The sequence below is a fragment of the Lepidochelys kempii genome, chromosome 14, assembly GCF_965140285.1.
Source record: "Lepidochelys kempii isolate rLepKem1 chromosome 14, rLepKem1.hap1, whole genome shotgun sequence".
NCBI classification, from domain to species: Eukaryota; Metazoa; Chordata; order Testudines; family Cheloniidae; genus Lepidochelys; species Lepidochelys kempii.
Window position 1 is genome coordinate 38,928,427 of NC_136393.1, and position 141,744 is coordinate 39,070,170.

The 141,744-nt window shown below is 49.6% G+C and overlaps 3 protein-coding genes, 3 long non-coding RNA genes and 2 pseudogenes across 9 annotated transcripts; 3 read left to right on the forward strand and 5 right to left on the reverse strand.

Moving 5' to 3' along the window:
• Positions 1–6,047: 6,047 nt before the first annotated feature.
• On the reverse strand, positions 6,048–32,721 carry LOC140898401 (butyrophilin subfamily 1 member A1). Of its 2 annotated transcripts, none has more exons than XM_073312206.2 (9): positions 32,558–32,721; positions 26,440–27,064; positions 23,252–23,362; positions 19,907–20,254; positions 17,813–18,094; positions 12,762–12,866; positions 11,305–11,325; positions 9,828–9,854; positions 6,048–6,713 (listed from the first exon to the last, which is right to left on the reverse strand). In XM_073312206.2, exons 3-9 carry the CDS (start codon positions 23,355–23,357, stop codon positions 6,190–6,192), a joined length of 1,413 nt encoding a protein of 470 aa, XP_073168307.1. In that variant the 5' UTR covers positions 23,358–23,362; positions 26,440–27,064; positions 32,558–32,721; the 3' UTR covers positions 6,048–6,189. The 2 variants fall into 2 exon arrangements, with proteins under 2 accessions (XP_073168307.1, XP_073168305.1); XM_073312204.2 differs by having other exon boundaries at positions 26,440–27,070; positions 32,558–32,720.
• Positions 32,722–38,895: 6,174 nt separating this feature from the next.
• Positions 38,896–82,483, reverse strand: LOC140898388 (uncharacterized). The gene is made up of 14 exons (XM_073312157.2): positions 81,554–82,483; positions 78,621–78,708; positions 77,944–78,070; positions 77,273–77,386; positions 75,785–76,907; positions 71,195–71,330; positions 65,080–65,326; positions 58,865–58,978; positions 57,130–58,496; positions 48,493–48,830; positions 46,746–46,833; positions 46,070–46,196; positions 44,450–44,563; positions 38,896–43,226 (listed from the first exon to the last, which is right to left on the reverse strand). The coding sequence occupies exons 2-14, from the start codon at positions 78,642–78,644 to the stop codon at positions 41,101–41,103; spliced, it is 6,045 nt and encodes a 2,014-aa protein (XP_073168258.2). The 5' UTR covers positions 78,645–78,708; positions 81,554–82,483; the 3' UTR covers positions 38,896–41,100.
• Positions 82,484–84,699: 2,216 nt separating this feature from the next.
• On the reverse strand, positions 84,700–92,962 carry LOC140898418 (uncharacterized). The gene is made up of 3 exons (XR_012154979.2): positions 92,860–92,962; positions 91,479–91,521; positions 84,700–86,410 (listed from the first exon to the last, which is right to left on the reverse strand). It is a non-coding gene; the product is annotated as an uncharacterized LOC140898418 (long non-coding RNA).
• Positions 92,963–95,952: 2,990 nt separating this feature from the next.
• On the forward strand, positions 95,953–99,986 carry LOC140898419 (uncharacterized). Its single transcript, XR_013634712.1, has 3 exons — positions 95,953–96,040; positions 99,110–99,257; positions 99,801–99,986. It is a non-coding gene; the product is annotated as an uncharacterized LOC140898419 (long non-coding RNA).
• Positions 99,987–110,930: 10,944 nt separating this feature from the next.
• LOC140898407 (zinc finger protein RFP) lies at positions 110,931–122,773 on the reverse strand. 2 transcript variants are annotated; one of them, XM_073312212.2, is made up of 7 exons: positions 122,325–122,773; positions 119,739–119,834; positions 118,918–119,148; positions 118,119–118,141; positions 116,139–116,254; positions 113,935–113,994; positions 110,931–111,940 (listed from the first exon to the last, which is right to left on the reverse strand). In XM_073312212.2, exons 1-7 carry the CDS (start codon positions 122,739–122,741, stop codon positions 111,429–111,431), a joined length of 1,455 nt encoding a protein of 484 aa, XP_073168313.1. In that variant the 5' UTR covers positions 122,742–122,773; the 3' UTR covers positions 110,931–111,428. The 2 variants fall into 2 exon arrangements, with proteins under 2 accessions (XP_073168313.1, XP_073168312.1); XM_073312211.1 differs by having other exon boundaries at positions 119,032–119,148; positions 122,325–122,759.
• Positions 122,774–128,662: 5,889 nt separating this feature from the next.
• LOC144929258 (uncharacterized) lies at positions 128,663–129,858 on the reverse strand (annotated as a pseudogene).
• Positions 129,859–132,275: 2,417 nt separating this feature from the next.
• LOC144929101 (class I histocompatibility antigen, F10 alpha chain-like) lies at positions 132,276–137,938 on the forward strand (annotated as a pseudogene). The gene is made up of 4 exons (XR_013634534.1): positions 132,276–132,424; positions 133,263–133,543; positions 135,262–135,539; positions 137,592–137,938. The product of XR_013634534.1 is annotated as a class I histocompatibility antigen, F10 alpha chain-like (transcript).
• A 392-nt stretch (positions 137,939–138,330) lies between these two features.
• On the forward strand, positions 138,331–140,053 carry LOC140898408 (uncharacterized). The gene is made up of 3 exons (XR_013634710.1): positions 138,331–138,440; positions 138,776–138,808; positions 139,336–140,053. It is a non-coding gene; the product is annotated as an uncharacterized LOC140898408 (long non-coding RNA).
• Positions 140,054–141,744: the final 1,691 nt, after the last annotated feature.

Consider the following 141,744-nt stretch of genomic DNA (forward strand, 5'->3'; position numbering starts at 1 on the left):
CCCTCCTGATGGCCACCACTCCTGGTCCTCTAGTTGATATTGAGGCCAGTCAACTGTACAGAATCGTTTTAATTGGTTCTTAGTCATTGGATCCGCACCAAATACCTTCCAGTTTGCTAGAATGCACTCTAGGGGCGTACACCGTGCCCTAACCCCTGAGCTCTGCCCTGTCCCATACCTACAGGGTAACTCTGGGCGTCCCCAGGTTCCAACAGAGCATACAATCCGGATTTCAAAAGGTTCCTACCTTATCCAAGGGACCAGTTCTTCACCATTGTCCACAACAACTGCTTCTCCACTATATGAGTGCGTTGCACCATTGTGCCCTCCGGGGTCGATCAAATCGCGTCTCCTCTGAGGCCCCGGTGAACTCACCGGTGCGCACTGGGCGTCGGTTCTCGCCGCAATCCTCGACCTCCAGGAGGGGTCCGGGCAAGGCTAAATTGCAGCCTCGTGCCCACCCAGGGATGCCAAAAGCTGTTGCCGGCACCCAGTGCCGAGAGGCTGAACAACAGCTTGAGTGGTTCGTTACCCGGTGTGCTACACCCAATAATCACAACGGGGTGGAGAAGCAGAAAAGTTTATTTGCAGCTGCAAAAATGTACAGGGAGAATAAAATCTCAAATCCTGCACACAGAGCAGGAAGTTACACAGGCTTTTATACATCCTTTTTCCCAGCATACTTATCCAATAGCAAGCTGCCCCAAGTATCCATATAGCCAGCCAATCCAGTTCCCAGCTAGTTCCCTGGTTCTCTGTATCATTTGTTAAACTATACATAAAGCTGCTTTATTCAGCATTGTTCTTCCATATCTGCCCTGTTTGGCCTTGCTTAGTTTCAGGCAGTCTGACTCTGCAGCGTATTGTTGCAGATTCTCAGCATAACTGCTGTGTGTGCCTCCAGGCGGGGGGGGCAAGGACACTTGGGCCTAGTACGCAGAGCTGCTGCGAGTGCCTCCAGGCGGGAGGGGGAGCCAAGGACACCTGGGCCTAGTGCGAGGGGGCTTCATCGACACTCGTGGTCTTCCGTCCCCTCGAGTTACCTAGTGGCTATGCCCCAGTGTCCCCAACAATGTGATGGCCATTTTGTTCCTCAGGAGTTTCGGTGTCATTTTGGTTCATTGTGTCTCTGAATCCCAGAGGGTGCAGAAGGGTTTGCTCCTTAGCTGAGGCCGTGGCTAGTCCAGGTGGTTGTTGAACCCTGCAGAGTTGTGCACAACAGCTTAGCCCTTCCCTTTCGATTCACTCATTTGATACACGCTGCAGGGAAAGGGGACACACTGTAGTGATGTCAAAACCCTTGCTCAGACCTCATGCTCTGCGGAGAGAGGGGAAACAGCCCCCCACCCCTGTTCCAATCCCTTCTCCCCACTGGGGCGGGGGGCAGTTGAAGCTGGTTGTCCCATATCCTGGGGGAATGCTCTACCTACCACATTGGGCCCTGAAGGAGAAGTAGGTGCGTCTCCGCGCATCTTCTCCTGCTTCGTGCATCACCCAGGGCAGGGGCATCGGAACAGGGGGCAGAGGGGCGCCATGGCCCTCCCACTTTTTTCCAGTCATAAGGGTGTATGATGAGGGGGCAGGGGCAGAGAGGAGTGAGTGGCAGCTTGAGGGAAGGGGAAGGGCAGTGCAGGGGAGCGGGGCCACGGTTTGAGTGCTGGTGACCCCCCCACTTTTAGGATGTTTTCACTGCTCCTGACCCCGGGGCTTAGGTGGGAGATATGTAACTGGATACATAGAGGGAGGCAGGAATGGAGGTGCCTAGAGAGGTCAGGCACCTACAGGGTAAGGCAGCAACTGAGCAGAGATTTTGTGGCTTGCAGTAGTGCTCAAACGCGGCTTTAGGTGCCTAAATCAGGGGCTGAGGTGCCTAAGTCTTTTTGTGCATTGGGGCCAGTATTCCAAGTGATCTCCTGGGGAAGGTGTAGTCTCATGATGCTGTGCTTTAGAATGTAATAATGATTTGTGATATTTACTGTAGCTCACAAAAAAGCAGGAATGTGAGGCTTTTAAAAACCATTATTGCATTCAGGTATCTTGTGGCACCTGGCTATTTGAATCAGCTGGTACTGATACAGTCAGCTCAGCCGTGGCTGTGTCGTAAGAGAAGAGCTGCATCTCTCCACCTGACAGCGTCTGAGATGACTGCAACTTTCCAGTTCCTCTGCTACTTGACTTTCAAACCCATCAAATGCTGCAAGAGGAAAGCAAGACGTAGCAGTCTGGAACAAAAAAAAGGACTCTTAAAAACCTGCAAGGAAAGGAAAAGCTGTTATCGTCCACACACTGCTATTTTATAGCCAAAATTAACTGTGCAAATTGATACAATGCAATAGTCCTTAAAATATAAACTAACTCAGAAAAACAGAGAAAGAGTTTATAAAGTCTGTCGACACACTAAAGATCATGAAACTTCCCAGAAGAGTCAGCCAGGCAAGTGAACTTTGCCTGAAAAGGATTTAGCTAACTGATTGTTTTTATAACGTAATAGACACTCCCTTTTTTTCTTGGTTAGATGGTTAACAGCACAAAGATCAAGTAATCCCATGAGAATTGTTTTTGCTCTTTATGAAACACTGCATTGTGTCTATTCAAAATACATTTCAGATCATTTTCCTAACGCTGCAACACCAGTTGTTGCAGCTCATTGAAAGTGAGTAGGAACCTGGCCAAAAGAGCCAATGGGAAGGCTAGAACTTTTTAAAATTGAAACAAGACTCCCCTTTTGTTTGTCTGTTGTTCTCTCCGGAGAGGAGACACAGAAGCAGCAATGCTGTAAGAAGCTTGTGCCAGGTTTGAAAAATCAAATCACACCTAGAACTACTCATTTGAAACCCCAGATATGTAAGCAGATCAGGAAATGTCGAGGAAGACGTGATTAGGTTTATCTCTTTTATTTCTGTAAGGCTTGGGGACTCCTCTGTGCTAACCCCAGGTGCTTTTGTTTTGCTTGTAACCTTTAAGGTGGACCTCAAGAAAACCATTCTTGATACTTAATTATTATATTTGCTCTTTTTAAATCTAGCAATAGCCTAAGTTCCAGATATATTTTCTTTCTTTTTGTTTTTAATAAAATTTACCTTTTTTAAGAACAGGATTGGGGTTTTTGATTTGTCCATGTTGTTTAATTAGCTGGTGGCAACAGCTGATTTCCTTTGTTTTCTTTCTCAGCTCTTCCCCTGAGGAGTGGTGAAAGGGCTTGAGGGTACCCCACAGGGAGGAATTCCCAAGTGCGCCTTCCTGGGTCCAAAGGGGTTGTTTTTGCACTTGGGTAGTGGCAGCATCTAGCAAGCCAAAACCAGAGAGAAGCTGTAACCTTGGGAGTTTAATATAAGCCTGGAGTGGCTAGTATTAATTTTTAAAATCCTTGTAGGCCCCCACCTTCTGCACTCAAAGTGCCAGAGTGGGAAATTCGCCTTGAAAGACGTTAAGCCGACCTAAGTCCCCATGTAGACAGTGCTAGGTTGACGGAAGAATTCTTCCATTGATGTAGATATTGCCTCTCAGGGAGGTGGATTACCTATGCCAACGGGAGAATCCCCCCCAGCGGTATAGGTTGTGTCTACCCTGAATTGCTACAGCAGTGTCACAGTGCCACTGTAGCACTTTTATTAGTGTAGCCGAACCCCATATAAAAAAACCCCCACCCATTTGCCACCCTTCCACAGCAATGGCCCACAAAGATACAAGGCAACATTGACTTGATCACAGGATAAAAATGCGGTGTGTAGTGCAGATCACGCAGTTGTTGTTGCAGATCATTTAGTGCATACACAGAAAACCCATACCAGATTAGAAGTGGAGACATGCCCGCCTCGTTGGCTAATCTCATGGAGGATTCTGACCACCTGGATTCAACAATTAATTCCACCAGTATTCAGCAACACTCCATAACAGGTGCTTAACGGTGGACACATATTTCATGCACCTATGCATGCAGTCAGACTTTTTAACCCTTTACAGGTAAAGCAAGTAGAGAACAGCTACTAACAGGGATTTTATAGCTAACTGGCTGGCTGGGTGTCCATAAAAGGGAGCTACCCCCTCCCCCCTTCTTTTATCACAGCGTCACTCAGGGAATAGCCTTCTGCTTCTGGACTGTCCCCCAGCTCTGGAGACAAACCTCAGCTCCAAGCCTGTTCTTAAAAGGCTTTTTCTTTTTTCTGCCAATCCAGGATGATGCCTGGTTATTCAGTGGGGAAACCTCCCTCCTGACTTAATGTTCTGGAGCTGGGAATGTGCTTTTCAATTTCCAGTTGTCTCAGTGTCTTTCCATTAACTGTGATAGTTCACCATTGTTCTCTCCTCGGGCTGGACAATGGATTGTTACTTGAGGCCAGTTTCATGGACACAACTGGATTTGGAGGTGCCCCTCCCCGCTTGACTGCTTCCCACTCTGCCATAAGGTGTAGCTAAAGTTGCACTACAGATCATGATCCCAGTTTTCTCTCTACACAAATACATAAACTCATAACCACAGTCTGTCTTCATAGCTGACAATGACCATCAATGTCAGAACATTACAAGCTTTTGTAAAAGACCTTGCTGAATACAGTTTTACAGTACTATGACGCTGTATACAATTGCTTGGTTTAACTGCTTTTTGGTGGGGGGGTGAAACCTTCTATTCGCCCCTTGGGGTGGCTGACCCTGATTGTCACAACAGGTGCCTGTGTCAACATTTCTATTTTTTTTTTTAACCAGAAGATATCCTCAGAGTTTCTTCACTTTCTGTGAGCTCTTGGCTGCTGTTTACAACCCCATCCTTCCTTATCACTAGAATCAGTATATTTTTCTGTAGCCCAAGAACAGTACCATCCTTTCTGTTTGATTTCCTTTATAAGCAGACGATCCAGGCAAGTAAAGCGATGGACAAGCTGTGTAACTTTAAATATGTTGTTAGCCCCATTGAATTTCATAGGCCTACTCCCAGGCTTAAAGTTAAGCATGTGCTTAAGTGCTTTGCTGGATCAAAGACTAAGAGACCAACAGGACAAGGACAAAGAATAGTGAAGTTTCCCTGAGAGCAGCACAATGTGTATTCCCTGTTAACTAGGTCTAGTTGAAAAATTTCCATCAAAATTGGTTTTTGACAGAAAATTAAGCTTCTGAATACATGAAACGTTCCACAGAGAGTAAGAAAAATTTCAACTTTTGGTTGAAAACTGAGAAATTTTGTGGTTGAAAATTTTCAGTTTTTTTGTGTTTCAAGTTTTGGATGAAAAGTCAAAAAATTCTATGGAACGTTCAACCAAAACATTTGTTCTTCATTTTAATTTTTTTTTTTTCTTTCGACTAGAGGAGAGCAGAGAGGAACATTTTTCAAACAGCTCTACCATAACCCTTTCAGAGGAAAGATGGTTTCTTTTCTGGGTTTGAACAGTGCACAACCTAATGTGGTCCCATCGCTGTTGGGGCTTTTGGGCATTGGTCTTTTATGAATTAGACAGCATGGACGACTGCGGGAATTTGATCAAATCGTGAACCCAGAAAAGCATGATCATAGCACTTATATTGATACATAAATCACAAGAATCATAACATCAAATGGAAGGAAACTGATCACAACTCCTCATAGGCCTAACTTACGTCAGCATACAGCTGCTGCAGTAATTATGTGGCTTGTGCATGCCTACACCTTGCTCCTTGTGTCAGCGGTGTGCGTCCTCACTGGGAGCACTTGTATTGATTGTACTGCCAATGGGGGGCATTGTAAGCCGGCTTCTGAAAGCTAGTAACACTCATTGTAAGTAACTCAGTGTCTCCACTCACACGGCGTCGACCTAACTACATCGACTTTCACTCTACACCTCTCATGGGAGTGGAGTTATTAAATTGCTGTGGGGGGGCAGGTATTTTAGTTCCCTGGTTAGGTCAACGTCAGATACCTTGCATCAACCTTACTCTGTAGCGTAGACTAGGCCTCAGGCTCTTATCAGACTGTCAAGAGGGCATCTGTGACCCTAACGGGGAAGCAGACCCTTCCCCCCCAAAATTGCAGCTGAAATAAATAAAGTAGACAGAAGAAGAGCAGAAAAATACATCCATTATTTCAAAATTTCTTTATTTACAGGGAATTAGTACGAAGCTAAAGAGGAGCTATAAGTGATCTTTATAAACTGAATGAAAGATATCCTAAGTTGATGAGAACACATCTGAGTGAATCCAAGTGGAATAATGTACCCTTTTTCATGGACACAGTCTGAGGTGGGCTCCTGCACCCCCAACCCGGAAGAAAGGGAAGATTTTCTCATCAGCGAAAGAGGCCGAGTGGAAAGTGTAGAATGGTTTCACATTATCAGCATCGAAAAATTCCACCTGCCCCCCTTCATAGTCCAGAGAAACCCGAATCTTCTCAGGTTTCCTACTTAGGGACAGGCGTGTCATAGGGTTAGTGAGAGCCCAGAACTTACCCCACCACTGTCGCTCTACAGCCCAGATCCCCTCCTCAGGATTAAGGATCACTACTCCTTCCTTCCTCCTCACAGACTCTCTGGCCACCCCCACAGCCCAGCCTCCTTTGCTCCCAACTTCCACCCCCCAATAATGCGTCCCAGAGGTGAATCCCTCAGAGGCCAGCACACAGGGAGAATAAATAAATCCCTCATGATTGGCGAGCAACTTCTCGTCTGTGCCTTCCAGTCTGGCTCTTTTCCGATCCTTAGACAAGATGAGGTAGGGATTTGCGGTCTCTGGATCCAGGGTCACCCTCTCTGGAGAGAGTAAGAGAATCAGAGTGTTAGAGACAGAACTGAGCCCTGTCGGTGGCATGTCATCATGTCGGTGACAGAATCTGCCCCAGCTGGAGAGTGAATCAATTTATCTCCTCTCTCTTGATTGTATATCTGGGGGGAGGAAGGACAGCTGGATGATGAACAGATTTTAATTACTATTTTAAAATGATCACAAATGTTATCCCAACTTTTCATTTGCAAAAACACAGGTTTTGGATAAATAAATTTAAAAAAATCAATTTTGACCATTTTAAAATAAAAAATCATGAAAAAAAATTCCTCATAAAATCCTAAAACAGAAAAATATTAAACACTTCAAAAGGAAAGCATTTTAAAAAGATTTTTTTGCAAAACTTTTTTTTCCCTTCCATTTTCCAACCAGGAGAAATCTGCCACTGTTAATGCTTCTGTTCTCTCTCAAGCTGAGATCAGGGATCATTGCTGGATCCCCTCAGGTAAGAGCAGGGGAAAGAACAGTATGATTATGCTGAAATGTGTGTGTACGGTCTTGAATTTAAAAATAAATAAATAAATAAAAAACCTCCTTAAAGCCAGTGGGTGTGCTGAGCTCACTCTGTTACAAGCCATGGGAGGAGCAATCAAGCCCCTTTACGTAGTAAAAGCATATCCAAGGAAGGCTACAAATGCAGGACAGAGCGAAGTTTCATGGTCTGAGGGGTTTCCTTTGTTGCGGGGGGTGTGTGTGTGTGAGAGTGAGTGTGAGAGAGAGAGAGAGAATTACAGGGAGAAAGCCAGAGATGCAGTTGTGAGAGTGACCCTGAGAGGAAGCAGAGAGACCAGAGCTCCCCATTCCACCAAGGGACACTCAGCATTACAACACCTAACTTTTAGGCACCTAGAAAATCACTGTGAAAACCATGGGAACCCCAAATCCTGAGTGAGGCGCCTAGGCTTCCTATATGAATGGGGAGAGTGAGAGGCCCCTAAAGCTACATCTACATTGCACACCACGGGCAGTATTGTGCAGGGTCCGTGTAGCCACACAGTGCAGTGAAAAGCAGGCTGTATTGACACTGTGAGGTGTAGCTACACGTTTCGGAGAAAGGCTCTGGCAGGGTGGGGGCAATGGGGAAAGGCCCTGGCAGTGGAGAGCTGTCGGAGACTTTTCTCACTGTCTCCCCTCACCAGAGCCTTTCCCCACGGCTTGCGTCTTCCCTTGTGGCGGGGAAAGGCTCCAGCAGCTCCCTACAGAGGTGAAAGGCTCTGGCAGTGGGGAGGCAGCAGCCCATTCTGGGGAAGGTGTTGCTTGGGCATGTACAGAGCCATGTAGGGTACATCCCCACAGGGCGCATGGGTGACTTCACTTGCCTAAGCCGTGCCTCACCGTCTACAGCTGCTGTTTATACCCGTGCTAGGAGGGCGTGTAGGGTATGCACGCTATGCGCTGCTACAAGAATACTGTGCAGGGTAGATGCACTTTAAGGAGGGGATTCACAAAAGCCGGCATGCTAGACAGGGCGCTGCCTGAACTAACATGGTGGGAGGGGTGTGTGCTAAGCCCCGCCCTGCTCATGGAGATAATGCCCAAGTCTGGACAGCGCGGAGGTGCCTATCTCTGCTTGAGATCCATGAACCTGGGGGCTGCAGGCAGCTGAGTGCCTGTCCTGCCTGCAGGGCCTGAGCTGGTAGATGGGCTCAGAGGCTGGCTAGTTCTGCACAAAACAGTGGGGGGGAGGAAAAATGCACATTCCCTTCTAACCTTTAGTCCAGCGACTAGGGTGCTCACCTGGGCTGGAGGAGATGCCTAACTCTGCCTCCTCAAGAGAAGGGATTAAAACAGGGATCTCCCATCTCTCAGGTGAGTGCTCTAGCCAACAGTCCCAGAACCTCGGTCGAGGGTGGGGGGGAACATCAGGCCCCACCTCTTTCTGTGGCCCCACCCTTGCTCCTCCTCTTCCCTGTGTGGCCCCACCCCTTTCCCTGGACCTGCCCCCTGCTCCTCCTCTTCCCCCTGTGGCCCTACCCCGCTCCGTGGCCCCCACTCCCTGCTCCTCTTCTCCCCCCTGTGGACCCACCCACCTATGTGGCCTCCAGGCCCTGCTCCTCCTCTTCCCCCAAAGTCCCGTCCCCGTGCCATCAGAGCTGGGCTGTGATAAGAGCTCCCCATGGAGCCTGAGCTGCTGTGGGAAGCCCCGGACCCTGCACCTGCCCTGGGCAGGGAGGCCTGAGAGAACCCCCTGGCTCGTGTCCCCATCCCAGCCCCTTTTAAAAATCCCTTTCTCCTCACAGGTGGAGAGGGACTTGGACTGGAGGTTTTCCACATCCTGGGTGAGTACCCCAAGCACTGACTGAAAACTACAAGGAGCCTTTTCTTTCAGCTGTTCTACTCAGAGCTCTGAGCCCGCCTATCAGATTGGGCCCCACAGACAAGACAGGCCGTCTTCCCTGGCTTCTGGCTCACACGGGGGCTTAGATGGGAGATCTAGGCACCTGGGTGCCTAGAAGGAGGCAGGGCTCTGCCTGCCCAGAGGCAGAAACTTAGGCCCTTGGTGCCTACATTTTTGCAGTGAAAATCCCAGAGTTCAGACACCTCCGTTCAGGTGGCAGCCAGGCAGGGGTTTTGTGGATCACAGTAATGCCTAAAACTGGGAATTAGGTGCCTTGTCTGGGTTTGTAGATCTGGGCCAGAACTCCCTGGGCACACAGCTTGCTGGTGTGGCAGACCAAGGGATTTCTGAGCAAGGAAACTGCCTGCAACAAAATGGCTGATGAAATTCAATGCTGATAGACGCAAAGGACTGCACACTGGAAAATGTAATCCCAACGAAATGTTGGGGTCTAAATTAGCTGTTGCTACTCAAGAAAGAGACCTTGGAGTCATTGTGGATAGTTCTCTGACATAGGGTTGCTAACCCTCCAGGAGTTTCCTGGAGTCTCCAGGAATTAAAGTTTCATCTTTAATTAAAGATGATATCGTGTGATGAAAGCTCCAGAAGTACGTCCAACCAAAATGGTCAACCCTGCTCTGAAACATCTGCTCAGTGTGCAGCGGCAGTCAAAAAAGCAAACAGAATGTTAGGAACCCTTCGGGGGATGGGATTTGGGCTTTGATAAAATATGAACATTTATTACCTGCTTCTGTAAGGCAGTTTCTCCACCCTGCAATCAAGAATAAGACATGAGAACTCCTCTGAACGAACACTGAATTAGCAGGCAGCAATATGATACAGAATGAAATGTGGGGAGTGGAAAGGGGGAAATGGTTCTAAGTAAATCTGGTCAAAAATGTGTTTGAAAACTTTTCCTGCAAAAAATATTTAATTGAAATGGTAATTTTTGGAGAAAAAAAAAAATGATGATTCCCATGTGGGTAAATGTCAAAATAAAAAAAAAATGGAAATCAACATTTAGAAATGAGACAATTTTTGTTTCATTTCAAATTAAAATATCAATTTTCAGATCATTTTTCCATTTAAACAGACAAAACCATACTTTGTGCTGAAATGTCCATTTGAAATGACAATTTTCATTTTTAAAAACTTTTGGGTTCCATTATTATCTTTTTTAAAATATTTTGACTTTTTGGGGGGAAAACTAATTTTCAAAGAGCAAAATGTCCAGCACATCTTCCAAATATCTCTCGTTATAAGTTCTAGTAAAAAGTTACCATGCAATAATGTCAGAAATACGTATACAATACATGAGCCATTCTCTTTCAAAGGCTACACATTGAATAGCGAGTTTACAGAAATTTCCAGTAACTAATATTTATTTCTATATTATCATCATACTTAACCTGGAGATAACTTTAGTGTATCTTTAAAACAACCAAAAACAAATAACCCCTTTTATTGAAGGTCTAATGCTTCGCTCACTGATGTCCATGGCAAATCCTCAATTGTATCATATGGACCCAATTCCAAATCTCACAAGAGAGAAGGGAAAGACCCTGGTTTTGTATCCAACCCAGTTGGAGGAGGTCTGAACCCATTATCATTATTTCCAAAGATTTGAAATAGCAACAGGAAATAAATATACTAATATTATGCTTTAAAGATTTATTGTATATGCTTTAAGGATTTATTGTATCTTCACTTTCTAGAATATAAACTTTCCGTCTTCAGTGCCTCATGTCCTTACTAGAAAGTAAAGGTTTAGGCACATGCAAAATTTTGGCATGCGCTTACGTCCCAATTGCCTTCAATGGGACAAAAACACATGCCTAAAGTTAAGCATGTGCTTAAGGGCTGCCCTAAATAGGGAGACACTTAAATGCTAGCATAAAACTTTCCTGAATCAGGCCCTTAGATTTTCCCTTCATTGTATATGTTAAATCTCATGCCTTTATTCTATTAGATTGTCAGTACCAACATTAAGGCTGATGGGTCATTTCTATAAAACCATGAATGCTGAAGTCACATAACTTTTTTTTTAAAGTTTCCTTTCAATGTGAAATTCCACATATTTAATATTAATCCAGCCCGCAACACCTTTTAAAAATTTAATTAAAAACCAAATGAAATAAAACACCCACAAAACAAGCAACACCCCCCAAACAAGGATGCAGCTGTGTGCACAATATTGTGAAAGGAGAGGGAATAATACTTACTACGTTCTGCAGCCCTCTTCTCTAAAAAATAAGCAGAAATACATACAGTATTATTATTACATTTCTTTTCCCCGGGGATCCACAGTAAAAAGACTAGGCCCTTTACGGTCAAAATTTATCCACAGCTCTTCAAACCTCCCCGAGGGACTGCCCTGGGGTACACTGGCAGAGTGGCCAGACAAGGTGTCTGTGTGTCCACTATAAGCAAGATAAAGTGACTCTGCTCCGAATGCAAATAGGCATGTGCAAAAGGTGGGGCAGTTCCAGAATGGGGTCCCAGATCTCTTGGCTCCAGGACCCACAAAACCGGTGCACAGTGAAAAAGGTCATTGATTGGGTTTCTGAGTTTTAACAGGCCCAGCATGACACACCCTGTGCCTGATTTTCAGAAGAGCTCAACATTTACAGTAACCTTTGACTTCAGCTGGAACTGGGATTCCTCAGATCTTAAAACCAGGCTCCAGGAGTCTCAGGGTGTGTCTTCATTGCAGAGTTAACGTGAATGACTGGCACTTGGGTCTGAGCATCCAGGTTAGCCTAGGCCAGGTCTGTGGCCGCTCTGCAAACACATACTCAGAAAGTTACTGTGTCTTCACTACTGTCACACTCACCCTTGTGCAATACGAGGACTTCCGGGGACATATCCCAGGGTTCTTTGGGCTCTGCTAAGTTGAGCCACTCTACGATTCTTTTCCAGTGATTTTTGGGAGAACTTGTCTGTCCTTCTGGGCATCCGGGGGAATTATGGGAAGGAACTAGGGGACCATGAGAATTCTAGTGATTTAGCCGGAGCCCTCACTGTAATACCAGCCTGACTGAAAGCACAGCCCCAGTTGAGTGAGCTAGCCTGGGTGGAAGGGACCACTAAACTCAGGCCAGAGGAATGTGTGTGTGAATGGAAGATGGGGCTAGGAGCAACATCTGAGTGAAAGCCAGGGCTAATTCTGAAGTCAAGCCATACCCTTGGATTCATTACACAAAAAACGGAGGCAATTCAAATCAGTGGTGACATGTGACAATTTGGGCCTTATCCGTATTGCATATTTCCATTTTATACAAGTGTATTTTGGTTCTGCACTCTAGATCTCAGCTGCGAAGTCCAATACACTAAATTTTACTTTTCTCCTTTGTTTTGTTCTTAAGAAATGGTAAAAGAAAAAAAAATGGAGTTTGGATGAACATTCCCATGTTAAGGATGCTGTAAATTGGGAACCCTTTGTTCAAATCACTTCCAATTTTGCAGAACAAAAATCACCCACAGCCCTAGGGCTATAATTTTTTTGTGCTGACATCACTGTTTTGGGATTTTAGAGGGGGGAACAAAAACAGACTTTGAAATAATTTGAAAATAAAGTAACAACCTTAACTATGGAGTCATCACCATCACTATATAACCTTAAAAATTGTTTATTAAGAGAATGTCTCTTTATAGTTTACTTCCTTATTTAATGTATTACCTTTTGTTGTCAAGAGATAAATTAAGAGGCCAATAAAAAAACCCTGAATAACCAGGATGGTGCACAGAATGGCGATCCAGGGAGATTTCTTCGGGAAAAAAAGTTCTGGAAAAAAAAAATTGAACTGGCATTACTTTGGAAGCAAGGACAAAGATGAAGTGGTTTTTATTACAAATATATACATTTACAGCAGAATTTGGGTGAGACGAGGAACCAGAGATGGCCCTGCTTACACTATGAAAGGGATCAGAAACGGACCTAAAAATGGTTCTAACCAAGATCATTTTAACAGAGATATATGGTATCAGTGAATAAAAGTGGGCTTGGCTTGATTCACTGTTGAGATATTGTTCAATGCTGTGATATCACATATAATAATAAATTATAGTTGAAGTGAACAGTTTTTGACAAACAACCCACACGATAAAAATTACCCACACAGAAAACTTTGCTAAAGTGAAGAATCCAGACACAGATCCATGGTTTGAGTCTATACTACCTTTATAAAAAAAAAATAGATTTAAAAAGATTTCACTATCTTACCTGCAAATTTCCAGTTTTCCAAAGATGTGGGTTTTTTGTAATTTAATCTTAACTATGAATTTATTGGCTTCTGATTCCCCCCTATCCCCAAACTTTAGAGTTCTTAAAAGGTACCATATTCAAATTACTACTACTACTAACAGCATAAGAGAATTATAACAATGGAACACAAACAGTGGGAAAATGTGAGAAAAAAAACCCCCCACGATTGAGGAATACACAGAAATATCAAAGAAAGAAATAGATGGAACACTGAGAGGAATGAAAAATTAGAAAGCATGAAGATTAAACAGGGTGCACGGATTGTGGGTGAAATGACTAACCACTCTCTCTGACTGCCTACTGGAAAAAATTAACAAATGTTTGAAGAACAGATGCCCAAGGTGGATGGTGAAAGAAAGAAAGAAGCAGAGATTCTCAGAGTTACAGGCCGATCACGTGTTTACCAACTGTGTGGAAACTTCTATAATGGCACTTCTGGCAAAGAAGATTTGTGTTGTGCTAATTTGCAGTGGAATGCTGCATCCCGAGCAAGAAGACTGCACAGCAAACATCAAAGGGATGCAAAATCACCTGACACTGAACAGAAAGGTCACAAAGGATGCAAAACAGAAAGAAGAAAAAGCTAGAGAGGTATGGTTAGTGTTGCTTGATCTTTTTAATTGTTAATTATACTTGTATTGGTTGCCAGTTATCTGATTAATAGACTAAGGGCAAGAGGGTTCTTGTCCTAGAATCTGGCTACAGTGAACTCAAACTAACAAATTCAATATCTTGTAGGGATCCTCGAGGTGTAGGGCGAGGACTCTCACACTGTGGGCAAAGCAAAGCCTTAGAGATTTTTATTAAAATCAATAAGAAAGCCAGAAAAGCTCCAAGCCACATAAACAATTATGAATAACACGGCATTGGGGATAACTGCGGTATCATTCTTTGCATGAGCTCTTAGATTTGCCTACCCAAACCCTTCCCTGAGGACCTGGTGGTAAGAGACAAAGGACCAACCCCGCCTTTAGTATGCCAAGTGAGTCCGATGATCCAGGTTCCTCAGTGCCCAAGATTGATGGTAGAGAACCATAGAGCTGAAGGGTCCAATGATGGAAAGCTAACCCCCTCCACATGGTGGTTTGCCCTATTATAGGGCTGGAGCACCATCATGATTATTCATTCTAATGCTCAGCCTTCCATGCCCAAATGTGACTTCCTCACCCTCATAATATTGGGGTGCACTTATCCTGTAAGTCAGCATATTCATACATATTTCCAGTTCTCTCATTATCATATCCATCACTTCTTACTCAGGTGAGTTTGCAGTGATCACTTCCTTGTTCCTGTGGTTGCTGTTTCCTGTTAGATTTCAACTCCTGCTATTGAGGGAGCTATTCCTAGTTCCCCAGAATCTAACAGTAACTGGCCATTTAGCTATGCCAAAGATCTCAGGCCTACTATATTTGACTGTATTTATGCTAACTTGCTTAAGCTACTGACTTCCAGGATCCAGGCCTGTAGGTTCCTTTTGTTACATTGGAATATAATGAAGGCAGACAAGCCCTTATGGGCTAGAGTAGTCTACCAAATAGCATATGAGAGAATGCGACATTAGTGGATCACTGAGATACTGAAAATGTGCAAGGTTCCTCCCACAATCATATTCTTTCTGCAACAATGAATGGTTAACTGGGACCCTCGACTCTGCCTGGAAGGGAATCTCATCGATGAGGTCCAAATCTTTCAAGAGGATTCCGTAGCATCAAAGCTGTTTGCGGTAGCAGTGCTGCAACTCACAAGGAGGCCCCAGGAGACAAATTGCAGTTGTCATATCAGGAAAGAGCCACCACCAGTCAACTATCTGCTATACAGGGATGATCTGAAAGTGTACGGACAGTCACAAAGGGAGATACAGAGACTGCTGAGATGCATAGAACAGTTTAGTGAAAACATAAAGCTATGGTTTGGATCAACTAAATGTGCATTGGCATCTGTAAAGCGGGGGAAACTGGTTCAGTCTGATGGCGTACAAGTCAACAAAGGCACTACCCAGGATCTCGCTCACCCTGGCCCCTACAAGTATCTCAGGATCAGGGAACTGACAGAGGTACAACATAAGGAAATCACAGAAGACATGAGGAAAAAATATTATACACAAATAAAAACTGTTCTAAAGACAACAAAGAAGTTGGTCTGAGCCATCAATGTATGGGTGATAACGTAAGTATGGCACACGGCTGGAGTGATAAACTGGAATCAATCAGAGAAGAAAAAATTGGGAAACAAGGAAAAAAACTCCTAGTAATACATAGATTAATGAATGTTAATCAAGATATGGAGAGGATTTCCATCCAATGATGTGATGGAGGAAAAGTCTCTGTATGGGTGAAGTAACGGACAATGAAGAATACAACATCAAAATATATAAGGAGTCAGCTAGAGTAAAAGCCCACCTGGTCACAACAACAGGTGATGGCTGAACGCGTATCCCAGTCCAAGAAAGCATAAGAAAAAGGAGAAAGCAAATCACCAGAGAAAGACCCAAAATATGTACACAAAAAGCAATACCTGGAGAGAGATCAGACCCATTAGTGAAAGAAGATTAACAAATTAATGGCTTATAGATGGTTATCCTCAAAAGAGAGATAGCCGCATTATGGGTGCCCAAGAGTAGTTCTTAAGGCCTAATTACATTTGAAATTGACTAAACAGAACTGCTCCCCAAGATGCAGAATGTGTTCTGAAAATAAAGAGATGGTGGAGCACGTGTTGAGGGCCTGCAGGATCCTGGCTGGGAAAGAATATATGAATAGACACAATGAGGTTGCCAAGCATCTGCATTGGAGCCTCTGTGGTAAATATATATTCAAATGAACCATGCAGTGTTCTGATCACCAAATTGAAAACGTTCTAGAAAATGAAGAGGCTAAGATTTAATGGAATCTGGCAATTGTCACAGACCAAACCGTGCAGGCAAACAGGTTTGACATAGCTGTTGTAGAAAAGACGACAAAGAAGACATACCAGCCAACAGAACTATAAAAAAAAGAAATAAGAGAACACAAGAGTTCTTCATAATTTGCCATGAATTAATATGGAAAACTAGAACAAAATCAATCCCAGTCATTACTGGAACACTTGGAGGAATGCCTAAGGGTATGAATGAGCAGCTCAAGCTGAGGCCTTGGTAAAGGCCCAAGGAGGTGCTGGGATTGCAGAGGAGCAGCTCGGGATAGGCCATGGCAGCTGGTCCAACCCCCTTGCAGATGATGAGTGGCCATTACAGACTGCAGTTTGCCCCAGAGAAAGGGGCTAGATGACGACTGGAAGTAGCCACTGAAACAAGGTAGGAATAGGGGGAAGGGGTTCCCCTGGGAGGGGAGACCCAGAGTGTGGGGACTGCTGTGGGGCAGCACCCCAAGGTAAGGGGCACTGGGGTCTGGGAGGGACACGGGGCCTGCAGCAGGCAAGACACCGGCCAGCAGAGGGTACTCCGAGAGCTGGAATCCAGCGAATTCCCGAGGTAACCAGCAGGAGGCGCCGTGGTAGGGAGTGTTCGCTCTGCAACGCCTCCATTTTGCCAGGAAGCAAAAAGCCAGTCTGCCTCACCTACCGCTCCTTGTACAGACTAGAAATACTGCCCTACCTGCCATAATCACTGTGTGTCAGTGGCCCCCACCTTCCAGACACGTACCCACTCTTAGTGAATCCACACCACACATTCTGCGGCTGTTGTTTGCATTGATCAAACCTGATTAGAACTTTGTTTGGTATGAAGCACAGAACGGAGCTGAGCTGTCTGCTATAGCTGGAGTCACCCGAACGCACGGTTAAGGAGAGTGAATTATTGGAGCAGAGCTGTTCCCGGGGAACAAGGCAGCTGAAACTTCTGACAGAGAGTTTCACTTGCATACTGTTTGTGACCGTCTCACTTCAAGGACTGATGTATGGAGCAGAAATAAAATATGTTGCACTGAGACTATACCCAGACTCTGCCTTGGTGATCTCTCCCGGAACGCGCAGCAAACCTGTGAGGCCATGAAATCTGCTACTGTTCAGCTGTGGGGAGACAATAGCTTGGGAAGGAATTAGGCACAATAAGAACAGCCACACTGGTCAGTCCAAAGGTCCATCTAGCCCAGTATCCTGTCTTCTGACAGTGGCCAATGCCAGGTTCCCCAGAAGGAATGAACAGAACAGGTGATCATCAAATGATCCGACCCTTGTCGCCCATTCCCAGCTTCTGGGAAACAGAGTCTAGGGACACCATCCCTGCATTGATGGACCTGTCCTTCATGAACTTATCTGTTTCTTTTTTGAACTGTGTTCTAGTCTTGGCCTTCACAGCATCCTCTGTTTGATTATTTATGTACCATTCAATCACTATTCATTTGCATCCATGTTAATGCTTAGTGGCTGTTACTAAGGTAGTTGTCATTGGTAGAGACATATTTTAACGGTTAGCCAATTGCAGGTGCGTGCGTGTTGATGGTCACATTGCGGCTTGGACAGTAACTCACCTGCTATATAAATTGTTGATTCCTTTTCTTGTTTGAGGATTGTGCTCCTAATGGAACAGGAGATGTTCTGGTTTGAGGTTTCTGTTATGATTACAGAAGTTTCTGTTTCAAACAGGCCATTATCCCCTTGGAATTTTGTTTCAGACAGCAACGGTAAATGTTGTCCAGTGAGATCTCTCCAGAAAACCTCAGGCTCTGGGTACCACCCGGCCGATCGGCACACCACTCGGATCCCTCCATCCTGATAACCCTCAACAGAGATGAGAGGACCAGTGCCTAGAGCTGGAGGAGAGTGGAATAAAACTGTTTTAATTTTATATTGTGCCATGGTGTTGTAGCGATGTCGGTCGCAGGATATTAGAGAGACAAGGCGAGCGAGGTAATAGCTTTTATTGCACCAACTTCCATTGTGGTGAGAGACAAGTTTTTGAGCTTACACAGAGCTCTTCTTCAAGTCTGGGAAACTAACCCCAAGTGTCACAGGTAAATACAAGATGGAACGCGCTGAGTTAGTTTCCCAGACCTGAAGAAGAACTTTTTGTAAACTAGGAACCTTGGCTTTCTCCCCAACAGAAGTTGGTCCAGTGAGAGATATTACCTGGTCCAACTTGTCTGTTTAATATTATAACTTATTCAATATTCAGCATAAGGAGTAAGTATTTAAACCTTCAGCACAACAAATGCATGGCAATGCACAACAGAAGCAGAATCGAAAGCCATCAAAATGACTTGGGAAGAAGCTAAGATTGGAGCAAGAAACCAACAAAGATGCAACGCAGCAGTGAAGGCCCTATGTGCCCCATGGCATAAAGTGCATAAGTCAAGTTAGTCATAAAAAGGCACCTGTCTGGCTTAGGGGGACAGTGTTAGAACAGGAGAAGACAGCTGCAGCCATCTCTACACTGAAGTTCTGGGTGTGCATGGCAGCTCAGGCAGATGGATCAGCACTAACTGTGCTCTAGCTGGCTCACTAAAAGTAAAAGCCAGGATGCCACAACATGGGCTTCACTGCTAGCTGCTCCAGGGGGTATGTTCCCGGGGTGGGGAAAGCTGCTCTGAAGCCCAGGCCCTGGCATTCTCACTTCTAGTTTTAGCGCGCTAGGTACAGGATGGTTAGCATGGGTATATCTACATGAGCTACTACTCATGCCCCTGGCTGCAATGCAGACAGACCCTTAGTGTCATCCATTGTTGCTGACGGATGCTCAGGATGTGCTCAGAGAGCAGTGTACAGACACTTGCTCTTGGATGGTGCCAAATTAATGGGAGCCATTAGACCACTTATTGATGGCCACTCTTGAAAGAGTAGGGTACCAGGCAGAGACGACCCATGCCTGCCAATAGTGGGAGGGCAGAGTGAGGGCAGCAGGCTTCAGCAGTGTTACTGAGCATGCTCAGTCTGTGTAAGCATGCTCACTACAAGCCAAGCAGCAAATGGGGGGGGGGGTGTGTGTGTGCAGGGATGTGACCCAGCATGCCCCACCCCCCACACGTCACCTCTGATGCCAGTCCCTCTTCCACAAACAAGTTAGACCTCTCTTCATAACGGGAGTCTGAGGATATTCACAATCTTATCCATCAGTACCCATTTTCAAATTGATTTTAGAGGGTAAATTGCTGAGGAGACATCTACAGCCACATCACAATTTCACAATTTCCCGAGATATGTAGCAGCTGAGCGTGAGACCGGTGATGGAAAATGTGTTGGTATCTGTGGCTGAATATCTTTTAATGACGTATTCAGGAAGGTGTCCTGCAGATTTCAATAGATCTCTCAGTGGCCAACAGGGACCATGGATCATCTCTGCTGCTTCTCATGGGTAAACTGGTTCCTATAGTTTAGTTCAGAGTCATTTTCTTCCTGCCTCATGAAAGCAACCTATGCCAGGGGTTCTCAACCTTTTTTCTCTCTGAGCCACCCAGGAGAACGTACCTCTTCCTCTCTTAGGTGAGCCAAAAAGAGTAGAAAAAACACCTTAAATTTAGAATCATACATGCCAAAAGCTTCCAGCTTATTGGGTGCTGAGCTGCAAATGAGAAAAAAGAACAAATCAAATTCTATTGCTATTGGAAATACAAGCACAAGTTACTGACCTGCCAGCTTTAGTTCCAAATGGGCATCTTTATAAAAGGAAGTTGACTCAAAATAGCACGTGTATCGTCCCTCATCTGTGGGTCTGATACTATGTAACCTCAAGGCGACGCTTCCATTTCTGATGCCGTCTTTCAGAAACTCTGTCCTTCCTGTGTATTCTGGCATTTGATATTCAATCTGATCCTTTCCATTACGATAGCGATGCACAAGTAAAGAGTAATGGGACCGGAACCATCTCACCTCCATGTCCTCAGCACTCATTGGGGGTGACAAGTGACAGGGTAACACAATGTCCTCACCCACAATAGCAGTGACAGGTTGATCCGGTCCAATGACTGTGAACTCAGCTGTGAAACGTATTATGACACAAGGAAAATGAACTTTAACAAATTGAGCATATCATATTGCCTCTATATAAATCCATGGTACGCCCCACATCTTGAATACTGTGTGCAGATGTGGTCACCCCATCTCAAAAAAGATATATTGAAATTGGAAAAGGTACAGAAAAAGGCAACAAAAAATAATTATGGGCCTGGAACAGCTTCCATATGAGGAGAGATTAATAAGACTAGGACTTTTCAGCTTGGAAAAAGGACAATTAAGGGGGGATATGATTGAATCTATAAAATTATGACTAGTGTGGAGAAAGTAAATAAGGAAGTGTTATTTACTCCTTCTCATAACACAAGATCTAGGGGTCATCCAATTAAGTTAATAGACAGCAGGTTTAAAACAAACAAAAGGAAGGATTTCTTCACACACCACACAGTCAACCTCTGGAACTCTTTGCCAGAGGCTGTTGTGAAGGCCAAGACTACAACAGAGTTCAGAACGGAACTAGATAAGTTCATGGAGGATAGATCCATCAATGGCTATTAGCCAGGATGAGCAGGGATGGTGTCTGTAGCCTCTGTTTGCCAGAAGCTGAGAATGGGCAACAGGGGATGGATCACTTGTTGACTGCCTGTTCTGTTCATTCTCTCTGGGGCATTTGGCATTGGCCGCTATTGGAATACAGGATACTGGGCTAGATGGACCTTTGGTTTGACCCATTATGGCCGTTCTTATGTTCTTAAGGTGATTGATTAAAAAATATAAATGGTTACATTTGATCAGAGCTGGCCTCATTATTATGAAGCCACCTGGTTCCTGATTCAAGCTGAATTTTCAATCCTTTCTGAAATCTACATACAGTAGAACCTCAGAGTTACAAACACCAGAGTTAGGAGCTGATCGGTCAACCACACACACCTCATTTGGAACCAGAAGTATGCAATCAGGCAGCAGAGATGGAAAAAAAAGAGAAAAAAAAAAGGCAGCAAATATAGTACAGTGCTGTGTTAAATGTAAACTATTATAAAAGTAAAGGGAAAATTTACAAAAAGATCCGACAAGGTACGGAAACTGCTTCTGTGCTTGTTTCATTTAAATTAAGATAGTTAAAAGCAGTATTTTTCTTCTGCATAGTAAAGTTTCAAAGCTGTGTTAAGTCAATGTTCAGCTGTAAACTTTTGAAAGAACCATAACATTTTGTTCAGAGTTACGAACATTTCAGAGTTACAAACAACCTCTGTTCCCCAGGTGTTCGCAACTCTGAGCTTCTACTGTACATAGTCAACTTGGAAATGGCCTATGGCTCTTTAAGACCTGCTGCTAATTTGTGCTCGTTTTCTCAAGAGGCTAGTTTCATCTCCCCCACAATGACCTGTCCTTAAAACCTAACCCAGTTGTAAAATGGCTTTTCTGCAGAGACAGAGAAAAAAAATAGAAGGGAGGATCCACCCAAAGCATTGAAACCAAAACGGTAAAATGCTACGAGTTTGGTTTTGACTCTGCAATGTGAGCCAAGTGTGGTTTGCAGGCACTTGACAGCATTGAGCAGACTCAGCAAACTCAGCTGGCCCTCAGGAACTGGTGGTGAACACACTGCGGACATTCCTCCACTTAGTTGGTAGCTGCACTCATGAGACAGCACCAGTTGACGTGGAGGAGGCGGGTGTCCATCTACTTATATTTCGCCCCTAGGCTATGGTATCTGTACTCCAGAGGAGCATGAATGAATGGTCAACTAGGTAAGTTTTACTATCCTCATTTTCCAAATGGGCAAAGAGAGGCTCTGAGAGACTGGTTTAGCAAATATTTCCTTCTGATGGAATTTCATTGTTCCGTCGGGGGACCTAGGTACTCTCATCACTGTAATTCCAATTGTTCTGTGCTGGAGTGATTTTGATTCTGTCTTTGCAGTTGCTGTACTTGCAGGGAAAATATGCAGCACAGGTTAAAGAGAAGATGGTCATTCTTTCTAGCAGAAATGTACATATTTTTAAGTCATCCAAGGGGTGAAAAACTGAAGATTTGCCATTGCTTTTGTCTATAAATTAATGCCTGAGAATGATTACTCATCCAATCTGAACATATATAATTTTCTCTGCCCTCGGCAGGTGGCTACAGACACATCACAGCATCTAATCCTTCTCTAGCAAAGTTTCACATTTTCTTATACCAGAGAGAAAAAAAGAGGAACTTTTCAATCGGTGCACCTTAGTCTTCTTTGACAAGCATTGCTACTTGGTGTGTTCAGAATAACTCAACCCCAAATTCTTCCCCAAGTACCATTACAGAGCTACCACACAATTTCATATACTGGCATCCCGGGTGCAGGGGCAAGGGAGCAGACTTAACATAAGAATGGCTGTACTGGGTCTGACCAATGGTCCATCTAGCCCAGTGTCCTGACTTCTGACAGTGGCCAATGCCAGATGCCCCAGAGAGAATCAACAGAACAGGTGATCATCCAGTGATCCATCCCCTGTTGCCCATTCCCGGCCTCTGGCATCAGAGGGTACGGAGACCATCCTTGCCCATCCTGGCTAATAGCCATTGATGGACCTACCCTCCATGAACTTATCAAGTTGGTTTTTTTTTGTTTTTTTTAAACCCTGTTAGTGTCTTAAGGTTGTGCGATGATGTTGTATGGGCATGAAGCAGCAGCATAAACTATTTGTTTCTTGGTTTTTTGAATTGTGCGCTTTGGCTTTAATTTTGATAATAACTTTGCTGCAGCTGATGAATTAAAAAAAAATAAAAAATAAAAAAAATTAGGGAATGTTCCAGGCATCCCTCGGGAAAAGACTGGTGATTTCGTGATCATCAGATGAAGTCTTCTCGGCTTTGATCAAGTGGTAGAATTAAGTAGGCTAAAGTGATGTTATTTTTCTGATACTTGTAATGTAATCATATAATTTTGCCCCTATATGCGCCTTAACAGCTAAGCAATGGAACAAGCAAATAAATAACATAAGTAACAACGGGGAGGACAATGCATGAGTGGTATCGTCTACCTGACTCCAAGTTGTGAATCGGTAAATTAATGAAGAAAATGATGAAACCAGGCAGAGAGATGCTTGCTGTGGAGCCATGATGGAGAGACGATAATTTCATTTTCATTGTAACTTGAGAAAAAAAAATAAATGAAAGAAAAAAAAATAAACGGGGTGCGCATCATAAGGATTATGTTATAACTAAATAAATCTTGGGCAGCACGTAAACAGCTCATGGGACACTTGGATATGGAGATCCTGGTTCAAATGTCCTGATGATTTTATAGCATTGTCATCAACTGTATCTCCCCACAGTTGCTTAGCAAGGAACCTTAACAGGGCTCCGTACGGTAGAACCAGGAGTTAGTGAAGAGAACATGGGGAAATAGTAAAACTGACAAAGTAAAACTATTTCCCTATGTTTATTCCCCCCCTCTCCCCCGCACCCTTCCTCACACGTTCTGGTCAACTGCTGGAAATGGCCCACCTTGATTATCACTACAAAAGGTTTCCCCTGCTCTCCTGCTGGTAATAGCTCATCTTACCTGATGAGCCATGGATTGTATATATGTGGCATGTAATATCCGGGGAAGAAGATTTAAGAGAAAAGAGGCGAGGCAAGCCTTATCCAACGAGCAAGAGACCAGTAAAAGAGCAGCTTAGTCAAACAAGGGAAGTAAATTCCTACTCCTTTGTCAGAGGGATAGTCTTACAAGAGCCCTGACTTACATTAAACAGTTACAAAAGGCTGGTTACGAAATTATCATGTGGAGAGAGAAAGCAATGGGGCCAGAGTATTCAGTTGGGCAGGAAGTGAGAATCGTGGACCTAGCTCACAGAATGCAGGCATTCGAACAAACCTGTAACATTCTGGAGGATACGTACCGTCAGGTCATAAATATTGAAGGTGAGAATGGGCCAACACTCCCAAAAAATAAGGAGGATGCCTGTATAAAGATGGAGTTGCCATCTGTATATGTTGTGAATAGAATTCCAGATATTCCAGTAGTTATGGTCTGGTGAGACCCACAATAAGCAAAGGTAGAATCTCACCCCCATTTACAGATTGAGAGCTAAAATCAGACAGGAAGAGCAGAAGGGATTGCACAATCTGGGGAGTTAGGAACAGAGGAAGAATCAAAACAGAGACACAGAAAATTCGGGGCCGGGGGGGGGAAGGGGAATCTGAAAAAAAAACAGCCAGCAGTGAGGCAAGGAAAGAGAAAGTCACAGGCAGTCTTGGTGAAAAGTCTGATGAGGAATTAAATATTGAAAGATTGAAACAAGAAATGGAAAGAACAGCAATTAGTAGCTGTCACGAGAGCAAGAAAATCAGTTACAAACGGTTCGCCAGAGAATAAGTCAGCCAGACTTATCACAGACCCATCCACAATTGTGCCGCTTTTTACAAGAAGCCCAGGGAACTATAGAAGTTGCTGTGAAGGCTCGTAAGGAGGCAATCTCAGGACAGACCAAAAGTCTTTGCAACCTGAAATTCCAGCAAGTAATTTTGATATCTTTAAGTCAACTGAGCTAGAAGCAGTAATGAACAAGTGGCATAACTGATCCTGACTCCGGTACGCCCACCAGACCCCAAGCCACTTTACAGCCAAAACCAAAATCTCCACAGAAACCCATGCCAGTGCCAGACCTTTCTGAGGTGCAGACACCTACCCCAGCCAAAAGAAAATGTAAACGGTTACAGCAAAACTCCCTGTGACAAAGTGGGGTTTCCCCTTTGTTATATTGTATGAGAGTCTTACTGTTGTGCATGAACACTGTGTGTACCTCAGTTTCCCTGTTTATTACGCCAATGCCTAGGTGGTGAGAATACGGATGTGTGACTTTTGCTGAGGCCTGCAGGGGCAGGTGAGGCTGCTCCAGCTGCCTGCACATTAGCGATGGATGGTGCCCTTCATAACCTGAGAACCAGGAAGGGGATGCGACCAGGTGATACTTTGCCCAGGAAGCAAGACAAAGACCAGGAGAAGGAGCAACAGGCGTATGGGAGGTCACGTGGCTGGAAGCTGGGTAGTCTGCTGCTTGGGACTCGAAGGTGGGGAGGGGTCCTCAACAGCTCAGTAGTCCCCCCCAAGATGGACTTTGCTGAAAGTCACTGATTTCTGTACTAGCAAGATCTGTTCTATGCTGTGTTCCTGTCGACTAATAAACCTTCTGTTTTACTGGCTGGCTGAGAGTCACTGCTGACTGCGGGGTTGGTGTGCAGGGCCCTCTGGCTTCCCCAGGGGCCCGTCCAGGTGAACCCGCCAAGGGGAAGTGTACGGTGTGAACAGGGATGCTGAATGCTCGGAGGTCAGACCCAGGAAGGCCATAGCCCAAGAGGCTCCTTGCCCTGGACAGCGTGCCCTGAGGGGAGTCACGCTACCCAGAGTCCTGGCTGGCTTCATACAGAGCAGTTCCAGAGCATCGGGCCTGTAACTCTGTCACATTTCCCACCTAAATTGTCTACTGTAGAAGCTGCCCAGCCTTGGGAGGTACCAGTTCCTCTAAAGGGAAAGGGGCCCCAGACTCCCCAATAGAACTGGGGAAGAGGAGAAAGCATCAATTTCTAATGTGGAACCATTAGAATCCAGTGGTCATGTCTCTCCAATAGCCTGGCGAGGGGCAGCCATTTCTAACGGATTCGCCTTCACAGCAAGAGACATGTATGAGGGACAATCCCTGGGATGTGTGTATTTAAGTTTATTGGTGTTTAATGGCAAGATATAAAATATATTTTTAAAATAGCTATCCCAACGCTAGGCAGACAATTACCAACACAATCCAACCAGGAAAAAAAAAAAAAACCCTAGAACTGAAATTTCCATACCTCAGCTCCCTGAAAACCTTAGTCCACAATAATGATAAATAAACCGACACCTTTGCTTATTCCCCTGAGAACTTCAACTCTGCTTGAACATCTGTCTTTATGCAAACTACTTCTACTGAAGTAGTTTTCTTTTGGGGTGTAGGAGAGAAAAAGGGAGGATTGAAAAAGAGAAAGAAAAATAGATGGTATTGTGACAATCAGGGTCCAGACACCCCAGAGGGAGAACGGGGGTGCTGAACCCCACAGAATAAGGAATCTTTTTGTCCGGTGTTGGTACTGCACCTAGCACTATGGGTCCTGACCATGGCTGGGATTCCCCGATGCTACCACAATACAAATAAATAATAACAACAACAATTAAGAAGTAACCAAAGCTCACCTATCTGATGGATCCCGGGCAGAAGTTTCCCAGTGTTTTCATGATCTCATCAGTTCTTACAGCTTCTCTTAAGCCTTCATCTCGTCTCTCCCATTGCAAGCAAGTCTTTCCATTTATGAGCCTGCATAATTAATTATTTCGATCCGCTTCTCCTCGCGGATTTAATTGAAAGGTTTGGGTTGATTTCCACTGAACAGAAGTGTCTCTCTCTTGATGCTTCGACCCACTCAGAAAATAAACGCGGAGAAGTAACAGGAACAGTACAGTCACTCAGCCCTTAAAGACGCACACCCAGTCCTACCGAAAGGTAAGTTGCCATGGCGGCAGCAGGCTTATTTTCCAGGGAGCTCATATTCGGCTGATTATCCACCAGGCTTTTTTCCAGGTATCCCTCTTCGGATGAAGGTAACAGGTCTGAGGAGCCTCTTTTGCTGTTCTTCAAAACCTTGCTGACTTTTTGTTTTTCAACTCTATTTTCACCTCACTCCCAAAACGAAACCTCCCTTAGCAAACCCATGAAAAAAAAATCATCTTGTTGCTCATCTGGCATTTATGGTAATATTTTTATTACTTCCAGGTCTAAAGATCAAAGCTGAGCCCGTATCTATTCTCAGACAGAGTTAACCTGTAACTGAAAGGAGAAATTATAAAGTAACATGAGGATAGTCAACTACAGAGTGCTCTTGGCATAAGACAACACAGGTTGGAACTATTACTGTTCATATGAACTATATCCCACGTCTAACGTCAGCATTCCTCCAAATAAAGCAGCAGTCCCCAAACTTTTGACAGTCACGCCCCTCCCTTGCCCCTGTCCGCGCCCAGGAGTGGGGCTGCAGCCAGGGGCTGAGGCTGGGGGCGGGGCCTTGCCAAGGTTAGGGACGGGGCCAGGAGCCGGAGACGTGGCTAAGGGCGGGACCGGAGCAGAGCTGGGAGCAGAGTGGGGCTGGGTGGTGCTCCCTCCCTGTCCCCCATTGGGGCTGGCCTAGGCCACGCCATGCTCCCTGCACCCAGACTTTCCTCCATGCCCCACTGGGGGGGCATGCCCCCAGTTGGGGATCTCTGAAATAAAGGCTACTGATCACCAGGTACAATGCAGGGATGTCTCTGGAAAACAATACACTGAATCAGATCCCCAGTACGGCAACAATCAGAACAATGAGGGGAAAGAACTCTTTTTAGGCTGGAGAGTTTTCCTCTTTGGAGGAGAATGAACGTTGTGGGCGTGCGATGCATATAGAATAGCCCATCTACATATGCAGAACTGTCAGCAGACACTTCTGTCATTTCTTTTCTTTTCTAAAATAGCATGCACATCTTCTGAATTTTCTGCTCTACTCCAATTACGTTTCCCCAACACACCTATGTTTCATTTGCAGATTTCTGCCAGCAGCAGGTGTTGAATTTTAAAAAAAATTATATAATACATAGGTTGGGAAAAGAGGGTCTGTACATCTGCGTATAGTGCTTAGATTATCCACAAATATAAAGTTTGTTTTTAAAGTCATATGATACACAGAGTGCATAATCAGCAATAACCCAAATTTAGGTGAATAGATTTAACAATACAGTTTAGATATTAGAATCCAAATACTCGGGTACATCACTCATGAAAAGTTGTACAGAGATTTGGTTCTGGAAAGCAAAATACACCAGTGAGCGGAGATTGTCCCGGGGGGGAGGGGGGGAGGATTTGCTCGTGCCCCCCCGCCCCTGGCCCCACCCCAACTCCACCCTTTCCCGGCCCCCATTCCAACCCCTTCCCCAAAGTCCCGCCCCAACTCCGCCCCCTCCCTGCCCCATTGGACTGCTTCCCCAAATCCCGGCCCTGGCCCCACCTCCTCCCCTAAGCACGCCGCGTTCCCCTTCCTCCCCCCTCCCTCCCAGCCGTGCGAAACAGCTGTTTCCCGGCGCAAGCGCTGGGAGCTAGGGGGAAAAAGCGGGCACTCTCTCAAATGATCAACATTCACTCTCTTTCTTGAATGATCAACTCTTCTTTGGGGAAAAATAATAATGGCAAAATTCCAGACGTTTTTAGATATTTAAAAATTCCTCCCAGATGGCAATTTAAGAACCAAAAAGCCGGACATATCCGGGAAAATACAGATGTATGGTAACCCTACACTTTCCTAAGCTCAAGAACATGCTCGGTCTGCTGCTGTGAGTAGGTGGGTGTTTCCCTCCCTGAAATGCTGAGCTGGTGGGAATAGAGGAGTGGAGGTGTCTATAAAAGGTGCAGTATTGGTAACCCAGACTGCTCAAAACTAATGAGTCGGCCCCGTGCCTCCCAAGAATCACGCAGTAAGCCCCCCAAATTATGAGATTAATAAAACAAGATGATGTTGGGTTTTGGGGTTGTCGATGTCTGAACTCCCCCTGTCACCCCCGGGGTGTGTGTGTGTGTGAGAGAGAGAGAATTAGCTGCCCCCCACTCACCCACCTTTACCAAGCAAGAGAATTTCTGTCCCAGCACACAAGCTCCCACTCCCTCCTCTGCCTGGCCCCAAATAACCTGACCCCAACCCTCAAATCAATCCTTCCCCCAAGCAGTTCTGCCCCCAGATCTGACACCTTGATTCAACCGCCCACAGCAGTGGAAGTAGGCCAGTCCTGTCAGGCTGTACCAGCCATTTATAGCCCGTAGCACATCGGAAAGACACCAAACCGCCCCCAGCCCCTCCACAGAGCTGCCCCTCAGGAGAAGAGGGCAGGCCTGGGAGCGGTACAGCAGCCGAAGAAGCTGCAGGTGTAGTGTAGTAAATTGCTCTGGGTAGGAATGTACTACTTACAGTTTTCAGAGTAACAGCCGTGTTAGTCTGTATTCGCAAAAAGAACAGGAGGACGTGTGGCACCTTAGAGACTAACCAATTTATTTGAGCATGACCTTTCGTGAGCTACAGCTCACTTCATCAGATGCATGCCGTGGAAACTGCAGCAGACTTTATATATACACAGAGAATATGAAAAAATACCTCCTCCCACCCCATTGTCCAGCTGGTAATAGCTTATCTAAAGTGATCATCAGGTGGGCCATTTCCAGCACAAATCCAGGTTTTCTCACCCTCCACCCCCCCACCACAAATTCACTCTCCTGCTGGTGATAGCCCATCCAAAGTGACAACTCTTTACACAATGTGCATGATAATCAAGTTGGGCCATTTCCTGCACAAATCCAGGTTCTCTCACCCCCTCACCCCCCTCCCAAAAACCACACACACAAACTCACTATCCTGCTGGTAATAGCTCATCCAAAGTGACCATTCTCCCTACAATGTGCATAATTAAGGTGGGCCATTTCCAGCACAAATCCAGGTTTTCTCACATCCCCCCCACCCCCATACACACACAAACTCACTCTCCTGCTGGTAATAGCTCATCCAAACTGACCACTCTGTAAGTACTACTTACAGTGTACTGAGCATTAGGGATGGGGTGGGAGGAGTTAAGCCCACAAGTGAGTCGGTGACAGAGGGCAAAACCCGGCACAGGCAGGGGCACAGGGGGTAACAGTTACCCCAGTGGGATGACACACCAGTGTTTGCAAAAATGGTGGGGGGAGGGGCAAAGGAGCTTTTTTGTTTCCCCTCCCACAGACAGCACCTCTCAGCATGGGCTTCCCAGGGCTGGGTTCTTAAAGGCACAGGCATCCAAATGCCTAGTCAATGCAGCGCCTCTTGGTCTGATCTAACCCACTGAGGCTACATCTACACTACAAAGTTCAAAGCGCTGCCGCGGGTGCCAGAGATCCTGGTAATCCACCTCGACGAGGGGGTTAGCTCCGAGCACCGGGAGCCGAGCCTGTCCACACGAGCGCTTTAAAGCGCTTGGACTTGCTGCGCTAGGGGGCGGAAGGGTTTTTTTTTTCACACCCCTGAGCCAGCAAGTTAGAGCGTTTAACTTGCCAGTGTAGATAATCCCTGAGACTTAATTCAGTGAAAAATTTTACATATATCCCCTCAGAAACAAAGAATTCCTTATCACTGTATCTGATTGCATAGAATCTCACAGCAGTTTCCCAAGTTGTTTTATCTGCAGCTGGGATTCCCTGAATTTTTAATTCTAATTTTTTCCTTCTTATTTTTAGAGCAGACGTTTATTCTGTTGGATTATCTGACTTCCACTCTTTTGCCTCTCAATCCAGCCCTTGGTGTTTTTCCGCATGCCATTGCTTGTGTGTACAACTTGATTCTCAAATATTCAATAAAGGCAGTATACTCTCTCCTGTAACATCTTTCTCCAAGACAAAAATCTATTGTAATTTTTGCTGAACATTAGAACTGCCATAGTGGGTCAGACAAATAGTCCGTCTAGCCCAGTATCCTGTCTTCTGACAGCCGCCAGTGCCAGGTGCTTCTAAGGGAATGAACAGAACAGGCAATCACTGAGTGAACCATCCCATTGTCCACTCCCAGCATCTGGCAGTCAGAGGACGGTTTAGGGACATGCAGAGCATGGAGCTACATCCCTGATTATCTTGGCTAATAGCTGATGCACCTATCCTGAGGGACTGATCTAATTCTTTGTTGAACCCATTCATAGTTTTGGCCTTCAGAACATAATGAACACACATCTCCAACCCCAGGATACCTTGACAACCACAAGAATTCTAAAAACTTGAGTTACACACCCTGAAGTCAAGAAATGTTAATAAATACAGTAACTTTTCACGTAACACTGTAGTTATGTTCCTGAAAAATGCGACTTTATGTGAAATGATGTTAAGCGAATCCAATTTCCCCATAAGAATTAATGTAGATGGGGGGGTTAGGTTCCAAGGAAATTTTTTTCGCCAGACAAAAGACATTATATACATATACAGTATAAGTTTTAAACAATTTTAAATGAACCGTTTAATATTGTACACCGCAATGAATGATTGGGAGGCTTGGCTGAGGTGGTGGGTAAGAGGGTGGGATATTTCCCAGGGAATGCCTTTCCGCTAAATGATGAACTTGCACTCAGCTGAGCCCTCCAGGGTTAATACGCTGTTGTTAATGTAGCCTCACACTCTACAAGGCAGCACGGACTGAGGCAGGAGGGAGGAAACACACTAGATGCAGGGCAGTAGCTGCAAACGCTTCCCCGCAAAAACTGAACATGATGATGAGCCCACGCGATCCAGCTGGAGCGCACCACTCCCTCCTCCTGACAGCACGTGCAGGGCTGCACAGGTGCTGACTTTCCAAAGTGCTGGGGGGTGCGTGCATGAGTGAAAGAGAGAGAGAGAGAGATGTGCATTGCCCTTTAAGTACAATAACCGCACTTCAAGTATGTTGCTCTTTTAAGCAAATCAGCCAGTTCAGACAGGAAGCAACAGCTTCCTGCAAGCTCCTCCCCGCCCCGCCTTCTGTCCCAGAGCCCTGTGACTGTCCCTTCCTCCATTTTATGGAGCTGGGGTACGGAGGGGGGAGCAGGGGGACACCCTGATATCAGCACCCCTCCCACAGCAAGCTCTCGAGAGCAGCTCCAAGGCAGAGGGAAAGGTCAGGAGCAGCATGGCAGTGGGGGGAGGGCCACCTGAACTGCTACTAGGCAGATGCCGAGCCACATACCTTACAGGGAATTTAGGGGAGCTGCCAGCCCCCCCGGTTCTAATCCCCATGAGGAGGGGCTGCTCTTCTAGAGAATCCTGCAAGCAGTAGACAAAGCAGGCAGCTGCCAAACCATGTTATAGGAGAGCATTGCGCAACTTTAAATAAGCATGTTCCCCAATTGATCAGTAACGTAACAATGAAACAACGTTAACCAGGACAATGTTAAGTGAGGAGTTACTGTACGTGATATTTTGTTCTTATGGGCCTCTTTACCACCCCAATAAACTAGGACGGTCTCTTTACGCCTTTTGGGTTGTGTAAAACTTCTCTCAGTAAAGACAGTCCTTTCCCCTCCCCGCCACAAATAACCCAGCACCATTTGGTACAGAGCAGTGAGGAAGTACAGCTGGCCGGGGAGCTGCCGCTGCTCTGCTCCTGCCCCCCCCCCACTTCCAGGCACGAAGCAGACTGGGAGGGCAGGGGAAGAAAATAATGTTACTTGCACCACTGCCCCCCCCAGTCCCCACCACCACCCCATCTGCCCCTCCACCAATCCCCCACACCAGCTGCACCTCCAGCCTCACCTCTGCTCCTTCGGCAGCTCCTGGGGCTCTTCACCCCCCTCTCCCCGGCCTGGGGGGCGATGGGGTCCCCTCTCCCCCTTGCCAGGCCCTGTGCTGGTGGAAGAGGCAGGGGCTGGGCTGGCTGCCACTTGCCGTGGGGAGGCTGAGAGGGGAGGAGAAAACAGCTGAGCTGCCCTCACGTGGTTTCAGGGAATTTCCTCCCCCCCCATCAGTATTTACAACTTTGCTGTTTCCTGGGCAGGCTGCAGGGACCCGGACACGCCGGGTAACCTCCACTGAAACCACCGCCTCCACTTGCATCCCAGCCAGCTCCCTGCACAGCATCCCTGTGAGGAGAGATGAATAACACCGGGACTTTTCCGCTTGGAAAAGGGAGATGATAGAGATCGATAAAGTCATGAGGGGTGTGGAGACAGTGAATAGTGAGCTGTAGCTCACGAAAGCTTATGCTCTAATAAATTGGTAAGTGAGCTGTAGCTCACGAAAGCTTATGCTCTAATAAATTGGTTAGTCTCTAAGGTGCCACAAGTACTCCTTTTCTTTTTGCGAATACAGACTAACACGGCTGTTACTCTGAAACCTGAATAGGGAAGTGTTAGTTACTCCTCATAACACAAGAACTAGGGGTCACCAAATGAAATTAACAGGCAGCAGGTTTAAAACAAACAAAAGGAAGGATTTTTTTCACACAAGGCACAGTCAGCCTGTGGAACTCCTTGCCAGAGGATGTTGTGCGGGCCAAGACTATAACAGGGTTCCAAAAAAAAAAAACCTAGATAAGTTCATGGAGGACAGGTCCATCAATGGCTATTAGTCAGGATGGACAGGGATGGTGTCCCTAGCCTCTGTTTGCCAGAAGCTGGGAATGGGCGACCAGGGCTGGCCTAGGGAAAATGGCACCCTGGGCAAATTTGCATTTTGGTGCCCCTGGCCCCTGTGGGCTCCCCATCCTCCCTTCACCCCTAACCCTTACACTGTGCCCCCTTTGTCCCAAATCCCTGCATTCCCCTCCTGTGCCCCTAATCCCTACAACCCCTTCCCTCCTAGTCCTGTACCTCCCTCCTGCACCCCTAATCCCTGTACTCTGCCCTCTTCACCCTAACCCCTGCACTGTGTCCCCTTCACCCTAACCCCTGCCCCTGCTGCACCCCAACCCCTGCACCCCTAACCCCTGCATCCCCCTCCTGCACCCACATGGAGAAACTGACCTGGATGCAGTGATGGAGCAGCTGGCATTGCTGCTCGCTCCCCCACTGGACTGGTGCTCCTCTGCCCCGTGCACCCCTAGGGGGCTGTGAGGCGGGGGAGCGAGGTCGGGGCTCCCTGGGTGCAGGTCACTTTCCCCACGTGGGCTGCATAAGGAGAGGGCAGGAGAGCAGCAGCTCCTGATGCCTCCCAGCACAGCCCATATGTGACTGTGTGTTGTGTTGAGGGGAGTGTGTGAGTACGCTGTCTCATTAAGAAAGCACTCAGGGTCAGGAGCCTGAAGGCCTGTTCAGACACAAGCAGCTGCCAGCTAAATGGAAACCGGGTACATGGGGGGGGGCACCCTGACATCAACCCCCCCCCCCACCGATACACCCCCACAGCAGACAGGAGGATGCTCCAAGTCAGGAGTCACCAGGGGCGGCTCCAGGAAGAAACTGGGGGGAGGGGGGACAGGAACAGCAAGGGCTGCACACGTAGAGCAGGCCGGAGGAGGGGCACCCCTGCTCTGGAGGAGTCACCTGGCTTGACTTTTCCTCAAACTGCCCCCTGCAGCTCAGGTCCCTCTTCCCCCAGACGCTGCTGCTCCGCCTGTCTGCCTGCCTGCCCGCTCTGCCAGCCCAGCTGGCTCTCGGCAGGTCAGGTGGGAATCAGGCAAACCCTGTGTATGGTGCCCCCTTTGGCGAGCTTCCCTGGGCCCCGCCCCAGCCCCAAGGCCAGGCCTGGGGTGACAGAAGAATCAGGGATGGATCACTGGATGATCACCTGTTCTCTTCATTCCCTCTGGGGCACCAGGCGTTGGTCACTGTCAGAAGACAGGATACTGGGCTAGATGGAGCTTTGGTTTGACCCAGTCTGGCCGGTCTTATGTTCTACAATCAAAGCGGGGAAATCAGAGGGATGGGCAGAATTTTTGCAGGGGCCAGAGGAGGGTGAAACAGGGGAAAAAGGGGGCAGATGGGCAAAATCAGGGAGAGGGTGCAGGAAGTGAGGTTCAGAAAAGGGGAGATGCCCAGCTAGACAGTAGCACAGGGTGAAACCCCAGGACAGGGAGGTGCCACGGGGATCAAAGTTATCACAAATGGAGTGAGCCATCTGCTATGGGTGACAAAGTAGGGTATGGGTGGCTTTGAGATCCTGGCTTGTCCAGCCCAGGACCTGCATCACAGCACTGCACAGCCCCGCGCCTGCCTACAGCAGCTCTTCTCTGTCTGCAATGACGGACTGATCCACCAATGGAGCCTTGATTCAGGGAAATATTTTACACACATGCCATAAAACAAACAGATACTCTTCAAGTGTGTTTCTGATGCTTCTATAAATTCCTGCTCAATTTCCATAGGTGTCAAACTTCTGCACAGAGCATCAGAGCAGCTCACCTGTGCTAGATTGCCTGTTTCAGACTCCCTCTCCTGTCACGCATGGAAACTGCAGTTTCAGTCCTTTTATTAAAAAAACAGTCCCTCACCAAAGGCTCTTAAACAAAGTAAGCTGTCATGGGATAAGAGGGAAGGTCCTCTCATGGATTGGTAACTGATTGGATAAGAGATGGAAAAGGGGGATATGATAGAGGTCTATAAAATCATGACTGGTGTGGAGAAAGGAAGTATTTTTTCACACAACGCACAGTCAGCCTGTGGAACTCCTTGCCAGAGGATGTTGTCCAGGCCAAGACTATAACAAGATTAAAAAAAGAACTAGATAAATTCATGGAGGACAGGTCCATCAATGGCTATTAGCCAGGATGGGCAGGGATGGTGTCCCTAGCCTGTGTTTGCCAGAAGCTGGGAATGAGTGACAGGGGATGGATAACTTGATGATCGTCTGTTCTGTTCATTCCCTCTGGGGCACCTGGCACTGGCCACTGTCAGAAGACAGGACACTGGGCTGGATGGACCTTTGGTCTGACCCAGTCTGGCTGTTCTTATGGTCTTAGTATGATTTTTGTGACAGCGTGTTTGGTGCTGTACAAACAAGAGGGCAATGCAATAGCTACCCTCGGGCGATTGCAGGCTAAGTCCAGCTGGGATTTCTCTGTTCCTTTATCCATCCATCTGCAATGTATGTTTTCCTCTCCATCCATTAGCTAGGAGTTACAGCCAATCCTAATCCTCGGAGTGTTTGTCTCTGTAGTGCAAGGGCTCTCGCTCTATGTTTTATGGGCTTGCATTCTGCTCTCAGCTACCCCAGCGCAAGAACAAGGAGGCTAACTTCTGATATGGATTTACTTCAGATTTACACCGCTGTAAATAAGAGGAAAGTTTGACCCTTTCTGTCCAGTGTGTAAATCTCCTCTCAGCAGTGATGGACAGCATTCCGTCTCCAGAATGATTTGGCAGAGAGAGCTGTGTTTGTGGAGTGAGATCTGGGTTTGAGTCCAGGTTCCGCTGCTGTGTTAATGTGTATGGAGAACAAGTTGCTTTCCTCAGTTTCCCCATCTTTAAAACACCCTAAGCACCAGAGCATTGGGTATTCTGCACTATACAATGATTGGCGCTTGGTTTCTGACCCAATTAATATTTAATTATTTAAATGAAGTGGAATGGCTTTTACAAGAGAGACTGAGAGAAACCCATACAAAAGTATCCTATAGCTCAGTGGTTGGCTAAGATCCTTGTAAGCTGCATGGCCATGCAGCAGACATTTAAGTGCCATGTAGGTGCTCAGGGAACCCGCCAAGCTGTGACCTGCCGCGGCTGGGGGAGGGGTGCCTCTCCCCCGGCCCCAACCCAGCTCCAGACCTGCTGCGGCCAGGGGTTGGGCATCACAAATTCAGCCATGGCCCGAGCCTGCTACGGCGGAGGCGCCCCTCCCCCGGCCCCAACCCAGTCCCGGATCTGCCACGGCCAGGGGAGGGGTGCCCACAGACAGGGAAGAGGTGCCTATCTTGTGGCCTCAGCCCCAGAGCTGCCGCAGCGGGGAGAGGCGCCTCTCCCCACAGCCCAGGTGCTGCTGTGGGGAGAGAGGACTAGGGGGAGTCCTCTCTCCCTGCCGTAGCCCCTGAGCACCCTCCTGCACCCCAAACCTCTCATCCCTGACCCCACCCCGGAGCCTGCACCCCAAGCCAGAGCCCTCAAACCCCTGAACCCCAACCCTCTGCCCTAGCCCTGAGCCCCCTCCCACACTCCAAACCCCTCGGCCCCACCCCTACCACATGAATTTTGTTATGTGCACCGATATGAAGTTGACGTGTCACACATCACCTCCATATTGGTGCACAGAACAAAATTCATTCCACACACGTGTGTGGGAAACATTAGAGGGAACACTGGGTTGATGCCGTCCCCACCCCCGAGGGGTGGGAACTCCCTGTTCAAATCCGGTCTCTGCTTCAGTTGGAGGCCAGATTCTCAGGTGGGGTACGTTGGCCTACCCCTTCAGGAGCGTAGCCAGCTAGGGGACTACATCCCACCCGCCCTACCGCGCTCTCAGCCCAAGAGGTGGTGGTTTCCCAGCAGCAGACAGTGCTTTAACAAAGCGCTCGCTGCGGGGACAGGACAGCCCAGATGTGCCCGCTGAACTCACAGTGTAGCTGAGATGCGGCTCTTTGCCCGAACCACAGGCTGCAATGCGGGTGTCGTTGCCTTCTTCTTACCCTTGAAACGTGCTTAAAGCGACAGGGAGACGTTCAGACCGTTGGGCTCACTGCCTTGAACCGCTGCTAGGCTCCCTCCTGTGATCCTGAAAAGGAGTCAGCAGAAAACTGCCCATTGCCCGCTCCCGAACCTGGGCAGGAACGCAGCGCTGCGGCTTCTGCAGGGAAGAAGCTCCGGCAGCGGTCGACGGGTGCTCCCTTGCCACACCCAGCCGGAAGCCACATCCGATGAAGTGAGCTGTAGCTCACGAAAGCTCATGCTCAAATAAATTGGTTAGTCTCTAAGATGCCACAAGTACTCCTTTTCTTTTTGCGAATACAGACTAACACGGCTGCTACTCTGAAACCTACATCTGGGGGGAATCCCCCGCGGCGCCCCAGTCCCTGCGGGCTCCCCAGCCGCCGCAGCCGGGGGTGGGACTCCCGCTCAGCTGGGGGGGGGGGGGAGGGAATCAATGTTGCCAGTCAAAGGAAGCCCCAGCTTGAGAACAGCATGGATTAAACAAGTTTTCCAGTGATCCCTCACCAGGCATATGTTGTACACAATATATCAGAACCATACTCAAGCGGTGAACATGGGACACAGGACGTTAGTCATAAGAGGGATGTAGCGTGGGGCGAATGGGGCAAAGAGAGTCTCTGTCATCTCAACACAGGACACTGTGGTAGATGGGGAGGGGGGTGATCAGCTGGGCTGTCAGGTTCCTCATCTCCCTCTGGCCTCAGTGAGGGGGTCGGCCTGGCTTCAAGGCTGCCCAGGTCTGTTGACATCCCCGGCTCCCTTCTTGCCTGCGCCCAACCTTGGCATCTCAGCAATAGGGAGATGCTGCCCCTCCCGCATCATTCTTTTTTGGGGTATCGTTCATGGTTCTTTAGATTTCAGGGGCAGCTTCACAAGAAACTCACTGGCCAAGTCTAGTTGCTCTCTGGCTCTAATGCAGCGAGTTCACAGTTCTCAGCCGTCTGGCTCTGAGGACCAAACCCAGCAGTTCCCAGCTCTGAGTCCCACCCTTTCTCCTCCTCCGGACAGATCCTCTCTGCAGGGATCAGGCAGTAACTTCATTCCCCATTTTGGGCTCACTGTGAATGTGTCTGCAACATCAGTGTTTGTGCTGAGAGATACTGATCACTGTCATTGTTCAAACCACACAAAAAAATCTCATGACAAAGGGTTAGATAAAGATTAAAATAAAATCTAAAAAAAGGACGATTCTGGCAAACGATCATTTGTCTTGTGAAGTCATCAATGAATCTGACCTACATTCTGTCAAACTAAACTAATATCAAAGTATGTGACCAAACGGCCTTCACCCACAATCCAGGGTGAGCTATAAAACACTGTCATGTTCATAAAGTGAAATCTCAGAGAATCATTTAAGACTCAAAATCAGGAAAATAAATTTACCCATTTTCTTCTGAAGTGACTAAACCAGCTTCATTTCTTGCCTCATTATTTGGTTGTATAGTAGCAAAAGTTTTAGCATCAATATAATAAAAGAAAGAGAAAGAAAGACAAAAAAACATTCCCATCTACAAATGATCTGGACTAGCCTAGCAAAAGCCAGGAAGCAATTTTACCAATAGATGGAAATTTTACAGGGCTATAAGATCTGAAAGTTCAAACTGTGCTTTAAGGTTCATTGGGAGTTCCCTGCCCACGCCAGGTCTGTGACACTTTCTTCTCCAGCCCTCCAGGGTCTGACTTGGGATCATAGACATCAAAACTGTGATTCCTAAGCATGGAGAGCCAGGGACACAGTGGTTAGCAACACCTTAGGAGGTGGAAGGGTAGAACGGGGACAGGATAAAACTCTGCACTGCTGAGGCAGAGGCTGCTGTGTCGAGAGTTGAGTGCGACAGTGATGGGGGAAGGAGGGAATCCCTCGGACTCACCCTATCGCCCCAAAATAGCACAGAAGCTAAAACACCACATTTTACTGTCCCTGCTCCCCATTTTTTAGCATCTGGTGCATAAGGGAGAAAATGTACAAACATGAAATGCACGGCCTGGAGTAATGTGAGATTATCTGGGAATGAGACAATCAGGCCTCAAAGGGGAACTAAGGAACTAATGATCACTCTGTGAATGGGAGGGGGTCAGAACAGATAAGTAAGGGTATGATTTTATTACAGAGGTCACAGAATCTGTGACTTCCAGAGACCTCTGTGACTTCAGCCCATGGCAACTTGGAGCTGCGGGGTCCCCTCGCCACCTGTGGCAGCCAAGAGCTACCCCCTGGAGCTCTGAGCTGCTGCAGGCCGTGAGAGTACCCCACAGGTGGCCCCCAGAGCTCTGAGTTGCCATGGGCGATGGGGCCCGGCATCTCCCAGCTGCCACGAGCGTCGAGGGGCCACCAGAGCTCTGAACCACTGGGGGTGGGGAGCCCCCAGAGCAGCAGTCAGAGCCCCCACAGCTGCCCAGCCACAGGGGACCCAGAGCCCCAGCAGCAATAGGTGCTGGAGCCTTCTCCTTCCCCATTTTGTCAAGGAGATTATCAGTAGAAGTCACAGACAGGTCACGGGCTTCCATGAATTTTTCTTTATTGCCCCTGATCTGTCCACAACCTTTACTAAAAATATCCAAGACAAATCTTAGCCTTACACATAAGATGCTGAGAGAGTGAGTTTACACTAGGAAATCTGGTGCAGGGTCACAAAGATGTGCTGTCTAATCCTGACCACATTTCCTACCATAGACACGCTTAGAGGCTGATGCTGCGGAAGCAGAGGTGGGATCTCCAGGCCACCCACAAAAGGCCCTGTGGGAATCACCCCGCTCAGTGGTGCTGTCTGAATGCAGAGGGGGTAGGGAGAAGGGGCAGGGAGTGATGAGAGGCAGCATGTCTCTGCCTCGTGCTCTCCCTCTCCTCTTATCCCATGTTCCCCAAACACTCGATAGCCCCAGCACCCAGCTCCCCCTGCTTCCCAGCGCCACCAGCCCCAACCATTCAACACCCAGTGTCCTCCCCATTACCCATTGGCCTGGTTCCTTAATGGTTGATTCCCCAGAGCCCAGCACCCTGGGGGATGAGGGGAGGGGAGGAGTACCAGCCCCAAGTGACACTCCCCTGCAGTTCCCCCCTGTAGCTCCAGTTAAGTGGGGAGCCCAGCCCTGGGACTGGTGGAAGATGGGGACAGGTGTCTAGAGTGAAGGTGGGGCCTGGCACAAGTGTCCTTCTCCTCATCTCCATGGCAGAGGGATCCCGGCTGGGAGGGGGGGACTTCAGCCAGGCAGAGGGAGCGGCTGGAGGAGTTTCTTTCTCTCTATTCCCCCACCTATGGCCCATCGCTCAGCTGCCAGGACTTCAGGAGGGGATGATGGGGGCTTCTCCTCCTCTGCCTGGGGTTTGCTTAGACCAGGCAGAGCCAGAGGGTCACTGACCAGCAAATGCTCGGCTACTGCTTTATTCTCACTCCTGCAATGGGCAGCTGGATAATTGGGAGCAAAATGCCCCTGATGTGTGTGGGAGCAAGGGAATGGATTTTTCACTATGGTCACACTTTATCAAGGCACTGTTTCTATGTTGTGCAGAGGAGTCTCTGATGTACAGTATGGAGTTAGTTCCTCTTGGCATCTTTTCCACAATGAGACATCTCAGAGGTTTCTACCCTATGTAGATTTGTGAATGCCTGATACGCCGGGAGCACCAAATGAAGCTTCCCCCACATTCGAGGTCTCGCTGTTGTGTGGATCACTGATGTGTGAAGTCAAATTGAATCTTTTCCTGCAGTCAAGCTGTTTCTAGGGTCTCTCACTCTTGTGGATGCTCTCATGTTTGGTAAGCTCTGAATGCTTATTGAAGCTTTCTGCACAATCAAGGTGTTTCGAAGGTCTCTCTCCCGTGTGGATTTTCCCATGTTTACTAAGGTGTGAACGCTGACTAAAACTTTTCCCACAGTCCAAGCATGTATGGGGTTTCTCTCCTGTGTGGGTTTTCTGATGGATATTAAGGGCTGATTTCACACTGAAACTTTTCCCACATTCAAGGCATTTATAGGGTCTTTCTCCTGTGTGAGTTCTCCTATGTTTAGTAAGGGCTGAACTTGCGATAAAACTTTTCCCACACTCAAGGCATCCATAGGGTCTCTCTCCTGTGTGGGTTCGCTGATGTGTAATCAGCGTTGAACTCTGACTAAAACCTCTCCCACACTCAAGGCATTTGTAAGGTCTCTCTCCTGTGTGGATTTGCTGATGTGTAATAAGCTTTGAGTTCTGAATAAAACTTTCCCCACACTCACAGCATTTAAAGGGTCTCTCTCCTGTGTGCACTCTCTGGTGTATAATAAGTTGTGATGTCTGAATAAAACTTTTCCCACAGTCCAAGCATTTATGGGGTTTCTCTTCCATGTGAGTTCTCTCATGTCGAATAAGGGCTGATCGCTCATTGAAAACTTTCTCACAGTCAAGGCATTTATAGGGTCTTTCTCCTGTGTGGATTCTCCCATGTTTAATAAGGTATGAACGCTGACTGAAGGTTTTCCCACAGTCCAGGCATTTATATGGTTTCTCTACCGTGTGGGTTCTCCCATGTTTAATAAGGTAGGAGATCTGACTGAAAGTTTTCCCACAGTCCAAGCATTTATGGGGTTTCTCTCCTGTGTGGGTTTTCTGATGTATATTAAGGGCTGATTTCACACTGAAACTTTTCCCACACTCAAGGCATTTATAGGGTCTTTCTCCCGTGTGGACTCTTCCATGTTTAGTAAGGGATGAACTTTCAATAAAACCTTTCCCACATTCAAGGCATTTATAGGGTCTTTCTCCTGTGTGTATTCTCCTATGTTTAATGAGGGATCGATTTTCCGTAAAATTTTTCTCACACTCAAGGCATTTATAGGCTCTTTCTCCTGTATGGATTCGCCCATGTCGAATAAGGGATGAACTTTCCATAAAACTTTTTCCACACTCAAGGCATCTATAAGGTCTTTCTCCTGTGTGGGTTCGCTGATGAGTAATAAGCTTTGAGCTCTGACTAAAACTTTTCCCACACTCAAGGCATTTATACGGTCTGTCTCCTGTGTGCACTCTCTGGTGTATAATGAGTTGTGACTTCTGAATGAAGCTTTTCCCACAGTCCAGGCATTTATGGGGTTTCTCTCCTGTGTGGATTCTCTGATGATTATTAAGTTTTGTTCTGTCAACAAAACTTTGCCCACAATTGAGGCATTTATAAGGTTTGTCACCTGTATGGATTCTCTGATGCTTAATAAGGTGTGAGCGCTGACTAAAAGTTTTCCCACAGTAAAGGCATTTATACGGTCTCTCTCCCGTGTGGATTCTCCTATGTTCAATAAGGTATGAGTTCTGACCAAAAGTTTTCCCACAGTCCAAGCATTTATGGGGTTTCTCTCCCGTGTGGGTTTTCTGATGTGTATTAAGGGTTGATTTCACACTGAAACTTTTCCCACACTCAGGGCATTTATATGGTCTTTCTCCTCTGTGGATTCTTTCATGTTTAGTAAGGGATGAACTTTCAATAAAACCTTTCCCACACTCGATGCATTTATAGGGTCTCTCTCCCTTGTGGATTCGCCCATGTTGAATAAGGGATGAACTTTTGCTAAAACTTTCCCCACAGTCAAGACAATTGTAGGGTTTCTCTTTATTGTGACTTGTCTGCTGGTCTATGGTTTCCTTGGGATCCTTGCATCCTCCGCCATGTTGAATGGATTCATCCAGTTTCTTCCCGGGATAGTTTCCCAGCTGCATCTCTGATCTGTCTCGATCTTCCCAGGCATTTCTCTGCTCCAAGCACTGGGAAAAATTCCCTTCGGCTCTTCTCAAAAACCTCTCCTGCGGTTCCGCTTTCCCAGGACCTTCCTGCTGCTGAGTCTCCTCCTTGTTCTCACTCACTGTCCTCTCACCTGCTGGGAGAGAGAGAATCCAGACAGGAGTCACTGAGTGTGCCGGGGAAAAAGGACAGAAAGGGGAATAGCAAAGAGGGAAAACACCACACAGTGACTGTTGGGGAGATGGAGACATTGGATTCTGCCTCCACATCCCACCCCAACACTCCCAGGGAAGCAAAGTCAGGGAGGAAATTCCCGACAGCTAACAGGGTGGGTGGGAAGCTCTGACTGATATTTGCCTTGATGATAGGACACCTGCCTGTGTTCCCTGTAAGCTGGGGGCACAGCATGTGTTCAGGTGCCCCTCCCCACAAGTTGCTCCATCCTGCAGATGCTCCCAGGGTCCTCCTGCTGGCTGTGCAGAGCGGGGGCGGGAGGGTGCTGATGTCAGGGTGTCCACCTCCCCCTATACCCCATCTCTGCAGAGCAGGGCAGAGGGGACAGTCTGGCTCAGGAGGACTCGGAGCTGATACGGTCTGAATGGTGGTGCCTTTCTTAAAGAGACAATGCACTGTTTCTGAGATTTCCCCAGCAGCCAGCTCACTCTGTCTGTCTGTCTGTCTCTCACACACACACACACTCACTCTCCCCTACCCGTGTACCACATCTCCGCAGAGCTGGGGAAGGTAGACAACAGGGCTCAAGAGAGCATTCAGTGAGTGTCTTAAACAGACAGCGAACTGCTTTCCCCAGCAGCCAGTACACACACTGTCTCTGTGTCACACACACACACACACACACACAGAGTCTCTGTGTGACACTCTCCTCTCAACACCTACTTGTATTATTGTTGATGTTACTTCTTGGTACTTCTTGCAATCACATATATTCTCTGTAATTTTATTCTTCCAAAGTGTGTTATTTTAGTATTTTGACTGTCCATGCATTTCATAATTTTTATTTCTTTTACACTTAAATTTAATTCTTTGAGTAGTGAGTTCTAAAATGCCTAACTTGTCCTGGCTGGAATAATTATCCCTATGGTAACTTTTAAAAAATATATATCATATCTAGGTTTTTTGTTTCTACTGGTAGTGCACATAGGCACATATCTCGGTGCACAAAAAATGTATTCTGCACATGATTGAAAAAATTAGAGGGAACATTGCAGGCTGACTGAAGCCCTGACCTGGGTGAGACGGGGCAGAACTGAGGGCTCTCACTCACAGCACATTTTGGGAGTCCCAGCTTTTTCCTTCACTCTCCAGACAGTTTCTCTGTCAGTTTCCCTGACTGCTCACCTGTGCGGGTGCCTCTCGGGCTCTCCTTTTCCTTGGCGGTCTGGAGGTCCGGGTCCCACGGCTCTTCCCCTTGTTCCAGCCGGGCGATCAGGTCAGGTTTGGGAATGGGGAATCCTGTGCAGGGGGTGAAATCAGGCAAGGTCAGGGTGCATGGAGTCTTGGTAGAGTATCTGACACAAGGAACCTGCGTTCCCTGTAAGCTGCGTGCTGGAGCGACTGAAGTGTCACAGCTGATTAGGCTCCAGAGCCACTCACATCCAGCAGGCAGCGTGGATTGAGGTGCCCTCCCTCCCCCGCCACCCCACAATGCAGCCCTCTGCCTTGGAGCCCTTGTGGCTCCTGGGACCCTCCTGCTGGCTGTGCAGAGTGGGGGCCGGGGGGTGCTGATGTCAGGGTACCCCTTCCCCCCATCCCTGTACCCCAGCAGGGGAGACGGAACAGCCTCGCTCAGCACTGTGAGCAGGACAGGGTCTGAGGTCTGAACCCCACACACAGAGTCTGCTTCCCCAGCACCCAGCAAACACAATCTCTGCCTGTCTACACACACACACAGAGCCTGTGCCTCTCTACACACACACACACAAACAGCGTCTGTGTGTCTACACGCACGCACAAACAGCATCTCCACACGCACAGAGTCGGCGTGCATCTACACACACACAGTCTGTGTGTCTCGAGACACACACACACGCACAGTCGGTGTGTCCCTACAAACATGCACAGTGTCTCCACAAACACACATGCACACCAAGTCCGTGTGTCTCTCCACACACAAACACAGTCTTTTACACTCACCTCCCAACACATACTTGTGTTATTGTTGTTTATTACTTCATATTTCCTGCAATGCGCATGTATTCTCTGTAAATTTATTCTTTCAAAGCGTGTTATTTTAGTGTTCTGACTGGTCTATGCATTTCATAATTTTTATTTCTCTCTTACATTTAAATGTAATTTGTTGAGTTGTTAGTTCTAAAATATCTAACCTGTCCTGGCTGGAGTAATTATCCCTATTGTAACTTTTTAAAAATATATATTATATCTTGGTTTTTTGTTTCTACTGGTGGCGCACATCCACACATAACAAAATTTATTCTGCACACGGATGGAAAAAATTAGAGGGAACATTGCAAGGAACATTCCCTGAGTTTAAACTGACCCGACATGGGATTGTGGTAACTCAGACTTCTTGGGAGAAGCAGACATCCTGGGATGGGGGTGTTGTTACACCCTCACTAGGAGGTCTCAGGATAGGTGTACTCTCGGGGACTTGCTTTCACACACAGCTCAGGTGTTCAACTCCTGTCTATTTGTAAGCCTACGGAACCTACAACCCTCCCCACGGATGGAGCAAGCAGAATGGTGTGTGAAGGAGAAATAATACAGAGAGGGCAATACCCTGCTTCTGACCCCTTGACAGCTGGTAAAACAGGGATGAATTAGCATGTCCATTAGGTGTCTGAATCCCCTGTTTCCTTGAATGGGTTATAGAGATCTCACCCTGGAGCTGTGGACTACGTGACCCTCCTCCTCCAATCTAACTGACCAGGGAAGAACCTGACCAGATTCAGACATGCAGACCCCATGGCTTCCATTAGCTGAGGCACAGGAATCCCTTACCCAGCGAGGTCACCGTCTCATAGTTCTCCTGCATGACGTCCCTGTAGAGGGCTCTCTGACCGGGGTCCAGCAGAGCCCCCTGCCCCTTGGTGAAATACACAGCCACCTCCTCGAAGGTCACTGGCATCTGAAACAACAAGTCTCCCCCATTCAGCGCCTGCTGCCCCAGCCACAATCCCACTAGTGACAGGGGAGGAGGCCCAGAGGAGCAGAATCCCACCCCCACCCTACTCAGAGCAGCCAGAAGGCTTCAGGGGACGCAGAGGTGAGAGCTCCTTGTCCCCCCAGCACACGGAGCAGGGCAGGGTCTTCTCATTTCCCACATGCTTGCCAGCCACAGGCTGATACGGGAAGCAGAGCTCTGAGCCGGGGGCAGGGACAGGAATCCCGACAGCTTCCCTTCGTATATTTCACAGCAGCCTCTGGCCAGTGGGGTCAGGCTCCAGCACTGGGAGTCTGGTCAGTTTTCCCAGCCCTGCCCAGGGGTTGTTTCCTGGTTCAGAAACGGGGGGACGTTCCCGTCCTCACCAATGGGCCTGTTCAGAAAATCAGGCTCCAAGTTGAATGTGTCCCAGGAGGATTATCACACCCTGTCTCCTCCCTGACTCCCCGTGGGGGTTTCCTACCCCTCCCCCTCCACAGCAAATCCCCCTGCAGCTCCCTGAAAATCCCCTACCTGAGCTGGCTCCATCACAGCCATTTCCCTTCCCTGTCCCCTGGAAGACAGGACGATCTGGAGCAAAATGTGGACGGGATTCCTCAGCCTGTCAGGGCGAGAGGGGCAACGGGGGAGGTTTCAGAAGGGGCTTGAGTCCATTTCACACCCCAACTCCCCCCAGGCTCCTTCCCTGCAGACAGACACTCTGGGCTCTGCCACGCTGGGAAAACCCTCAGTCACTTTATTACAACACAGACCCAGCCCCTCCCACCAGCACTGAACCCCTGAGACACTTTTAAATGCCCCCAGGGCCAGAGTCTCTGAGAGAAATGCTAGAAAAGAGCAGAATCAAAGGAACCATGTGGGAGATTCCCCCTGATGATCCCCTGATGAGGGCAGCGCATCCAGCTCCTCCCCTTGTTCCCAGGAGAGTCAGTCTCACAGTGTCTCTGAGGACAGCAGCTCTGGAACCCCCAGACCCATGGGGAGCCCCTCCCCCTTCGGTACAAACTCATCAGCAGGTCCCTGAAAGGGACCCTTTGTGCAGAGTCACTGTCCTGCCCAGCCCCAGCCCTGTCCCCATCACCTGAAGGTCTCTGGCTCAGGAGCTGGTGTCAGAAGAGCCTGGGGCTGCCCCAGGGGGCTAGTTCCAGGTCCAGCAAAAGTCCCCACCCGGGCTGGGCCCAGAGAGGGGGGTTAATGAAGGTCTGTCCCTGGCACAGACCCTGCTGGGGAGCAGCAGTTTCACAGTCTGGGCTCTCAGGCAGAGGAGGCAGCAGTGTCTGACCCAGGGACCTCAATTCAAGGGCTCTAATATCAGGAGCAGAGAGAGACAGGCACCAGCTGCCTCCTCTCCCTGAGCAATAATCGGAGCCTTCTGGTGGCAGCAGCTCATGACTGAGCCTCCCTGTCCTGGCCCTGCAGCCCCCAGGGACAGGCAGGCAGAGGCTGATCCCATCGGCCCATCCACACTCACTCCTTGCCAGAGCCAGCAGTGACTCCGGTCAGCGTGGCCGAGATCTGACTCCTGCCCAGAAATCAGACCAGGGCCCTGGGCAGCCCCGAAGCCTCAGGAGACAGACCCCAAAATCATGAGCGTGTCTGAAAATAATACACTGGGAGCAGGGCGGGGGGGCTGGATATTTGCCGGGTAGCTTCTGAGCCCTTAGGCAGAAGCCTCCACCTACCCCCAAAGCATCATTGACTAGTTGCAGTAAAAGATTTCCCCTCTGGCTGCGGCGTGGGGCATCCCCCCCCCCTCCTGCCCCATGGAGTGGGGGAGCTGCCTTTGTATCTCTTCCTCTCATTCTCCCCGACCCCTACCCGGTTTCTCCCCCTTCCCCAGTCTGCTCTTGCTCTCAAAGTCTCCCCCGAGGCCCCCCACCCCACATCCCCCCTTTTCCTTCGCTGTGCCTCCCACTCAGAGTTTCCTTCCATTGCAGCCCTGTTCCCATCCGCCCCATAAGTCTCCCCTCATTCTCCTGCATCGCCCCATCCCCCTTCAGCGCCCCCATCCCATCCTGCCCCCTAAATCCCCCCTTACCCTCACACCCCGCCCCCCCCCGGGCCCTCCCGTGTGTCTGTCCTAGTCCCAGCCCCCCGCCCGCTCCGGGCTGGTTCCCCCCGCCCCGCACACACCGGGGGCTGGCGGCGGCTTTCCCGGGCCCGGGGCAGGGAATCGCAGCCGGCTCCGCGGGGCGCAGCCCGGGGCCAAACCCGCCCCCTGCAGCCCGGGGGTGCCGGGGGGGGAGCGGGTCTCTCTTACCTTCCCTCCGAGCGGGGCCCCCCGGGGCAGGGGCCGGGCCGGGAAGGGGCCCTGGCCGGGCTGGGGGCTCTGCCCTGGGAGAGGCTCCCGGGGAGCAGCGGGCAGGGCCCGGCTGGAGGTTCCCCTCTCCCGGCTGCAGCCCGGGCTCCGGGCTCCCAGCACCAGCCGCCGGGGCGCGGGGATCTCGCCGGGAGCCAGAGTCCCCGCAGCGGCTGCGAGCCACTTCCTGCGGCCGGGCCTGAGCCCCGCGATCCTCCCAGCCAGCTGCTCCTGGGTCCTAGCGATATCCCACGCTCTGCACTTCGCCTCTCTGTGTCCGGCTTCTGTTGACTCATAGACTTTACAGTCAGAAGGGCCCATCAGGATCATCTAGCCCAGGGGTTCTCATGACCAAATTTTTGGTGGCCTCAGAGTGTTGCCAGCAGCTCCCGCTGGTGGCCGCTCTGACACTTTTCCCTATAATACTTAATTAACTTGTGGAAAAACCAGTAAACATGCACAGAGGTAAGCGGAGGAATGGTCCCGATATGGTGGAGAACTTTCCTGGCTTATACCAATCAAATAGCAGAAGGATCTGAGTCCTCGCTCCCACTCCCTTCACCCAGAGGCCTGCCTGCTCTCCAGGACTCCCCGTCCACTCTAGTCCCTGAAACCCCGACAAGGCTGGGCCCAGGATTCGTGAGGGGCTCGATCCCCAATTTTCTTGTGATCACTCAGGACAGGGGCTAGGGCATCCCTACTCCAGGGTGCTCTCCCCACTCCGGATGCTTCCCTGACCATTGCATAGAGTTTAGCACAAATACAATTTATTAAACAGCAACAAATTAAAACAAATTAAGGGAAAAAATGGGAAAGGTTAAAGGAAAAACCATCACCCCGCTCTGTGGGATGAACCACAAACAGGCACTTCTGAAATGTAAGGAAAATTCACAGTCTGTTCCTCACACGTCCCACTCCCAGGCCTCCTGCCCAGGCCCTGGCTGTGCTGCAGGGATGCTGCGGGTCGGACACGTGCTCTGGTGGTGACCTCATGCCCTGATGCTCTCAGTGGCAGGACCTTTCTTCCTAGCATCGCACCCCCATTGGTGTTATGATCCCCCCTCCCAGTCCAGCCTGCAAGCCCTCTTGGCTGGAGATGTCTCCCTGCACTGGTTCCTCTGCCCAGGATCTCCCCTCGCTCTCCCCAGCTGCTCACAGCACCCGGCTCCGGACTGCTCCAGCCCCAGCTTCCCTCTGCCTCCAGCTCAGCTCTCTGGGCTGCGCCTCTCTGGCTCACGCTGGTGCTGCTCTGCTCCCAGCCCAGCTCTGCTCTCTCCTTAGCGCCTCCCGCCCTGCTCTGCCCCCTACAGCTCACAGAGAGGATGCGACCCCGGCCTCCTGACTTCCTCCTTGGCCTGCCTGCCCTGTCCACCAGGCTGATCCGCAGCATTGGCCCCTGCCCATTGTCAGTCTCCGGATCTTGAGGCCAACAGTCCCCTTACCCATATACACATCAAAATCGTTATTTATTGCTAGCTAGTAAGTCTGCTGCTGTGAAAAGTGATATGTGTAGGTTTGTTCATATTTTTCACAGCCTCTCAGCTAGCTACCTGGGTGGCCAACTTGGTCATTTTTAAAAACCAGGCACACCAGCAGCCCTGCTGGAACTTCCCCTGCCCCACCTCTTTCCCCCGAGGTCCCACCCTGCCCCGCCTCTTCCCCATAGGCTCCTCCTCTGCCCTGCCTTTCCCCCCAAGGCTCTCTCAGTAACTGGACTTTGGGTGTCCGGTCACTAGATCTGACCAGACACCGTCAGCTCCCCCTTTAGACTGGACTTTCTGGTCGAAAACCAGGCACCTGGCCACCCTAGTAGCACCCAACATGCAATAAGTTCTGGGAATGCGTCGGGGACAACTTCTGCTTTCCGCTGGTGGGGGAAGTACCCAGGGGGCAGCCGGGTTAGACTCAGTTCTGACCAGCAGGGAGGAATTTGTTGGTCTAGATGAAATTACTGTAAGGTGGATGCACGACTGGCTGAAAGACTGTACTCCAAGTACTGATTAATGGTATGGTGTCAAACTGGGAGGGGAACAGCCCATACCCTGGCTCCCAGGAGGTAGGTGCTGAGCGATGGCTGTCGCTGCATTCTGGGATTGTGTCTGCACCCTGACACAGACAGTGACTGACACTGCCCTCAGCTTGTGAGTGCCCCCTCCAGCACCCAAAACTTCACCCTCCCCCAGCTACCCTCCTCATCAGCGTCCTTTTTGAGAACCTGGAATATGGTCACCCTCGTAACAAACACAGAGTAAAATCTCACCATTCTACATGCACTGGTGTTACACGCATTTCAACAGCGTGATATTCAGCAGATCATGAGTTTTCCAATGATCCCTCACCAGGCACACTTTGTACATTATATATCATAACCATACACAGGTGGTGAACATGGGGCACAGGGGGTTAGTTACAAGAGGGATGCAGTGTGGGGTAAGTGGGGCAGAGACAGTCTCTCTGATCCTCACACAGGACACTGCAGTAGATGAGGAGGAGGTTGTGACAGGTTCCTCCCATGGTGCCATCTGGAACTGGGGTACCACTGAGCTTGCCTGACCCACCAGCCTGGACTTCCTATACACTGCACTGCTGTGACCAGCCTGCCAAGCCCTCTCCCAGGCTTCAGTCTGCACGTTACCAGCACACATACAGGCAGGGACACACCCAGCTGGAGTTCATACAGACTCTGTGATCGGCTCTGCATGGGAAGGCACAGCTAAGGCTCCTCCCACTTCCTAAGGCATGCCCCCCTACCCCAAGTGTAAACCCAGTGTATACCGTCTTGCTGCGCCGCACAAGGAACTGTACAGCATAAGCTCGTGAAATTTGCCCCCTCCCTCAATGTGGAAAGGAATATACACAGCTTTCTGCCCCAAGTTATGACTCCCACACACACTGTTTTAGATAAAGCAAAAACAAGTTTATTAACTACAAGAGATCAATTTTAAGGGATTATAAGGGATAGCAAACCAATCAAAGCAGATAATCTAGCAAATAAACAAAGCACAATCTAAGCTTTATATACTAAAGAGATTGGATATGAGTATCCACTTCTCACCCTAAATAATTATTTAAGCTGATTACAGAGATTCTTAAGGGGCTGGCTGCCCTTGCTTACAGCTTAAAAACCTCAGGTATTCTTCACAGTCTAGAAACCCCTCTAGCCTGGCTTCAGCACTTCCCCCCCAGTTCAGTCCTTTTTCCTCAAGGGTTTCCCAGAATCTCCTTTGGGCGGGGAGTCAGTGAAGAACCATGCTGATGTCTCTCCTCTGTCTTAAACAGCTTTTGTATGTGACGAGCACCGTTTGTCTCCATGCTTGGTTCCCATGCCTTTCAGTGGAAAAACACTGGTTTTCCAAGATGGAGTCCAGTACCAGGTGATCTGGTCACATGACTTTGTAGTGTCACAACAGCCGTGACTCCAGGCTGTTTGTAGGGTCTTCAGGAAGGCTTTCTGCTGGGAGATTAGCTTCTTTTAAAACCTATTGTTCTCCCTAATGGCCCTTCCCAGCCAGCCATTTAGACTGCCAATTAGGGCTGTAGATTAATTGCAGTTAACTCACATGATTAACTCAAAAAAAATGAATCATGATTAATCACAGTTTTAACTGCATTGTTAAACAATAGGGCACCAATTTAAATGTATTAAATATTTTGGATGTTTTTCTACATTTTCACATGTATTGTATCCTGTGTTGTAATTATAATCAAAGTACATGTTATTTTTATTCCAACTATTTGCAGTGTAAAAATGATAAACAAAAGAAATAGTATTTTTCAATTCACCTCAGTAAGTACTGAAGCGCAATCTCTTTATCATGAAAGTGCAACTTACAAATCGACAGTTTTTTGTTACATACCTGCACTCAAAAGCAAAACAATGTAAAACTTTAGAGCCTACAAGTCCACTCAGTTCTTGTTCAGCCAATCCCGAAGACAAACAAGTTTGTTTACATTTGCAGGAGATAATGTTGCTGGCTTCTTATTTACAATGTCACCTGAAAGTGAGAACAGGAGTTCACATGGCACTTTTGTAGCCAGCAATGCAAGGTATTTAAGTGCAAGATATGCTAAACATTCATATGCCCCTTCATGATTCAGCCACCATTCCTGAGGACATGCTTCCATGCTGATGATGCTCATTAAAAAAAAAAAAACATTAATTACATTTTTGATTGAACTCCTTTGGGCAGAATAGTATGTCTCCTGCTCTGTTTTATCCGCATTCTGCCATATATTCCATGTTATAGCAGTCTCGGATGATGACCCAGCACATGTTGTTTCATTTAAGAACACTTTCACTGTAGATTTGACAAAACGCAAAGAAGGTACCAACGTGAGATTTCTAAAGATAGCTACAGCATTTGACCCAAGGTTTAAGAATCTGAACTGCCTTCCAAAATCTGAGAGGGACGAGGTGTGGAGCTTGCTTTCAGAAGTCATGAAAGAGCAACACTCTGATGTGGAAACTACAGAACCTGAACCACCAAAAAAGAAAATCAACCTTCTGCTGGTGGCATTTCAGATAATGAAAATGAACATGTGTTGATCCACTTTGCTTTGGACTGTTATCGAGCAGAACCCGTCATCAGCATGGACACGTCTTCTGGAACGGTAGTTGAAGCATGAAGGGACATATGAATCTTTAGCTCATATTGCACGTAAATATCTTGTGATGCCGGCTACACCAGTGCCATGAGAACACCTATTCTCACTTTCAGGTGACATTCTAAACAAGAACTGGGAAGCATTACCTCCCACAAATGTAAACAAATTTGTTTGTCTGAGTGATTGGCTGAACAAGAAGTAGGACTGAGTGGACTTGCAGGCTCTAAAATTTTACACTTATTTTTGAATGCAGTTTTTTTTGGTACATAATTCTACGTTTGTAAATTCAACTTTCATGATAAAGAGATTTCAGTACAGTACTTGTATTAGGTGAATTGAAAAATACTATTTCTTTTGTTTTTTTACAGTGCAAATACTTGTAATCAAAAATAAATATGAAGTGAGCATTGTACACTTTGTATGCTGTGTTGTAATTGAAATCAATATATTTGAAAATGTAAAAATCATCCAAAAATATTTAAATAAATGGTATTCTATAATTGTTTAACAGTTCAATTAATTGTGTGATTAATTTTGTTAATCTTACGATTCATTTCAATTAATTTGTTTAATTGCATGATTAATCGTGATTAATTTTTGTATTCGCTTGACAGCCCTATTGACAATCTTTTGCCTAGTGGGTGTTCCCCAAGTGTAAACACATTTCTAATAGAAATACATAGCCAATATTCCTAACTTCAGATACAAAAAGATAGATGCATACATATAGGATAATCATATTCAGTAAATCATACCCTTTTCAATGATCTTTCACATGACCTATCTTGAAAAAAATACATCATAGTTATGCTATAATCATACCATAATAGTATCTCTATGAAGAATATGGGACACAGTGCCACAGTGAGCAGCTGAACTGTAAGGTTGCCCATCTCCCTCTGGCCTCAATGCTGGGTATCGGTCTGGCTTCAAGGCTGCCCAGGTCTGTTGATATCCCCGGCTCCCTTCTTGTCTACACCCAACCTCAGCATCTTTGCAATAGGGAGATGCTGCCCCCTACCCCCGGATCATTTTTTGGAGTGTCGTTCATGGTCCTTTAGATTTCATGGGCAGCTGCACAAGACACTCACAATCCAATTCAAGTTTCTCTCTGGCACTGGTGCAGCGAGTTCACAGTTCTCAGCCTCAGCCGTCTGGCTCTGAGGAGCAAACCCAGCAGTTTCCCAGCTCTGTTCCCCTCATCTTCTGCCCCTCCAAATGGTATCTTACATCACTTCATAGATCAGGCAGTAACTTCATTCCCTGTTTCAGTCTCAGGCTCAGGCTTGACCACTGTGAATGTATCTCATACCATCACTGCTTGTGCTGAGAGATATTGATCACTGTCATTGTTCAAACCACACAAAAAAATCTCATGACAAAGGGTTAGATAAAGATCAAAATAAAATCTAAAAAAGGACTGTTCTGGCAAATGATCATTTGTCTTGTCAAGTCCTCAATGAATCTGACCTACATCCTGTCAAACCAAACTTATATCAAAGTATGTGACCAAACGGCCTTCACAAAGAGAGAAAAACCCACAATCCAGGGTGGGCTATAAAACACGTTCTTGTTCATAAAGTAAAATCTCAGAGAATCATTTAAGACTCAAAATCAGGAAAATAAATTTACCCATGTTCTTCTGAAGCCACTAAAACTAGCCTCATTATTTGGTTGTATTAGTTGCAAAAGCTTTAGCATCATCATAATAAAAAAAAAGAGAAAGAAAGACAAATCTTCCTATGTACAAATGATCTGGACTAGCCTAGAAAAAGCCAGGAAGCAATTTTACCAATAGATGGAAACAGGGCTAAAGAGCTGAAAGGTCAAACTGTGCTTTGAGGTTCAATGGGATTTCCCCACCCACTCCTAGGTATATGATACTTTCTTCTCCAGCCCTCCGGAGTCTGACTTAGGATCATAGACATCAAACTGTGATTCCTAAGCATGGAGAGACAGGGACACGGGGGTAAGTGACACCCTAGGAGATGGAGGGGTAGAACGAAACCAGGATAAAACTCTCCATCGCTTGGACAGGGGCTGCTGTGTCGAGAGTGGAGCATGACAGTGATGGGGGAAGGAGGGAATCCCTGAGACTCACCCCATTGCCCTGAAAGAGCACAGATGCTAAAACACCACATTTTATTGTCCCTGCTCCCCATTTATTTAGCATGTCATTAATTCTTGTGCATAAAGGGAGAAAATGTACAAACACTAATGCTTTTCAGCACGGCCTGATGTAATATGAGACTATCTAGGAATGAGACAATCTGTCCCCAAGGGGGAACTCAGGGACTAACAATCACTTTGTGAATGGGAGGGGGTCAGAACAGATAAGTAAGGCTACGGTTTTATTATGGAGGTTGTGGAACTCAGGCAACCTGTGACTTCCAGAGACCTCCGTGACTGCAGCCCGTGGTGGCTTGGAACTGCGGGGTCCCCCTGCCACCCATGGCAGCCGAGAGCTGCCCCCTGGAGCTCTGACCTGCTGCAGGCCATGGGGTTACCCCACATCTCCTGGCTGCAATGGGTGGCTCCCAGAGCTTTGAGTCACTGTGGGCGGCTGGGGGCCCCCCATAGCTCCCAGCAGGCATGGATGGTGGGGCGGCTTCAGAGCTCCGAGCTGCAGGTGGTGGCGGGGGGCCCTTGGAGACCCCAGCCAGAGCCCCCGCACCTCCCCAGCTGACATGGAACCCCAGACCCCAGCAACAATAGGTGCTGGAGCCTTCTCTCTCCCATTTTGTCACGGATATTAGTAGTAAAAGTCATGGACAGACTTCCGTGAATTTTTCTTTATTGCCCGTGACCTGTCCACGACTTTTATTAAAAAAAATATCCATGACAAATCTCAGCCTTGCACATAAGATGCTCAGGGAGAGTTTACAGTAGAAAAACTGGTACAGGGTCACAGAGATGCGCTGGCTAATCCTGACCATGTTTCCTACCATAGACACGCTTAGAGGCTGATACTGCAGAGGCAGAAGTGGGATCTCCAGGCCTCCCACAAAAGGCCCTGTGGGAATCAGCCCCTCTCAGTGGTGCTGCCTGAATGCAGAGGGGGCAGGGAGAAGGGGCAGAGAGGGTGAGTGATGAGAGACAGCAAGTCTCTGCCGCTGTGCTCTCCCTCTCCTCTTATCCCACGGTGCCCAAACACTCAAAAGCCCCAGCACGCAGCTCCCCCTGATCCCCAACCATTCAACTCCCAGTGTCCTCATCGGCCTGGTCCCTTAATATTTGATCGCCCATAGCCCAGTGCCCTGGGGGATTTGGGGAAGGGAGGAGTTACTAGCCCCCAAGGACACTCCCCGTGCAAGGAACAGCTCCAGGTCAGTGGTGGAGCCCAGCGCAGGGGCTGGGGAAGATGCGGGGTGGGGACAGGCATCTAGAGTGAAAGTGGGGCCTGGCACAAGTGTTCTTCTCCTCATCTCCATGGCAGGGGGACCCCACCTGGGAAGGTAAGGGAGAGGGGGGAACTTCAGCCAGGCAGAGGAAGAGGCTGGAGGAGTTTCTCTCTCTCCGTTCCCCCACCTGTGCCCCATCAGCTCAGCAGCCAGGGCTGTAGCAGGGAGGAGGAGCTGATGGGGGCTTCTCCTCCTCTGCCTGGGGTTTGCTTAGACCAGGCAGAGCCAGAGGGTCATTGACCAGCTGCTGCTTGGCTGCTGCTGGATCCTCACCACAGTGATGGGCAGCTGGATCCTTGGGAGCTGAATGCCCCTGATGTGTGTGGGAATGAGGAAATGGGTTGGTCACCATGGCCAGCCCCAGTCAGGGCCCTTAGAGAATTTCTCTGCTGTGTAGAGGAGTCTCTGATGTCCAACATGGTGTTAACTCCATGTGGACCATGTCCCACACTGCAAACATCTCAGAGGTTTCTTCCCTGTGTGGATTTGCAAATGCCTGATACTCTGGGAGCACCAAATAAACCTTCCCCCACGTTCAAGGTCTCTCTGTTGTGTGGGTCACTGATGTGTGTCTGCAGTCAAGCTATTCCTAGGGTGTCTCACCCTTGTGTATTCTCTGATGTTTGGTGAGCTCTGAGCTCTTACTGAACCTTTCCCCACAGTCAAGGCATTTATAAGGTGTCTCTCCCATGTGCATTCTCCCATGTTTAGTAAGATGTGAGCGCTGACTGAAAGTTTTCCCACAGTCCAAGCATTTGTATGGTCTTTCTCCTGTGTGGGTTCTCTGATGTGTAATAAGCTTTGAGCTCTCACTGTAATCTTTCCCACACTCAAGGCATTTATAAGGTCTCTCTCCTGTGTGGGTTCTCTGATGTGTAATAAGCGCTGAGCTCCGAATAAAACTTTTCCCACATTCACAGCATTGAAAGGGTCTCTCTCCTGTGTGCAGTCTCTGGTGTAGAATAAGTTGTGACTTCTCAATGAAGCTTTTCCCACAGTCTAAACATTTATGGGGTCTCTCTCCTGTGTGGATTCTCTGATGAGTGGTAAGTTTTGTTCTGTCAACAAAACTTTTCCCACAATCGAGGCATTTATAGGGTTTGTCACCTGTGTGGATTTTCTGATGCTTAATAAGGCGGGAGCGACTACTGAAATCATTCCCACACTCAAGGCATTTATAAGGTCTCTCTCCAGTGTGCAGTCTCTGGTGTATAATAAGTTCTGACTTCTGAATGAAGCTTTTCCCACATTCAAGGCATGTATAGGGTCTTTCTCCTGTGTGGATTCTTTCATGTTTAGTAAGGGATGAACTTTCGATAAAACCTTTCCCACACTCGAGGCATTTATAGGGTCTCTCTCCTGTGTGCAATCTCTGGTGTTTAATAAGATAAGGCTTCCTACTGAAGCTTTTCCCACAGTCTAAGCATTTATAGGGCTTCTCTCCTGTGTGGGTTCTGTGATGTGACATAAGATGTGACGTCTCATTAAATTTTTTCCCGCATTCCAGGCATTCATAGGGTCTCTCTCCTGTGTGCAGTCTCTGGTGTGTAATAAAGTGTGACTTCTCACTGAACCTTTTCCCACAGTCCAAGCATTCATAGGACTTCTCTCCTGTGTGGGTTCTCCAATGTTTAACAAGGTTTGCACTGAAACGGAATCCTTTCCCACAGTCAAGGCATTTGTAGGGTTTCTCTTCATTGTGACTTGTCTGCTGGACTGAGGTTTCCTTGGGATCCTTGCATCCTCCGCCATGTTCAGTGGATTCATCCAGTTTCTTCCCGGGATAGTTTCCCAGCTGCATCTCTGAGCTGTCTCGATCTTCCCAGGCATTTCCCTGCTCCAAGCCCTGGGAAAAAGTCCCTTCGGCTCTTCTCAAAAACATCTCCTGCAGTTCCACTTGCTCAGGCCCTTCCTGACGCAGATTCTCCTCCTTGTTCTCACTCACTGTCCTCTCACCTGCTGGGAGAGAGAGAATCCAGACAGGAGTCACTGCCTGTGCCGGGGAGAAGGGACCGAAAGGGGAATAGCAAAGAGGGGAAACACAACACAGTGACTGCTGGGGAGATGGAGACATTGGATTTTGCCTCCACATCCCACCCAAACACTCCCAGGGAAGCAAAGTCAGGGAGGAAATTCCCACAGCTAACAAGGTGGGTGGGAAGCCATGACTGATATCTGCCTTGATGATAGGACATCTGCTGACGGCCGCCCTGACCTGGTTGAGATGGGGCACAACTGACGGCTTTCACTCACAGTAAGTTTTTGGGAGTCCAAACTTTTTCCTTCATTCACCAGATGTTTCTGTCTCAGTTTCCCTCATTCCTCACCTGTGCAGGTGCCTCTCAGGCTCTCCCTTTCCTCAGCAGCCTGGAGATCTGGGACCCACGGCTCTTCCCCTCGTTCCAGCTGGGCAATCAGGTCAGGTTTGGGAATGGGGAATACTGCGCAGGGGGTGAAATCAGGGAAGCTCAGGGCTCACGGAGTCTTGGTAGAGTATTTGTCACAAGGAACATTCCCTGAGTTTAACCTGACCCTACATGGGACTGTGGGAACTCAGACCCCTTGGGAGCAGCACAGATCTGAGGGCACGGAGGTGTTGTTACACCCTCACTAGGAGGTCTCAGGGAAGATGAGCTCTGGGGGACTTGCTGACACACACACAGCTCAGGTGTTAAACTCCTGCCTATTTCCAAGCCTGCAGAACCTAGAGCCCTCCCCACGGATGGAGAAAGGTGAATGGGCGTGAAGGAAAAATAATACAGGCAGGACAATACCCTGCTTCTGATCCCCTGAAAGCTGGAAAGATGGGGATGAATTAGCATGTCCATTAGGTTTCTGAATTCCCTGTTCCCTTGAAGGGGGTATGTAGATGCAAATCTCTTCCTCTCTGCAGTTTTGAACTATGCGACCCTCCTCCCCCCAATCCAACTGACCATGGAAGAACTTGACGAAATTCAGATGTGCAGACCCCACGGCATCTAAGAGCTGAGGGCACAGGAATCCCTTACCCATCACATAGTTCTCCTGCATGACATCCCTGTAGAGGGCTCTCTGAGCGGGGTCCAGCAGAGCCCCCTACCCCTGGGTGAAATACACAGCCACCTCTTCGAAGGTCACCGGCATCTGAAACATCAGTTTCCCCACTCAGCACCTGCAGCCCCAGCCAGAATCCCACTAGTCACAGGGGAGGAGGCCCAGAAAAGCAGAATCCCACCCACACCCTGCTCAGAGCAGCCAGGAGGCTTGAGGGGGTGGGAGACAGTGAGAGCTTCTTGTCCCCCCCAGCACACGGAGCGGGGCAGGGTCTTCTCATTTCCCACCCGCCTGCCAGCCACAGGCTGATACGGGAAGCAGAGCTCTGAGCCGGGGGCAGGGACAGGAATCCTGACAGCTTCCCTTCGTATTTCACAGCAGCCTCTGGCCAGTGGGGTGAGGATGCAGCTCTGGGAGTCTGGTCAGTTTTCCCAGCCCTGCCCAGGATTTTTTTTTTCCTGTTTCAGAAATGGGGGGAAATGGAATAGGCCTGTTCAGAAAATCAGGCCCAGGTTGACCGTGTCTCAGCAGGTTTATCACCCTGTCCCCTCACTGCTTCACCCTGTCTGTTTCCTGGCCCTACCCCCCTACAACAACTTCCCTGAAAAATTCCCTACCTGAGTTGGCTCCATCACAGCCATTTCCCTTCCCTGTGCCCTGGAAGACAGGACAATCTGGAGTGAAACATGGATGGGATTCCTCAGCCTGTCAGGGCGAGCGGGGCGACAGGGGAGGTTTCAGAAGGGGCTGGAGTCCATTTCACACCCCGATTCCCTCCTTAGCTCTCTCCCTGCAGACAGACGCACTGGACTCTGCTACACTGGGTAAAACCATCAGTGACTTTATTACAACATGGACCGGCCCCTCCCACCAAGGCTGAACCCACAGGGGCACTTTTAAACCCTCCCAGGACAGAGCCCTGTAGCCAATTATTTTAGTTTTTTTGTCATTTATTGTGTGATGTTATGATTAATTCATATGTTATGTCATATATAATCATTTTATGTTAAATAGAGTAAAATTGTAGGATTATAAAAGTATAAGATTGATTAATAGTAGAAGGGATAGGTATGCATTAGGTATCTAAGTAAGCAGGATTGAAACACAAGGCCCACAGGCTGAAGCTTGTAAGATTTTAGCTTAGCCATATTAGGCCTTGGAGCAAAGAAATGCTGACCTCAGTACGTCACTGAGGAATGACCCGGTGCCACAAGTGGGTAATATTGTGAAAAATTGGCCAGAAGATTAATTTTAAATCACAAAAATGTTGTAATGGCATATCTGTCTGCAACATGTGTCTTAACCACAGGGTATAAATTGTGAATCAGTGCTAATGAGAATAAATAGAACCTACCTGACCAATAGAAATTGGGGTCCCTTGTGCTTCTGGGGGACACCAATCCAATAAGAACAAAGAGGGTTGACACTTTCATGAATGTGCACAGAATGTAGGTATAGTCGGACTCACCATATAAAAAGAGGGTGCCCAGATTAGGAAAACTGAATTCCCTGTAGTGTGACTGGGAGCGCATCCGCCACACTCGCCAAGACAGGGTTACACCCACCTTATGGATAGCAGAAGTCCGGCACCCTAGGCCAGACTGGGCATGCTCCAGATGCTGAAGCAGTCTAGAGGGAGGAAGCCAAGCTCATTCTGGGTTGGAGGCTGGAGAGAAAGGACCTGGGCTGGTCGGTCCCGCTGAGGACTGGCTACAGCCACAAGGACCAGCTTGGACCCTGCGACCGACGGAGTCCCAGGAAGCTACATGTGCTGGAGACCCAGAAGCCTCGTGGACTGCCTCACCAGGGACAACGGCAGGAAGTGACCCAGGGAGGGTGATGGAGGGGTATCTCCCATCCAGGTAAGCTCAGCGTGTTTTAGTAGGATTCTCTGCTGAGCCAGTGGTTCTGCCACTGTTAGGGCCCTGGGTCTCCTGGGCTGCCAGCCCCCCTTGCTGGTGGGTACTGGCCTCTAGGCCCCGCCACCCTGCACCAAAGGGCTGCGCACTAGTAAGTCTGGCCACTAGGCCATGCTTCCCCAGGCACTGGGGCTATGGCCTTTGCTGTGGTCCTTGGACCCTGGGCTAGCGGGGTTGGACACAGCCAAGTAAACTCACCGGTGGTGTCCACACACCCACTTCCCATCCCCTTTCGGGACAGGGTGTGCATACACCGTGACATATGGGAAAACTCCAGCAGGAACCATCCCTCCACTGATGATCAATCCATGAGAGACCTACAGACTGTAACACTATCTAGGAGGATGTGAGTATAACTATGTTTGTAACTCATGCATAGGTCTGTATGGAATTTCTGTATGCTTGGGTACTCATAACTTTAATAGTTACTTTAATAAAACTTGTAAAACAGCACTAGACCTTGTACTTGTGAATGTCTGTGTGGTCACTGCCCTTGGTCTTTGTGTTCCTAGAGATGGTAAATCTGAGGCAAGTAGCAGAGGTGACTTTCACTCCATTAAGCTTGAAACTGTAGCCACCAGAGCCGAACCCAGGGTGGTGTGATCCCACACACTAAATTCACTTTAAATAAAATGAAAGGCTACAGTCTCTAAGACAAATGCTAGAAAAGAGCAGAATCAAAGGAGCCACTTTGGGGGATTCCTCCTGACATTGGCCCCGAGGGCAGCGTGGGGACTCGGCCAGGGCAGGAACTGACTTTTCCTCTGACAGCTCCTCCCCTTGTTCCCAGGAGAGTCAGTCTGCCCAGGGGGATGCAGGGAATGGATCCGGGCAGGGCTGGGAGTCTTCTTCCCCACTTCTTGCTCCTGCTGCCCATTTTGGTCTCACCATTCCCCTTCCTGTCTCCTTCCCTCTCTACTTTGCCTGGGAGAACTGGGGACTGTCCCGTTCCCATGGGTGTTCGCTCTCCAGCGTGAGCCTGGCTGTGTCACTGAGGGCAGCAGCTCTGGGACCTGCAGACACATGCCCTGAAAAGAGTCCTTTGTGCAGAGTCACTTTCCTGCCCGGCCCCAGCCCTTTCCCCCAAGCACCTGGAAACTCTGGCTCAAGAGCTGACATTGGCAGAGCCCTGGGGCTGCCCCAGGGGGCTAGTTCCAGGAACATCAAAAGTCCCCACCTGGGCTGGGCACAGAGGGGGCTTAATGAAGGTCTCTCCCTGGCACAGACCCCGCTGCGGGAGCAACAGCTGCTCAGTCCGGGCCCCAGATCACAACTCAGGAGGCAGCATCAACTGACCCAGGGAGCTCAATTAACTCCCGGGTGCTAATATCATGAGCAGACAGAGACAGACACCAGCCTCCTCTTCCATAGCAATAGCCAGCCCCCCAGCCCCCCTTATGAGGACAGTTCAGCAGCTGCAGATTTCATTTGCCCACCTGGACTCACACCAGAACAGAACCAGAGAACCAGCTTGAACCGATATGCTTAACTGACCTGGACCCAGACTTGAACCATCATTTTTCATCTTAGGGCTTGGCTCCACTTGCGAGTTAGAGCGCATTGAAGGAGCCCCGGGCGCACTAGCTCACTACCCGTCCACACTGGCAAGGCAGGTAGAGTGCTCTGACTCCATGGCTAGAGCGCGGCTGGTTCTCCACCCCGGCCAGTGGAATAACGTTCTGTGCACCCCGGCTGGAGCGCCGCGGCGCCAGTGTGAATTGAACTCAGGGAAAAACGGCTCCCAGTTACAACAGAGTTTCAGCAGTTTTTCAGCTCAATATCTGATAAAACAAAACCTACTCTGATCTCTCTTTCATTATAAAACAAGACAACAAAACAACACCCAGGCATGTGATCGCTACCGGAACAGCCTGTCCCGGTAGAAGGAGAAGAGAAGGGGGCAGCCCACAGGAGCAGGGAGTGGTGGGGGGGGGCAGACAGGTGGGGGGCTCCCTGCCCCAGGAGTTAACATTAACTCTTCAAGCCCAAGGGAAAAGGCTGCTCAATTCTTCTTCCCCTTAGACAGGCCTCCTCTCACCCGTCCCCACCCCTTGGGGCAGCTCCTCCCTTCAACGGTCACAACCTGAGGCAGGCCCCAGGCCCCAAATTCTGTTCCGCACTGAAGCAAGCCACCACCCCGCCCCTTCTGGGGCACTTCCTGGTAACTGGACCATTCTGGGGTGTCTTGAACCAGAACTGAACACACCGACTGCCACTGAACCGAACCAAACCAAACCCCAATTCCACTCCTTGCGGCTCGCAGTGACTCTGGTTGGACACCGAATCCTATGCAGAAATCAGACCAGCCCCTGTTCAGTCCTGTCACCCCAGAAGTCAGGACCCCCCCCCAATTAAGAAGATTGTCTTTAAACACAAATAGAAAGTTGGGAGGGGGGGGAAGGGGCAGTGGGTGGACATTTGCCTTGTAAATTCGCAGCCCTTGGGGGAAGTCTCCTGCCCACCCACTACCCCTAGAATGACCACTTTTCAAAAGGCAAAAGTGGGACACTTGCGGGAGCCCTGCCCCCTTTCCCTGAGGCCACGCCCCCGGCTCCGCCTCTTCCCCCTGAGGCCCTGCCCCCTGGCCAGGCTATGATAAGAGCTGCCCAGGGAGCCCAGGTCACTGCAAGGGGTCCTGACCCTCCACCTGCCCTGGGCAGGGGTGCTTGAGAGCGTCCCTTGGCCCGTCTGCCCACCCCTCAGGGTAGGTGGAGGGTCTGGGGCTCCCCAGTGCAGCCTGGGAATCTCTTATTATGGCCCAGCTCCTAGCTTCTGGCCTGGCCAGTGGGTGGGGCCTCCGGGGGGGACAGGAGGAGCGGGGGTTCGTGCCGAAGGGGGGCGAAGGCCCACCTCAGCCCCACCCCCGGGGAACAGGCTGGCGCTGCCCCGGAGCCTCGGGCAGGTGCAGAGCCCCGGCCCAGGGAATCCCGGACAAATGGTGTCCGGGAGTCCTTCAGCCCAGGACCGGGACTTGAACTCTGCACTTCAGGACTGTCCTGCCCAGTTCGGGAGGGACGGTCACCCTGCCCATCCCCCACTGCTGGTTTGACCATTTGTAGGGGAACAAATCCCCGCTGGGCAGGGCAGCCCCCTCACCCTCCCTTACCCCACGGGGCAGGGGAGCTGCCTTGTATCTCTCCCCACCCCTCTGCCTGCAGCCTTCTCCCTGCCCCCCGGCTCTCCCTTCCCCAGCCAGTTTCCTCTTGCTCTCCCACTCTGCCTCCAGCCTCCCCCCCACACCCCCCCACACTGCCACCGCTCACATCTTCCCTCCATTCCCGCCTTGTTCCCCCCAGCCCCCTAATTCCCCCCCGCCCCCCCGCATCGCCCCAACCTCCCTTCAGTGCAACCACTGCCCCGCCCCCATCCCATCCTGCCCCCGGCCTTACACATCCCTATCCCCCCCCCGAATCCCCCCTTATCTGCACCCCCCCCCCATGTGTGGCTGTCCCAGCCCCCCCCGCCCCGCACACGCCGGGGGCTGCGGCAGCTTTCCCGGGCCCCGGGCAGGGAATCGCAGCCGGCTCCGCGGGGAGCAGCCCGGGGCCAAACCCGCCCCCTGCAGCCCGGGGGTGGCGGGTCTCTCTTACCTTCCCTCCGAGCGGGGCCCCCCGGGGCAGGGGCCGGGCCGGGAAGGGGCCCTGGCCGGGCTGGGGGCTCTGCCCTGGGAGAGGCTCCCGGGGAGCAGCGGGCAGGGCCCGGCTGGAGGTTCCCCTCTCCCGGCTGCAGCCCGGGCTCCGGGCTCCCAGCACCAGCCGCCGGGGCGCGGGGATCTCGCCGGGAGCCAGAGTCCCCGCAGCGGCTGCGAGTCACTTCCTGGGCCGGGCCTGAGCCCCGCGATCCTCCCCCCAGAGCCGCCCCCCAGCCGCTCCTGGGTCCTAGCGATCAACCCACCGATCTGCATCCCCCCCTGCCCCAGACCTTGCCTCTTATGTCACTAAGCCCTTCAGGGTTGACCGGAAAAGGGTGCATTGTTCTATGAGGGCAACCACGATCAGGCCTGACCAACTCACTCCTCCTCAGACACTGCTTTCATAGTGTTTATCCACAGTGGGTCATGGGAGGTCTCTAATACTGGTCCTCAGGATCATTGCAAGAAGTGTGGGGGGATGATATTTAAGGAACTACGTTTATATACTGGAAACTGTTGTAAAGTCTGAATCCAGGCAGTGCTGACAAACAGGGTTTGCTGGACCAAGAGATATCTAGTCATATCTCTCCCCCAGTTCACATGTCGATGAAGCATTGTAAGTCCTGTTTGCAAACACATTTGAAGTCCTGTTTGCATATAGCAGTGGTTCTCAGCCAGGGGTAGTTGTACCCCTGGGGGTACACAGAGCTCTTCCAGGGGGTACATCAACTCCTCTAGATATTTGCCTCGTTTTATAACAGGCTACATAAAAAGCACTAGCAAAGTCAGGACCAACTAAAATTTCATACAGACACTGACTTGTTTATTCAGCTCTATATACCAAACACTGAAATGTAAGTACAATATTTATATTCCGATTGATTTATAAAATGATGTGGTAAAAATGAGAAAATGTTCAATAATAGGGTGGCTGCAATGCTTTTGTATTTTTCTGTCGGGTTTTGTAAGCAAGTTGTTTTGAAGTGAGGTGAAACATGGGGGTAGGCAAGACAAATCAGCCTCCTGAAATGGGTACAGTGGTCAGGAAAGGTTGAGAGCCACTGACATTTAGGACCAACAGAAAGAGCACACTGGAGAACCAACAATGGGGTGGGGGGGGGGGCACTTCAGCGGTTTACTGGACACCTGGAGGAGAAGAACATCACCCTGCAATCCTTCAGGAAGCAAACAGGAGAACGTGTTTTGCATTCATGGAAAGGGGGATCCCAGCAACGTTGGCTGGTGACCTTGGGAGAATGTTTTAGCCATGGATTACACTTGTTAACGTTAAACTCGGACTATATGAATCCTGTTATACCTGGTGTTTGACGAGTAACCTGTTGGTCTTATTGCTTCACTATCTTTTAACCTTAGTTGATAAACTCCTGTTTGTTTTCATTAAAATGCATATCTCAATGCTGTGATGTTATATTGGCACTGATCCTCAACTGAATCTAACAAGCTGGTATTGTCCCTTTGGGGATGACTTGCCTCAGCCTTTGAATTTGAGTGTCCAGTGAAGAGGGGCTGGACACTACAGAAGGACACTTCAGAGGAGTTCAAGGGCAAGGCTGTGCCTAGTGTTAACCTGCCAGGCAAAGTAAGGACTGGCAGAGCCTTGGGGAGTTTGGGTGCGGAGCTGAAGGCTGGGGGTGACAGGAAACTGAGGCCCGTTAAGCGGAAGTACGTTTCCCTTGCACTGAGGCAGGGGGTAACAAGGAGATTCACAGTCTGGGGCACCCTGAGAAAATGTCACAGCCGGAACCTGCAGTGTGTGGAGCTCAGGGATGGTGAAATAACACCGCCAAGGGGCTTAAAAAACCAAGCCACCTCCAATGCTGAGGATTCCACAAGCTCCCTTGGAAGCTATTCCAGAGCTTAAATATTCAGATGGTTAGAAAGTTTTCCTAATCTCTACCCTAAATCTCCCTCCTCGCAGCTTAACACTTTTACTTCTCGTCCTACCTTCAGTGGCCATGGAGCACAACTGATTCCCAGTCTCTATAACAGCCCGTAGCATGGCTGCAGACCATCGCCAGTCTTCCTTTCTCAAGACTAATAGATCCATTTTTTTAAACCTTCCTCCACAGGTCGGGTTTTCTAAACCTTTGATCATTTTCTGTTGCTCTCCTCGGGACTCAATCCCATTTGTCCTCATCTTTCCTAAAGTGTGGTGCCCAGAACTGGACACAGGACTCCAGCTGAGGACTCCCCAGTGCCTAGCAGAGCGGGTCCCGCAACTTACATACCACACTCACGTTAATACATCCCAGAATGATACCAGTCTTTTCCGCAGCTGCGTCAACGGGTGACAGCCAGACAGCGTCTGAGTGACTGCATTAAAGACCATTCCCCCTTCCCCCCATTATTCAGTACAAGAGACACTGGGGGTTTGAGAAACTAAATTCTTCTTTATTCTTTTCAAACCAAGAAATAAAACCTAACCCCCTCCCCATCCAACGCCCAGCTCGGCAGGGTGCATTTCAGCCCGAGTTCAGCACATTGCTGCTCCAGCCACACACGTGCCCCAGGGAAAGAGGAACAAGTTAAAGCTGGTAGAAAAACACAATCCATGAGAGAGGCATTTGCCCGGCATCCTCCTCTCAGCAATGGGGAGACGCCGATCCCTCTCCACATCAGTTCTCTTGGGGCATCATTGGTAGTCCTTTAAAGTTCAAGGATGACTTCATCCAGCACTCGTAGGACATTTCCTCTCTCTCTCTCTCTCTGGGACATGTGCAGTGAGTTCACAGTTCTCAACCTCAGCTCTCTGGCTTGCAAGAGCAAACAGTGCCCTTTCAAGGCCCTGTACACCCACCCACTCTCTCCCCGTCCCGCTCCTGACTGTATGTCACATCTCTGCAGGGATCAGGCAGTAACTTCCTTACCCATTTCAGGGTATGTCTACACTGGCAAGGTTCTGTGCAGTAAAGTTACATCACCGCTCAGAGAACGCTGAAGGGAAACCGCTGTTGTGTGTTCACACTGTCAGCTGCGTGCGCAATAGCGTATTTACACTTGCGGTACGTGCATCGGTATTCGGCGGGTGCACTTTGGGCACCTATCCCAGAGAGCATCTCTCCCTCTTCTGCTGCTAAGTGTTGTGGGAAGGCGGAGGGGGTCGCGGGGCATCCTGGGTCCTGTCCCAATGCCCCGTGATGCATTGCTTCGCTTCCCAGCAATCCCTTGGCTTCCATCCGCATTTGGCACCATCTTTCAACCGTTTGTTCACTGCAGGCTCTGCCTCATCGGTCTGCAGGAATGAATCCTGCACTGCTGACCAATATACTGCTCGCTCTTACTAACACATCACAAGTGGCCGTGGACTTATTCCTTAAACTGCAAAGGCAAGAGGTGTCCGACATTGATCTCGCCACATGCAGTATCTATGACTTGCAATTGCCTATAGCATTCACGCAGGTGCTGACCACAGTGGAACACCACCTTTGGGCTCAGGAAACAAGCACTGAGTGGTGGGATCACCTCATCATGCATGTCTGGGATGACGAGCAGGGGTTGCAGAACTTTCGGATGAGGAAAGCCACATTCATGGGACTGTGTGATGAGCTCGCCCCAGCCCTGCAGCACAAGGACACGAGAATGAGAGCTGCCCTGCCGGTGGAGAAGCGCTTGGCGATTGCACTGTGGAAGCTGGCTACTCCAGATTGCTACCGATTAGTCGCTAACTAGTTCAAAGTGGGAAGTCGCCCGTTGGACTCATGTTGACGGAAGTGTGCAGGGCCATTAAGCGCATCCTGCTATGAAAGACCGTGACTCTGGGCAACACGCGTAACATTGTGGCTGGCTTTGCACAAATGGGCTTCCCTAACTGCGGAGGGGGGATAGATGACACACATATTCCAATACTGGCACCAGACCACCTAGCCTCCGAGAACATTAATAGGAAGGGGTATTTCTCCAGGCTCTTGTGGATCACCGTGGGCGTTTCACGGACATTAACGCAGGCTGGTCTGGAAAGGTGCATGACGCACGCATCTTTCAGAACACTGGCCTGTTCAAGAAGCTGCAAGCAGGGACTTTCTTCCCGGACCAGAAGATCATCGTAGGGGAAGTTGAAATGCCCATTGTGATCCTAGGAGACCCTGCCTATCCCTTAATGCCTTGGCTTATGAAGTCATACACTGGGAACCTTTACAGCAGCCAGAAGCAGTTCAACAACAGGCTGAACAAGTGCAGAATGACTGTTGAGAGTGCTTTTGGCTATTTAAAGGCCCACTGGTGCTGCCTATATGGGAGGCTGGAGCTGGCCGATGACAATATTCCTATGCTTATAGCTGCATTCTGTACGCTCCATAATATTTGTGAAGGGAAGGGTGAAAGTTTCACTCAGACTGGACCGTTGAGGCTCAGCGCCTGAGGGCTCCATTTGAACAGCCAGAGACCAGGGCTATTACAGGGGCACAGCGCAGGGCTTAAGGCTCAGGGAAGCCTGGAGGAAGCAATTTGAAGTTGAAAGCCACTAACCTTTGTTGCTATGTCCGGGAGTTCAATGCTTGTAATGCTAGGAGGTGATTGCGCTGTGGTGGATGGGGGAAGGGAGGGTCCCAGGAAGAAGTGGGGTCCCAGGACGGTTAAAGATTTGTGTATGTCCAGGTATCATATGCAACCTTGTTCTTTGGAGTAGAGTGACAGGGCATGTGCGGAATGCAGCAGGTACTGCCTGGAGCCAGGATGTTGATAAGAGTGTGTTGGCAGTATGGGGGGGGGGGGGGAAGGAGCATGGGAAAGAGTTTTGCGACAGCAGCTGCAGGGGCGGGTGGGAGCAGAGCTGCTCGGTTTGCAGTCCTATGAGCACCTGCAGCATGTCCGCTTGGTGCTCCGTAACGTTTTTGAGCTGCTCCGTGGCTTCTTTCTGGCCTGCCGCATTCTCCTTTTGGTCCCTCTTCTCGCTGTCCCACCATTCCTTCAATTCTTTTTTTTCTTGTTGTCTTCCCTATTTTTCTGTGGTCTCTTTCTAATCCTGTGCAGCCGTTCAGCCAGCGATAAGGAAGAGGGAGGCTGGGCTCCCAAGGTCAGATCTGTGAAGCCAAAATGCACCATTTTACAGAAGCACTATTGTTTGCAACACAGAGAGCACCGAATCAGGGTTTAAAAACACAGCCACTATTCACATACCTGTCACTGACTGGCTGACCCCAGGCAAACAACATGAGCAACAAGACCCCCAAAATGGTGAGTAACCATAGGGGCATGGGAATTCAATGTTCCAGGACAGTACTGTGCAATGGGCACATGTAGGATGACCAGATGTCCCGATTTTATAGGGACAGTCCCGATTTTGGGGGCTTTTTCTTATATAGGCATCTATTATCCCCCACCCCCGTCCCAATGTTTTACACTAGCTATCTGGTCACCCTAGGCACGTGGCTCTTGGGGAGAGTCAGCACTGTAGGGGGGCATTAAAATCATTACTGTCCCCACATTTTCCACAGGCAGTCTTCATTATGGAAGATATCTTGCAGCTGAGGGTGAGCAGGGAATCAAGGGAAGGTCTTCTCCAACACTGCGTCTTCTGCCCTTGCCCTTATGCGGCTTGCTTGTGTGCAGCAATGCCTCCCCTCCCCCTCCCCCCGCACCCCCCCAGCGATGGCTGAGTGGTGCGGGAACAGTTACCCTTAATGGGGCAAGAAACAAAGCAACTCTGCCAAAGAACCTGCGGCAGCGGATCGCCCAGTATCTCCATGAGAGTTTCATGGAGATCTCTGAGGTAGATTCCCATGAAGTGAGGGAGTCCATCAACACCCTGTTCTGCCGCTTTTCCTAGGCATGTGGTGGTAAGCGCATCGCACAGATGCAGGGCAGGCTTCTGCAAATCGCTCCCACAAGCTCAGCACACAGACACAAGACGGCCTTCTCCAGCCCTCCTACCCGCCAACAACTCACTTCAGCGAATCCCAAAATCAAAGCCACTTACCAGGGGCCTCCTGTCCTGTTTCCGCCTCACCAAACTCCAACCGCTGTGACTGGCTGGCCACCTCCAGGGTAGAGAAGAGCTCGTGGCTTCATGCATCTGTGAACGAGTCATCCTCTGCCTCTGCGTCCCCCTCCCGCACCACATCCCCGTCCATGATTTTCTCCTGGCTCAGTCCACTCTCGACTGTCCCCTGAGCCGCCAAAGTATCCGCAATGGTCTCTGCAGTGGTGGGGTCGCCGTCAAGTATCACATCCAGCTCTTTGTAGAACCGGCAGCTCACGGGTGCAGCACCAGAGCGGTGGTTTACCTCCCGCGCCTTGTGGTAGGCGTTCCGCAGCTCCTTCACTTTGACCCTGCACTGCAATGGCCCCTTTCTGTCATGCATCGTGAAATCTGCCCATAGGTATCATAATTCCTATGGCTGGAGAGGAGGAGAGACTGGACAGTCTCCTCTCCCCAGATGCTGATGAGCTCAAGCAGCTCGGCATTGCTCTAAGGGGGGGGATCACCTGGTGCATGGAGCAGGCATGATCACCTGGACATATACGCTGAGACCACTGCACGCATCACCGAGCAAACAGGAAGGGGACTTTCAAAGTTCCCAAGGACTTTAAAGGGTAGGGCTGATGGTTGGTCACCTGAGGGCAGGGCAGTAGAGTTCAAACCGATGACCGCAGAGGCGAGAACAGGCATTGTGGGACATGACTGGAGGCCAGTTGCAATGGTGTAATCGCCACGGTGTTCACACTGACACCCCGGCACTGTAGCCCGGCGCAGAAAGCCGTACGCCTCTCATCGGGGTGGATTTTTCACTGCACTGCAGCTGCGCAGTTTCTGCACACAAAGTGGCTTGGCCGTGTGTGCACCTCTGCAGCTGGAGCGCAAAAAGCTGCTTTACTGCACAGAAACTTGCCAGTGTAGACAGACCCTTCGTCTCTAACTCTCGGAGTGCGTATCCAGCACTCGCCCTCAGTGTTTTTGTGGCTAGATACTCGTCATTTTCATTGTTCTAAGAACAAGAAAAATCTCACGACAAAGGCTAGGGAAACGTGAAAAGAAAATCAGAAAGGACTATTTTGGAAAGTGATCATTTGTCTTTTGAAGTCCTCAATAAATCCGAGCTCCATCCTGTCAGAATAATTTAATATCAAAATACATGACAGAACAGCCTTCACCAAAAAGAGAAAAACCCACAATCCAGGGTGGGCTACAAACCACTTTCTCATTCATGAAGTGAAATCCCAGAGAATCTTAAGATTCAAAATTTGGAGAACAAATTTGCCCATTTCCTTCTGAACAGGCCAAACCTGCTTTACTCAGCACTGCTGCATTATTTGGCTCTGTTATTGACAAAAGTTTTAAGCATCATCGTCATAAAAGAAAGAGGAAAACAAGACAAACCTAACCAAAAACTTCCTGTCTACAAATGATCTGGATTTGGCTGGAAGAACTCCAGATGCCACTTTACCAATAGATGGAGGCTGGGATTTGTAGACCTGAATTTATGGGGGCTAGTTTGTTATGGCTCACCAGTGATCTGATTAGAATAATTTAGGTTCGTGTCCCAATTCAGGCTCCTAGGGGGTTAAAGAACATGGATAGTCTACATCAGGAGCGGACTCTTGGGGTGTGTGGCCAGGGCACTGACACTGAGGGCAATGCCAGAGTTTTAAGATCTTTATTAAAACAAGTGAAAAAGCAATCAAAGCTACAAGGCACAGAGTCACAAATAAGTAATACAATTCTAAAGTTCCTGGTGGTAACATTCCTACTCTAAAGACTATTTAAGGTAGCATGCTCACACCCTTCCCTGAAGACCGGGTAGCAGGAGACAGAGGACCAGCCTTGTCTCTGGCATGCCTGATAGATTTGATGGTCTAGGTCTGGGATGGCCAACCTGATCCTGAGAAGGAGCCAGAATTTACCAATGTACATTGCCAAAGAGCCACAGTAATGTCAGCAGCCCCCCATCAGCTCCACTCCCCCACGCCCCCCCTACTCCCAGCGCCTCCCAATCAGCTGTTTCCTGGCACGCAGGAGGCTTGGGGGGAGGGAGTGGGAGGAGCGAGGCATGGCAGACTCAGGGGAGGGGTGGAGTGGGGGCAGGGCCGGTGGCAGAGCCAGGGGTGGAGCAGCGAGCGCCCCCCGGCACACTGTAAAGTTGGCACCTGTAGCGCCAGTCCCGGAGCCAGTGGCTGTACAAGGGGCCGCATATTAAATTCTGAAGAGCCGCATGTGGCTCCGGAGCCCCAGGTTGGCCACCCCTGGCCTAGGTGGAGGTCAGGACCGGATGATGAGTAGCTCTGTTGCCAAGATGAGTGGATAGCGTAATAGAAGGTATACAGAGTGAGGAACGAGTGACCACTCGGCATGGTTGTTTGCCCTTTTATAGGGTCCTCACAATGGCATGAATATTCATAGCCGTGCCCAATCTTCCATGACCAAATCTTATTTCCTCACCCAGATAAATCTTCAGGTACACTTATTCTATAGGCTAAAATATTGTGACATATTCATACATAAATTCATACATGTTAATATTGATTATCTCATCCCTGAAACCATTAACTTTGACATTAATCATAACTTCCATGTTCTGCTGCGATGCACCCTGTGGTTACCGCTCTGTTCCAGACTTAAGGTAAACACCTACGGTTCCTCATGTGATTCTCCATTCAGTTCCCCCAGAGACAAAGGGGTAGCCAATAGGACATTTATCTATGCCAAAGGTTGCAATCACTTATCCTAACTGACTCAAGCTAAAATTCCTCTTACAGGATACAGGCCTGTAGGCTCCTTTGCATTACAGCCAGCTACTCGGAGTAATATACACTGAGATTCGGTATAAACCAAACTCCCTGAAGATAACAATATAATCAATCAAATCAATGAAGAAAGCACTCTAGGCAATATAGCAAGCTAGCAAAGTAACCTCATGGGCTACAGATTTAAGCTCAGACTGTGCTTTGGGGTTCACTTGAATGTCCCCTTCAGGAATGTGACATTTTCTTCTCCAGCCCTCAGGGGCCTGATTGAGGATCAAAGAAATCAAAGCGTGAGTCATAAGCATGGTGGGAAAGGACACACATGAAGGTGGAGGGGTAGAAAGGGAAAAGGATAAACTCTCCACGACTTGGGCAGAGAAGATGTGTGAGGTTGCTGGGTGAGGAGGGAATCCCCGGACTCAACCCATCCCTATCAAACAACCCAGAAGGTAAAACACCACGTTATTTTACTATCCCTGCTCCCGCTTTTTTAGACTCTATTGAATGCTGGTGTATAAGGGAGAAACAGCACAAAAAATCAAATGCTTTTCAGCATAACCAGGAGCAATGTGAGGATGTCTGGGAATAAGACAATCTCACTGCAAAGGGGGCACTTAGTGACTCTAACAATCACTTTGCTAATGGGGGATTGAAATAAACCGCTAAGGGTCAGTCTAGACTAGAAAAAGGGTGGAGGAACAAAGGAGATGCACTAGCTGATCCCAACCACTTTTCCTGCCCTAGATAGACACTCAGAAGATGATATTATCACTACCAAATTATTCCCTCCCTGGAAGGCACAGATTTGTCTCAGGTCACCCCGCAACCTGCTGGCAGAGTTGGGAACAGAGCTTATGTCTCCTGAGTCCTAGGCCAGTGCTCTATCTACTAGGCAACACTGCTTCTCTCTCAGAGGCTGATGCTGCTGTAGCAGACGTGGGAAATCCAGGCTTCCAAGAAAAGACCCTGTGGAAATCAGTCTCTGCTAATGCTGCTGTCTGAATGCAGAGGGGGCAGGGAGAAGGGGCAGATGGGGAGAGTGATAAGAGGCAGCACCTCTTTAACCCTGTGCTCTCCCTCGCCTCTTATCCCATGATCCCCAAACACTCGATAGCCCCAGCACCCAGCTCCACCAGCCTCAACCATTCAATCCCCAGTTTCCTCCCCATAACCCATCACCCTGGTCCCTTAACAGTGGATCCCCCAGAGACCAGCACCCTGGGGGATTCAGGGAGGGGAGGAGTTACCATCCCCCTGGGACATTCCCCCTGCAGGGAACAGCTCCAGGTCAGTGGGGGAGCCCACCCCAGGGGCTGGTGGAAGATGGGGAGTGTGGAAAGGTGTCTATGGTGAAGGTGGGGCCTGGCACAAGTGTCCTTCTCAGCTCCATGGCAGGGGGATCCTGGCTGGGAGGGGAAGGGAGAGGGGGGAAACTTCAGCCAGGCAGAGGGAGCCTCTGGAGGAGTTTCTCTCTCTCCGTTCCCCCACCTGTGGCCCATCAGCTCAGCAGCCAGGGCTACAGCAGGGAGGAGGGGCTGATGGGGGCTTCTCCTCCTCTGCCTGGGGTTTGCTTAGACCCGGCAGAGCCAGAAGGTCACTGACCAGCTGCTGCTCGGCTGCTGCTGTGTCCTCACCCCAGCGATGGGCAGCTGGATCCTTGGGAGCCAAATGCCCCTGATGTGTGTGGGAACAAGGAAATGGGTTGGTCACCACGGCCAGCCCTAGTCAGGGCCCTGAGAGAATTTCCCTGATGTGTGGAGGAGTCTCCGATGTCCAACATGGTGTTAGCTCCACTTGGAGAATTTTCCACACTAAGAACATCTCAGAGGTTTCTTCTCTGTGCGGATTTGCAGATGCCTGATACTCCAGGAGCACCAGATGAACCTTCCCGCACATTCACGGTCTCTCTGTTGTGTGGATCACTGAAGTGTGAAGTCAAATTGAATCTTTTCCTGTAGCCAAGCTATTTCTGGGGTCTCTCACCCTTGTGTATTCTCTGATGTTTGGTGAGCTCTGAGCTCTTACTGAAGCTTTTCCCACAGTCAAGGCATTTATAAGGTCTCCCTCCTGTGTGGATTCTTTCATGTTTAATAAGGTATGAGCGCAGACAGAAAGTTTTCCCACAGTCCAAGCATTTATGGGGTTTCTCTCCTGTGTGGGTTTTCTCATGTGCATTAAGGTTTGATTTGAAACGGAAAGCTTTCCCACAGTCCAAGCATTCATGTGGTTTCTCTCCTGTGTGGGTTTTCTGATGTGTAGTAAGGGTTGATTTCAAATTGAAACTTGTCCCGCACTCAGGGCATTTATAGGGTTTTTCTCCTGTGTGGATTCTGATATGATTAGTAAGAGCTGAACTTGCAATAAAACCTTTCCCACACTCAAGGCATTTATAGGGTCTTTCTCCCGTGTGGGTTCTCTCATGAGTTAAAAGTGCTGAGCTCTGACTAAAACCTTTCCCACACTCAAAGCATTCATAGGGTCTCTCTCCAGTGTGGGTTCTCTCATGTGTAATAAGCGTTGCACTCTGACTAAAACCTTTCCCACACTCAAGGCATTTATAAGGTCTCTCTCCTGTGTGGGTTCGTTGATGTGTAATAAGCGTTGCACTCTGACTAAAACTGTTCCCACACTCACAGCATTTAAAGGGTCTCTGTGCTGTGTGCACTCTCTCTTGTATAATAAGTTGTGACTTCTGAATTAAGCTTTTTCCAGAGTCCAAGCATTCATAGGGCTTCTCTCCTGCGTGGGTTTTCTGATGTGTAAGAAGGTTTGCACTGAAACTGAATCTTTTCCCACAGTCAAGACATTTGCAGGGTTTCTCTTCATTGTGACTTGTCTGCTTGACTGTGGTTTCCTTGGGAGCCTTACATCCTCCGCCACGTTCAGTGGATTTATCCAGTTGCTTCCTGGGATAATTTCCCAGCTGCATCTCTGATCTGTGTCGATCTCCCCAGGCATTTCCCTGCTCCAAGCACTGGGAAAAATTCCCTTTGGCTCTTCTCAAAAACCTCTCCTGCGGTTCCACTTTCTCAGGACCTTCCTGCTGCTGAGTCTCCTCCTTGTTCTCACTCACTGTCCTATCACCTGCTGGGAGAGAGAGAATCCAGACAGGAGTCACTGCCTGTGCCGGGGAAAAAGGACGGAAAGGGGAATAGCAAAGAGGGAAAACACCACACAGTGACTGCTGGGGAGATGGAGACATTGGATTCTGCCTCCACATCCCACCCAAACACTCCCAGGGAAGCAATGTCAGGGAGGAAATTCCCGACAGCTAACAGGATGGGTGAGAAGTCGTGAATGATCTTTGCCTTGATGCTATGACACCTACTGACTGCAGCCTTCACCTGGGTGAGATGGGACAGAACTGAGGGCTATTGGTCACAGCAAGTTTTTGGGAGTCCCAGCTTTTTCCTTCACTCACCAGATGTTTATCTGTTTCCCTTATTCCTCACCTGTGCAGGTGCCTCTCGGGCTCTCTCTTTTCTCGGTGGCTTGGAGATCCGGGACCCATGGTTCTTCCCCTCTTTCCAGCTGGGCAATCAAGTCAGGTTTGGGAATGGGGAATCCTGGTGAGCGGTGAAATCAGGCAAGGTCAGGGTGTATGGAGTCTTGGTAGAGTATTTGTCACAAGGAACATTCCCTGAGTTTAACCCGACCCTACATGGGATTGTAGCAGCTCAGACCCCCTGGGAGCAGCAGACATCTGGAAGGTAGGGGGGTGTTGCCACTCCCTCACTAGGAGTTCTCAGTGTAGATGCGCTCTGGGGACTTGCTGACACACACACAGTTCGGGTGTTAAAGTCCTGTCTATTTCCAAGCCATGGATGGAGCTAGTCCCAGGAAGGAAGGTGAATGGTGTGTGAAGGAGAAATAATACAGAGTGGGCAATACCCTGCTTCTGGCCCCTTGAAAGCTGGAGAGATGGGAATGAATTAGCCTGTCCATTAGGTTTCTGAATCCCCTGTTCCCTAGAATGGGGTGTGGAGATAAAGGGTCTCTCACACTGAAGCTGTGGATTATGCGACCCTCCCCCTCCAATCTAACTCACCAGGGAAGAATCTGACCAAAGTCAGATATGCATATCCCACAGCTTCTAATAACTGAGGGGACGGGTATCGCTTACCCAGCGAGGTCACTGTCTCATAATTCTCCTGCATGACGTCCCTGTAGAGGGCTTTCTGAGCGGGGTCCAGCAGAGCCCCCTGCCCCTCGGTGAAATACACAGCCACCTCCTCGAAGGTCACCGGCATCTGAAACGTCAATTCCCACACTCAGCGCCTGCTGCCCCAGCCACAATCCCGCTATTCATGGGGGAGGAGGCCCAGAAAAGCAAAATCCCACCCCCACCTGGCTCAGAGCAGCCAGGAGTCTTCATGGGGTGGGGAGAAGGTAAGAGCTCCTTGTCCCCCCCAGCAGACGGAGCAAGGCAGGGTCTTCTCATTTCCCACTCGCCTGCCAGCCACAGGCTGATACGGGAAGCAGAGCTCTGAGCCAGGGACAGGGACAGGAATCCCGACAGCTTCCCTTTTGATTTCAAAGCAACCTTTGGCCAGTGGGTTCAGGCTCCAGCACTGGGAGTCTGGTCAGTTTTCCCAGCCCTGCCCAGGGTTTTTTTTTTCTGTTTCAGAAATGGGAGGATGTTCCCAGCATCTGAAAATGGTTTGTTCAGAAAATCAGGCTCCAAATTGAACGTGTCCCAGCAGGTTTATCACACGCTGTTCCCTCCCTGTCTCCCCCTGGGGGTTTCCTGCCCCTCCTCCTCCACAACAAACCCCCTGCAGCTCCCTGAAAATCCCCTACCTGAGCTGGCTCCATCACAGCCATTTCCCTTCCCTGTCCCCTGGAAGACGGGACGATCTGGAGTGAAAAGTGGAGGTGATTCCTCAGCCTGTTGGGGCGAGACAGACAACGGGGGAGGTTTCAGAAGGGGCTTGAGTCCATTTCACACCCCGATTCCCCCCAGGCTCCCTCCCTGCAGACAGACGCTCTGGACTCTGCCACGCTGGGAAAACCCTCAGTCACTTTATCACAACACAGACCCAGCCCCTCCCACCAGCACTGAACCCCCTGAGACACTTTTAAACCCTCCCAGGGACAGAGTCACTAAGACAATGGCTAGAAAAGAGCAGAATCAAAGAAGCCACTTTGGGGGATTCCCCCTGACATTGGCCCCAAGCTGGGACTCCAACGGGGCAGGACCTGGCTTTTCCTCTGTCAGCTCCTTCACTTGTTCCCAGGAGAGTCAGGCTGCCCAGGGGTGATGCAGGGAATGGATCCGGGCAGGCCTGGGAGCTGGGATCCTCCCTCCCCACTTCTTGCTCCTGCTGCCCCTTTTGGTCTCACCATTCCCCTTCCCATCTCCTTCCTTCTCCGCTCTGCCTGGGAGAACTGGGGACTGTCCCGTTCCCATGGGCGCTCGCTCTCCAGTGTGAGCCTGGCTGTGTCACTGAGGGCAGCAGCTCGGGGACCCGCAGACTGACATGGAGCCCCTGCCTCTCCCGTACAAACTCACCAGCAGGTCCCTGAAAGGGGCCCTTTGTTCAGAGTCACTTTCCTGCCCGGCCCCAGCCCTGTCCCCCGGGTCTCTCCCAGTCACCTGCAGCTCAGGGGCTGGCGTGGGCAGAGCCCGGGGCTGCTCCTGGGGGCTGACTCCAGCCACTGGAGAAAGTGTCCACCTGGGCTGGCCACAGAGGGGCGTTAATGAAGGTTTGCCTTTTGCACAGACCCCGCTGGGGAGCAGCAGCTTCACAGTCTGGGCTCTCAGGCAGAGGAGGCAGCAGTGTCTGACCCAGGGACCTCAACTCAAAGGCTCTAATATCAGGAGCAGAGAGAGACACGCACCCGCCTCCTCCTCTCCCTGAGCAATAACCGGAGCCCTCTGGTGGCTGCAGCTAATGACTGAGCCTCCCTGTCCTGCCCCTGCAGCCCCCAGGGACAGGCAGGCAGAGGCTGATCCCATCGGCCCATCCGCACTCCCCGCCTGCCAGCGTCAGCAGTGACTCCGGTCTCACACCGGCGTGGCCGAGATCTGACTCCTGCCCGGAAATGGGGAGCCCCGAACCCTCAGGAGACAGACCCCAAAATCATGAGTGTGTCTGAAAATCATACATTGGGAGCAGGGTGTCTGTGTGTGTGTGTGCAGGGAGGGTGTCTGGATATTTGCCTTGTAGCTTCTGAGCCCGTAGGTGGAAGCCCCCTCCTCCAAAGCTTCATTGACTAGTTGCGCTACAGGAATTCCCGTCCGGCTGGTGAGTGGGGCAGCCCCACCCCCTCTCCTGCCCCACGGGGTGGGTGAGCTGCCCTTATATCTCTCCCGCTCATTTTCCCCGACCCCTCCCTTCTCCAGCCAGTCTGCTCTTGCTCTCAGTCTCCCCCCCCAGCCTCCCCTCCCCACATCCCCCCTTTCCTTCGCAGTGACCCCCCCCAGAGTTGCCTTCTATTGCAGCCCTGTTCCCATCCGCCCCACACGTCTCCCCTGATTGCCCTGCATCGGCCCATCCCCCCTTCAGCCACGCCCGCCCCCATCCCATCCTGCTCCCTGCATCCCCCTTCACCTCCGTCCTGCCCCATGACACAGCCCTTCCCACCTGTAAGTCTCCTCTTGTCCTCCCACGCCGGGTCCCTCTTCAGACCCCTCCCGGCTACGCCCACCTAGGTGTGTTTGTCCCAGCCCCTAGCCCGGCCCGGGTTCCCCCCGCCCCGCACACGCCGGGGGCTGGCGGCAGCTTTCCCGGGCCAGGGCAGGGAATCGCAGCCGGCTCCGCGGGGAGCAGCCCGGGGCCAAACCCGCCCCCTGCAGCCCAGGGGTGACCGGGGGGGAGCGGGTCTCTCTTACCTTCCCTCCGAGCGGGCCCCCCCGGGGCAGGGGCCGGGCCGGGCTGGGGGCTCTGCCCTGGGAGAGGCTCCCGGGGAGCAGCGGGCAGGGCCCGGCTGGAGGTTCCCCTCTCCCGGCTGCAGCCCGGGCTCCGGGCTCCCAGCACCAGCCGCCGGGGCGCGGGGATCTCGCCAGGAGCCTGGGGTCCAAGGGTCACTGCACCCTCTGCGATTTCCTTCCTGCTACCCGGGAATGAGTGACCCTAGTATCGCTCCCACCCACCTGCTCCTGGGTCCTAGCGATATCCCATGCTCTGCGCTTTGCCTCTCTGTGTCTGGCTTCTGTTACACTCATAGACTTCAAGGTCAGAAGGGCCCATCAGGATCATCTAGCCCAGGGGTTCTCACGACCAACTTTTTGATGGCCTCAGAGTGCGGCCAGCAGCTTTTGGGGTGGGTGCTCTGATGGTTTTTCCTAAAATACGTAATTACCTTTAAGAAAAAACAATAAATATGCACAGAGGTAAGCGGGGGTGGGGGGTGGGGACAGGACAGTGGGAAACTTTCCTGGTTTATACACTGCCCTGTGGAATGGAATAGCAGAAGGATCTGAGTCCTCGCTCCCACTCCTTATACCCAGAGGCCTGCTTGATCTCGAGGGCTCCCCTTCCACTCTCCTGTGTCCTTGTAACCCTTGCTACCCGGGGTTCTTTCAACCCAAAGCTCTTGGTAACTTTTACTCTGTGCGAGGTGGTGTCAGGAAATAAATCAGAGAAGACACGGCCGTCCAACCGATAGATGGCTGGCACAAACAGGACAACACAAGAGTGCTTTCACTTAAAGCTAAACTTTACTTAGTCTCAGACACTAACACACGTCCGCAAAAGGTTTGTAAGACACCCCCAACCCTTGATAATTACCAGAGCTGAGTGTGGCTCTCAAATGGCACAGCAGCAGGCTTCCGGAGGCCAAATCTTCCATATCTTCCATCTGTCGGTGGGGACTGCAAGATGTATCCAGAGGGAGAGTCCAAAAAGAGTCCAACTACCTCAAACTTTCCCCCCTTATTTATACATTAGTCATAGAATGACATGTCCCTTAAAGAAAACTTGTTAAGTAAGTAGTTTCAAAATAGTCAAGCAAGAGGTTCCTTCTGATTGTCGATTAACCAGGTGTGGGTTTTTCCAGAGTTTGCAGCCTTGAGGCCCCAATAGACATTCCTGGGGCACATCCTGCTCTTCGAAAATGCATGTATCAGCCACTTCAACACAATTCTTATCAGGAAGGACACTGGGTCAAGCTGCCCTTTCTGTGGCACCCAAAACTCCTCCCTCCCCTCCTGCCTTGGTCAAACTGAGAGTGCTGAATGGCCAATTTACAGCCTGCTGACTTGGCTGCTTTTAGCAATAAGCCATAGTGGTTTCAGGCACTTTACTGGTTTGCCAAAGTCTCCCCGTACACCCTGAAAAGGCTGGGCCCAGGATTCCTGAGGGGCTCGACACCAAACCTTGTGATCACTCAGGACAGGGGCTAGGCTGTCCCCACTCTGGGGTACTTTCTCCGCTCTCCCTCTTCCGTGACCATTGTATATAGTTCAGAACAAATGCAATTTATTAAACAGCAGCTAATAAAAAAAATTCAGGAAAAAATGGGAAAGGTTAAAGGAAAACATGTCACCCCGCTCTGTGGGATGACCCACAAACAGCGTCTCTGAGATGCCAGGGCAGTTCACAGGCTGTTCCTCACATGTCCCAGGCCTCCTGCCCAGGCCCTGGCTGTGCTGCAGGGATGCTGGGGGTCGGACACATGCTCTGGTGGTGGCCTCACGCCCTCAGGCTCTAGGTGACAGGACCCTTCTTCCCAGTGTCCCCCCCACCCCCACTGGAGATAAGATCCCCCTCCCAGTGCAGCCTGCAAGGCCTCTTGGTTGGGGGCATCTTCCTGCACCGGGCCCTCTGCTCACATTCCCCTCGCTCTCCCCAGCTGCTTACTGCACCCGGCTCCAGACTGCTCCAGCCCCACCTCCCCTCTGCCTCAGCACTGCTGCTGCTCTGCCCCCAGCTCAGCTCCCTGGGCTGCGCCTCCCTGCTTCTGGCTGGTGCTGCTCTGCTCCCAGCCCAGCTCTGCTCTCTCCTTAGCGCCTCCGGCCCTGCTCTGGTCCCAGCACCGCCCTCCTCTCTCCTTAGCGCCTCCCGCCCTGCTCGGGCCCTGCCAACTCCAGCTCACACAGAGGACAGGACCCCAGGCTCCTGACTCCCTCATGGGCCTGCCTGCCCTGCAAATGAGGCTGACCTGGAGCATTGGCCCCTGCCCATTGTCAGTCTCCGAATCTTGATTTCTCGTTAGCCCTTCCCCTTTCTTTTGGAAGTAGGAGAGAGCCAACCATACCCCCCCACTAAATTTCAGTAAGGGGCTCACTGTCCCCTTACCCATAGACAAATCAACATCCCCCTCCCCAATATCTGGGAGGGAGGAAGGGAGGGATAGCTCAGTGGTTTGAGCATTGGCTTGCGAAACCTAGCGATGTGAGTTCAATCCTTGAGGGGGCCATTTAGGGATCTGGGGCAAAAATTGGGGATTTGTCTTGCTTTGAGCAAGGGGTTGGACTAGATGACCTCCTGAGAACCCTTCTAACCCTGAGAGTCTATGATTTATTTATTGCTAGCTAGTAAGGCTGCTGCTGTGAAAAGTGGTATTTGCATGCTTGTTTACATTTTTCACAGCCTCTCAGCTAGCTACATGGGTGGCCAACTTGGTAATATTTAAAAGTCGGACACTCCAGCAGGAGTGCCAGAACCTCCCCGTCCCGCCTCTTCCCCCAGAGTCGCTCTGATACTTTTTCCTAAAATACTCAATTACTTTTAGGAGAATGTGCAATAAATATGCACACAGGTAAGCGGGGGAATGGTCTCGCTATTGTGAGGAACTTTCCTGGCTTGTGCATGGCCCTGGTGGAATTGGCTAGCGAAAGGATCTGAGTCCTTGCCCCCTCCCCCTTTACCCAGAGACCTGCTTGACCTTGAGGGCTCCCTTCCACTCTCCTGTGTGGCAGAGTCCTTGTAAGCCGACAAGGCTGGGCCCGGGATTGCTGGGGGACTCGACTCCCAATCTTGTTTTGGTCACTCAGGACAGGGGTTAGGGATATCCCAGATCCAGGGTTCTCTCTCCGAACTGGATGCTTCAGTGTCCTCTTCCCTGACCATTTCATAGAGTTCAGAACAAATACAATTTATTAAACAGCAACTCATAAAAAAAATTAAGGGAAAAAAGGGAAAGGTTAAAGGAAAACATGTCACCCCGCTCTTTGGGCACGGGGGAAGCACAAACTGCCATCTCTGGAATATAAGGGCAGTTCAGTCCTCACAAGTCCCAGGCCTCCCTCCCAGTCCCTGGCCGTGCTGCAGGGATGATGCAGGTCAGACGCATCCTCTAGCATGGGCTACTCAGGCTCTAGGTGGCAGAACCCCTCTTTCCAGCAAACCCCCTCCCCCCTGTCAGGGTTATGAGTCCATCCCCAAGTGTCGCCTGCAAGGCCTCTTGGCTGGTGGTGTCTCCCTGCACTGGGCCCTCTGCCCAGGGTCACCCCACGCTCTCCCCAGCTGCTCACCGCCCCCGGCTCCGGACTCATCCAGCCCCAGCTCTTCTCTCCCTCAGTGTTGCTACTGCTCTGCCTCCAGCCCAACCCCCCACTCAGAGTTTCTCTCTATTGCAGCCCTGTTCCCACCTGCCCCATAAGCCTCCCCTGATTCCCCTGCATTGCCCCAACCTCCCTTCAGCACCCCCATTCCCTTCACCCCCTCCTGCCCCTTCATACATTCCTATTCCCCCCTTATCTGCCCCATCATCCCTTCAGTACACCCCATGCCCCCATCCCATTCTGCCCCCTGCATACCCCTCCTTCCCCTCATGCATCCCTGATCCCCGCTCAATCCCACTTTAGCTACACCCCCCATGCCTCTTCAGCCCCCTTTCAGCTCCCCTCTGTCCTCCGTCCCCCCCTGGTGTGGCTGTCCCAGCCCCCAGCATGGTGCGGGCCGGCTTCCCATGCCCTACACATAATGGGAGCTGCCAGCCACCGGCAAGAGAGCTAATTAATTCACCCCCAACAAGAGATGGCAGCTATGTCTGTGGGAGAAGCTCAAAAAAAAAAATGCCTCTCCAGGTGGATTCAGTCTCCTTCTGCAGGAGGCTGGCAAATGGGAATTACCAGGCAGAGGGGGTTTCCCTGGCAGGTGAAAAATTTTCCCCATAGACCCCTAGAAGAGTCTGAAAAGCTGAAGAATTGGCAGCTGTGGTCTGAGCATGGGCAGCAGGTATAATAGGCCAGGGGAGGTTAAGCAATGGTGATTGAGGCATGAAGGGACAAATGAATCTTTAGCACATCTGGCAGGTAAATATCTTGCGGTGCCGGCTACAACAGTGGCATGAGAACACCTGTTCTCACTTTCAGGTGACATTGTAAACAAGAAGCCGGCAGCATTCTCTCCCACAAATGTAAACATATTTGAGTGATTGGCTGAACAAGAAGTAGGACTGAGTGGACTTGTAGGGTCTAAAATTTTACACTGTTTTATTTTTGATTTGTAAATTTGTAAACGTAAATGCATATGCCTAAGGATGGCCCTGAGGGGATCCCAGCAACGGTGGCTGGTGACCCTGGGAGAATGCTTTAGCCCTGGATTTTACTTCTTAAAGTTAAATTCACCCTATCTGAATCCTGTTATACCTGGTGTTTGATGTGTAACCTGTTGGTCTTATTGCTTCACTCACTCTCTCTTCAATCTTAATTAATAAACTCCTATTTGTTTTCACTAAAACTATATCTCAGAGCTGTGATGTTATATTGGGCCTGATCCTCAATTGAATCAAACAAGTTGGTATTGTCCCTTTTGGGACAGCTTACCCGGGAATTTCTTAGTGTCCAGTGGAAAGGGGCTGGACACTGCAGAAGGACACGTCAGAGGAGCTGGAGGACAAGGTTGCGCCTAGTGTTAACCTGCAAGGCAAAGTAAGGACTGGCAGAGCCCTGGGGAGTTTGGGTGCAGAGCTAAAAGGCCTGGAGGTGACAGGGAACTGACACCCAGTTCAGCAGAAGCACGTCCCCCTTGCGCTGAGGCAGGGGAGTAACAAGGAGATTCACAGTCCGGGGTATTGGGATGGTGCTGAATTATTTTGAATTACTGTGGATGTTAGGGATGAATGTGGTGCACATGAATGTAGTTTGGCTTGACATGTTTCAATTTGCTAGAGGATTCTGGGAGCAGGGCCTCCTTAGCATCAAACGGTTCATGTGGAAATTCTCTATTCTGTGTGTCTGTTCTATTACCAACCTTTGTCAGTCAATATGCCAGCTCAACAGGTAAAGAAATCGTATAAACATGAGATCAGTGAGCTAGGCACAAGCTGACCTGGGGCAAAATGACCAAATGACCCCTTTGGAAAGCATCATGCTGACAGCTTGAGTGAATGATTGATGAGAGCGTAAATGTGGGGTGATGTCTGGTTGCTACCCCTTCTGCAGTCCCTTCCAAAGTTTTAATTAGGAGAAAACTAGTAATAGAATGCCCATAAGGCATGTTTCAAGGACATGTGACTCCTCTGAGAGCAAAAGGTATAAATGTTAAGCAACGTAAATTAGCTAAAGAGGAGGAGGAGAGGAAGAGAAGAAGAAGAAGGGTTCCCTAATTAACATCTGAAGAGGTCTATGACGCTGTAAGAAAGAGGGTCCCAGGGTAGCCAAGTCTCTTCCTCCAGGGAATCCTTGATAGACCCGGTGCCTGAGAAGAGAAGACAAGAAAAGAGAGAAGTCCTCATCTAGATCAGTAGCTATACCTGCTTTGCTAGCCAATCAGAATACTGTGTGGGGCCAGCATAAGTACTGAGGGTTTTTGCTTGGAGAATTGAGGCTCACTAGGGAGACGTGCATTGTATAACCTTATACTGCTTGTGTAATTCTTCCTCAAATAAACTGTTGTGCATGAAGTATCCTGAACCTGACTTGTTTACTGTCCCGCTAAACATTCTGCCCAGTTAAAGATCCATTTCAACATTTGGTAGCAGAGGATGGTTACCATGCCAGTGAATAAGTCAACTGTTTCTGAACTGGTTGGATAAGTTAAATATTGTCTTAAGATATTATACTGGCCAGGGAACTGAGGACTGGATAGAGCTTGGGACCAGATTGGTTACAGATTATTGGGAGAGAGGGAAATACACAGGTACGCAGGGCTGTATTAGTGCTATCTTTGAGTCTATGATGTTCTGCAAGTGCGAGCAAGGCGGGTTTACTCTGGAGGACAAAGGGGGTGCCCTGAAGCCTCCACCTATGGTTGATGAGTGCTTGTTAAGACAGGTGTTTAAAAGCTAGGGGTCCGATCCATGTTTGACTGATGCAGTCTCTACACTGCATAAGAAAGGTTTGAACAACTTGTTGTTGGGCTATCAAAAGGGTTACACACCCAAGAAAGCCCAAACAGCAGCACAAGTCACCTGTGCTATGTCTCAGGCTGTAAATAAGCTCACAGAAAAGCACCATGCCTGTGAATATGAAAAGGAACTTTTGGAACAGGAATTGGAAAAACTAAAATTGCAAAATGAAAACCTGACGCGTGATTTGCAAAGTGCTGTAGCACAGAAGGTAACTCATGCCCAGCAGACAACAGCTGTAACCCAGACGTGGCAGGATTTGGAGGAGAGAATAAATATACAGGTGGAGGAAGAGGAGCCCCTTCCAGGGCCTCCGGCAGCTCAGCCAGTAATGGTAGAACAAATGCCTCAGCCTCCATGGCAAATACAAGAGGAAGTAATTCGTCCTCTGGCCGTAACTGAAAAACAGGCACTGGCTAAACAACTTGGCTCTTTCACTAAGAGAACGTGTTTGTCTTGGCTGTTGGGATACATGGTTAGAAAACATCTAGATCTTGTAGATTTAAGAGAACTGATAATAACCTGTGCTGGCTCTACGGAAGGAACGGCGTTGTTGGCAGAAATTGCGGCAGAGTTAAACGAAGATGACAGAGACGGTGCTAGCCGGAAAATGTCCCGTTACTTTCTGACCCCCTCTGAATTGAGAAGAGCAGTTTTATTGATCCATCAGAGGGAAGAGGAATCTGTTCTGGCTTATTGTACAACATGGTTGTTGGTATGCTCTCTGGTTGAAATCGAGGAGAAATAGGTGATGGATTTGATCTTTGATGGTTTAAGGTGTTCATAGGATCTTGGATGGATTTAGATCAGACTGGACTGATCACAGCAGCTCGGGAGGCAGAAAGGGTAGTAAGTGGAGCAGGTGGTTCTTCTTGGAAGATGGTTAGTGAGGCTTCCTGCAGCTATTGGGAAGGCTGTAATGGCTGCACCCACACTGACATGGGGCATGGTAGTTATAATGAAATAGGACAAGGCCGAGGACGGTACGGTAGGAGATGTGGAGTGTCTAGTGGGGGATCACTGTGAGCTCAGGTATGGGCTCAGCTTCAGGAAAGGGGGGGCAGATATAGCTCATCTGGATGGCCAAATTCTGGAAACTATTAGCTACTTTAAGTGATTTGATGGCAAGGACTAGATCACAGTTGACGCTGCAGCCATGAGCTAGGGCTGGTGAGACCATGGGATCAGATACAGGAGATCTGCCGGTGAGCTTTCATGGCTTGTTATCCCAGGAATTGGCTCAGATGGATGTGGCAGCTTCCCATCAGGGTAGCCTCACATCTCAGTAAAAACGCCTCACCCTTAGCAACCTCTGTCCCCAAGATTGAATGTTAGTAACCACATTACAGCTCCACATAACTGGTAGATGTGGAAGTGGGGACAGAAGGAAACATATAATGGTTGCTAGCATTAATTAATGCAGAAGCGAAGGCAAGTTTAATTAAGTCAGTGCAGGAAGATGTGCAGAGAGGGTAAAGGGTTTCTTTGTTTGGATTCCACAGCAAAGAAGTAAAAGGGAGCTTACTGAAACGTCTCCTATGGGTAGTAGATCAAACTAAATTTTAAAGAGATACAGTGGTTTGTAACAGCGTGACTGAGGACGCTGTATTGGAAGTAGATGTGGTACAATGGGAGAAGTGGATAATTAATTTGGTCAAAGGCTGGTGCTAGAAAAGAGAGAGGGAGACCGTGAATGAGCAGGTCATTTCAGAAGGATTAAGAAAGTGGGAAATTTGAATGGGAAGGCATGGAAGTGGCAGTAAAGATAGTGGGGAAATTTGTAAAGTTAACTCCTCAGTATTCCTACCCAGTAAAAGCTGTTCCCCACATAAAGAAACTGTTGCAGAATTTAAAAGCACAAGGGCTAGTAGCAAAGTGTCAAAGCCCCTACAACTCCCCAACCTGGCATGTACGGAAACCAGATGTCAGATGGCATCCCACGACTGATTAATTATAAAAATTTGTAAATCTACAGTACCTAGGGTCCCAATTGTAACCAACCTTACAACTGTAATGGCCGGTGCAGTGGCCAGGGCTAAATGGTTCTCTGTACTGAACATTGTTAATTGTTTCTTTGCTATGTTATTAACCCCTTTGAATTAATAACAGGCTGAATTATAAGAACTCCTGAGTTCCTGTCAATACCAAAGAAACAAATGCCTGAGCAGGTACAAAGACGATCTGGGTAGCAAATTTGGTGCAAACACTCAAGAAGATTTGGAGAGAAAAAAGATCAACACAAATAAAAAGAAGATCAGAAGGAACAATTGGCATATCAATGGAACACAGAAAACACAGTGATGCTTAAAGAATTGGTAAACAAAGGTACAATAAAACCTAGATAAAAGAAACCCTTTCCCATTAAGTACGTGGCCAGAGATGTGCAAAAACATTCTGATCAAATCAAATGATACTTTCCAAGATTTATCAATTTTCAAAATAAATGCATAGTATGTACTAATCACTAAGGCCCAGTCAGAGGCCTTGTGTGTTTTGTTTTTGTTTTGGCATGTTGACCGATGAATTTATGGAAGCAAGAAGTATGCTGTGGAATTTGCTTCGTTTTAGTGCTTGTGGGCTTGTTGGTTATGTGATTACTGAACCTGTCTGTGCCACAGGACTCCACCTGAAGAATAAGCCAGAAGATTAGTTGATCAAATTTTAATACAATGAACACCTTTATTGGGGGTCCAAGCATAAGAACATAAAAATGGCCAGATTGGGTCAAACCAAAAGACCATCTAGCCCAGAATTCTGTCTTCTGACAATGGTCAATGCCAGGTGCTTCAAAGAAAAGAAACAGAACAGTCAATGATCAACTGCTGCAGCCCTTGTTCCTCATTCCCAGCTTCTGGTAAATAGAGGCTAGGGACACCATCCCTGCCCATTTTGGCTAATAGCCATTAATGGACCTGTCCTCCATGAATTTATTTGGTTCTTTTACAGAAAAACAACCACAACCCACAAAAAAACAAACAAATGAAAAAAAGGAACATCCTGTGATAGTCTTGGCCTTTGCAACATCCTTTAACAAGAAGTTCCACAGGTTAACGCTGTGTTGTGTAAATAAATAAATATTTCCTTTTGTCTATTTTGGACCTGCTGCTTAGTAATCTCACTTGATAACCTCTGGTTCTTGTGTAACAAAAGGAAGTAAATAACACTTTCTTATTTACTTTCTCATCATCAGTCATGATTTCATAGATCTCTATCATATTCCCCCTTAGTCGTCTCTTTTCCTAGCTGAAAAGTGCCAATTTTATTAATCTCTTCTCATATAAAGTTGTTCCAGACCCCTGATCATTTTTGCTTTTTCTGTGTCTTTTTCCAATTCCAGTATATCTTATTTGAGATGTGGGCATATCATAGATTTATATAAAGGTAATAATATTTTCTGTCTTATTATCTCTCTCTTTCTTAATGATTCCCAACACTTTTAGCTTTTTGACAGCTGCTGCACATTGAATGAATGTTCTCAGGGAACTATCTACAATAATTCCAAGATCTCTTTCTTGAGTGGTAACAGCTAATTTAAATCCCATCCTTTTATAGGTACGGTTGGAATTATGTTTTCCAATGTGCATGACTTTGCATTTGTCAAGACTGAATTTCATCTGCCATTTTCTTGCCCAGTCACCCAGTTTTGTGAGATCCCTTTGTAACTCTTTGCAGTCTGTTTTGGACTTAACTATCTTAAGTAGTTTTGTATTATCTACAGATTTTGCCACCTTATTGTTTACCCCTTTCCCCCCAGATTATTAACAAATATGTTTAACAGTACTTGGCCCAGTACAGATCTCTTGGGGACACCACTATTTATCTCTCTCCATTCTGAAAACTGACCCTTTATTCCTATTCTTTGTTTCCTATATTTGAACCATTATTCATTCTCAAAAGGACTGTCTCTCTTATCCTATGACAGCTTACTTGCTTAAAAACCGTTAGTAAGGGTTCAAAGGTTTTCTGAAAATCTAAGTACACTGTATTCACTGGATCATCTTGTCTAATGCTCCCCTCAAAAATTCTAGTAAATTGGTTTTCACTATAGTTTTTCAGTTGTAAAGACAGATGCAAAGAATTCATTTAGTTTTTCTGCAATGACCTTGTCCTTCTTAAGTGTTCCAAGGTATTAAAGAAACCTTAATCACTGGTTGTGTAGCAGGCTTCTTGCTTCTGACGTACTTAAATATGAAAGAAAAATCCCCAAACCAGAAAGGAGCCTCTTGGGTTAATTCTCTGAAGAAAAGTTTTGAAAGAGCTTTTGGAAAGTCTAAATTCCAGTCTTGGGGTAGATAACAGGACGGATTTGATCAAAGTCCCAGCCAAAGTAAACCTGACTGTGGGCAACAACTTGGAACCAACCCCTGCAAAAGTGCTGGAGAAAAGTCATGTTGAACTTATTTCTCTGATAATACTTACTTTTGCAGTGTTTATTTCACTAGGATCAGAGGGAAAAGGAAGGCTGGAAAAAAGCAACGTAAAAGGAGATAAAGACATTTCTATCCAGACAGCCGATTTTCTAGTACAGAAATCTGAAAACTCTATTACAGGTTTTTCCCAGGATGCCACTTGGAACTGGGGTACCACTGAGCCCTCCTAATTCACTAGTCTGGGTTCCCTTTTCATAGTAATGCTGCGCAGACCGCCAAGCCTTCCCCAGACTTCGGACTGCGCTTACCAGCACACATACAGGTTGAAATGCACCCAGCTGAAGCTTCATACAGAGGCTGAGCTCTGCATGGGGGACTCAGCTAAGGAACTGCCCAGCTACTCAAGTGCACAACCCCCCTCTGGGGAATAAAATTATCATGAAGTTCACCCCCTCCCTCAATGTGGAAGAAGATATGCAACAGCTTTTACCCCCTCCTCCCCCCACCATTATGAATTTACACACTGGTTTTAGACAAAACAAAAATGAGTTTGTTGACTACAAAGGATAGATTTTGAGTGATTCTAGGTAGTAGCAAACAGATCAAAGCAGATTACCTGATAAATAAACAAAACTGCAACTTAACATGTTAAATAGGTAGGATATATATTAGCAAATTCTCACCCTGAGTGATAAACAGGCAGGCAGATTCTTAAGGCACAAGCTGCCTTGACTTTGTAGCTTGGGTTTCCCAAGTTTTTATACACAGGCTAGAAATCTCTCTAGCCTGGGACTATCACTTCTCACCATTTAGTCTTTTTCCTCAGGTGTTTCCAGGTGTGTTGTCGTAGGGAGAGTGAGGTCCCCTCATATCAGGGTTCCCTTCCCACTCTGAACTCTGGGATACAGATGTGCGGACCCACGTGAAAGACCCCCTAAGCTTATTTCTACTAGCTTAGGTTAAAAACTTCCCCAAGGCACAAATTCCCTTCCTTGTCCTTGGATGGTATTGCTGCCACCACCAAGTGATTTACACAAAAATTGAGGAAAGGGTCACTTGGAGTCCCTATTCCCCCAAAATATCCCCCCAAGCCCCTTCACCCCCTTTCCTGGAGAGGCTTGAGAATCATATACCAACTAATAGGTTAACCAAGTGAGCACAGACCAAATCCTTTGATTTTTAGTGTTCTAAAACCCAATCAGGTTCTTAAAAGAAGAACTTTATAATAAAGAAAAAAGTAAAAGAATCACACCTGCAAAATCAGGATGGAAGGTAACTTTACAGGGTAATAAAAAGATTTAAAACACAGAGGACTCTCCTCTGGACTCAGCTTCACAGTTACAAAACAGGAATAAACCGACCTCTTAGCATAGGGAAAATTTACAAGCTAAAACAAAAGATAATCTAATGCATTTCCTTGCCTTACTTACAATTTTTGTAATTTTAGATGGTTCATTTCAGGTATGTTTTCAGGAGTTGTTGTGCCTGCCTGGTCTCTCGCTCCGTCCGGAGAGGGCACAAACAAACAAACCCTCCCCCGCCACACACATACACGACAAATTTGAAAGTATCTTCTTTCCTTATTGGTCCTTTGGGTCAGGTGCTAACCAGGTTATTTGAGCTTCTTAACCCCTTACAGGCAAAGATTCAGTACAGCTGCCCAGGAGGGATTTTATGCTACCCTTCTCTGTATGTATATGACACCTCATGGTGTCATTTCCCCCCTTTTATATCTTCTCCCCGCTTGCTGGAAAGCTCTTTTGCTGTGACTTGGGTCAAGCAGTTCCTATTGTGTGCTGATAGCTCTGAGAGGTTTCTATTGTCCACAGTTCCTGGGATAATCCTTCTGGTTTGTACATTTGCTCAATAAGCCATTCACATTGTTTGTCCTTTTTACTGTTGTACCCGAAAGGCTGCTGGTGAGTGTTTTCAACCTCACAACAGGTTTCAGTAACAGATACATCCCCAAACATTATAACTTCACACACTACGGTAGCACACACAATCCAATGAGATATTAACATCTAGCAGATCAAGACTTTTAGAATGCTACCTCACAAGGCATCCTATGTACAAAACACATCCTAATTATATAACAGAAGTAAATAAGAGGGAGCCAGGGTGTCACACTCTCCATAACTCAGTAAGGGATATCAAGTTGCTAAGCCCGGTAAAGTGTATAATAAGGTGGAAGAATTGGATGTGGGAGACAGGGAAGTCTGGCACTGTATAGTAAAGGAATCAGTTTATCCCTTTGAAGCTAAGAAAGATACTCAAAGGATATGGATAACTCATGTAACGAACCCACATAGAAACACATGCTTTGTTCAAGAATCGATTTCTAAACTATTAACGAAAGGGTAGCAAGGGACTTTAGAAAACATATGTTAGTAGTTCAGAGAGAATATAATCCAAGTAGTAAAAGATGTTGAAGGACCTCAAATGTAAGAAATTGTGTCCATGAATTGGGGACCCACGAGTCCAAAGTAATTGATACCAGAACTGGGAATTGCGGAAACCAAATATACCATATGGAGACACCCCTCAGACAGACCAACCCGCCATCTGGGGACAGGACCCCAAGAATGTATAATTCAAGGGGGCTGGTTTGAAAATGAAACAAAAATTCCAGCCAGAGGTATAAGATCAGCTGTGAAATTGTATAAAACCACCGAAAATGTGGAGATATGTCAGTGAAAGTGTGATTGGTGTACACAAAACACACATTCACTGGGGCATGATAATGAATCTGTATTTAAATTGGAGCCAGGAAATGGGTGGGTAATGGTAAAAGGACATCGTCATGATACCCAATTCAAGGGATGGGAAGTGTCCAGACAAAAGTGCCCTGAAGGTCAGAAATGTACTTTAAAATGCCATACCTCATATGGGGGTAATCTACAATACAGAGAAGGAAAAACATGGGTTAGTGTAACCAAATTGACACAAGAACATCACAATGTAACTAACCATTCCCCTGAATGTATGGAATGGTAAATTTCAAATTATGATCATAGCCATAGATATATACACAACGGATATAGATTTAAAATTTTTGTAAATTTAATCCTTCAGGATTGGATGATAGACAGTCATTATCCAAATTGTTCTAAATGAGTTGCAAAATACAAAACATGTTGGTTTTGGGATGTGGGAAGAAGAGGGATGGTTAAAAGAGACACAGTCTGGGAAACATTTAATACTGGGATGGGATTAGGAAATACACGGAGTCTCTCCACCTTGAGAGAGAGAGTAAAAGAAACTCCGGGACAATTGGTACAATCAGCACATACTGGGGAACAAGGGGAAATCGTGGATCAGGAAATAGGATATTTTGTAATGGAATTAAGTGAATTATTAGGAAAAAGTGTTTTGGGACAAGAAATATTTGCTCAGGATTTTCTTGGGGAGAAGCATGTAGAGAAGTCCTGGCAATTTTGGGAGAACAATGGAGAGATATCTTGAAACAAAGTCAGAGAGATAATTGGCCAGAGATACTTAATTGGGCATTGAGTTATTATTCTTATCTTATCTATTCTTATTAATCAGTCATTCCAAGATACCTGGAAGGTGCAAGTGCATACATGTACCATACGCCGGTGCAGCCATGTCCTTTTTGGTATAGCCAACGGAGAGGCACAAGAAGTGTATCCAGTAATATATACAAGTGCCTGGGGCATAAAACAGGGTACTATGAAATCGTATCAGAGGGAAATGGATTGTGGTAAATACCCAGAGAGGGATGAAGACAAACTAATAAATTCTGGTAGCCAAATAAAAATTGGGGTAACCTTACCATGAAAAATGGTTGGTGGGGTCTGTACGAAATAAATCAAAACACATGTTGGCATCTGTTAGAATATAGATATTCGGGCCTGCCTGTAAAGGCCTATACTTGAAGAATTTAGGTGTATTTTTATTACTTAGCTAGTTATAGAGGTATAAAACAAAGAATCAAAATCACAAGTCTGCCTGTGTACGGGCCTTCTCTCACTAGAATAGTCTGAGGCTAAGCAGCAGGGCAGCCATAGGCTGGGAAGCGACCGGTCACCTCCTCACATTTCAACCTAGTCACATTGAAATCAGGTGCTATTGGGCTGTTAGGAATACAATCCTGTCCTGATACTGCCTATCGCCTCCAGATAAAGATAGTTAAAGAAAACTTAGTTAGATTGCATTCTTTCTGGCAAGAAATCACTTATCAATGGTTGTAATTATGAAACTCTCATTTCTGTATTGCTTTATCTTTATGGCCCCCACTTTTCTATTATTAATCTGTCTGCTGTATAATTAATTTTGCTAGGTGTAAGTTAATTAGGGTAGTGGGATATAATTGGTTAGAGAATTATGTTACAATATGTTAGGATTGGTCAGATAGATTTCAGTAAAATGATTGGTTAAGGTATAGCTGAGAATATTACTATATAAACTGGGGTCAGACAGGAAGTAGGCGGGGAAACTGGAATCATGCTTGCTAGATATTAACCCCAATAAACATCGCACTGTCTGCACTTCGGACTTCTGGTCTTTTGCTGCTTGCTGTCTGCGTGACAAGAACCAGGGGAGTGGGAGAGTGGAGGGCAGCCCCCTAACAGCATCAAAAGAAAAAGGGTAATGTAAGAATAAATAACCAAACCCGGCCTACGGACCAAGGAATGTAGTGTAAACAATACCACTGACACCCCCACGAGACTGAAACCTTTATCACTCGCCCTAGATTGACACTGCCAAATTTGGAGGAAAGAGAATGGAATTATACAGTCTGGGATATGGAAATATAGACCAACGAAGGAACATTAAATCAAATCAAATAACCACCCAGACTTGTAATAACTGTAAAATATGAAATTGTTGAAGAAGTTGTAGAAAAATAAGGTCTCAGATGTGTGCCTAGTACGATATTGTATGTCAAGTGACGGAATGGAGTGACATTGAATGGGCAATGTTATTGTGGATTTGTGAAACAACTGTATCATTTCTGCTGTGCTTCTGGCTCGGGCACGAAATGTGTAAGCAATATAAAAAAAGACATGCATTGCTGATTAAGATTAAAAAAAAATATGCTTGGGGAATTGAGGCTCACTAGGGAGATGTGCATTGTATAACCTTATACTGCTTGTGTAATTCTTCCTCAGATAAACTGTTGTGCATTAAGTATCCTGAATCTGATTTGTTCACTGTCCCGGTAAACATTCTGCCCAGTTGTGGGCTGTTAAAGATTCCTTTCAACACACAGTAATATCCTTATCCTCTATTTATTAGCAATGACCAAAACAGTCAGAATACACACACTAAGCAGACAATGCTAATCACTCCCAATAGGGCAGACAAACTTTTCCTGTTGTCCAGACTGGGTCAGGTGATCTGGGGAACTCCAGCTTTGGCAGGGTGTTGAAGTGTTGGAGCTCTGATCTTGAGCTGTGTCCTGAAGTTGGTTCCCAAAGAATTTCCTTTTGGACCCCAGTTAATACAGTGAAACTTGAGTCCTGCTTAGCTGTACCTTAACCAATCATTTTATTAAAATGTTACTAACCAATCCTAACATATTGTAACAAAACTCTCTAACCAATCATACCCCACCACCTTAACTGATTTACACCGCGCAAAATTAATTATTCAACAGACAGAAACAATCAAAGAACCAGACAGAGACGGCACAGATAAGGAATAGAGAAGTGGGGACCATAAAGACAAAGCAATAAAGAAATGTGGGTTTCACAACCACAACTATTGTGGCACCTTAGAGACTAACAAGTACTCCTTTTCTTTTCGCGAATACAGACTAACACGGCTGCTACTCTGAAAACTATTGATAAGTGATCTCTTGCCAGGCAGCATGCTGTCAAACTGTTTTCTTTAACCATCTTAAGAACTGGCAGCTCTGGTCTGAGCATGGGCAGCAGGTATAATAGGCAAAGGGAGGCTAAGTCTCCCCTAGCGCAGCCACCAGCGGACGCCTTGGCTGTGATGGTCCTGACTTTCTGCGCCTCTTCCCCTCCCTGCTTCACTCCTTTCCTGAGGCCCCCACCGCCAGCCGCTACCTGGTGAGTCCCTCCTCTCTGCTCCTCCACTCCACCTCCCCACCCAGGAGGTTCCCATTGCTCGCTGTGTCCCTCCCCGGGGTGGGGGGCAGGGGCAGGCGGCTTGGGGCAGCTCAGCGGCCTGTGGCTTGGGCTGCTGCTCAGGCCAGTGCTCCTCCGGCCACGGTGGGCGTGGCAGGGCTCGGGGCTCCTGCGGGTGAGTAGAAGGGCTGGGGTCTCGGGCAGAAGGGGTGGGGCCGGGGGGCACTGCTCCCTCTAAGCACTCCGGCTTTTTTTTTTTGCTTCAGCGGCGGCACAGAAGAAATTATTTGGGCGCACGGCCGGTTAAAAATTAGAGGGAACGTTGGCCGGGGGACTAGCCTCCCCGAAAAGCCCTTCAGGGTTGAGTGGAAAAGGGTGGACTGTTCTATGACGACAACGCCTATCAGGGCTGACAAACTCACTGCTCTTCAGGCATTGCTTTCATAGTATTTATCCACAACAGGTCATGGGCGGCCTCTAATAAAGGCTCAGGTCACACTGGTCCTCAGGATCATTGTAAGACGTGTGGGCAGAGGATGAACTATGTTTGTATACCAGAAAGTGTTTTATAGTCTGAATCCAGGCAGGGTTGACAAACCAGTTTTGCCGGACAAAGGGATATCTCTCTCCCAAAGTTAATAGGTAGATTAAGCATTATAAAGAACACAGTTGCAGCCCTGTTTGCATATAGGAATGGTTCTCAACCAGGGGTATGTGCCCCCCCTGGGGGTACACAGAGATCTTCCAGGTGGTACATCATCTCATCTAGATATTTGCCTAGTTTTACAACAGGCTACATAAAAAGCATTAGCAAAGTCAGGACAAACTAAAATTTCAGACAGACAATCACTTCTATATATGGCTCTATATATTATACACTGAAATGTAAGGACAATATTTATATTCCAATTGATTTATTTTATAAAATTGTATGGTAAAAATGAGAAAGGAAGCCATTGTTCAGTAATAGTGGCTCTGACACTTTTGTATGTTCATGTCTGATTTTGTAAGCAAGTTGTTTTTAAGTGAGTAACTTGGGGGTAGGCAAGACAAATCAGACTTCTGAAAGGGGTGCAGTGGTTGGGAAAGGTTGAGAGTCAAGAGAAAGAGCACACCGGAGAACAAACAATGTGGGGTGGGGGCACGTCAGCAGTTTACTGGACTATAACTGGGGGACAAGAACCGCACCCTGCAACCCTTCAGGAAGGAAACAGGAGAGCACATTTTGCATTCATCAAAAGGGGGATCCCAGTGATGGTGGTTGTTGACCCTGGGAGAATGCTTTAGACATTGATTTCACGTGTTTAAGTTAAACTCAGACTATCTGAATCCTGTTATACCTGGTGTTTGATGCGTAAGCAGTTGGTCTGATTGCTTCGCTCACTCTCTCTTCAATCTTAATCTTTGTTGATAAACGCCTGTTTGTTTTCACTACAAATATATCTCAATGCTGTGATGTTATATTCGCAAAAAGAAAAGGAGGACTTGTGGCACCTTTAGAGACTAACCAATTGATTTGAGCCTCTAAGGTGCCACAAGTCCTCCTTTTCTTTTTGCGAATACAGACTAACACGGCTCCTACTCTGAAACCTGATGTTATATTGGTGCTCATCCTCAGGTCAATCAAACAAGCTGGTATTGTCCCTTTGCAGACGGCTTACCTGGGCATTTCTGAGTGTCCAGTGGAGAGGGGCTGGACACTGCAGAAGGACACGTCAGAGGAGCTGGAGGACGAGGTAGCGCCTAGTGTTAACCTGCAAGGCAAAGTAAGGACTGGCAGAGCCCTGGGGAGTTTGGGTGGGGAGTTAAAAGGCCTGGAGGTGACAGGGAACTGACACCCAGTTCAGCAGAAGCACGTCTCCCTCCTGCTGAGGCAGGGGGGTAACAAGGAGATTCACAGTCCGGGGCACCCTGAGAAAACATCACAGCCGGAACCTGCAGTGTGTGGAGCTCAGGGATGGTGAAATAACACCGCCAAGGGGCTTAAAAATCAACCATCCACCTCCAGTGCTGGGGATTCCACAAGCTCCCTTGGAAGCTATTCCCGGGCTTTAATACCTGTATGGTTAGAAAGTTTTCCTAATCCCTACCCTAAATCTCCCTTGCTGCAGGTTAACACTTTTAATTCTCATCCTAATTTCAGTGGCCACGGAGAACAGCTGATCCCCAGTCTCTGTATAACAGCCCGTAGCATGGCTGCAGACCATCGCCAGGCTGCTTTTCTCAAGACTAATAGCCCCACTTCTTTTAACCTTTCCCTACAGCTTAGGTTTTCTAAACTTCAGTTCATTTTTTGTTGCTCTCCTCAGGACTCAATCCGATTTGTCCTCATCTTTCCTAAAGTGTGGTGCCCAGTACTGGACACAGGACTCCAGCTGAGGCCTCCCCAGTGCCAAGCAGAGCGGGACAACGACCTCCCGCAGCTTACATTCAACACTCACATTAATACACCCCAGAATGATACCAGCCTTTTCCCCAGCTGCATCAACGGCTGACAGCCAGACAGCTGCGGAGTCCATTAAAGACCATCCCCCCTTACCTCCATTATTCAAGACACTGGGAGTTTGAGAAACTCAATTCTACTTTATTCTTTTCCAAGCAAGTAATAAAAGCTAAATCCCCACCCCACCCCCCATCCAAGGCCCAGCCCAGCACATTGGTGCTTCCAGCACTATTGTACCCGAAGGAAGGAAGAACAAGTTAAAACTGGTAGAAAAGCGCTCACAATCCATAAGAGAGGAATTTCCCCTGCCTCTTCCTCTCAGCAATGGGGAGACGCTGACCCCTCTCCACATCTGTCCTCTTGGGGCATCATTGGTAGCCCTTTAGAGTTCAAGGATGACTTCACCCAGCACTCGTAGGACATTTCCTCTCTCTCTGGGACACGTGCAGTGAGTTCACAGTTCACAGCCTCAGCTCTCTGGCTCGCAAGAGTAAACAGTGCCCATTCAAGGCCCTGCCCACCCAGCCACCCTCTCCTCCTCCTGACTGTATCTCACATCTCTGCAGGATCAGGCAGTCACTTCGTTCCCCATTTTAGTCTCGACTCTTGGAGTGCGTATCCAGCACTCACCCTCATTGTTTTTGCAGACAGATACTCATCATTTTCATTGTTCTAAGAGAGAGAAAAATCTCATAACAAAGGCTAGGGAAATGTGAAAAAAAAATGTGAAAGGACTATTTTGGAAAGTGATCATTTGCCTTTTGAAGTCCTCAATAAATCCGAGCTCCATCCTGTCAGAATAATTTAATATAAAAATATGTGATAGAACAGCCTTCACCAAAAAGAGAAAAGCCCACAATCTAGGGTGGGCTATAAACCACTTTCCTGTTCATGAATGAAATCCCAGAGAATCTTAAGATTCAAAATCTGGAGAACATATTTACGCATTTCCTTCTGAACAGGCCAAACCTGCTTTACTTAGCACTGCTGCATTATTCGGCTGTGTTATTGACAAAAGTTTTAAAGCATCATCGTCATAAAAAAAAGAGGAAAACAAGACAAACCTAACCAAAAACTTCCTGTCTACAAATGATCTGGATTTGGCTGGAAAAACTCTAGATGCCACTTTACCAATAGATGGAGGCTGGGATTTGTAGACCTGAATTTATGGGGGCTAGTTTGTTATGGCTCACCAGTGATCTGATTAGAATAATTTAGGTTCGTGTCCCAACTCAGGCTCCCAGGGGGATAAAGAACACAGATAGTGTATGGCAGGAGCGGACTCTTGTGGTGTGTGGCAAGGGCACTGACACTGAGGGCAATGCCAGAGTTTTAAGATCTTTATTAAAACAAGTGAAAAAGCAATCAAAGCTACAAGGCACAGAGTCACAAATAAGTAATACAATTCTAAAGTTCCTGGTGGTAACATTCCTACTCTAAAGACTATTTAAGGTAGCATGCTCACACCCTTCCCTGAAGACCGGGTAGCAGGAGACAGAGGACCAGCCTTGTCTCTGGCATGCCCAATAGATTTGATGGTCTAGGTCGAAGTCAGGTCAGGATGACGAGTAGCTATGTTGCCAACCTGAACGGATAGCTTAATAGAAGGTATAAAAAGTGACGAACGAGCAACCCCTCTGGGTTGTTTGCCCTTTTATAGGGTTTATTTATAATTTATTGAATGCTGGTGTATAAGAAAGAAACAGTACAAAAATTAAATGCTTTTCAGCATAATCAGGAGCAGTGTGAGGATGTCTGGGAATGAGACACTCTCACTCCAAAGGGGAGTATTAGTGACTCTAACAATCACTCTGCTAATGGGGGATTGGAATAAACTTCTCAGGGTCAGTCTAGACTAGAAAAAGGGGAGGCGGAACAAAGGAGATGCACTAGCTAATCCCAACCACTTTTCCTGCCCTAGACAGACACTCGGAGACTGATATTATCACTCCCCATTTATTCCCTCTCTGGAAGGCACAGATTTGTCTCAGGTCACTCCTCAAGCAGAGTTGGGAACAGACCTTAGGTCTCCTGAGTCCCAGGCCAGTGCTCTATCCACTAGGCAATGCTCCTGCTCTCACAGAGGCTGATGCTGCTGTAGCAGAGGTGGGAAATCCAGGCTTCCAAGAAAAGACCCTGTGGAAATCAGTCTCTGCTAATGCTGCTGTCTGAATGCAGAGGGGGCAAGGAGAAGGGGCAGAGGGGGTGAATGACGAGAGGCAGCAACTCTGTACCCCTGTGCTCTCCCTCGCCTTTTATCCCATGATCCCCAAACAGGAGTGTCCTTCTCATTTCCATGGCAGGGGGATCCCGGCTGGGAGGGGGAAGGGAGAGGGGGGAACTTCAGCCAGGCGGGAGGAGTTTCCTCTCTCCCTTCCCCCACCTGTGTCCCATCATCTCAGCAGTCAGGACTGCAGCAGGAAGTGGGGAGGGGCTGATGGGGGCTTCCACTCCTCTGCCTGGGGTTTACTTACATCAGGCAGAGCCAGAGCGTCACTGAATAGGTGATGCTCGGATGCTGCTGGATCCTCACCCCAGCGATGGGAAGCTGCAACACAGTGACTGTTGGGGAGATGGAGACATTGGATTCTACCTCCAAATCCTACCCAAACACTCCCACGGAATGAAAGTGAGGGAGGAAATTCCCGACAGCTAACAGGGTGGGTGGGGAGCCGTGACTGATATTTGCCTCGATGCTAGGACACCTGCTGACGGCCGCCCTGACCTGGGTGAGATGGGGCAGAACTGAGGACTGTCGTTCACAGCACATTTTTGAGAGTCCCAGCTTTCTCCTTTACTCGCCACATGTTTCTGTCTCAGTTTCCCTGGTTTCTCACCTGTGCGGGTGCCTCTCGGCCTCTTCCTTTCTTCAAAGGCCTGGAGAGCCGGGACCCATGGCTCTTCCTCTCGTTCCAGCCGGGCGATCAGGTCAAGTATGGGAATGGGAAATCCTGCGCAGGGGGTGAAATCAGGCAAGTTCAGGGTGCATGGAGTCTTGGTGGAGTATTTGTCACAAGGAACATGCCCTGAGTTTAACCTGACCCTATGGGGGGAAGGATAGCTCAATGGTTTGAGCATTGGCCTGCTAAACCCGGGGTTGCGAGTTCAATCCTTGCAGGGGCCATTTAGTGATCTGGGACAAAATTGGACGAGATGACCTCCTGAGGTCCCTTCCAAGCCTGATATTCGATGATTATATAGGACACCTTGGGAGCAGCAGACTTCTGGGGGTGGGGGTGGAGTGTTGTCACGCCCCCACTAGGAGTTCTCAGGGTAGATGCGCTCTGGGGGACTTGCTGGCTTACACAGCTCTGGTGTTAAACTCCTGCCTATTTCCAAACCTGCCGATAGGCACTGGAGCTAGCAGTGCTGGGGCTGTTGCTGCACCCTGGGGCTTGAAGTGGTTTCCATTCTATCCCAAGTTTACAGTTTGGTTCAGTGGCTCTCAGCCCCCCACTGTGCAGATTGGTCCCGCACCCCTGAGCCTGCAGTACGGAGAGCCCTCCCCATGGATAGTCCCAAAAGGACCTGTGAATGGTGTGTGAAGGAGAAATAACACAGGCAGGACAATCCCCTGCTTCTGGCCCCTTGACAGCTGGAGAGATGGGGATGAATTAGCCTGTCCATTAGGCTTCTGACTCCCCTCTTCCCTTGAATGGGGTATGGAGATGCAAGTCTCTCTCACTGTGGAGCTGTGAACTATGCGACCCTCCTCCTCCAATCCAACTGATCAGGGAAGAACCTGACCAGATTCAGACACACAGACCCCACGGCTTCCAATAGCTGAGGGCACAGGAATCCCTTACCCAGTGAGGTCACCGTCTCAGAGGTCTCCTGCATGACGTCCCTGTAGAGGGCTCTCTGAGTGGGGTCCAGCAGAGCCCCCTGCCCCTGGGTGAAATACACAGCCACCTCCTCAAAGGTCACCGGCATCTGAAACAACAAGAATTCCCCACTGAGCACCTGCTGCCCCAGCCACAATATCAGTATTCATGGGGGAGGAGGCCCAGAGTAGCAGAATCCCATCCCCACCCTGCTCAGAGCAGCCAGGAGGCTTCAGGGGGTGGGAGATAGTGAGAGCTCCTTGTCCCCCCCACAGCACATGGCGCAGGGCAGGGTCTTCTCATTTCCCACATGCCTGCCAGCCACAGGCTGATATGGGAAACAGAGCTCTGAGCCGGGGACAGGGACAGGAATCCCAACAGCTTCCCTTCGTATTTCACAGCAGCCTCTGGCCAGTGGGGTCAGTTTTCCCAGCCCTGCCTGGGGGGGCGTTCCCTGTTTCAGAAATGAAGGAATGCTCCCCCCCACACACTGGCCAATGGGCCTGTTCAGAAAATCAGGCCCAGGTTGATCATGTCCCAGCAGGTTTATCACAGCCTGTCTCTTCCCCACCTCCCATTGTGTGTTTCCTGCCCTTCCCCCTCTACAGCAACTCCCGCCTGCAGCTCCCTGAAAATCCCCTACCTGAGCTGGCTCCATCACAGCCATTTCCCTTCCCTGTCCCCTGGAAGATGGGATGATCTGGAGTGAAAAGTGGACGTGATTCCTCAGCCTGTTGGGGCGAGACAGACAACGGGGGAGGTTTCAGAAGGGGCTGGAGTCCATTTCACACCCCGATTCCCCCCAGGCTCCCTCCCTGCAGACAGATGCTCTGGGCTCTGCCACGCTGGGAAAACCGTCAGTCACTTTATTACAACACAGACCCGGCCCCTCCCACCAGCACTGAACCCCGAGACACTTTTAAACCCTCCCAGGGCAGAGTCTCTGAGACAAATACTAGAAAAGAGCAGAATCAAAGGAGCCACTTTGAGCTATCCCCCCGACATTGGCCCCGAGGGCAGTGTGTCCCCCACAGCAGCACAGTGACTTGACTGGTGGCAGAACCTGGCTTTTCCTCTGTCAGCTCCTTCCCTTGTTCCCAGGAGAGTCAGGCTGTCCAGGGGTGATGCAGGGAATGGATCCAGGCAGGCCTGGGAGCTGGGAACCTCCCTCCCCACTTCTTGCTCCTGCTGCCCATTTTGGTCTCACCATTCCCCTTCCTGTCTCCGTCCCTCTCCCCTCTGCCTGGGAGAACTGGGGACTGTCCCGTTCCCATGGGCGTTTGCTCTCCAGTGTGAGCCTGGCTGTGTCACAGAGGGCAGCAGCTCTGGGACCCACAGACACAGGGGAGCCTCCCCCCCCCCCAGGTACAAACTCAGCAGCAGGTCCCTGAAAGGGGCCCTTTGTTCAGAGTCAGTTTCCTGCCCAGCCCCAGCCCTTTTCCCCAGGGTCTCTCCCCATCCCCTGCAGGCTCCGGCTCAGGGGCTGATGTCGGCAGAGCCCGGGGATGCCCGAGGGGGCTACTTCCAGGTCCAGCGAAAGTCCCCACCTAGGCTGGGCCCAGAGGGGGGGGGGGGGGGGTTAATGAAGGTCTGTCCCTGGCACAGACCCCACTGGAGAGCAGCAGTTTTACACTCTGGGCTCTCAGGTAGAGGAGGCAGAGGGGTGTCTGACCCAGGGACCTCAATTCAAGGGCTCTAATATCAAGAGCAGAGAGACACACACCAGCCTCCTCCTCTCCCTTAGCAATAGCTAGAGGCTCTTGGTGGCAGCAGCTAATGACTGAGCCTCCCTGTCCTGCCCCTTCAGCCCCCAGGGACAGGCAGGTAGAGACTGATCACATCGGCCCATCCGCACTCACCCCCTGCCAGAGCCAGCAGTGACTCTGGTCTGACACCGGTGTGGCTGAGATCTGAATCCTGTCTGGAAATCAGACCAGGGCCCTGGGGAGCCCCAAACACTCAGGAGACAGACCCCCAAATCATGAGTGTGTCTGAAAATAATAAATCGGGAGCAGGGCATTGCTTGGTGAGTCTCTCCTCTCCTCTTCTCCACTACACCTCCCCTGACCCTGGAGGTTCCCATCGCTTGCTGTGTCCCTCCTCAGGGTGGCTCGGGATGGTGCTCGGGCCGGCCTGGGGGTTGGGCGGGTGCTTGGTCCAGTGCTCCTCTGGCCGCGGTGGGAGTGGGGCAGCCTTGGGGCTCCAGCAGGTGAGGGGAGTGAAAGGGGCAGGACCTCGGGCAGAAGGGGTGGGGCCAGGGCGCGAGTCTCCCTGAAAGGGGGTTTCATCTACCGCTCATGGGTGTGACACTAAGTCCTTCAGTGTTGACCGGAAAAGGGTGCATTGTTCTATGAGGGCAATGACTCGTTTACACTGCTCTATATACCATACGCTGAAATGAAAGTACAATATTTATACAATACTTATATTCCAGTTGATTTATTTTATACAATTATATGGTAACAATGAGAAAGGAAGCAATTTTTAAGTAACAGTTTGGCTGTGACACTTTTGTATGGGTATGTCCGATTTTGTAAGTGAATAGTTTTTAAGTGAGGTGTAACTTGGGGGTAGGCAAGACAAATCAGACTCCTGAAAGGGTTAAAGTGGTCGGGAAAGGTTGAGAGCCACTGGCATATAGAACCAACAGAGCGAGCACACTGGAGAACAAACAATGGGGCACGTCAGCACTTTACTGAACTATAACTGAGGGACAAGAATTGCACGCTGCAGTCCTTCAGGAAGCAAACAGGAGAGCACGTTTTGCATTCATGAAAAGGGGGATCCCAGCAATGGTGGTTGGTGACCCTGGGAGAATGCTTTAGCAGTGGATTTTACTTGTTAATGTTAAACTCAGACTATCTGAATCCTGTTATATCTGGTGTTTGACGTGTAACTTGTTGGTCTTATTTCTTCGCTCATTCTCGCTTAAATCTTAGGGCTTGTCTACACTGAGCATGTGGAGAGAGAGAGAGAGAGAGAGACAGAGAGATGCTTAGGGGGTTGAAAGCTAGCTAACAATGAGTCAGAGAGTTGAGAAATTCAAAGGTGAATTTTGCAGCCATTGAACCTGAGATATACACAGACACTGAGTTCAACCATGGTCCTGGGTGAAATCAGATTTTTTTAAAAAGGTCTGACTCTGTCAAAGGGCTATTATTTATTTTGGGTAAATGCAATCTTAGTACAGCAGAAAATTCAGAAGGTTCTCAAACTATGTTTGAAAATAAAGTACACGCACAAATGCTTATTTGGAGGGGAGGGGGAATTTGTCTCTACTCATCTTTATAGATTGCAAGTTCTTTGGGGCAGGGACCTCAGCACCTGTAAGCTGCTGATTTGTGTATCATGTTTGTTTTCTTGGAACAGGGAATGGGCGCACTGCCTTCTTCCCTGCGTGCCGCACACACATAGCTCCCGGCTGCAGAGTGGTGGATGAGGACCCCAGAGCAGTCGTTCACATCAGCGCAGGGCTGACAGCTGCCCCCAGCCCAGCTGACAGCTGGACTAACTGCTGGAGCCCTCCTGCCCCAGTGCTGATATCCTGAGATGTCAGCCAGGCTCCAGGCTCACAGCGGGGGCCCCCAGCTGTCAGTCGGGAGCTGGGATCACAGCTGGAGGGACAGCCCAAGGGGACAGCCCAAGCTGTGAGCCTGGGGCAGGGTCAGTTTCACAGCAGGGAGCCGGCAAGCTATGAGATTGAGGGCTGCTAGTATTTCACGTTTCCTCTCTGGCTTCATGGACGGGGTGGGGGTGGGGGTGGGGTCCAGCTGTGAGCCCGAGCGGCTGCCAGTGCCCCACAATGCCAGACTTCAGTCGGTGAAAGCGCCCCTGCACCGGTGGCAGAAGGAGGGCAGCGTGGGCATCAGCAATGGATTTAATGGCTGCAGTGCCTATAACTTAACTTAAGTAACTGCGACCTAACTTAAGTCAACCTAATTTTGTAGCGTAGACAAGCCCATTGAAATGGATGGGGCAGTTCCCTCCTCTCAGAGCTATTGGCTCAGGATCTCTATATCAGTTATGCTTGGGCCACATTTTCAAATGTATCTTTTCAGTCATCTGGGCTGGAAGGTTCCTTTCTGGTTTCTGATCTTTTTTAATCATGTGACTCCAGCGATGGGTCCCTAGGGAATACCCCATAGCACCTGTGTTTAAACCCACTCCTGTATGTTCCATGCAGCAGAGCGAGGGTGGCTGTGTCCATGATTCATGTGGACGCCCGGCTTGCAGTGCCTGGGCTGTCAGGGGTGTGGTGGGAGCAGCTCGTTCCTTCCATTCCTGCCTGGCAGCAGCTCGAACACATCTTGCTTCAATCTTCTGTGCAAGGAATGTGCCTCACTCAGAGCTCTGGTACCCACCTCTCTCTAAAGAACAATGCGGGGTGACAGGCTGGGGCAGCATCAGTGGCCAGGGCTCCCTGCACCTGCCTAGAGGAATGAGCCCGCAGGGCAGAGATTTAGGTGGAAGCAGAAATCAGGGGAGAAAATCTGGGAAACTGGGAGACTCTGTGGCTCTCAGAGACTCTGAGTGTGTTCCTACCTTGTATTTCTGGGCAGCCTCCTCCATGAGAAGCACCGTGTGAGATCTGTGCTAGGGGGATCTCTCACAAACCACACACACTGCTTCCCTGGCCTTGTCACAGAACAGATCCGGGGCTTTGTTGTGCATCTCACACAGAGTCTCTTTTCCTGGTTTGAAATCCAGTTGTTTGATTTTTTCCACTATATTTGCTAGCTGATAATTATTCTGGAGAGCCCTTTCTGGGTCTGGGCTCTGTAGGTAGGGCAGCAAAAAGGGTCAGAGCCCAGCTCTTCCCATTTCTCCCAGTACTGAGTGATGCAGCCTCAGCAGAAGTTGTGACCATAGTGTGTGGTCACTGGGTCTGCCAGATATTCCAGACAGATGAGACATTTGGTTTCCTCTTGGATTTCCCATACAGGAGCCACTGAGGCCATGGCTGCTGGGATCTCTGGTCTTCTGTTCTATCTGCATCAGAAATGGTTTTTCCGAAAATGGGAGGTCCCTGTCCCAGCTCATATCAGCTGCACAGGTGCAGAATAAGGTGAAGAGAAAGGAGAGCCCAGGAGGAGGAGCTGAAGAAAGATTAGGAAAGAAGGAAGCAGGAATTACATAGGCAAGGAATGGGAGCAGTGGGGTATAAAGAACAAGAAAGGGAATGAAAGGAAAAGGTTGGGAAGGAAACAAACAAGGACACAAAAGCTTAGAGTCAGGGTCTGTCTGCACAGTATGTGTCCAGGCAGGGGTCAGGCTGGATTGTCCTCCAGCAGCTAGCCCCAGCTGCCCCCTTGGTGCCGTGACTGCACTGCTCTTGGTAGTGTGGTCAAACCAGCAGTCAGCATGTGTACATGTACTCAAGCTGGGAATCACACCTGCCAGGTGCTATGTAGACGTACCCTCAATCAAACCAGGCCATTTTACATTCACAATGAGAGTGTCCACAGTCACACACAGACTTGCACTGAAACAACACGAGGTGGGAACTAAACCGTATTAAGTGATTTCAGTGACAATGTGCATGTAGAAGAGCCTTGGCTTGGCTGTGTCTTGCTGAACATCTACCCCCCAACCCCCGAGACCAGATTAAGGTCAGAGGCAGCTGGTGCGTGCTAGTGACAAGGCATGAAAATGTAAACAGCTCATTAATCAGGAGGAACAATCCTTGAGCTGAAGGGTGATATTATGGTAAATCCTCTTTATGACATCAGTCTAAAGGTCACAGCCCAGCCCCTTCAAAACGCCAGCTAAGAACTGGAAAGAAGATTTTACGTTTAATCTTTGTAAAACTCCATGCACAGAAGGGAAAGTAACAATCCTACCCACTCCCCACCGCCATCCCCCACCCCATTCCAGATGCCCCAGTCTCTTCCTGTCATTTTTTCTCCTTGGCCCAATACTGAGCCCATAATCACTGTGGACTAGGTCTGCTGGGGGGAAATACAAGCCAGGGATCCTTGTTTGGGTTTTGTCTGACTCTGGGCAGAGGAGTGTCAGGCTAGAGAGACGGGACAATGGGGACTGCTCAGCACACAAAGCTGGACATGCTGAAGTCCACAATGAGCAGCAATCTGCCCCTCTGCACAGGCTCTTTGCTGCTGAAGCTCCCCGCAAATGTTTCCCACCAATGCATTTGCCTCCATGGGTCTAGATTCTGACCCAGGTTGTACCATCGCTCCTTTGACCTCAGCAGTCAGCCAGTGTTTGGGGCCTTGCTAGGTTCTTCCATTGGGAGGAGAAACTGATTATAGGAGTCAGGTATTTCTTTGGTGCAATCTTTATTATTTACAATGTCCACACATGCCCGTGCCGGGTACAAACAAACAGCAGCCCACAGTTTCCTTACTCAGAACTCCACGTCTACATTTCTAGGGAACCCTGTGCCTGAAGCAAGCCCTGTCTCTCCGTTTCCTCCCGGGATCACACTCCCGACTGCTTCTCTTGGCTTTCTGCCTCACGCACACCAAGCTGCCTGCTCTACATTTAACACTTAGATCAACCTGGTGACTTTATTCAGGGCTAGGAAACGTGTGCTCCGAGTACCACAGCTAGATCGACCTAACCCCTGATGCAGACAATGGAATTCCGCTGCTGACCTGGCTGCAGCCTCGCAGAAAGTGGGATTAACTAGAGCGATGGAAAAACCACTTCTGTCAATGTAGGATGCATCTACACTAGGGCACTTCAGGCACACAGCTGTAGCGTTGTAGCTGTGCCACTCTAGCCACTGTAGTGTAGACACACCATAATTCATCCGGAGGCCTAGTCCATACCCAAACCTTAGGTCAGTCTAGCTACATTGCCCAGAGCTGTGAAAAATGTGATGTAGTTAGGTCTATCTAACCCCAATATAGACGCAGATAAGTCAAGGGAAGAATTCTTTGTGGCCCTAACTACTGCCTCTCTATCAGTGTAGGATGTGTCTATGCTAGCCATTCATTTCTGCTGGATATTGGGATGAATGCACACTCCTCAGTCCCTGGCTCTCCCTCTGCTAGTATCCCTGCTGGTGCGGAGTCTCCAGCTTCTCCCCAAACACCAATTAATTCTGTGTCCCTGCCACCCCCACATCTGCCTGTCCCCAGCCCAGCTGTCAATTCTACCCCCAACCCCACATCACTTCTGCCCCCAGCCCCTCCCTCAGTTCTGCCCCTGCAGCCCCCACATCTGCCCCTCAGGGCGCCTCTGCTCCTCCTGCAGCTCCAGGGTACTTCCCCCTCCCCGTCTCATCCCTGATTCTGCACAGAGGGACGGGGGAAGAGCTTCCAGGGGTCATAGAGCTAAGAGGCCAGATGGCTGGGAAGACGGGAGTCCTCCAGGCCACAGGGGCTAGGGTGACTGTGGCTAGAAAAGCCCATTGTTTCATTCCCAGTGGCCTGTTCACCCCTCTTTCCCCCTCAGTGGCACTGTCTGACCCAGAGTCCTCCTAGATCATAGAGGACAGTGACAAACAGGCTGCACAGTCCCTGGGGCCGTGATAAGTTTGGCTTCTCTACCCCGCTCACTCTGTGCTCTCTATGGTTTGACAGTCCAGAGGCTGCACAGAGTTGAGACCAGAAGCAACCTCCAGGGTCATAGAGACTAGGGTGTGTGAGGCTAGAGAGGCTGATCTCAGGGTCCCCAGTGGAATATTCCCCCTGCCCCCGGGTGTCTCAGGGACACAGTCTAAGCCTGGATCTCCACACCCGGAGGCAGGGGCGGATTCTCTCCCCAGGGACGGAGCCCGGCGGGAAAGTGAAGATCGGGGCCTCGTCACCAGCATCGATAAATGTCACCTGCCCCCGGTCACAGTCCAGACAAACCCGGATCCTGCTGGGGGCCCGGCTCAGGGGCAGGGGGGTCACAGGGGAGCTAAGAACCCGGAACTGACACAGCCACTGCTCCACAGCCCAGATCCCCCCCTCATGGCCCTGGTTGATCCGTCCCTTCTTCCCCACAGTCTCTCTGGCCACCCCCACAGCCCAGTATCGCCCACCCTCCACCTCCACCTCCCAGCAATGTCTCCCCGAGGTGAATCCCTCACAGCCCAGCACCCAGGGCTCAGTGTCAAATCTCTCAGGGTTGTCGGGCAGATCCTGCCGCGTGTCTCCCCATCTCACACTTTTCCGATCCTCAGACAGGACGAGTTGGGGATGAGCCGTGTCTGGATCCAGAGTCACATTCGCTGGAGAGAGAGAGAGAGAATCAGAGCATTAGGGGCAGAGCTCAGCCCTGGGGGAGGCTGGGACCATTTCTCACACTCCCCAGCAGCACCGTTCTGGCTGGGTCAGTCCTGGATCCCAGGGAGCTGCCTCTGTCCTGGGCACCTGAGACTGAGCAGAGATGTCACTGCAGTTCCCCTGTCTCTGTAATAAGAACAGGAGTACTTGTGGCACCTTAGAGACTAACAAATTTATTAGAGCATAAGCTTTCATGGGCTACAGCCCACTTCATCGGATGCATAGAATGGAACTTCTATGGATCCGATGAAGTGGGCTGTAGCCCATGAAAGCTTATGCTCTAATAAATTTGTTAGTCTCTAAGGTGCCACAAGTACTCCTGTTCTTTTTGCGGATACAGACTAACACGGCCACTACTCTGAAACCCGTCTTTGTAATGGGACCTACTTCACTAGTTTCTCATTTATTGCAGAGGCTTCAGCTCCCAGCTTCCCATTCTGGGGCTGCTCCATTCCTAGCGGCACAGATATAGACAGGAAGATGTCAGAAGCTTTGATTGAGAAGGGAGCAGAAGAGGCAGGTACCAGCTTTAAACCTGAGAGGGAAGCTCCCTCTCCTAACGCAGCCTCCACTCCCACGCAGGGAACCAGAGAGGATGATGCAGCATTGGGGAAGAGCTGCTTAACACCAGTGAGTAGGAGGTGGCATTAGGTGGGGTAGCCCCATCCCCAGCCCAGAGAGAAGGGAGGAGCTGGCAGCGTCAGAGAGAGAGCACCTCCCCAATCCAGGAAGCAGTGAGTAGCTCTAATGGGAGAGCCCAGTCCTGCCCAGAGGAAAGGCAAGATGTTGGAGAAGAGCGATAGGGAGACCCCCTGCACTGGAGTAAAGCAGAGGGAGGTGTCAGCCTCAGGGCAGAGAGTTCTGTCCGGGTGCTGCTCAGTGAGAGTGTTTCTGTTCATCAGCGTGGACATGAACTTGATGTCAGGATTTTTTGTGTGATGTCAGCTTGGGATCTCCCCAGGAGTTCCTGAACCTTGGTAGAATTGGGGGTGGGGGGGTAACAGGTCCTGCAGCCTGTGGCCCCACCCCCTCCTTGGCCCCGCCCCACCGACATCCCGCCCCAGGCCAGGTTGGGAGCCGAGGTCCTTGGGGGCCTGAGAGCCGAGGTCCTTGGGGGCCTGAGAGCAGTCCCTGGCCTATGTCCCCGCTCCCTGGAGTGCGCCACCCAGGGCGGGTGGACGGCCCAAGGCCCCCCCGCCAAGGAGCCGCTGCCAGAGGGGTGTGCCAGTCGCTTTTGGAGCCGTGCCGCCTGAGATAAGCAAAGCCTCCCTGCCCCCCTCCCGCACCCCAACCCCCTGCCCCAGCCCAGAGCTCGCACCCAAACTTCCTCCCAGAGCCTGCACCCCTCACCCCCTCCCACACCCCAATTCCCTGCCCCAACCCAGAGCTCACACCCAGCCCTCAAACTCCCTCCCAGAGCCTGACCTCCGCACCCCCTCCTGCACCCCAACCGTTGCCCCAATCAAGGTACCTCACTTTATTTTCCTTTACTTCCTATTACTTATAATATAGGAGGAGGAGGAAGAAAAAAAGAATGAAAAACAGGGGGGAGATAAGAGAGAATGATCTTTTTCTTGGCTGGGTCCCGAGGCGGGGAGGGGGGGCAAAAATAAAGCTGCACACAGGGACCCACTAACTCTAAATCCGCCACTGCCTGCTCCCAAACTATGCCCATGTTAAAAAGTAGGGGGGCCTGACCATCCCACTTCTAAAAGTGGTATGGCCTGGCCCCTGGATCGCCTCACTGTTTAGTGTGTTATTTTTAGGGCTGTAAGAAGAAAAGGAGTACTTGCGGCACGGCTGTTACTCTGAAACCTTTTAGGGCTGTGTGTGTCATGGTTGCTGTTGGTTTGGTTGATGACTTTAGCTACCATCTCATGAAGATGCTTTCACTGGAATTTTCTCTTAAGTTAAAGACAATCTCCACCTGCTAACTCACCCTGTCTGTGTGCTTGTAGGTATTTTCCTCTTTTTGTCTCCAGTGCAGACAGCAGAGTGTCTGGAGGGGAAAGGATAAGAGAGGTGAGATTTCAGGCTTTCATATTATAACAGCATCCCCACTCTCAACTCGTAGACCTGTGTTTTCATCATGACAGGGAAACACTCAGGTAATTAATATAAAAAGGTCAGAAACCTTCTATTTCCTCTCTCTTCAGGCATCTCCCAGCAATGGAGCCAACATCCATGAAGCCTCACAACCATCCCAGGATACAAAATATGTAAATGTGATTTACTTTTCCCTCCTCATCACCCCCCCCTCCCCCCGTTCAGACTCCAGTTGCTTTCTCTCATTCACTTGCTGCCTTTTGTTGTAACCTAGACCCAGATCATACAAAGACTTTGACATAAAAGTAACTTTGCCCACTTTGGTCCCTTTGACACTAATGGGATGTTCAGAGTTTGTGAAATCCTGGCTCTATTTGTGAGCTGTTGGGTCTGTTTATTCAGCATCTCTACAAAGAGCAGCACCATGGGGCCCTTGTCCTCCATAGGCAGAAATATGCATCATAATAAAATCATTTTATCCATGTGAACATTGAGGCAGGGAGAAGGTTGACTCCATGAGCCAGATTCACCCCTGTACCGGCAAAAGGAGAGAGGGGAGAGGCCATTTGTGACTCCGCTATTCAGTGGCTGCAGGGGCCGGTGCAGACCTTGGTGCAGGCTGAGGAAGTTCTGAAGCCAGCCAGAGCTACCTCCCTCTGACAATGGGCCCTGTGTATCTTGCCCAGCGTGCAGAGTGCCAGAGGCCCAGCTTTACATGGCCCATGTCCCTCTGTCCCTGGTCCACCCCATCCCTCTTCCACCCGCCCGCACCACCCCACCCCATTCCCAGCCCTCTCAGGAACCCGCCTTCTGCCTGCAGCTGCTGGGGAGGAGGCACCAGAGGCTGCTGTGCTGGAGGGATCCCTCACCGTGGGGGAGGGGCTTTCTCCTTCCCTGCAGCCCATGTACCCAGACTAGCTGCCATATGAGACCAGAGCCCAGTGATGGGCTGGTTCCAGATTTAACAAGTAGCCTTTTATTTAGGTTCTAGATTTTGGGTGCCGACCTTTAGGGGCCTGGTTCTCAGAGGGGTTGGGCACCTGCAGCTCCCACTGACTCCCCCTGCAGCTGTGGATGCTACACAGCTCTGGAGCACCTGCCCTGCAGCTCTCTAGTTGGGAGAGGGTCACTCAGGTGCCCCAAATTCGGCCATTTTGTGATTGTGAGCTTTAATGCTGTGACCTTTGGTAAGTCATGAAATTATTGTGAGACATCCTGATGCCTGGGGCTCTGCTACATCTGCTCAAAGTATCTGCTTTCCACTAGTTATTAGCTTAAGTATTGAGAATTGGTATCAAGGGCTATTTCTTATGCATAAGTTTGGACAGACGGAGATTGTGCATTTATACTGACTGACTTAGCTTTGGCCTGGTCTGTCGTTTGCTTGACATAAGGGAAATGTTGCCTTAAGTGACCTTGTTATTAAGTGATCTGTTCATAAGTTACTTAGTGGGACAAAGAGATGTTTTGACCGCACAAGGTGCTTAAAGACAACAGGCACCAAAACATACTGCCAAGGAGCAGCTAGCAAAGTCCAAAAACCCCCATGTGGAGAAAAGGGTCAAAGTGACCTGTGCAGATCACTGTGTACTGAGTGATCATGAATGAATCAGAAAAGAGAATAACTTGAATAACTTGGACAGCAAAAGCCCTGCCAATTAGAAAGTTCATGCATGTTTAGTGTATGAGTTATACAAGATACTATTAATAACATACAAAGGTGATTGGAAAAGAACTAATAAATATACAATTTGGATGCGTGTAACACGTAAGACATTGTAAAGGGCAGACGGAGCATCATAGGAGAAATGTATCATGACCTGCCTATGCCCCTGAAGAAGGTAACTGGGCAGTATTTCTTTCAGTAAGTCTGTCATTTCTTACTTGAATAGTAATTGTGATGGCAAGACATGCTTTTGGAACAAATAAGGGGTTGAATTAATCAACCTGAGTGACTTGCACCCCAAGTGTGTGGCATTCTCACCCAACAATTAAATAGATGCATAATCTAATTATGAACCAATAGACCAGTGCCATTCGCCTCCAACAGTCTCAGACACTGATCCCAGTTTCCCATCCTAGATTCCTTCTAAGTACCTTTGAACTTTCTTAGAGCCTCCGATAGCGCAATAGTTTTCTGGGAGAAACCACTGACTCGCTCTTCCAGGTCAGGAGAAATCTCCTCCGGCTGCTGGAACTTCCCCTTCTCACACCTGGAGAGAAAATTTCACATGATTATATTTCATTTCGTGACTTATTATAAATTCTTGCTGGTGAGTCGCCACTCTAATGGGCCTGGAGTTAGAATTCCTCTACTTCTCCCAGCCTCAGAACAGGTGCAACATTCCCCTCCAAGGACCCATTAATCTTCTTCAACTCTGGCCTGGAGAGACCTGCTCTGAGGATAAAAGGGGAATTGAGTCTCTATGGCCAATTCACTCCATGGCCTCCATGCTCTGAGGGACAGCAGGTTCCCAGGTAAAGTGCTGTAGAAATCTGCCCACTAGGAACTAGACTGAGACATCAACTCCCCACTCCCCAGTTCATTCCACACAGGTCTCCAAACAGTTCTCAGGTGGGGAAGACTCTTGAGCACTGCTGCCCTGGGCTGAATGGTGACCAGGGCCCCAGCAGTGACAGGTCCATATTCCATCCCCACAATCCTGAGGCAGCCTCTAGGAAATACTTGAGGTCAGTCTTCCCCACTGAATGGATAATTCCAGAGTTTTCTTTACAAAGGTGAGAACCTCAGGATGAAGCTGATCAGAGAGGTTTGTATCCAACATGTGACCTTCACCACACATTCTGTTGTAGAGCCCTGGGGAGATGTGGTACTAACTGTGATGGGATCCCCAGGGTACAGCCTGGGACTGTGAGACTGCTGCACCCCCTTAATTCTCTCCAGCCTGGGCTGTCTCTCACAGTGCCTTGCTCGTGACAAGCAGCAAGCCCCTCCAGGCGTTGTTATCACTCAGCACAGCAGCATGCGGAGCTCCACACCCAGCTAGATTGCCTGAATGCTCCCAGAGCCACTCACAAATCACACAGAGAAAAGCACCAGCCAAATTCCCTCACCCCACATCCCAGATTCCAGCACCCAGCACTGTACCTCAGGACTATACCGTCTATTTTATTATTTGGTTCACCACTTCATCAAGGGAAAGCGGATATACACCAGCCTTTGCAAAACCTGAGCAGATTTCCCACACACTTCATATAAACTCGCTGGTAAAGATAACCAGTAAAAGAAGTTTATTGACTACAAAAGATAGATTTTAAGTGACTATAAGTGATAGACAAAAAAAGTGAGAGTTAGTTACCAAAATACAATAAAATATAAGCACGCAGTCTAAACTCTCAACACTATTAGACTGGGCAACATCTAGATTAAGCATTTTTTCTCACCCCACTGGATATTGGAATTCATAGTGCACAGATTTCACCCTTAAAATCTGGGCCAGCCTGCTCTGTTGGAGTCTTAAGCCTTCTCAATGTCTTGGTTGCCTGCAGCATAGGTGGAGGCAGGAGAAAGGCCAAGCATGGGCTCCCTGTGTTCTGTTTTACACCCTTAGCCCATGTGCTTGGAGAACACAAGTCCAGGCATGTCTCTGGTGGGCATTGCTGAGTCCACAGGCAAGGCTGAGCAATTGCCCTGGTGTGGCCTTATGCAAGTGAGTCATCGCATTGTAGCTCCCTTGCTGGATAATATCTGGTGGTGTCTGTTCAGTACATACCCAGGTGTTGGTTACCTCCCTTGTCATTTTCTCTGGATAGCTAGTATCTGGGTGCCTCCCGAACCCACAGCATATTTTAGTGACAAGCATACAACACATTCTCATAACTTCATATGTATTGATGATATACACATTTAGATGGCACAATGGGTTTCAGCAGATCATAACCTTTCCCGTGATACCTCACGTGGCATGCTTTATGTGCAATATCACAATTATATGTAAATGAGGACTCTGGGGTTACAGAGTGCTCCCCCGAGGTATAGAAAGTCACACTAACATCACCACCAAGCTCTTTCCCAGTGTTGTGAAATGTGAGGGGGAGGGAGAGAGAGCCACGTACCTGCTCAAGATGCTTCTGACATCCTATAGGAGAGAGAGAGAGAGAGAGGGAATTTCAGTCCCATGTGACACGCACACACAGGGGATCCCAGGGAAAGGATTCTTCAAATATGGGGAAGAGAGGCCCTGCCCTGACCCCAGGCCATGGATTGGAAGGGACCTCAGGAGGTCATCTAGTCCAACCCCCAGCTCAAAGCAGGACCAATCCCCAATTTTTGCCCCAGATCCCTAAATGGCCCCCTCAAGGATTGAACTCACAGCCCTGGGTTTAGCAGGCCAATGCTCAAACCACTGAGCTATCCCCCCGATCAATGTGTCTGTAATGCTCCAAAGAACAGGAAAGCACACGCCAAGTTACACTGAGGATTCCAACTGCTGGACTCTAGTTCTTACGATTCAGAAGCCCACCCTTCCCCGTGTGGGGTTCTGGGATGTTTCTAACCAGAGGCGTCGGCTTCCAATTGTCCCTGGGGGTGCTCAACCCCAGACCCTGCCCCCACTCCACCCCTTCCCCCAATGCCACACCCCTGCCCCTCCTCTTCCTGCTCCCACTCTGCCCCCACCCTGCCTCTTCCCCGCCTCTTTCTGCGCCCTCCCCCAAGCACACCCTATTCCCGATCCTCCTCCTCCCTCCCAGCACCTCCTGCACACTGCGGAACAGCTGATTGTGGCAGACAGGAGGCACTGGGAGGGAGGGGAGCTGGCTGCCGGTGGGTGCTAAGCACCTGCTAATTTTTTTACATGGGTGCTTCAGCCATGGAGCCACAGAGTCGGCATCTCTGTTTCTCACTCAGTCTCACAGGCAGGAATTCACTCGCTGGCTTCTGACACTTCCCCTCCATCTCACTGATCAGCTCACTGAGGCGGGAAATCTCTTCTGAGCATTTACTGAAGTTTTCATTTTGTATCCTCACAATCTCCTTGTCCAACTTCTCCAGCTGGGACAACAGGAGTCGCTCTTGTTCCTCCAGGAACCACCGCAGTTGCTGAAATTCAGACACAATCTTCTGCCTCTCGGTTTGTGTTTGTTTCTGTATAAAAATAGGGAAAGGGCTAGTCAGGGACATGGATGGAGCCTGGGGCCCTTTCATGGAGAGCTGCGTGTGCGGGAGGGAGAACTTTGTTGAAAATCCTAAGATTTCTGACATTTGACTCTACCCTATGGGTACTAGGCAGAGGATTCTCTCACACCTTCCCCTTTGGCCCCGTACCTCTGAAAGGGATGTTTCCATGTCTGTCACGTTAGCATATTCTGTTATTCACCGTCTCTGAGAACTCCGACCCACAGCAGCAGGTGGCAGGACTCAGCACTACACTGACAGACATGCCAGGGGAGTTAAACAAACATTTTAACAATGCCAAGCAATCACCAGACACAGTGGACAGCACTTCATATGTGACATTCAGTTCACTTGTGGGGATTTCTATGAAAGCCACAAGGGCTAGACATTCACTCATTAACTGAAATGGAAGCTTAGGGCTTGTCTACACGTGAATCTAACCCAGGAATCCACGATCATAGGGAAGCACACACACGTCAATGTTCATCAGGGCCAAAGAGGAATCTGCCTCCAAACAGACCTCCCACTGCCAGTCCTGCTGGTTAATAACAGGCACCTACCAGATACTCCTGGCTTTTCCCCTTTCCAGTCACTTTCAATGCCAGCAGCTTTTCTCGCTGTTCCCTCAGAGCCTTCAATTGGGCCTGGATTTTTTCCTGAAGAAACAGAAATGATTTGGGAGGTTTTATTTGGAGGGTTGAGAAGGGTGTGGAGCTGGGTGTTTTTCAATCCAAACCCTCAGATTGGTTGGTACTAATCACTTTGTGACATCAGGACCACCAAGGAGATGAAACCTTCTCAGTGGAGACTGGGAGTGTGTTGTATTCAGACTCGTTAGCAATTCAGGTTCAATTTTTTTTTAATTAGAGAGAGATCTCATTTGTAACCAAGCTTTTTTGGTATTTATGAATAGATTAGTAGCGTAGCGCATAACAGGACTCTGGAGTCACTTGGGGATGGATCAATAAACCTGTGTTCGAGAAGGCTTAATGAACAAAGTGATACAAATCCCAGAAGCCACCAGGGTTTAAATATGGGCTGGGATTTCAGCCCTGAAGACCTGGGGATTGCACTGGTTGGGCAGAGCTGGTCTAAACCCCAGGGCAAACCCTATGAGACATCGGGAGGCCATTCATCTGGTTTGAAGCTGTGCAGTCCCAGTTTGGTGGAGCACTATCCCTGTCCATAGGGACTTAGCACTGGACGTGGCTTTGTCCGGTGAAAATGAGAGAGAGGAGGAAACAGAGCTGGATTTACAGCTTGCGTGCTCCTGGCAGGGTCCCCACACTGCCCCCAGTAGCTGGGCAGTTGTGGGGCCTTGTGTCCGAGCTCCCTTCCACTGCCTGCGGGGACTCGGAGCTCCAGGGTCCCCTGCTGCCTGTGGCATCTGGAAGCTGCAGAGTACCCCACTGCCTGCAGCGGCTCGGAGCTCCTGACCCCCGTGGGAAGTAGGGGTACCACCACTTTTAATGTTTAGGCACCCCAGTGCCCCCTGCACAGCCCCTCTACGACTTCCCAGTGCCTCCCCACAGACGCCCCCACTGCCACCTCCCTGCCTAGCCCTCCCCACCCCCTCACTGCACAGAGCCACTCCACAAACCCTCCCAGACACCCAACTCTCCTGTGCCCTGCCCCCACTCACCAGCCCTAATGGGAGGTGTCTGCAGGGCTAAGCGAGGAGCCCTCCAGCAGGGTTGCGTGGGACCGTCTCCCCCTCAGCTGGCCCCACCCCCTTCTGGGACCCGGAAGCAGCAACATTTGAAATTTTAGGTGCCCCTAGAATGCTCGTGCCCCTAGGCATGCCTACTGTGCTAATGGGAAATCCGGCCCCGGGGAGGAAACTGAGGACGCATGAAGGACACCAGCGGGGGGCACCTCCATGCAGAATGACAAAGGCAGGATGGGCCCATGCAGGCAGGCGTGGGGATGTCCCGTATTCTGGGGGTGTATCTCTGGCCACCCTAATGAGAAATGCTGATTTGTATGAAGAACCGCTGGGGATTGCCCGAGTGCTGTCCTAAACCTTTTCAGAGGCCATGTCTTCTGGGTAGGTACCTCCCTATCCCATTCCCTGGTAAAGGTCCCAGAAGCAGTGGATTCTGGGAGATTTCCAAAGGCTGCAGGTGGGGTAATGGAACCCCTTTGGCTGGTCCTTGCCCACGTACACACTAGTACAGTTCAGATGGACACAGGTCAGCACCGCCAAGGAGTTATTTGCTACAATCCAGTCTAATCCCCGTGGTATTTGGCACAGCCCTGCGCTGACTGGAGCCCTTTTGTGGGTGGACTCAAGGTGTTTGGGGTCCAGCCAGTGTTTAGCCCAGTGATCTCCTCTAGTACAGACTGGCATTGGAGTTTAACCCCTGATGGAGCAACACAGGAGTTCAGAATCCCAGTGAGAAACCCCATCTCCCTGCTGGGCCTGGGACCTTTATCGAGGAATCTTTCCCTTCTGATGGACAAATTTCTTCACAGGGGGCTGATGCTGAGGTGGCAGCATGGCCTACTGGTTCGGGCCAGGGACTGAGACAGGGGAGAGCTGGGTTCTATGCCGAGCTTGGCCACTGACATGCTGGGTGACCCTGAGCAACTCACTGCCTCTCTTTGTGCCTCAGTTTCCCTTAACACCCTTTGTTTGTCTTACTTACTTAGACTGTAAACTGCTCAGGACAGGGACTGTCCCTCACTGTGTTTTGTGCAGGGCCCAGATCTCATTTGTGGTCTATTAGCGCTACTGTGATGCAAATAAAGATAATAATAATAAATTCTATTAAACAAATCTGTAACAACGGCTTGTAACTTCCCTTTTCCAGGCTGAAGATAACACTCACATAGACTGGCCTGCAGCTCTTGTGATTTAAACCTCACTGATCAATTAACAGCTTCAATTAACAGTGGAAGGTAGTTTTGAAAAGAATTGAAAATCTTAGAGAAAAGTTTCCCAAATCAGATATCTTTAAAGACTTCATTTTTTGCCTTTCTTCCCATGCTAGCTGGTCATTTATTTTGTTTCAGCATCTCCCGTACAATGACGGCTTTACAGAGTTGAATGATGCGCCACACCTGTGCCAGGTAACTTCCAGTGAAATCAGCCTGTAATTAAAATCCAAAGTTATTACCCATTAAACTGGACAGCAATTCCCTACCTTGTACTCCTGGGCAGCCTCCTCTATGGGAACCACCCTGTGAGCTCTGTGAGCCCGGGACTCTCTGCAGATCACACAGATGGGGGTTTGATCCTCTTCGCAGAACAGTTTCAGAGCCTCCTGGTGTCTCTCACACACCCTGTCCCCTCCTGCTCCTTTTGCTGCCTGTAAACTCAGCCGTTTGGCAATTTCTAGGACATTTGCCAGCTGCCTGTTGGGCCTGAGGTTTCTCTGTTGCACAGTTTCTCTGCACTGAGGGCAGGAGGCGGCTGTGTCGGATCCCACCCAGCACTGGCTGATGCAGGCTCGGCAGAAATTGTGTCCACACTCCAGAGTGACAGGGTGTGTGAAATACTCCAGACAGATGGGACATGTCGCTTCCTCCTGGAGACTTTCCATGGGGTTCTCTGCAGCCATGGCTCCCTCTGGGCAGAGTACGGGGGTAAGTTTCAATTTCCTGAGTTCACACAATGCCCCGCCTGCAGCAGCAAGGAGGTGTTTCCTTTCCTGGAACTGATTCACTCTATTTGCTGAATTGGAAAGAGCCAACTCCCAACTGGTTTCAGAGTAACAGCCGTGTTAGTCTGTATTCGCAAAAAGAAAAGGAGTACTTGTGGCACCTTAGAGACTAACCAATTTATTTGAGCATGAGCTTTCGTGAGCTACAGCTCACTTCATCGGATGCATACCGTGGAAACTGCAGCAGACTTTATATATACACAGAGAATATGAAACAATACCTCCTCCCACCCCACTGTCCTGCTGGTAATAGCTTATCTAAAGTGATCATCAGGTTGGTAACACTACGGCCCTGGAGGCTTTCATGAAAAATGTACCCCCCTAGGGCTCTGGTCCTGCAATCAGCCCCTTGTGCTGGTGTGGAGGGTCACTGGGGCTTCACATGGACATTAGAATCCATCCACCTGTCCTGACGAGCTTGCAGAACTAAGGAGTGATATTTAGGCTTGGGCAGAATTCATTTGATTTAATATATCATTTTGACAGATACAATTTATTTTTAAGTATTTTTTATATTTATTTATTTCAACTTTCACAGTTGCACAGTTTTTATCAATTTAAATGTTCAGATTTGTGGGAATTTATGGGGGGGGGTCAGACAATATTTTGGTCACGCAATAATTATTTAATGACAGTAGATACTGAGATTCAACAAGTGAAAACTTTGTAACCATTAAAACACAAATTGTCAGCATCACATGTCAAAATATACTAAGTAAACATCCTTAAATCAAACTCTAATAAGTTCTCATGCAGCATTTTTCTTACTGTCTCTATTTGTAAATTTAAATGATCATCAATGGAAATTTTTTTCATCAGTTTGTGTGTGCAAAGTGAAATCAATGATTACAGACATCTGCTGCTATAATCTAATCCTTCCAAGTCTAGTCATATTAAATCCACTGGCCAAAAACTTGGTTTAGCTGGAATCAATGTTTCAAAGGCCTGATTCTCATTTACACTAACGCTGCTCTGGCTCAGGGTAAAGGGGCCACAGTGTCACCAACACTCATGATTTTATAATAAGTCTTATGATATTTGGTGTGTTTGTTAAAGCCCCAAGCTCCTGGAAGTATGTGATGAGGTGAGACTCTTGGCTTTCATTTCCTAAACAAAGGAAGTTTCTAGCTCTCTTGGTTGCAGAGAAAAACTTAAAAATGTGATTCGAGTGAAGCCTAAAGGTCTGAGAAACCAGAATGCAAATAGAAAGAACTCAACATTTATTATTATTTTTATGTCTCATAAAAGGCAATCACGTAATTCTGGGGGTCCTGACTCATGATTTTTAAAGGTTTGGGAATGGCGGGACTGTGCCACTGAGAATTCAGACCTTAAATCTCTATCCACTACCCATGGAAAGCCCCCTAATTTAGCACAGTTAACAGAAAAGGAAATAGACAAAGACGGCAAGGTGTGGGAATGCACATGGGGACAGGCTGTGGGCCCAAGCAGCAAATGAGCACAGCCCCCACCCCCGGAGTCAGGGATGAACTAAAGAGACAAATTAGAATGTTCATTTTTATGTTTAGGTCCTTCGAGCCTTTGCTGGAGAAGCCAGGCCTGAAAACAGGAACTGATCACTGCCAAGGCAGTAGGGCTGGCAGCATGTAATCAAAAATCTTGAGGTTGGGGGTTGGGGCACGAGAGCTAGAAGAGCAAGAAACTGACCTTTGTTGAAGTGAGCACTGAGGCTCTGTCTACAGTGGCAAGTTTCTGCACAGTAAAACAGCTTTCTGCGGTGAAACTCTGGAGGTGCACACACGGCCAAGCCGCTTTGTGTGCAGAAACTGCGCAGTTGTACCGCTGGGTGAAAACCAGCCCCGATGAGGGGCGTACAGCTTTCTGCTCCAGGGCTACAGTGCCGCAGTGCCAGTGTAGACACCCTGGTCGATTACAGCACTGCGATTGGCCTCTGGGAGGTGTCCCACAACGCCTGTTCTTGCCTCTCTGGTCATCAGTTTGAACTCTACTGTCCTGCCCTCAGGTGACCAACCGTCAGCCCCAACCTCTAAATTCCTTGGGAATTTTGAAAGTCTCCTTCCTGTTTGCTCAGTGATGCAAAGAGGTCTCAGCACCTCTTTGCAAGTGACCAGGCCTACTCCACGCACCAGTCCAGTCTCTGCTCCGCTCCAGCTGTAGGAATTATGATACCTTCGGACGGATATCACGCTTCATGATGGAAAGGGGCCATGACCGGGACACACTGGAATGCAGGGTCAAAGTGAAGGAGCTGTGGAACGCCTACCTCAAGGTGCGGGAGGCAAACTGCTGCTCCGTTGCTGTGCCCACGAGCTGCCGGTACTACACAGATCTGGATATGATACTCGGCGGTGACCTCACCTCCACCGCAGAAACCACCATGGATACTTCGGTGGCTCAGGGGACAATTGAGAGTGGACTGAACCCAGAAGGAGGAAATCGTGGATGGGGATATGGAGGGGAAGGGGGACCCAGAGACAGAGGATGACTTTGTGTTCACAGATGCATGCAGCCAGGAGCTCATCTCTACCCAGGAGGAGGCTAGCCAGTCACAGCAGTCGGAGTTTGGCAAAGCGGAAACAGGACAGGAGGCCCCTGGTAAGTGGCTTTGATTTTGGGAATCGCTGAAGTGAGTTGTTGGAGGGGAGGAGGGCTGGAGAAGGCCAGCTTGTGTCTGTGCGCTGAGCTTGCGGGAGGGATATGCAGAAGGCTGCCTTGCGTCTGTGCGATGCGCTTACCACCACATGCCTAGGAAAAGCGGCAGAACGGTGTTGATGGACTCCCACACTTCATGGGAATCTGCCTCAGAGATCTCCATGAAACTCTCATGGAGTAATACTGGGCAATCCACTGCCACAGATTCTTTGGCAGAGCTGCTTTGTTTCTTGCCCCATTAAGGGTAATGTTCCCGCACCACTCAGCCATCGCTGGGCGGGGAGGGGACTGTTGCTGCACATAGGCGAGCCGCATAAGGGCCAGGGCAGAAGCCACAGGGTTGGAGAAGACCCTCCCTTGATTCCCTGCTCACCCTCAGCAGCGAGATATCTTTCATAATGAACACAGGCTGTGGAAAATGTGAGGACAGTAATGATTGTAATGCTGCCCGCCCTACAGTGCTGGCTCTCCCCAAGAGCCACGTGTCCAGTGCACATTAGTGTCCTGGAACATTGAATTCCCCTGTGGTTACTCACCATTTTAGGGGTCTTGTGGCTCATGTGTACTTGCCTGGGATCAGCCAGTTAGGGATAGGTATTTGAATAGAAGTTGTGTTTTAAAACACTGATTCAGTGCTCTGTGTGTTGCAAACAATAGTGCATCTGTACAATGTTGCATTTTGGCTTCACAGATCTGACCTTGAGAGCCCAGCCTCCCTCTTTGTTATCACCAGCTCAATGGCTGCACAGGGTTAGAAAGTGGCCACGAAAAACTAGAGAGGACTTTCCCCATGAAGTTATGCAGCACTCCGCGGTCAAAAAACAAGAATTGAAGGAGTGGCGGGACAGCAAGTGCCCCCCTCTCCCAACACTGCCAATGCACTCTTATCAACATCCTGGCTCCAGTCCTACCCACTGCATTCCGTACCTGCCCCCTCACAGTCCACCCTGAGGACACCCAGTACCCACTGCACTTAACACCCATTACTCTGCAGTTTAGCTCTGCTGAAGTACAGTACCTGCTGCACTCTACTCCAGTGGACAAGGCTGCATATGATTCCTGGACATACACAAATCTTTAACTGACCCGGGACCCCACCTCCTCCTGGGACCTTCACTTCCCCCATCCCCTACAGTGCTGATAAGGCTTTTGGTTGTCTCTCTCCTCTGATTGCTATTGTTTAATAAAAGAATAGTTTTGGTTTGAAAACAATCTTTATTCTACTAACTGAAAGCAAACATAGCCCTGCAAAGCAACAGGCAATTTTATTAAACCATCACAGTGCATCGTCCACACCAATCCAAATTACCTACTAGCATTACAAGCATTGAACTCTTGAGCATAGCAACAGACATTATTAGCTTTCAGCTTAAAATTGCTATCTCGAGTCATCCCTGATCCTTATGGCTCCATGCTGTGCCCCTCTAATAGCCCTGGTGTCTGGATGTTCAAATTCAGCTGCCAGGCACTGAGCCTCAGTGGTCCAGCCCTAAGTGCAGCTTTCACCCTTCCCTTCACAAATATTATGAAGCATACAGCACACGGCTATAAGCGTAGGAATATTGTCATTGGCTAGGTCCAGTCTCCCATATAGGCAGCGCCAGCGGCCTTTAAATGGCCAAAAGCACTCTCAACAGTCATTCTGCACTTGCTCAGTCTGTTGTTGTACCACTCCTTGCTGCTGTCAAGATTCCCTGTGTATGGCTTCACAAGCCACGGCATAAAGGGGTAGGCAGGCTCTCTCAGGATCACAATGGAGATTTCGACTTCCCCATGGTGATCTTCTGGTCTAGGAAGAAAGTCCCTACTTGCAGCTTCCGGAACAAGCCAGTGTGCTTTTCAGTCTAACCAGGAGAAATGTGAGGATGTCTGGGAATGAGACAATCTCACTCCAAAGGGGAAGCTCAGGGTCAATCTAGACTAGAAAAAGAGATGGAGACACAAAGGAGACACACTAGCTAATCCCAACCACTTTTTCTGCCCTAGATAGACACTCGGAGATTGATATTATCCCTCCCCATTTATTCCCTCTCTGGAAGACACAGTTTTGTCTCAGGTCACCCCGCAAGCTGCTGGCAGAGTTGGGAACAGAGTTTAGATCTCCGGAGTCCCAGGCCAGTGCTCTATCCACTAGGCAACACTGCTTCCCTCTCAGAGGCTGATGCTGCAGTAGCAGAGGTGGGAAATCCAGACTTCCAATGAAAGGCCCTGTGGGAATCAGTCTCTGCTAATGGTGCTGTTTGAATGCAGAGGGGGCAGGGAGAAGGAGCAGAGCGGGAGAGTGATGAGAGGGAGCACCTCTCTACCCCTGTGCTCTCCCTCGCCTCTTATCTCATGATCCCCAAACACTCGATAGCCCCAGCACCCAGCTCCCCATTTCCCAGCTCCACCAGCCTCGACCATTCAATACCCAGTTTCCTCCCCCTAACCCATCACCCTGGTCCCTTAATGTTTGATCCCCCAGAGCCCAGCGCCCTGGGAGATTTGGGGACGGGAGGAGTTACCAGCTGCCAGGGACACTCACTCTTCATGGAACAGCCCCAGGTAAGTGGGGGAGCCCAGCCCAGGGCTGGTAGAAAATGGGGGATGGGGACAAGTGTCTAGAGTGAAGGCCCAAGTGTCGTTCTCCTCATCTCCATGGCAGGGGGATCCCGGCTGGGAGTGGAAGGGAGAGGGGGGAACTTCAGTCAGGCAGAGGGAGCATCTGAGGAGTTTCTCTCTCTCACTTCCCCGCCCTGTGGCCCATCAGCAACCAGGGCTGCAGGAGGGAGGAGGGGCTTCTCCTCCTCTGCCTGGGGTTTGCTTAGACCAGGAAGAGCCAGAGAGTCACTTACTAGCTGCTGCTTGGCTGCTGCTGGATCCTCACCGCAGTGATGGGCAGCTGGATCCTTGGGAGCCAAATGCCCCTGATGTGTTTGGGAACGAGGAAATGGATTTGTCACCATGGCCAGCCCCAGTCAGGGCCCTGAGAGAATTTCCCTACTGTGTGGAGGAGTCTCTGATGTCCAATGTGGTGTTTGTAGAACTTGGAGCATTTTCCATGCTGAGAACATCTGAGAGGATTTGCGGATGCCTGATACTCCGGGAGCACCAAATGAAGCTTCCCCCACATTCAAGGCCTCTGTGTTGTGTGGCTCACTGAAGTGTGAAGTCAAATTGAATCTTTTCCTTCGATCAAGCTATTCCTAGGGTCTCTCAGCTTTGTGGATTCTCTGATGTTTGGTAAGCTCTGAGCTCTTATTGAAACTTTTCCCACAGTCTAGGCATTTATAACGTCTCTCTCCTGTGTGGATTTTCCCGTGTTTAGTAAGGTATGAGCACAGACTGAAAGTTTTCCCACTCTCCAAGCATTTATGGGTTTTCTCTCCCGTGCGGCTTTTCTGATATTTATTTAGGGCTGATTTCAATTTGAAACTTTTCCCACACTCAGGGCATTTGTAGGGTCTTTCTCCTGTGTGGATTCTCATATGTGTAGAAAGGGCTGATCATGCGATAAAGCCTTTCCCACACTCAAGGCATCCATAGGGTCTCTCTCCTGTGTGGATTCTCTTATGTTCAATAAGGTTTGAGTTCAGAATAAAACTTTTCCCACACTCAAGGCATTTAAAGGGTCTCTCTCCTGTGTGCACTCGCTGGTGTCCAGTAAGTTGTGACTTTTGAATGAAGCCTTTCCCATATCCAAGCATTTATGGGGTTTCTCTCCTGTGTGAGTTTTCTGATGTGTATTAACGGTTGATTTCAAACTTAAACTTTTTCCACATTCAAGGCATTTATAGGATCTTTCACCTGTGTGGATTCTTCCATTTTTAGAATGGGATGAACATTCGATAAAAATTCCCCACACTCGTGGCATTTATAGGGTCTCTCTCCCATGTGGATTCGTCCATGTTGAATAAGGGATGAACTTTTGCTTAAACTTATTCCACACTCAAGGTATTTATAGGGTTTCTCTCCTGTGTGCAGTATTGGGTGCTTAATAAAGTTTAACTTCTCATTTAAGCTTTTCCCACAGTCTAAGCATTTATAGGACTTCTCTCCTGTGTGGGTTCTCCAGTGTGTAATATAGTTTGCACTGAATTGGAATCTTTTCCCACAGTCAAGACATTTCTAGGGTTTCTCTTCATTGTGACTTGACAGCTGGAGAGATGGGGTGAATTAGCATATCCATTACATTTCTGACTCCCTTGTTCCCTTGAATGGCATATGGAGAGGCAAGTCTCTCTCACACTGGAGCTGTGCACTACCCGACCCTCCCAACCTAATACAACTGACCAGGGAAGAACCTGACCAGATTCAGACAGGCAGACCCCATGGCTTCTAATAGGTGAGGAAACAGGAATCCTTTACCCAGCGAGGTCACCGTCTCATAGTTCTCCTGCATGACGTCCCGGTGGAGGGCTCTCTGACCGGAGTCCAGCAGAGCCCCCTGCCCCCGGGTTTAGGTGGGGTTTAGGGGAAGAAGTGGGGCGGGGGAAGGTCCCCGCGCTCCTGCAGCAGGCTCTGTTTTTCAGGAAGTTGACAACCCTAGAGAGCGATTCCAGCCCCGCTCTGCTTGCGCTCTGCTGGGCTCAACCAGCCGGTCTCCTCTGCGCAGCCAGACTCTGCCGCCACCCAGCCGCCCTGCACCTGCCCGCTTGCAGCCAGCCCAGGGGACATGGGGCGCGGCCCCACAGTTAACCTGGCACAGCCACTTCTGCCCGGATACCGATGACGAACGGCCGCTGCCTGCGTGCTGATTGGAGGCTGGGGCAAAGGGCTAGGAGGACAGGGTGGCCGTGGGTCCGCTGGGCGATCGCACCTGCTCCCCAGCTGGCAGTGAGTAGAGGTGGGCTTGGGGGGCCGCTGTAAGACACCGCGCGTCTCACTCTCAACGCCGGGATGCGCAGCCTGGGCCGCTTCCGCGGGGGGGAAGAGACTGGGGTCCCGGGGGTCCCGCAGGGCCCGCTGCCATAATAGCAGGCGCGCCCTAGAAGAGCCCCACTGCCAAGCCCCCCTCCCTGCAGGCCTGGCCTGTGTGGCCCCTGGGAAGGGGCGTGTGCGCACATTTCCGTCCGTCCCCCCCATACACTCACACGCCCAAAGCTCTTGGTCTTCGGATTTTATTTCGTGTGAGTTTTCCTGGGAGTTTATCCGTGTCACATACAAAAGGGGGTGAAAACCAGTGCCAAATACAGACTTCCCACCTTCTGGGTCAGTATTGGGGTGAGGACTGGGGGGGACGGGGGGAAAGCAACAAAGGGGGAAATCTGAGTATTGAAAGTCAAAGGAGCCTCATACGGTGGGTTATTTCATGATCTGCATTGAGGGGTATAAAGAAAAGGAGGACTTGTGGCACCTTAGAGACTAACCAATTTATTTGAGCATAAGCTTTCCTCAGCTACAGCTCACTTCATCGGATGCATAAAGTGGAAGATACAGTGAGGATGTTTTTATACACACAGATCATGAAAAAATGGCTGATTATCACTAGAAAAGGTTTTCTCTCCCCCCCCACCCCACTCTCCTGCTGGTAATAGCTTATGTAAAGTGATCACTCTCCTTACAATGTGTATGATAATCAAGGTGGGCCATTTCCAGCACAAATCCAGGTTTTCTCCCCCGCCCCCAACACCCCTCCCCCCCCAAAAAACACTCTCCTGTTGGTAATAGCTTATCTAAAGTGATGATTCTCCTTACAATGTGTATGATAATCGAGGTGGGCCATTTCCAGCACAAATCCAGGGTTTAACAAGAACGTCTGGGGGGGGCGAGGGGGGGAACAAGGGGAAATAAGTTACCTTGCATAATGACTTAGCCACTCCCAGTCTCTATTCAAGCCTAAGTTAATTGCATTCAAGCCTAAGTTAATTGCAAATGAATTGCAAATTGGATACAATTAACTTAGGCTTGAATAGAGACTGGGAGTGGCTAAGTCATTATGCAAGGTAACCTATTTCCCCTTGTTTCCCCGCCCCCCCCCCCCCAGATGTTCTTGTTAAACCCTGGATTTGTGCTGGAAATGGCCCACCTCGATTATCATACACATTGTAAGGAGAGTCATCACTTTAGATAAGCTATTACCAGCAGGAGAGTGGGGTGGGGGGAGAGAAAACCTTTTGTAGTGATAATCACCCATTTTTTCATGGTTTGTGTGTATAAAAACATCTTCTGTATTTTCCATAGTATGCATCCGATGAAGTGAGCTGTAGTTCACAAAAGCTTATGCTCAAATAAATTGGTTAGTCTCTAAGGTGCCACAAGTCCTCCTTTTCTTTTTGCAAATACAGACTAACACGACTGTTACTCTGAAACCTGTCATTGAGGGGTATGTACATGTAGGGGTGTGTGTGTGTGTTCAGGACCCGCCTTAGGGGAAATGGCGCCCTGGGCAAACTTGTATTTGGTGCCCCCGGCTCCCTGAGCCCCCAACCCCTGCACTGTGCCCCCTTCACCCCTAACGCCCCTCCTGCACCCACGTGGGGAACCTGATCTGGATGCATGGAGCGGCTGGCATTGCTGCTCACTCCCCCACTCAAACACTGCTTCTCCACGCACCCCTAGGGGGCTGTGAGGCGGGGAGCAAAGAGCGACATCAGGGCTCTCTGCATCCAGGTCACTTTTCCCCATCTGGGCTGTGTCAGCACAGGAAAGCAACAGCTCCTGGTGCCTCACAGCACAGCCCCCGGGGGGGAACGGAGGGGAGAAAGTGACCTGGATGCATGGAGCACTTGGTATTGCTCTCCCACAGCCCCCTAGGGGCACGGAGAAACATATGGAGTGGGGGAAGCAGTATCTGTGCATCACCACTCATGCTCCCCCATGTTCTTCGCTGGGAGAAATCTGGGTGCCAGCCGCGTAGCCAGGTGGAGGGAATGGGGGGAGCCATCCAATAAAGAAGGCACCACCCACTGCGGCGCTCCCTCGCTCACACCGGGTGTCTTCGGCGGCACCGACGGTCCCGCCGCCGGGTGAGTAAAAGCGCCGCAGCGGGAAAATTTCCTCAAGAGGGGAAAGTTTAAAAGGCGCCAAGACATTGACCAGGCACCACTTGTGCTCAGTGGGGGAGCGGCCGCTGCCCCGCTCCCCCCACCCCAGCTACGCTACTGCTGGGCGCCCCCCTCAGTGCTCCCCTGCCAGCTGGGAGCAGTTTCTGACTCTTCTCCGGCAGCCTGCACCTCTGCGCTGCTGCACAGCAGCCCTGGCCCACCTGCGCCCCCGGACAGTCACCCAGGTGCCCCACCCCTAAGGCCGGCCCTGGTTTCCGTGCGCGTGTGTTTGTATCTTCCTCTCCATTGCTGGACGTTAACAGACAGCCTCGCCTTTACACTTAGACTAATCTATTGTTAGCAGAAACACATCGACCCACTGTCACGGGCTGGATTTTCTTGCCCTAATCAGTACTTCTGTGCACCTCAGTGAGCCAAAATTTGGGTGAAAATTGGTAAACACCAAATAACGCCCTACGTGTGGCACACGGGCCACAGACGCCCCAGGTTCCGCTGTAAGCAGTTTGCCCATCCGCCCCTCCCATCCTCAGGGCATTTGGCCATGTGAGGAGCTCTACAGGGGGCAGTTAGCCCCCCCCCCCCCCGCCAACTGACTTCCCTAATCAAGCCGCCGACTTTCAGAGGCGCAGGCTGAGAGATCATCCTTCCTGATTCCCCCTCGGCACAGTGCCGTGTGAGTTACTGATGGATCCCAGCTTGTCCCTTGCCCAGGATGGGGTTGAGGGAGGGAAGTCTGCTGGTCCCCACTGGGTGACCCTCTTGTCCCCTGAGCAAGGGAGGAAGCCTCTGGTTAACTCAGCCTCTCCCCTGTTACTTTAGGGCGCCACAGCCTGGATATACTAGTCACAGGAGTCATTGACAAAGAGAGGACCAATCAGTACCTCATGATCACCAAGCTGGATGATGTTAAGATGGCGTAATACAGCAGCGACACGCGAGAGGTCAGAACCACCCAGGAGTGGGTGGCTCAGGCCGTGGGCTCTGACTATCTCCAGGAAAAGACCCAGAAGTTCTGGAGGTACGAGGAGGGCTCTAAAGGTCAGACCAGATGGTGGATGCAGCTGCACAACCAGACGGGCGGTGAGTGTCTGAGAGGTATTGTTATGAATGGACACAAGAGAGCTGCCCGCTCAGAATCACTCCCATTGGGGGATCGGAGCCTCGCTGCCCACACCAGAGCTGGCTGGAAAAAGGAATTTTCTTCCCACAGAAAATTTGGTATTCCCAGAAGTGTTTTCATTCCCGATCGGAAGGAAAAGTCAGAAATGGGAGGTTTCCCTGGGAAGGAAATTTTTCAGAGATTCCATCTTGGGAGAATCCCTGGCAGAGATCCGGGCAGCCGTGGGATCTTCCCTTTCAATTTTCCCAACACAAAACCAATGTTTTCTGGCAAAATTGCAACTTTCTCACAAAAAATTATAATTGTGCAGATACAGCCTTTTCCAAGGCTAAACGTGAAAGGAACCATTAGGAAAGGGATAGAAAATAAAGCCGAAAATACCATAATGCCTCAGTATAAATCAGTTGTATGCCCATGCCTAGAATATTGTGTGCAGCTGTGGTCACCCCAACTCAAAAAGCGTAGAATTGAACTGGAAATGCTTCAGAGAAGAGCAACAAAGATGATCAAGGGTATGGAATGGCTTCCAGGTGACTAAAAAGATTAGGGCTGATGAGTTTAGAAAAGGGATGAGTAAGGGGAGATATGATAGAGGTCTATAAAATCATGACGGGAGAAAGTGAATAGAAAAGAGTTCTTTACCTTTTCCCATAATAAAAAACAGGGGTCACCCGATTAAATTAATAGGTAGCAGGTCTAATGCAAACAAGACTAAGTACTTTTTCACACGACACACAGTCAGCCTGTGGAACTCCTTGCCAGGGGATGTTGTGAAAGCAAAAGTATAACTGGGTTGAAAAAAGAACTAGATGAGTTCCTGGAAGATAGGATCCATCAATGGCTAGTAGCCAGGACGGGCAGGGATGCAACCCTATGCTTGGGGCGACCCTAAGCCTTCAACTATCGGAAGCTGGGAGGGGAAGGCAGGGGTGGATCACTCCAAAGTTGCCTTGTTCTGAAAACTTTCCTTGAATCTCTGGTATTGGCTACAATTGGAGACCTTGGTCTTGCCCAGTATGGCACCTCTTATGTTTAAGGCTACGATTTAGTCATGGGTATTTTTAGTAAAATCGTGGACAGATCACGGGCAGTAAACAAAAATTCATGGCCCGTGACTTGTCCATGACTTACACTATAAATACCCCTGACTAAATCTTGGGGCGGAGGGGTGCTGCTGGTGCGGGGGATGGAGCCAGCAGCACGGGCTGCTGGGGGCCACTGAGCAGCTGCTGCTCCAGCCATTCCCAGGACTGCTGCAGCTGGTCCCGGGGCTGCCCGAGCAGCTGGCTGCAGAGCCACTCCAGCAGCGCCCGGTGTGGCTGTCCCTGGGGCCCCAGACCCAGCTGCTTGGGCAGCCCTGGGGTCAGCCACACTGGCCACTGTAGAAGTCACAGAAGTTGCGGAAAGTCACGGATTCCATGACTTTCCGTGGCAGACACGGAGCCCTATGCTCACTATTGGAGAGACGCCAGGAGCTGAGTAACTGTCCGGCAGGATTCCAACACTTCAGTCCTTCTCATGGTTCTGCTCTGAACCCTCCTGCTTCTCAGCGTCCTCTGGAACTGGTCGCTCGCTCAGCACCGGTCAGAGATGGGTGTCACTGACCCCACCCCACCCTATGGACACGTTTCCCAGATCTCAGTGCCCGGTCTGAGCTCTCTCCCTCCCCCGCCTCCAGGGTTTCACACCGAGCAGGTTGACGTGGGCTGCGCTCTGAGCGGCCAGGCCCTCGTGGACCCCCGAGGTTCCAGTACGCCTACGATGGGAGGGACTTCATCAGCTTTGACGACCAGACAGGGACGTGGGTCGCGGCCGAGCAGTCGGCCTTCCCTCAGAAGCAGAGCTGGGAGACGGGCAAGACGTGGACTCAGTACATCTGGTGGTACCTGAAACAAAAGTGTCTGGACACCCTGCAGAGCCCGGTGCAGCAGGGGAGTGGGGTCCTGCGGCAGCAGGGTGAGTGAGCCTGCAAGGAGCTAGCATGGGGTGCGGGAGGGGCACAGTCACACCAATGGGACTTAGGTACAGAGGTGCCGACTTCCCAATGCTCCAGGGGATGCTCGACCCCCACTCTGCCCCAGGCCCTCCCCCCACTCCACCGCTTCCTGCCCCACCTCTTCCCACACCCGCTCCGCCCCCCACTCCAACCCCTCTGCCTCTCCCCACCCTGATCTGCCCCCTTCCCCCTCGTGTGCCGCCCCCTCCCCCTCCCCCTGTGAGCCTCCTGCATGACACAGAACAGCTGACTGTGGCGGGCCGAGACGGCGTTGCGGGGGAGGGGAGGCGCTGATCGGGAGGGCTGCTGGTGGGTGCTGAGCACCCACCATGTTTTTTCCTGTCGGTGCTCCAGCCCCGGAGCACCCACGGAGCCGACACCTATGCTTGGGTATCTCCGGAAAGGGTGGTGTGGCTGGGCAGAGGGACTGTGATGAAGCGCGCCTGTGTTCTATTCCAGCTCTGTCCCTGGCCTGCTGGGTCACCCTGGGCCAGTCACAACCCCTCTCTGTGCCTCAGTTTCCTCATCTGTATAATGGGGATAAAGAAGCTGACCATTTTTTATAAAGTGCCTGGAGATGGAGCAATGGCGAGCTTGCCGAGAACTGCGGGTTGTTCTCAGTTGTTACCAGTGCAGACAGATTATTAGCTGGTGCTAGCAGTTCTGGCTGCCTGGGCGCCTCCATTCTGCAAGCCCTTTCCTATTGGCTTCCAGCTCCCTCCAACGTCTCCTTTTTGGGCTGAACCGTTTCAGCCCTGGGTTGTGAGTTGATTAATTTTGGCAAGTTTGAGCCGGAAAAGGCCCAGCCGTCTGTGCGTGTGAAGGCAGCAGACTGGGAATGGGGCGGGGGATGCATTTTGTCATTCGACAAAGAAAAAACACTTGCCTTGAGCTTCTTTTGCCCAGCGCTAGCACCTCCTCAGTCGAGGGCAGAGGCGTGGAAAGGGCCAGGGACTCGGGGCAGTGTGGCAGCGGGATTGAAGTGCCCGAGGATGCAGAGAGGGGCCTGCTGGGATTTCCAAAGGGAGGCGCCTGACTCCCTGTGAAATCACCGGGGTTAGGCACCGAGGGGGGTTGGAAATCCAACTGGCCCTTAGCCCCTTAAATCGCACATGCGTGTTTGGAGGGCCCAGTGAAAACCTGCCTGGATGTAGCTGGGTTACAGTGCAGGAGCGTGCGCAGTGAAGGAGACCTGGGCCCAGGCTTCTGCTGGTACCTACCCAGTTCAGCTACACCAATATGAGAAAGGATTAGAACAGAGGGGATTGACACCAGATTAACTAACTCCATTTACAAATCAGTGTAAATGGGTGCAGACCAGGTCTCTCTCACATGTGAATACTACCTGAATTCAAACTGGAACAGGTGCAGAGAAGGGCTACTAGGATGATCTGAGGAATGGAGAGCCTACCTTATGAGAGGAGACTCAAAGAGGTTGGCTTGTTGAGCCTAATCAAGGAGCGTATGATGGGTCCACCTACGATGGTGTGTGGCCCATTGGTGACTGCCAGTAGCAAAAATCCCCAATGACCAGAGACAGGACATTAGATGGGGAGGGCTATGAGTTGCTACAGAGAATTCTTTCCCAGGTATCTGGCTGGTGGGTCTCACCCACATACTCAGGGTCTAATTGATCACCAGATTTGGGGTCAGGAAGGAATTTTCCGCTGGCTCAGACTGGCAGAGACCTTGGGGGGTGGGGTTGTTGCCTTCCTCTGCAGCATGGGGCATGAGACACTGCTGCTTTAAACTAGTGTCAATGGTGAATTCTCTGTAACTTGAAATCTTTAAATCACGATTTGAGGACTCCAGTCGCTCAGGCAGAGGTTAGGGATCTGTTGCAGGAGCAGGTGGGTGAGGTTCTGTGGCCTGCAATGTGCAGGAGGTCCGACTAGATGACCACAATGGTCTCTTCTGGCCTTAGTCTATCAGACACGCTGCAGGGCCTTTACCTGTTCTGTTACATGGTCCCAGCCCCCGGCGTCTGGCTAACGCCCTGTGTCTCCTCCCAGTGCCCCCCAAGGTCTCAGTTTCCTGCAGAGACGCCCCCGACGGCTCCATCATCCTCTCCTGCCACACCAGGGGTTCTTACCCACGTCCCATCCACATCTCCTGGATGCGGGATGGAAAAGACATCCTGGTGGAGAAAGAGTCCAGCGGGATCCTGCCCAACGCTGACAGCACCTACTACATGCAGTCGTCTCTTGAGATCTCCCTGCAGGAGGAGGACAGGCACCGCTATGCCTGCCGGGTAGAGCACAGCAGCCTGGCAGAGCCTGCGCTTGTCTGGGGTAAGGGTGGGGCGAATGGTGGGGGCACAGCCCTCTTGGAGTTTCAGAGATGGGGTGAGCCCCTGTAGCAGAAGGGTCAATATCCCTGCCCATCATCAGTGTGAACTCTTCTAGTCTGGGGATTTGTGTGACCCACAGAAATGGCCGATCCCTCAGAGAATCTGATTTTCTGGCCATGGTGGCATCCAGTGACGGTGAGTTCCATAGGCTGATGTTATTACAAGTGAAAGGCCCAGCTACTGTGTGGTGTGTATGGCTGGCAGTGCCCGGCAGAGTGCTTGGTCTTGTGCCCCATCCCTGTTCACCTCCTGCCTCGGACTTTCCTCTCCTCTGGAGGCCAGGTCTCTGCATAGGCCCTTGGGGAGAGGTTCAAGGCAAAAGCCTGTGGCTGACCCAGGAGGATGGACCAGTGGATGCTCCCCTCGCTGACCTGAGTCCTTCTCCATCCCACAGCCCCTGGGAAGAAGGGCCCCCTGCCCCTCTGGGTCCTGGCCTCCATCACCCTGGCTGCGCTGGTTCTGGCTGGAGCCATAGGAGCCAGCGTTACCCTGTAGAGGAGAAAATCAGCAGGTAACAGCTGCTCCCTGTGAAGCTGGGATGTATGCGGGGGGAGGGCTCGGGAATGGGGTGGCCCAGCTAGCCAAGGATGAATGGGTCCTCCCACCTCCAAGGAGAGGTGGGGCAGCGCTAATCACAGTAGCCTGGTCCTGCTGGGGGCAGAGTGGGCTCTGTTGTTGACTGGGCATCTTATTGTGCGGGGGGTCACTGGGGTAGGGCTGGCCTCGGCGAGGTGCAGTCGGGGTCACGGGGAGCCTTGTGTCTGGGGAAGGGGGAGTCAGGGTCACCATGGGGGAGGGGTTACCCTGCTCCCCTGCACTGATCCTCATTCTCTGCTTGTGTTTCAGGCCCATGGAGACCTAGCTACGCTCTGGCAGCCAGTGAGTAAATCTGGGGTACAGGGCCCAGATGCCCCAGTGCATCATAGTGGGAGGGGAGTAGTGACTGGAGATGAGCACCGATTGCTGTTTACTCTAGGCCTGACAATTCCTGGGCCTGTGGAAATCTGTGGGGCCATCCCCAGCCATCACCCTTCCCCGGCTCCCCTGGAATCTCTGACACACGCGCTGCCTTCGCTCAAAACCCGGGGAACCCCAAAGAGCGGAAACAGCATCCAAAGGTCACCCCCCAGAGCAAACCTTGGCCAGCATCCCAGCATGCACTCTGGGGACAGGAGTGCAGGCCTGTACCTGGAGCCCCGGGAGATGGTGCGTAGGGTTGTTATGCTCTCTCCTGGAGGCCTGCCCATTGTCAGGATCAGGGGTTTCTGTGCAGAGCTTAGTTTGGGGTCCATGAGGGGGCATAGCGGGAGGAAACCCACAGCTGAATTCCCATCCTCCTTCCCTAGCTGGGGTTCCCAACAGGTAAAGCCACCTCTAAACAAGTGTTTTCTCTCTCTGTACCGCAGCAAAAATTGGAGAAGTTTCTGCTTCCAGCTCTTCATCGGGAACAGACATCCAGAGCATGGGAGCCCGGAGCTATGTTCAGAGTGGCCCTGGCCATCCAGTGAGGAATTATGGGATGCCACCTCCATCTGTGAGGCAAATGGGCCCGCTTGAAAAAACTGAATGCAAAAATTGTGGTTTGTAGGAAGAAGACCCTTTGCTCTCATCGAGCTCCAGTCTGAGATGCCACCAGCTTTTCTGACACACAAAAATTTGCTCCAAACTGAGCCACTGAGCCTCCAGATATCAGACGGTGGTTTGTTAGCATCTCTGGGTGGAGCAGGACTTGCAGAAAGATGAGGATCTATCCCTCTCTGGCTGTGGCTGAGGGGATGTGGAATGGGTTTTTCCCTATTTCTTTTCCAGTTCCAACTTTTTGCTGGCTTTTCATTTTTAAGAAATGATTTCTGGGGACTGACACACGACCTCCAATGTCTCAGATACCTACAGACCTGCGGACTGCGTGGATTTTTGGGTAACAAAGCGCAATGATGGGGGTTCCCCTATCACAGTAGTGCTACCTCTCCCTTTCCTCATGCTCCGGTCCAGGGGCAGCACGTTATGACAGACGGGGGCATTCCTGTCACCATTTGCTACGAGTGTGACATTTCTATTTTAAATTTGGACACAAATAAAGTACCTTTGTGATTGGAAAACGCGTTCTACAGCATTAAACCTCGGGGCAAGTGTAGTAACTTCTTGCTTAACGTTGTAGTTATGTTCCTGAAAAATGCGACTGTAAGCGAAATGATGTTAAGCGAATCCAGTTTCTCCATAAGAATGAATGTAAAGGGGGGGGGGAGGGGAGGTTCCAGGGAAATTATTTTCACCAGACAAAAGACTGTACACACACACACACACACACACACACAAACACACACACACACTATAAGTTTTAAACAAACAATTTAATACTGTTCACAGCTACGATGGTTGTGAAGCTTGGTTGAGGTGGTGAAGTTAGAGGGTGGAGGAGGAAGGGATATTTCCCAGGGAATGCCTTACTGCTAAATGATGAACTAACACTCGGCTGAGCCCTCAAGGGTTAACACATTGCTGTTAATGTAGCCTCACACTCTACAAGGCAGCACCAATGGAGGGAAGGGAGACAGCATGGCAGACAGAGACAGGGGGGGGGGGGGGGTGTGTGTGTGTGTGTGTGTGTGTGTGTGTGTGTGTGTGTGTGTGTGTGTGTGTGTGTGTGTGTGTGTGTGTGTGTGTGTGTGTGTGTGTGTGTGTGTGTGTGTGTGTGTGTGTGTGTGTGAGAGAGAGAGAGAGAGAGAGAGAGAGATGCACTTTGCCCCTTTAAGTACTCTGACCCCACTCTAAGTACATTGCCTTTTTAAGAAGATCGGCAGGTTGAGATGGGAGCTGCAGCCAGGAAGCTCTCTCCATCCTGAGCCCTGTCGTGTCTCCCCCACCACCACACACCCATTCTATGGAGATGGGGTAAGTGGGGTGCAGGGGGGAGAGGGACACCCGGACATTAGTCCCCCTCCCCTCCCTCAGCACAGCAAGCAGGAGGCTCTGGGGAGCAGCTCCAAGGCAGAGGGCAGGAGCAGCATATGGCAGTGGCAGGAGGGACAGCTGAACTGCTGGCAATTGATAGCCTGCTGGGCGGCTGCCACACTGGGAACTTAGGGGAACAGGGAGCTGATAGGGGGGCTGCCGGTCCACCCTGGTTCCAAGCCCCCACCAGCTAGCTGCAACGGGCTGCTCTTCCTGCAAGCAGTGGACAAAGCAGGCAGCTGCCAAAGGAGGTTATAAGGGAGCATTGCACAACTTTAAACGAGCATGTTCTCTAATTGATCAGCAAGGTAACAACATAACATTAACAATCTGCTTTACAAGGCTGCTTGCTGGGTCTGGCAGGAAATGAAACTTACCCTGTTACACTGTCTGCAAAAAGCCATGGCTGCAGCCGTGAATCCTTTGAAGAGCCTCGGAGAGGAAGCTACTTGCTCCATCTGTCTGAGGTTTTTTTTTTAAGGATCCCGTGTTTTTAGATTGCGGGCACAGTTTCTGCCAAGCCTGCATCACTGAGTTCTGGGAGTGACCGAATACAGACATCTCCTGCCCTCAGTGCAGCGAGACCTTTCCCCAGAGGACCCTAAGGCGGGACAGACAACTGGGGAACTTTGTAGAAATAGCCAAGCAGCTGAATGTCCCAGCAGCAGCAGCAGGAGGAGATTTGTGCAATGTGCACCAGGAGCCTTTCAAACTCTTCTGTAAACAGGACCAAATGCTCATCTGTGTGATCTGCAGAGAGTCCCAGGCTCACCGCGCTCACAGGGTGGTCCCTATAGAGGAGGCTGCCCGGGAGCATAAGGTAGGCCACAGCTGGGCACGACTTTAAGTGAGGAGTTAGTGTG

Coding starts and splice junctions, on each gene's coding strand:
- LOC140898407 (XM_073312212.2), bottom strand. CDS start 122,741: ATGGCTGCAGAGAACCCCATGGAAAGTCTCCAGGAGGAAGCGACATGT. Junction 119,835..122,324: donor AGGCTGCCCAGGAGTACAAG/GTAGGGAATTGC, acceptor CTGTTTCTTCAG/GAAAAAATCCAGGCCCAATT. Junction 118,142..118,917: donor CAGCGAGTGAATTCCTGCCT/GTGAGACTGAGT, acceptor TCTCTCCTATAG/GATGTCAGAAGCATCTTGAG.
- LOC140898401 (XM_073312206.2), bottom strand. CDS start 23,357: ATGAAAATGAAATTATCGTCTCTCCATCATGGCTCCACAGCAAGCATC. Junction 20,255..23,251: donor GATTCACAACTTGGAGTCAG/GTAGACGATACC, acceptor TACGTTTCACAG/CTGAGTTCACAGTCATTGGA. Junction 12,867..17,812: donor ATCAACAATTTATATAGCAG/GTGAGTTACTGT, acceptor TTTTTTTTCCAG/AACTTTTTTTCCCGAAGAAA.
- LOC140898388 (XM_073312157.2), bottom strand. CDS start 78,644: ATGGCTGTGATGGAGCCAGCTCAG. Junction 44,564..46,069: donor TGAGACGGTGACCTCGCTGG/GTAAGGGATTCC, acceptor CCCCCTGCACAG/GATTCCCCATTCCCAAACCT. Junction 43,227..44,449: donor CCCGAGAGGCACCCGCACAG/GTGAGCAGTCAG, acceptor TCTCTCTCCCAG/CAGGTGAGAGGACAGTGAGT.